The sequence below is a fragment of the Nipponia nippon genome, unplaced genomic scaffold (assembly GCF_047370975.1).
Source record: "Nipponia nippon isolate SJK-2023a ecotype South Korea unplaced genomic scaffold, ASM4737097v1 scaffold_7, whole genome shotgun sequence".
Taxonomy (NCBI): Eukaryota; Metazoa; Chordata; class Aves; order Pelecaniformes; family Threskiornithidae; genus Nipponia; species Nipponia nippon.
Window position 1 is genome coordinate 6,254,673 of NW_028262391.1, and position 144,179 is coordinate 6,398,851.

General features: G+C 40.6%; 2 protein-coding genes and 1 long non-coding RNA gene across 7 annotated transcripts; 2 read left to right on the forward strand and 1 right to left on the reverse strand.

The window, feature by feature from the left end:
• Positions 1-18,817: 18,817 nt before the first annotated feature.
• LOC148050774 (uncharacterized) lies at positions 18,818-72,167 on the reverse strand. Of its 2 annotated transcripts, none has more exons than XM_087740330.1 (5): positions 71,656-72,167; positions 48,083-48,180; positions 38,378-38,545; positions 36,724-36,986; positions 18,818-20,162 (listed from the first exon to the last, which is right to left on the reverse strand). In XM_087740330.1, the coding sequence occupies exons 2-5, from the start codon at positions 48,109-48,111 to the stop codon at positions 20,023-20,025; spliced, it is 600 nt and encodes a 199-aa protein (XP_087596456.1). In that variant the 5' UTR covers positions 48,112-48,180; positions 71,656-72,167; the 3' UTR covers positions 18,818-20,022. The 2 variants fall into 2 exon arrangements, with proteins under 2 accessions (XP_087596456.1, XP_087596457.1); XM_087740331.1 differs by having other exon boundaries at positions 71,652-72,167.
• On the forward strand, positions 70,894-85,711 carry SLITRK3 (SLIT and NTRK like family member 3). 4 transcript variants are annotated; one of them, XR_015700674.1, is made up of 4 exons: positions 70,894-71,153; positions 74,533-77,607; positions 84,948-85,015; positions 85,674-85,711. XR_015700674.1 is itself a non-coding variant. In XM_087740327.1 (2 exons), exons 1-2 carry the CDS (start codon positions 71,016-71,018, stop codon positions 77,398-77,400), a joined length of 3,006 nt encoding a protein of 1,001 aa, XP_087596453.1. In that variant the 5' UTR covers positions 70,894-71,015; the 3' UTR covers positions 77,401-78,553. The 4 variants fall into 4 exon arrangements, 3 of the variants coding, with proteins under 3 accessions (XP_087596453.1, XP_087596454.1, XP_087596455.1); XM_087740327.1 differs by lacking the exons at positions 84,948-85,015; positions 85,674-85,711 and having other exon boundaries at positions 74,533-78,553; XM_087740328.1 differs by lacking the exons at positions 70,894-71,153; positions 84,948-85,015; positions 85,674-85,711 and adding an exon at positions 72,533-72,893 and having other exon boundaries at positions 73,177-78,553.
• A 28,122-nt stretch (positions 85,712-113,833) lies between these two features.
• Positions 113,834-119,687, forward strand: LOC148050775 (uncharacterized). The gene is made up of 3 exons (XR_015700384.1): positions 113,834-113,889; positions 116,743-116,914; positions 119,588-119,687. It is a non-coding gene; the product is annotated as an uncharacterized LOC148050775 (long non-coding RNA).
• The last annotated feature ends 24,492 nt before the right edge of the window (positions 119,688-144,179 follow it).

Consider the following 144,179-nt stretch of genomic DNA (forward strand, 5'->3'; position numbering starts at 1 on the left):
ACTATTCCTAGGTTATTTGAGGACCTTTTTGTTGTTACTCTTATGCTCTCAGTTTCATTCTCCTGTTTTGAGTAGCAGTTAATTATTTTATCAAAAATCGAAACAGACCTTAGCAACATGAAAGTAATAAAGAAATTCAGTGGATTGCATTCACTCGACAGGGTAAAATTTCTGAAGCCTGAAAAGTTCCTGCACTGGAGAGTGAAAGGCCACTAATAACCTATTGTCCTTGAGAGCAACATGGAAAAAAACACTTTCTTTGCTGTGAAGTGGTGTTTCATTTTCTCTTTCCTATATATACTGCAGCAGACACATGCACAAAAAAAAAAACCAAACCAAGTGCTCCTTAACAAGTTAACAAGATCTTCGAAGAAGAAAGCATACGTCTTTCATTATGATTCTGTTGTGATAAACCTTTAGTCCTATTCTTCTTCAAGGGCTTGCAAGTGATACTTGAAGTCCAATAAAAGTGAAGACTTGCTGATGCAGTTGCAGTTTAAAACGAAAAGAAAGAGCTGGTGTCAGTTGTATCACCTCACTGTCAAGGTTTACATACTTTTCTGTAAATATTGTATTATTTAGCTAAAGCCTAATCACATGGGGTTCTTTTTTCCGTAAATCTAGTGTGTAAAGATTACCTTTACTTTGTAAAATTTGTAATTCATTCTTAATGAAGGTAGTGCTGTGCTTGGCACACAGCCTAGGACAAGGACTAGAAGATGACTTTGAATGTGCATAAGTGACATTCCACATTTCGCAAACTTATTACATCCTTCTTGATCTACTGCCTTTTGTCATCTGGGGTCTCATCCTGAAGCCCTTACTAAGGGAAAATTCTCTCAGAGACTTAAAAGCTAAGCAAAGCTTTTATGAGTAAACCGCCTGAGCTTTTGGTGTCATTGATCACTGAACCAAACTTCCCAATCATTGCGGACTTTTTGGTAACAGGAGTGTGGTGGCAAGCTTTGCTGCTTGGCATCGCTACCGCTGCATTTTCCAAGCCCTCCTCCTGTTTGCTGTGTCTTTGCTAATTCACTTTATCATTTCACTGCTTGGCTTTTCCAGATTAAGTAAGCTTACAGCAACCAGTTTAATCTCTGTATTTAAATATTTAAACCATTTGTCCTACCCAGGATTTTCCTCTCATTATAAAAATTACTATCGGAAGGAAAGAATGTTGGAAGCTAAAGAGAAAATAAAATAATTGAAGGGGTATTTTACCTTTATTGAAGCAGCTTAAGCAAAGGCAGCATCTTGCTGCTACTGACATAAATGGTTTATATTGTTTAAAGTAGGAGCGAGATTCTCGTGGGTGTAATTGAGGGACTGTGAGCCCAGGCAGCTTTCCCATTCAAAGCAGCTGAGGAAGTCATCCTCGATTTTTAAGTAATGTGGAATACTATTAGTGTCTGATGGAAATAACAAAGAGGATAATCAGATGTTGGATTGTAGAAATGGGTAGAAAAGTCCAATAAGCTTTTGTGAAAGCTATGCTGAGATTTCTTCAGATGTATTAATAGCAAAAACAAATCATTTCACTATAAGTGTTATTATTGCAGGAACTATCACACATCCTTCTTTAGCTGTTACATTACAATTATTTGAAGGCAAAAGTGAAGAGCTGCAAATTAACAAACTTCAATTATTGTTTTTAAACCTCAAGACTTTTTCCTTTCTTGTCTGAGAAACATAGCAAATTTTAGAAAAGCTGACAGATAATTTTCTCTGCTCTCTAAAATCAAAGCAGATTTTGTATTAAATATTTAAAAAATGCAAGTGATACACAGCATTTTTTGTAATGTTACTCCTATTGACAGTAACTTTCAAATTTACCGTTTAAGAGATTATCCTTTTCTCTCCTTGATTCATTCTAACTTCCCTCAAAAGATTCATTCTTATTTCTCCAAGGATGGATGTGTGTGTACCTGGAGTTGAGATGAAGAGCCCGACATCAAAGTTCAGCACCGGACCATGCCACAGCCTATTTTATATGAACTTGAACAAGTCTTCCTGCACCTCAGCTCTGTGTCTGTGAAAGAGGCTGGTGATAATTTTTCTTCCACATGTTTTATCTCTTTCATTCAGTCCACGAGATCGAGTGTCAGTATATGTCCCATTAAGAAGCTGAGCACCTAACACAGGAGAGCCTAAACTGCTGTTCACTCTTTCAAAAGCAGTAATGCAAAGAGATTCAGCATTAGATTAGTAAATGTAATGTGTCCCAAAATGAGGGAAATATAATTTCCACAGTAAGCATCTTTATTTTTCTTGGGAAACTTTACAGGGACATTCAGAGTCACTGATGAGCAATAGAAGCAATGCTAAAAGACCAATAAAAGACATGAAAGTCAACAGAGACAGATGCCAGCGGGTCACCTTAGATGGTTTTGTTTAAATTAAAAAGAAATATGAAACAATTTAAAGCTGGCCTTTCTCCTAGATAATTCTTTACAAAATTGATTAGTAATCTCACAGGCTAGCCTTTTCTTTGCCTTAGTAATTTACAACTCATATCATCCATCTACCACCAAAACATATAAGATCAGCAGCTACCACAAATCAGTAGCTAGATAAGATCACAGTGTAATCGCTCATTTAAAAAAAAAATGCACAAAAGTTGACTAATTTGAGGTTCTGGGGTAGTGCTGGGTTCGAGGACAGACTGCACAAGGACTGAGATGCTTTTCAAAGGTACAACATCCTTGCACAGTGATGTCCTAGAGGCTGAGAATCTCAATACAGACTACTTATATTTTAAAAATTACCCAGTTCCAGTTCCGAGAAAAAAATAAAATGTAATAGAGGCAATTTCCACTATGAAATGTGAGTGAGCAGGTGTAAACAGTTACAGAAGTGCAGGCTTCAGTTTCTTTGAAATGAGATTCCTGAGAGCTTAATCCTGACCTTTCCTGTTCAAACATATACTATCCTGACCATATTTATAAATATATTTATGGCATATATATATATATACTGTTTATGTATTCAGACAATGATCTTCTAGTCTCAGAGACTGATCACCTGGCAGTGTTATCATTCTTCTTCTTAGCCAAAAAAAAAACAACCGAGCTTGCAGAGTACAGAAGTTAGTAGTTATAAAAGATCAATACCTTTTTTAAAAACTAATTGCTAACAAAAAGTAAGATGTATCCACTGCCTGGCATGTACTTTAAATACTCTTAAGTCTTGAGTATGTGGAGTGATAGACTTCTCAGCTCGTCATCATATTAAGCCCTATTCTGCAGCACTGCCTACTCAGAATTCACACAAGATGGGGCTGAGATGTAGCTGCATGCTGACATGTTCTCAGCTAAGTCCTAATCTTAAGTTTTGCTGAACAACCTCCTGCAGCCTTCAATTACCACTGCAGAACTTTGAAATTGGATTGGTGATGGCTTTTCTGATGAGGAGAACATGATGTGATTTTTATTGTACACAGTCAGCGATAGACTGCCAGGTTATACTGTAACCAGTTTTAATACTTATTTTTAATTATAACTTTGCAGTAAGGAGCAGCGATCAATAAAGTAGTCTCTTTTGTCTGAGTTCCACAAGAGACGATGACCGTCATACCTTCAGGGAGCATTTCGCTAAAAAAAAAGAAAAAAAGAAGAAAAAAAAAAAGTGGAAACCTATGATTCCTCCTTGAAAAGAGGGTGCAATGTATTTTCTCACTGCTCAGCAAATTCACCTAATTTTTTAGGTAACATAAGTCCTATCATCATCTTTTATTTTCTGTCATGAGCAGAATGGTTTAAGCAGTCTCTTCAAACCAGCCCCTTTCTTGTTTGCTCGTGAAGTGTCTGTGGATAGGTCTTGATTTGTATCTGCATGTGCCATTTTTCACACTCATTCAATGAAAACCACTTGGTGCCACAATTCAGGCCATTGCAGCAACTAATCTTCATTACACATACACTCCTCAGAGTTTCCTTTTTTCCTCCGATTGGACATTTTCCACATTATTGTCAGTGTTTCATGAATTCAGCCAGTTATAGACTCTAGAAGAAGGTGGGCAGCAGAGTCACAAAGTAGAGGGGTGGTGGGAGATGCCCCCTCCCCAGCTGTGCACCCTTTCTCAACGGTCTGAAAATGCACTTGCAATTACCCAGTAATTATCCATATCTGCTTCTTTCACAGGGAAGGCAGATGCTGCAACTAATCTGTGAAGAAAAATCTGTTTATTTCTAAGAAAGCTCTTAAATGGTTTGCTGCGTTGCAACCTGTAATGCTAGAGATCTTTGAGGGGGGGCAAGGTAACCCAGACTCACATGGATCACACTTCACTGTAACGACTCTACACCTAAAATAGGAAACACTCTTGGAAAATTAGTAGTGGCTATTATATTTTTTTCTAGTTATTAATCACCTGATTTATATTTTAAGGAACTGGACTGAATTACTGGAATAGAACAAGGGAAAATTCTGCTTTGGATGTGTTGCGCAGGTGAACTTTGTTTAAAAGAAAGAAGAAAGAAATAAAATCCTCTATACTGCATTGCCGTCATACAGTGGTATTTGTCCACTATGTCATTAATCATTAGTAATAAATCTTAACGTGCTACAGAAAGTACTGTAAGCCAAACACTGCATTTTCCCTTAGAGCTCTGCTTAGGCTTGTGAGGTCAGAAGACTTTTATTAGGGGACATTACCCGACAGTCAGCTTTCCCTCACCCTTCTAGCTTAAGCCAAAACTCTGCATGGATTTCAGCTTCCTTTTTGCTTGTCTCCTCTTTGGATGGCCATTGCTGAGCTTTAGGACTTAATGTCGTATTAAGCATGGAGCAGAGTTTACCTGAGAAATATTTAATAAGAAATATGCCTATAGTACGAATTATAAAGCTATCATAATACTATATACAGTTACCAAACTTGGAAAGACCTCTTTCAGAATGAATTGTAAAAGTCTTCATGTATTAATATTGCATATTAATGTTGTAATTTCTATATTAATTCTTTTAAGGATTCTTGGGCATCTTTCTTACTCTTTTCTATATGCATTGTTCTAAATGCATAATATGATTTTCATTAAAAGAGTAGACTTTTCTTTTCCAAACTAAACCCGTCATGTTCAGCTTATCAGGATTTTCACCTGTATTTCTGGAGCAGGTAGATCTATATTCTAAATGCTGTGTGCCTCACAGGGACAACCAAAAGAGCCTAAATAGGCAGTGATTTCTTAACTTATGCCAGCAGCTATGTTTGTTATCATCCCTTGAAGTGACAGTTGTTCATTATGCATTCTTTGTCTCTGTTTCACAGATTTAACTCAAAACTGTCTTTTGCCTCTGTTAAATGGATTGTTAGAAAATCAATGCTATAAAAAATCCATCTCTGATAAGATTATCTCAAGAACATGCCACCCAAACGAGCAAATCTTTTGTCAGTAAACAAGCAGAACTGTAGACAGTGTACACATCTCCAGAAAAACTACTTCAGATTTATATTGCCATCAGTCTTGCACAAAGAGACTAAGGCATAATTATAGTTAAAATAAAAACAAACAAACCACACTTAAACTTTCAAATTAGCGTGCAATTGGAATAAAAATTATGATTAAGATTGCTAAAGAAAGATATATTTTCCAAAGAAAACAACATTACTGTTACAATACCTCAGGTTTGGGGATTTTGATTTTTTTATAGTGAACATCATGCATTGCATTCAAAAGACTTTTTCTTAGGCCAAGGTAATGCTGGAAAATGCAGCTCAACAGCACAAGGATGAAAAAAATATGCTTTTGCTGGGATAAGCAAGGTTTCTTTTTATTTTTTTCTTTTTTCTTTTGCCTTTTTCAGATGAGAGAGACTAGAAAATTGATCCAAATGAAAGTTTCATGTTTCACGTAAGACTACATCAGACATTAGCTTTTCCAAAGGTTAATAAATCAAGGGCTACCTGAAATAAAAGCAGGCAAACAAACAAACAAAAACTCTGTTGGACAAGCTTACTTCACAGAAAACATAATAAACACGTGAAATCTGATATACCACAAGCAAAATAAAGATTCATATTTTATTCATGGATTCATCAATGGTTTCAAAAGACTACCAGTACAGACAGATTTTTTATGCCACATTAATATTTTATTGTTTTTTATGGAAGGGAGAAAAATGAACAGCGAGGATAAAATGGTACAAATAACATTTAAAAGACAAAGGAAGAAGAAGGATTTGGAACTAATAAGACTGAACAGAAATGAGAGGGAAATGGTCAAAATATACTGGGCAGGTCTGGGTGTGACACACACCCAGGGTCTTCATACAGAGCTCACACGACTTCATTCTCCTTCTTCGCATGTGCTAGAAACTCGTCAGACTTGGCTCTGACAGTGGGCAAATTTGTACTCAGAGAACTGGCTTGCTTCTTGCTTGGGAGAAATGAACGATCAGAGAGAAAAAAAAAATAGCGTATCTGAACCTTACTAAACTTTTTTCAAAAGAAATAGCAAGTGAGCACACAGAGCAGCATGCCAAAGCCCAGGAACGTGCCTGCCCTGTTGCTTTCCCTCTCCCTGCATCATTTCAAACTGTATTTTTGCTGCAAAGTGGGACTTTTCCCTCAAAATGCACTCCCATGCATGGAGTTCAAGGACCCCTGTCTTAGCAAGGCCCTGCCTGTCCTGCTGTCACCACCTTGCGGCTTGCTGCAGTTGTAGCTCACCTGTTGAGAGTCATGTGGCCACAGTAGCACAAAATTTTCCAGTCTGCAAGATGTCTTTACTCCTTAAAGGATCACAGCCTCTTCCAGCTTTGAACCAATGTTTTGGCCCGCCCCCCCCCTTTTTTTTTTGGTGGAGGTATTACAGATGAAAAATGGTGGATTATTATTTCTTATTTGTGTTGGAAAGTCTATGCCACAGCCAAAATTCACTGGAGAAATAAGTAGTTTCTTCTAAATGGCAGAAAGTGTATTGTTAGAGTGAAAAGAAAGCAGGGAGACAAAATCAAAGTGCTTTCTCCAAGATCATATAGCTGTACTACAGCTGGCTGGAGAGCTGAGCTGAGCTCTGAGACGCGGTGTGCACTGTGCAGAGGCAGAGGCATCACTGGCTTCACTGCCTATGCATGGACCGCCTGTGAGATGTTCTGCTCCCACCTGGCACTGTCTCTGGGTGGAAACAAGGAAACTCCTGAGAAACGGAGGTTTGACAGACTTAACTTCAGCTTTAGTTCTGATTTCTAGGGGCTGGATTTGCCCCTGATTTATACTGACATAAGGATGGCTGCAGAACAGATTTTTCCAGACCTCAGAGTCCCTGCTCATTACCCCCCAAGTACCAAGCCAAGTAAGATGGTTTGCATACAATATTTGTGTGCAGGGTCCTGCATCCTTCATCCTTTACATCACAAAATGATTAAGAAGGCTACAATGTATTCTTTATATACTCTATCACATTACAGTTTATAAAATATATTATCTCTGACTATATAACCTGTCCTGCATGGAAAGAAAATATATTCCTGAGAGTGCTTGATCTACAAAGCTTCACTGGTGAATAAGCCCCACTTGCAAGATAGAAATGTGCTATACTCTGCCCTTACACCTCAGGTTCTCAGACATATTTTTGCAAAAAGATATTGTACAAGCATGGGCTGCCATTGTGGAGCAGGAACATCACTTGCAGGTATTTATAGACACAGTCCATTTAAAATTATTTCTCTAAATATATAAAGAAAATTGATCCTGGAAGAAATATGAAATACATTAATAACTTGACAAATGATTATATCATAGCACTTGCTTATTTTGTTTCATTAAAAGGGCTCTCCCAAAGCAACTAGACTCTAAACCTACCCAGTGTGAGCAGATATAAGGCATAACCCAGTTTGTGTTTAGATTTGTTTTAAACTGGCAGTCTGTTGATGCAGCTACTCCAGACTTACACTGAGGCAACTGTTGGCACAATTTCTTGCACAGTTAAATCAGTTTAAGCATTTTTCATAAATGATTTAAATGTTTTCATTTCCATAAATATAAATCCATCAGCAACATCTTAAAACTTTTCATATTTTTAATGAAATGTTCAAGACTTCATCTTAATTTGTATTTAAAAATGCAAAACCCCCTAAAAAAAATTGAAACTGCTAGCTGTTTCTCCATAATTTTACGGTAGAATAACAAGATAAACTGAGATCAAGAACAATTAAGTAAGAAAACATTATATTTTAAATAATTTAAGGATCATGCCACACAATGGTAATTTAACTATAAAAGCATGTTGTTAATCTAATAACATAATAACTATACAGTGGTCCATATACAATATCTTTGCAATGAAAAAACATTTGATTCTGAATGCAAAATTAAAAAAAATATATCCACCGTTTATCATCTATTCTTTGGTGCAAATTGTTAGTATTTATTATTTGTGCTATGGCCATAATTACCTCTGGGAATGCAAGTTTAGCATTATAAAAACACATAGGGAGATACAAATCCACCCCTGAGGAGTTTACAACCTACTTTTTTTACCATAAAGTGTTGGAAATGTAGTGTATTTCTCCTCAGAAAAATGTTTTGGGTTTCTTTTGTTTGGGTTTGGTTTTTAGCCCCTAGTAGCCAACTCTAATTTAACAGCAGTGACTTTAGTGAACTTTGCAAGGACGAGCGTGAGCTTGGGTGTCACACGGACAGGAGGGTGTGTCTGTCCTATGTGGACACCAGAAGCCTTGTTCTGTGTTAGGAGACAACCTACGTTTGATGCAGCCATTCTTCCTATGCACATTTTCTTTTAATCCATCCTCACACACTTTGGCCTCTACTGGGAACCAATTCAGTCCCAGGATTTTAGTATCACATGCACTTTACTCGAGCATCCTATATTAGTCATTGAGCGTGGTTCATCCTTGCTTGCAGAAATAGACACATCTGGTATAATTGGCCAAGGAGAAAAGGCGGCCAGTCTGTTTCCAATAATGGATCAAACATGGATTAACTCCTAGACTGGACATGGGGCCCAGATACACCATGCCAAATTTTTCCCTCTCAGCTGAAAGGGAGCGTCTGAGAGAGTCTCTGGGGAGTGGAGAGAGATAAAGGGTGCCTCATCCCATTAAAGATGTGATTTTCCTTCTGAAGACTGTTATTTCTGCTATTTCTATGCCACTCTAAAGTCATGTGGGATTCATCCAGGCTTAGGGAGACGTGGATAACTGCATTAATTTTGAAAAGAGAAGATTTTTTTTTCTATTTTGGGAAATTTAATGTAAGCTGGTTTGGACAGAGGCCATTTTTGTCATGTGTTTGTAAAGCCGTAATTGTGTGCCTCATCCACGACCAGGCACTACAGCAACAAGGTAAGATGGAGAATAATTGGTGTTTGAATTCTCCTTTTCTTCAATCTCCTCTGTCTATGCCCCTGTTGTTTCCTCTGCTACTGTACCCTACTCGAGACAAAGGATTAATGCCAGTAATGTCAGGTCCTCTGACATTATGATACTACCTCAGAGACAGACCTCCAGGTTCTGGAGCAGATGTTGCTCAAGAAATAATATGAATGGTATCAAAAAATGTGGTTGCTGTCTGTGCTGGGTTATAAGGTGCTCAGTATAGTTTAGTATCTAAGTGTAAAGATTCTTGTTCTTTTATATAGTTTTATATAGTCTGCATATACAGTCTGTGTGTATAATTGTATAATCCTAATGTTCAGAATGGAACATGTCATTTGATTTGAAGATCTTGCAATGGATAGTGGTTTTATCAGTGTTGCCTCCTGATGTTTTCAGCTCACTGAACCAGAACTTCTCTCTTCAATGGGTTCACAGATCTTGTCATGGCTCAGACGAGTTTTCTGTCCTACCTAGTCCTGCATAACCTAAGCCAAAATATTTTTTCCTGGTTTCCATCATATTTTCTGACTGCAGTTATTGTTCTTTGATCCTAGCATTTTTTTTGAAAATGAGAACCAAAAATCTGATCTCTTTCAATGTAGAATCCACTTTCACAACAAAATAGTGTTGGTCAATGCCCAAACTTGAAAACTTTAGGATTCAGATCCCACATTTTTTTCTTTTCTTTTTTTTTTTCTTTTTTCCTTTTTTTTTTTTTCCTTTTTTATTCTTTTCACAGAATCATATTGTAGTAGAAGTGTTGACTAGAAAGGACCTCTGGAAGACACCTAACCCAATCTCCTGCCTGGTGCAGGAGAGCCACCAGTGGCTTTCTGGGTGGGTCTTGAAATCCCCCAAGTCTGGAGATGTCACAGTTACTCTGGGTGACCTGATCCAGTGCTGCCTAGTCAGAAGTCTCTGTAATGTCCGGCCACTTCCCAGCTGTCAGCGCCAACAAGAATTTGGCTCCACAGTTTTCTAATTTCCTTTCCAGAGAACCTCTCAGGGAAGTTTGGGCCACTCTAAGGGGCTGATCATCCAACCCAGCCTCCTTGGCTTACAGAGGAGGAGATTGGGGAAGATCTTATCTCACCAGGCAGAGGAGTCAGGTTAGCCAAGCAGGAGTTGCTCTCAGTAAACCCTTGATGGCTGAAGCACTTCTCATCCTGCCCATATTAGGCAAGAAATTCAATGAGGATGTGTTCTAGGACCTTTCTGGGGACTGCAAGTAAGCAGACCAGCCTCCATCAGCTCTGCTACAACTGGATATTGCCATTGAATGCGATACACATCAGCCGATCTACCTCTACAGAAAAGACACCAAGAGAAATGAAGCTCAATTTCTGTGGGTTCTCTGAGATATCATAACCATCTCATATCTTGCTGCACTACTTTACTAATTATAACAGCAGCTATATATCTCTTTCCTCTTTCGGGAGTTTCTAAACAAGTTCTTAGCTTCCTAGCCAAAGCTTTACAGTTCAATTTCTCCTGGAGCACTAGAAAAAAAAAGAGCAGTCATTTGCTGGAATCATGAGCAGCTAGTTTGCTGAGTTTAGTGGCAGGAAGCCTGAAGATAATCAATCCACTTCTCCTCGACATATATGAATGCAATACAGCATGCCGAGTATGGTAAATTATGCGGTTCAAAACAAGATGAAAAATCTTATCAGGTGAAACTGTAGATAAAACTTCACCGGCAGAACATTACGCTTCAGAATATCTCCAGGTTCTTAGAAGACTTTCCCAGTGTCTCACATAGTCAAAATCCAGGCACAGCTGGATAATTACACTGAATTAGGATATGTTTATATTTTTATCTAGAATAGCAGTTATATTTGCGGCACAACCTTCCAGATTGCTGCAGTTTTTCCTTCTCCAAGTTCAAGCAGTAATTTGGACATAACTAAGTTCACATGGAAGTGTTTGACTTTTAAAAAATTCCTCGCTCTTTACTGATTCTTTGTTTTCCTTCGCGTACAATTTCTTTTTTGAGCATTATCTAGTGCTTGCTTACATGAAATATAAAGTAAAGTTCGTCTTCTGTGCAGCTAGCAACCCTCTTTTCTGTTTCATCCAGCCATACCCAAACCAGATTTCTTAGATACATCAGTCAGTAGAGGTACTTCTCTCTATCAAGCACATAGCTTAGCTCATTTCAGGCACTGAGACAGATGATATAAATGTGAGTTGAGCTGGGCAATACAAAACTGCCTAAAATCCTTCTGAGGCTGTATAACTTCATAATTCTCCTGAGGTTCACTGAACAGTCATTTCTCTCTTTCTTTCTGCTTCTTTTAGGTGCGTTTAACTGACATGACCAAAACTCATTGCCTGGAAGTACAAAGGAAAAAACCGTACTGTATATTTTACAGCTAGGTTGTAATTGGGGAACTGCACTTTACTAGACCTGCCGTAAAACCCCTTCATTGACTTCTGAGCAGTGAAATATATACAGACTTCAGATGGAAAAAAAAAACAAATAGAGGAACCATTTCCACACAGTTGACATTTAGGGCTGTACTGAGTCTTTAAAGTGAAATCCTGAGCAGGGAATTGATTCACAATGTCCCTCAAAACATCAAGGAGTTATGACTCCTCAAGGTCTGGAAAAGGAAGATTTGGGGCTGTTTGTACCCTCTCTGGTATTAACAGCTTGCTGCATGATGAGACTTCTTCACGGTTGTCCAGAAACTTTTTGGGAACTCAGAAATGTTCCATATTTTGTTCTCTTCAAGTTCAGGTTTTATACTCTGCTGTAAATAACAATTCTTATGAAAACAAACAGACAAAGCAACAAGCAATATCCGTTCCAAAGTTAAATTCCCTTGGTCAAGTTTTAGGCACCTACAAAGCAATAGCTTCATTCTTCAGTCCCCTGTCATAGTTCCATGTTACCATACAAAGCCAGGTAACCTATTGGAGAGCACAAGAGGGTAAGGTAAATTCCTAAATTCAAGTACTTGAGATTGAACAATTTTGCATACATCGACATTTGTTACTCTTTTCACTTAATGGGTGTGTATACTTTTAGAAATAAAACCTGAAATAATCTTTGATTGCAAAGTTTCAGATAAGCTCTTTTAAACAGAAAAACAGATGAACAGATTGTTCAGCCCCACCATTTCTTTCCAAGTGCATATGTAAGGTCACAGCATTAGAGGAGACTCATGTTAAAATACTGTGGCCCACTGGCTGCTGTACAGAAAAACTGAAAAGGAAAAGGAGTATTACTCAGCCTTATTGCACTAATACACCTTTTCATGGCATCTGTAAAGCCTGTGTGCATCCGAATCAAAGAGCAAAAACTAGCGTAACAATGTTGTGCTCTCTAATTAGAGAATTGTGAATAATGCTGGTAATAAAAATAGTGTCATAAAAGGGCAAGAAAATTGTTTCTCCATAATAAAAAATGTCTCCATTGGGGTCACACTTAGTTTTTATGGACTGACAAGGAAATCAGTCTCAGTAATATATTGTTAACCGACTGTTCCTCTGATCCTGAAATGTCTTCTCCGCTCACATACATATTTCTAGCTTGTTAGGGTGGCAGCATGACAGTACAAAGGACTGGGATGTATGTCTGTGCATTGTAAGCATAACTTCTAGATGCTCTGAGTCAGGATTTTATAATCAGATAGCAGAGCTAAGTAAATGGTTATGTTCCACATCTTCCCAAAAAATAATAAAAGGAAAGTCTGAAGCAGCTCTGGATACCGGGAGACTGCAAAGCTCTTTTGAGTTTTTAAAATGCATGTTTGGAAATATCTGCTGCTTTTTTGTCTCATGTTCCTCAAAATCTGATCAAACGTTAAAGATAATCTGAATTTATATGGAGGAAAAAAGCACATACTTCCGCCATTATCTCCTTTTCTGCTTCCTTATAAATCCAAACTGGATAGCATCCAATTTCTCATCGCAACTGCCTCTGGAAATGAAAGAGAGCCTGAATAGAGGAGGAGATGAGCTGCTTTAAATGCTTTTTCATAGTTCTTCTCACTGCTATGAAAGCTTCATTAAAAGCTGCAGCTTGCTTGTTTTCTAACTCTTCCAAAGTAATAAGCATATAATTGTGCTGAAAACTTGGGCGGAATGTATCACTGCAAGCCATTATGGCACCATTTTATTTCAAGGTCCTTCTGCATTTTCTTGGGAATCAGAGACCTCTGTCATTCACATCTGAAGAAAATTCAGAAGAAATAGTGTCTTTTTAAAGAGGACATTGAAAATTTGCGATGTTGATATGTCTACATAAATTACTTCTTCACGGACTATTGACTGTGAGTACATGTTGTGTAGCATAACAATTATTTTGCCTTTTTTTGTCTTCTTAGCCTACATTCAAAATATGTCAGGTACAGTGCTCACTGCTAACATACTAGGAGCCCTTTTGCATTTATTTTGATTTGTTGAGATGGAGAAACATGAGTAATGATGAAGAAAATTTGTGATGCCAGAATATATTACAGCCTATTCTAAAAAATTCAGCTACAATGCTAAGATCCGCACATGCTATAAAAGATTACATAGGCTTCCTTCTAATATCTGCTGTGGTGCAAAACAATCTTGCCTGCAGATGATAACTGCTCTTTTGAAACAGCTGGAAGGGATCTCAGACAGCACGGCTAGATGCATGCATTTCATAACACTGAGGATGACAACAATATTCAAAGCTCTTAAATCACCCTCCAAAATGACTGTCTTTCAGTACCAAAAATCCACTTCATGGATTCACCAAATTCAATCAAACCTCATATTTACTTATGAAATTCCACTTTTGAAGTCCTGGGACGTATTCTGTATGCATTATGGAAGAAAACAGAGACTTTTGCATTGTTTGAGGCTGAAGCTCTGTGTTATTTCTTTTCTGATTTGAAAAGCCAGCCCCAAATATCACAGTCTGCAACACAGTGCGGAAGGAACATAGTATTTACAATATTTTAGAATGTAAGGGTAATTCTTGGGGTTAACTTATATTAGCTAAATAAGCTTAATGGGAACACTGACAAAAGTATTTAGAAATACTTTAACGCAGATGTGCGTTCTGTTAAAGTGAATGTACATTTCTGTAGAACGTATTTTCTGTGGAATATGTTTCCTGGCTGTGTTTCCTTGTCTTTTTTCAGTCTGCAACACTAAATATCCTATGTAAAGATCACAGCTCCCAAATAGTCATTCTGAATCTCTGTTCCATCTTCTTCTTTCCAGTTTACTTCTGGGATCCCAGTGAAAAATCCCTTCTAGTTTATAATGAAACAGAATGGATTCATATCTCATACAAACTGAAACTGAATTTTAAATGGTTGGTTTTTTCCACAGAATCTTGATAGCATCCGTTTTCAAGCTTTCCCCAAGCTAACTGCACACCAGCATCCAGAAATAAGAAACTATATTTACATTTGTGAATTTTCTTTCACCAGTTGAAAAAAATAAATAGATATTCCAGAACAATAAAAGTAAAATCCATAGTGAGGCCAAACAGAACTCCTGTTCCCACTGAACCAGTGGAAACTTTCTGGCATATTAAATAAAGATGAGCAAAGTGGAAAGTCATTGCTTTACTTTATTCTTGTCTTTTTTTATCAACAAAAATCTTGCCACACAAAAACTGGCCTTAGGATTTTATTCTCTGATTGAGGGGCTTTCCTGGTAGAAAGGAAAGGACATTCACAATAAGTGAAACAATGACTTTTACACCACAGGCTTTACCCTAACTCAGAGAAATTGTCCACAGAAGCCAAATCTCATTGTAGAACTGAGGATGGAGGGTGTTCCTAGAATAAAATATTGAGCTACTTTGTATTTCTTCTGAATTCCTAATTTTCAAGCAAGAAATGCTCCAAGAGGATTAAGCACTTGAGGTTCTGGAAGTAAATCCCAAATTTATGACCCTAGTCAATCAAAAGACTGTCCAGCCATGAAAGCCAACACAGCTGGGTAGGGAGTTTTGAAATGGACTCCTGAACACAGATGTGGCTCTTTTTTTTTTTTTTTTTAATACAGGCTGCATTTTTCTTCCCTTTATTCTTAATTACAAAATCCAGAGGGGAAATGAGTGAAATGTTTGCTTTGCTGTCTGTGTGCCACAATATATGAGTTTTCATCAAAAACCTCAAATAATTTCAGGTAGACTAATCTCTAGACACTCCCGGAAGCAATTAACATTGTCTGGTTTTGTAAATGCATTCTGCCCATGCCTGTTTGTCATGTGAACTGTACAAATATTATTTTCAGGGTTTCTGGTAAAGCTGTGATTGCTTATCCCGGAGTCCTGGAACTGACTAGGCAAGGTGAGCTTATAAAATGGTCTGGCATTGCTGTCTGGAGCCAGGACATTTTGCTAACAAGCATCACTGGGGACTGAGCTGGGTAAGTCCCTCATTTGACACTAAATGGGTGAAGCAGGGAGAAGGATGCTCCAACCCTGAATGGCTGACATGCTTCTTTTCCCCTTCCTAGACAAAATTTCATGAAGAAAAGAGCCTTGAATTGTGGCCCATGGTCATTTTTTTTTCTCCATTCCCTCATGGTTGACCTATAAGTAGAGGGACAGGGTTGGCTATTAGAAATAATAAAAAAAAAAGAAAAACAAAGTTTGTGGAATTTTACTGAGAAACAAAAATCAATTCAAAAATATGACCCATTATCATAAGCTTATCAACACCGTTTTTATATATTTTCCATTATGGATAGCAATTTGCAAGTTGTTTTTTGCCAATTGCAACAGAGAAGGATCTGATGCTGAAGAAGAAGAAGTACTTAGGCTTTATCCTTAAATATTTATTAGTACAAGAAGCAACGTACTGCAATGTTCTGGCTTTGTGTCACATTCGATTCGCTTGTGTAGGTACTGTAGGCAGCTGTTACACCTAAGAAACAAATTAGTCAAAGGACTAATGCAGACCAGCCCTTGCCAATGATATGCACAGCTTTCTAAAGAGTCTGGCACATTTTTGCTTTGTGCTTTGCATTTTTCCTGTGTTTCATAGGCTTAGCAGCTTGCACTGCAGGAATTGAATGTGGCTACATGTCACTTTCGGTGTTTGAGACGCTTATTTGATTTATATGTATTTTTATGTAATGCTGGTGTTTCCAAGGTATGTGAGCAGAAGTTTTTTTGTTCCCTTTATTGCCTTACAAATTTATATGAATTAGGCAATTATATAAGTTAGTATTTCAACGAGAGGGAGAAATAAATCTGATAGAGCAGTACAGAAAACCAGAGCTTATAATTGTCCTCAGGCCCAGCTAAGGTCTTAACTCTTTTAATGTTCTCATAACCCTTCGTGCAATGATGGTGGCGTCCACTGTTTCAATATCAAACACTCTGAAAAAAGAAAAATCAAGTGCTTCAAATCCCTCTGCCTCATATTTGTCAGTTGTGGCCCATTTTCAGGGTTATTGTAAAAAAAAAAGAAATTATTCTGTCCAGTATTTTTTTCTTGTAGAGCTACTGCATTCTGGGAGTTGTAGGAGCCCTTGCTCGACTGTGCAGAAAGCAGCACCAAAATCTGGCATTAAGACTAATAAGATGAAATCATTGTCTGTGAGCAAAGGAAAGCCATGTGATACCTCCATCAGCAAGGCTTTCATATGCAGTGACTTAAAACCCTTAAATAAATGGAGTTGATTAAGGTGAGCCAGAGGCAATTCAGCCACCAGCTGCTCCAGAGCCAAGCAAAGAGAGGATATAGTTCAGCGGAAGGAGGGCAATGCTCCTTCGTTAGCAGTGAACTCCTCCAAGCTCTGGAACAGCTGCCATGGTGGTAATGAGGAGACCCATAACTACAAGGCACTTTCTGAGCAGCTACCTTGTCCACAGGTCCAGCTTCCAGATGGTATGTCTCAGCCTCAGGACCTAAAAGCATACACTGGAGATGAGGGAAAGTCAGGCAGTCCTACGAGCTGTCAAGTAGAGAAAGTGTCCCCAGGAGAAGACTGGCAGTTTAGCAGAGCAGACGAGACAGTATAAACGTAAAAATGGAGACAAACAGAGCAGATGCAGGGAAGCCAGCTCATCATTTTTCTCTTGTGAAGTATCTGTGCTCTAGTTCTAATTAGCTAGGAGACAGGCAAATTGTCATTTCAATTCAGACTTCCAGGTTTGGGGAGAGAGCTGTGCCAAGCATTAAAGAAGATATCTGACAAAGAATATGAAACAGGAAAAGAGCATCTTTATGGCACACCTGCAGGTGATACATATTATCCTCTTAATGCCTACCAATGTTTTCATTCAAAGATAACGAATTACTAGTTTTGTCTGCATAGTCTCCACAGTTACAGATTAGCCTTTAGCATTGCCTCTTGGCCCAGGGCTTCACCTCACTGCAAGCTGCCTGAGCAACAGCATCGGTTGTTTTGGTAGACACACACATGCAGGTCTCTTGCCCAAGTCTGGGGAGGCTTAGCTCTGGTCCTGCTTGCACTTGGCTTGATGGCCAACCTACCCGGCATTGACAATGCCGAAGTATGAGTTTACGTTGAGCATGCAAGCTAACTGAAGCGCTAACTGTCCTCTAATGCCTCTCCAGGATTCCCCTATGAATGCTGAAAGAAAAAAATACCTGCTCATGGGCATGTGGATATATGAAAATGCTTGGTCAGTGATACCATTTTTAGAGGTTACTTCTCTGAGAGAAGGAATGCCACTGGTTACCCTTACACAACACGTGCTGAATACCTGCTAACATGTTCACGGGCTTCAGAACTCCAGCTCTGGGCTCTCAGAAATGTCCAAAGCTGATCTTAACAACTGAGCTCCAAATTACTCCTGCTATTTGCAAACGCACGGTTCTTGGGGAAGGTCTTTGGATGCACGTAAGCAGCAAAGCAGCACTGTCAGACCGCCTCTTCACTAATCCTTCATGTCTCAGTCCAATATAAGCCAATCTAGCAGCTGCTTTGCTGGATACAGGAAGCCCTTTTTATCTGTAGTTAGCTTCACATTACCAGATAATATTAGCTGAACACCTCTTTTCTTCCCATCTTCAGAGGCTAGAGCCTGTGTCCAAGATTTTGTCACTAAATGTAGAGGGTTTGAGTCCAGTGTGTGATTTCCAGTCTCCCTTGTGTACACTGTCTGGGACAATTTCCAAGCTACAGCGATTCCAGGATTTACCATGTGCAACGGCAAAAGAAATCTGCATACAGAAAGCAGGCGCTTCCATGGTCTCTCTGCTGCGGTGGTGACTGCATGTGCTGGAATTTCTGCATGCAGCCACGTGCTCCATCATGGTAAAAGTAACTAAAACAAAGTACAGAGTAAAGCAAGCTGGTATTTAATGATTTTATTATGACTGTTTCGTACCCAGGCAGAGGTCATTGTGCAGAGGCTGGTGACAGTTATAAATGCAGGGAAATGGAAACGTGTGGAAAGCAACAGAAGAAACAGCAGAACAGGGGTTAAAGGAATGACATTTTTAATTGCTACAGAAGATGGAGACCAAATGATATAAAGATAAGGTGATGGGAGGATGAAGAACAGAACTGGAACCGTAAAATAATGAGGCAAAATATCCTGGCCAACATCAATTTCTAAAGCATATAAAAGACACATCCAGAATTAGTTTACTGTTTTCACTCAAGAAGAACCCAGAAGATAAAGTGAGGATGTCAGCAATGTTTCTTGTCCTCTGTCACACACAAGTGATCCTGACCAGACCACTTGGGCGCACACATCTCAGTGCTCAGGAGTACGCAAGGGTAAGACTGAGCAGGTCAAACCAGCCGTTTGAGAGATTTGGCCAAATGTTTCCCCTCTTAAGGTTACACTGATTTCCTACAGCTGTGCTACTTCTATCTGGGTCTTCTTATATCATATTTCAGCTTAGTTAGGAAATATGTTCTGTTTTTTCATTCGTTCATTTGAGAGATTTCCATCAAAACCAATTATTTAGAAGAAAAAATACCTTTGCACGTTTGAACTTCTTCACTGGGCAGAGTGGGAGACGTAAAGCTCAGAGCAGTGCTGGTCACAATCCTCCCCACAGAAAGCAGAATATAAGCAACAGAAATTACTGTAACAGAGACTGCAAAACCAGTTTTAATTTAATAAGGTAGGATATTTTATTATTACAGATATTTGTTATCCTTTGCAACCAATGATTTTTGATTGGATTGACGGGGCCATATTAAATGAATTGTCCATATTTTTATATACTTTTAGAGAATTAGAACAGCAGTCTATGGGTTAGTTTAAAATAAAAAAATTATGCTATATGAGTTCAGATGTTCATTGTCTCCATACATTTGATTATAATGCCCACTGTGACTTCTGCTTTATAATTTCACTAATACATCAGAATTGTTTTATTTCCCTTAGTTTTCAGTGCTAATTTTGAAGCAAAGCTTGAACCTTTACTGAATTATTGCAAAAATCAGAGCACCTAAATCTCACTATATATGAAGTGATTTTATACCTTTGTGAAGACTTTAATGTTGGGTGAGAAGCCTACATTTATTCTTCAGCATTCAATGCTTTTAAAAGAAAGGTCTGATGAAAAAAATGTATCACTGAAGACTGCACTATCCAATGTATATATTTGGTAAAAAAAACCTGTACCTGCTTTTCAACAAGAAGAGGGAAGTTTGGCTTTTCCTTACTTTCTAATTATTGGGTTAAATCTGTACAGGGGATTGAGAGGAGGAGGCTCATGTTACTGGGATTTAGAAGATGTTGTAAATTGGAAATCAGCTTTTCGATGATGAGGCATACAGAATAAAAGGCAGGTTTGTAGGGTGAAAGAAGAAGTCTTTGCAAATTTTTGTGTCAGCTGGGTGGAAATCTTGCTCTGAACTTTTCTCTACTGCTAGATGATCTTTCTGGGGAGCTGAAAAGGAACAGAATAGGAGGTTATTTGCCCCAGCTGAGAATATTTTACAATAGTTGCTAGTATAACAATGGGTAGAAAACTAGACTGATCAGGGAACAAGGGATATATAATTAGCAAAAATTGCTGTATGGCGACCCAGCTGGGGCAACTGATAGCTTTAGGTAACTGGTATTCAAGGCTTTTGGAGTTTTATAGCTATTTGCATATCAAAAGCTGTAATTTTCCTTGAAAATGAATGGAAGTCTCTCTGACTGAGCCCACCTGATTTTTATTTTCTTTAGTAAGATTCTTCAACCATTGGCCTTTTGTATTAACTCTTCTTTGGTGTGGGCTTTTTCCCTGAATTAGAGCTGCTATTTTGAAAAAAAGGTAAACTCTTCCTCCATTTTTCCACCTCAGGTTGAAAGCTTTGGCTGCTTACTATCTTATTCCTCCTTGACTTTTAAAAATTGTTTTGTTTCATGATGACAGTTCAGCAAGGATTTCTGTGCAAGCTCAGGAGAAGGTGACTATGTTAAATAGCTCTTTTACTCACTCTAGAGTAAGAGCTTCAGTAGCAGAGGTCTCCCAAAGAAGAGGCTCTGATAAGCTTGGCTTTTAAGTAGGATTTCTGTTGAACAGCCCTTATTCTTCTTTATCCAGCCCCTTTTAGAACAGAGAACACATCAACGATATGCCTAGCATGAAGATTTCTTGTCTAATTCAAATACAATTTGAATCTTTCTGGATGCAGTAAGGACTAACTAAAGGGACCATGTCCAACTAAGGGCTTCCTTAGTGGGAGCAAGGTGGTGACCAAAGGGTCAAAGCTTGCCCTGGTAAACAGGCAGATGTGATGGTATGATGCAAGACAGGACTTTCATCAGTACTAGAAAGCTGATGTCTTCAGGACATACGAAGTATGCACAGACAAAGGATGCTTAAGATCAGGGAATACCTTGAAACAGTAGGTCTTATTATTCAGTAGCTACAGATTTTAAGGGAGAGAATAAATGCAGAATTATTTTCTTTTACTTTGCTGGCTTCTTGGGTAGAAGTTTAGAGGATGGTTCACTGTTTTAAAAAATGATAATTACATCTAAATTCCATTAGTTGAGTCTGTGAGTATGCTATTTCATGGCTAAATTTGTCTTTCTACCTCTGCAAGATTAATCTCTCTAGAAAATAGAGAAAGAAGCTGTGCAACTTTTCAGATGCTGATGAACTATTTATTTATTTATTACCTTGATGAAGCAACTAGGATACCAGGGCCTCTGATAAATTTCTCTCTCATCTTACAGTGCTTTAATGTTTTTCTTCCCCCCAGCTGCACACATGCTGGTCTTGTGAGGTCATTAAATGATTTTTCAGGAAACTTCAATGTTCTTTACAGTTGTCATGTTCATACATATAGATAAACTGACTAGCTAATCCACTCTGTTCAATTAAACTGAGTGGAAGGCGTGGGGATGGGGAGAGGATCAGCAGTAACCCAAAAAAAGAAATTAAATAAGAGTAGGTCATTTTTGATAGTGCATCCTTTATGGGAGCTTGGCTGCCCAAGAGTTTTCTTACACTGAGCTGCATTTGAAATTAAAGTCTCCTCACTCCGGTTGAACACGAATTACCTACTGAGCAATGGGAGGACTCAGTCCCTTGAGTGCATTTGATGACATAGCTCAGGTGATGTATGCCTGTGCACCAGCAGTTGGTGGTCTTGACCTTATAGAATGTACTAATTAGATATCCCTTTTCCTGTTGTCTTTGGCAAATAAATTGCTATCATCATTTTCACAGATTATGAAAAAAAACCTGCAAATAGAACATCTGCTTTTGATTAAACACATGCAGAGATATTTCAACACATACCCATTAATCAAACTTAAACTTTGCTTGTCGCCTCCTTTAGGTAGTCAAACAATTGTTATAAAGATGTACTTTTTCTTCTATATAGCAGTAGTTAAAAATGTACAGGGTGGGGGGAGAGGTTGGGGGAGGACCTGGAAACATTAAAGATTTTATTCCCTATATATTCCCTTACTTGTACAATTCACTTTGGTCTAATTTTCGAAATGGGTGACCAGCTATATGAGATAACACAGCTAGGGCTGAATGCCTCTAAAACCAACACTTCTAGAGGTTCATCGCTGCGAGCATTATTAAGCTCATCGCTGAGGAAAGGATGATTTGCTGCCTGCAGAGGCAAGTGCAAAGCTGATTCGGGAGCCTTTTTCTGAGTCCTATGAGGGAAGAGCTGAAGGAACATTTTCTGTCTCCAGCTGTTCTGAGTTTTGTTAGAATTAGCTGGAGAGTCAAAGTTGACAATGCCTTAAATATGAAAGTGGTAGAACATCCTAAAATGTAGGATCAAAATGTGTTAATTAGGTAACAATTAATTTTGAGTGACCTCTAGTGGTACTTTCCCACAGTTTACCTTCAAACAAATAACTGGGATCCCTAATAGTAACTGAAGTTCAGGCTCTAAATTTAATAGGGTAAATACTCTGTAGCTAAATGGGGAGGCCACATCATAGGTTTGTTTTGCTAAGAAAAGTTCTGATAACTTGGTAAAGAAAATCAAAGTGTTCTTTATGTATACCTTTCTGCTAAAATCATTTGTTATTACACCAGGTAGAGCAGTACACGATACAAGCTTTCTATTGCATGAATAAGGACAAGTATGCCTGTGCAGCAATAGGAAGATATGATTTTTACCAAATGCAGACACACTGTTACTAGCTTTAACCAAATCTGTATCGGCAGTAACATCTGTGATGATGGTTAAATCCATCTCCCATGGTATTCCTACCTACAGCAGCTACAGCAAAGCCAGAGTGGGAATGCAGTCGGGGCTGTGGGTCACGGCTTGCAGACATGCATAGGATGCAGCCCTGCAGGCTGCGAGATAAAGATCAGAAGAACAGAGTTGTGCATAGCAAAAAGTGAGGTATTTGCCATCTTCAAATAATGCATTACAGCTCTAAGAGCTATTTGGGGTTTCAGGTGATATAAAACTATTTTTTATTACCCTGACATTTGAGAATGCTCTGTCTATCAGTGGGTCAGCTGTAAGTGAGTACTTTGAAGTGATTACATTTACCATATTCCCTATCTGACAGGAAGGCAGGACAGTTATTAGCTAATTGGCCATCGTGTACACAGAGATCTGTACAAATATCAGTGGGTCTTTTTCTTCTCTGAGTCTCTGTCTCAGCACTCCCACACACCTTGGATTCTTCCATTGGCATGTGTGCAATCCAGATATCTCATTCCAAAAACATAGCTGGTACCTAGAGAAGTGCCAAAGGGCACCTGGTGCTGACCTCTTCTGATGAGATATAAGACCAGGTCCCTGCCTACTTATGATTGCAAAAAAGTCCCGTGAGGTGGTTTATAAACATGGCAGAATGAGCCCCGGTGTCCAGATTAAAAGGGTCAAGTCTCACTCTCCAAGTGAGATGCGGATATGCATATTAATAGTTATGCATCTCAAAGTGGTGTTGGGAGAGGCTGCAGACAGACAGACTGCTGCTGTGGCTGCCTCTGGTCTCCCATGGGCTTCCTTAGGATTGCCTTACAGGCCAGCATCTTTCCTGCAGGGACACAAACCCACCCTGCAAAGAAGAGATAAATAGATGTTAATCACAGGAAGGTCAAATTATTTGCTCAAGATAATACTGTGCAACGATGGAGATGATGGGAGCGATGTGACGCTCAGGCTCCGTGCATGGCAGTATCTAATTGCAGAAGGTGAGGCTTTGTGCTAAATGCAAGTTTTGGCTAAATGAGGCAAATCTTGTTTTTTTCAAATGCTCCAGAAAACCAGCCAGGTAGTAAATTAGTCCCCTTAACTTTTCCTAAGATCTTACCTTGGGGTGAATTTTGAAGCACATCCCAAGTAGAAATGCTCAGTGTTTGTTCTGTAAATGTACGGGGCAGTAAAGCATGGCTCATGTGCGCTGAGGACTTCAAAATCAACAAGCAAGTAATCATAGACAGCAAAGATTTCGTGTCTTCACAATTACAATCCCACAACCCCATGAAAAGTCACAGTAAAATATGAGTTAGTTCTGATGTACAGATTTGCAGACTTTAAATTTGCACAGGTACTGATGCTGGCTTCAAAATACATAAATAAATATTCAAATGCCTTCCTCAAAATGCACCAGACGTGTACGACAACATGTGACCTGCCATTTAGATGTTAATTTTTATGAACGGTCTTGAATTATTGTGATACATAGAAAAGTCACTTTTTATTTGCATTCCCTATACGCAGTGGCTTTTGATCACGATGTTCGATGAAATTGTAGCTGACTGACAGTTTCCTTCACTAAAAAGATTTAAGTCCAAAGACACTGTTAGAATATATGACATAATTATTTTGCCTAATGGAAAAACATTCATTTTGATAGCAGTCTTAAATTACTGCTGCCTTAAAGGCAAATGCTTTAGTATATTAAGGATTTGAAAACTGGCTGATTAGTGGTGTAAATCTTGAGCAGGAAGGGTGAGGAAAGCTTGTATTTGGTCCATTATTTAATTCATCATTGAACAACTTGCAAGTATTTAATTTCTCTTTATTTATTGGGGTTTTTTTTCATGCATACATGTCCTGCTTGTCTTATGGGCTGAAATTATTTGTTTCTCACTTAATTAAAAATCTTTTAGCTCTTTTATTTCATGAATAACAGAGATATCCAGTAGTACTCTATGGACGATGCAGTAAGTTTTACTAAATACCTAAAAATTGGTATTTTTAATCTTCCTAAGGTGAAAGTATTTCTATAGTTAAATCTGGCTTTGTAAGGTAAAAGGTGACATTAATTTATTTTAAAAATACATTTATTAATTCTCAACTATTTCCTAATAATAGTCATGTTTGGTTTTAATATTAGTGAGAGATTGCTATTATTAGACTTGGCCCTAGGACAAAGTTGTGATCCTTTCAAAACACACAAAAGAAAAAAAATGTCTCTGTAGCTTTATGGCAATATAAAAGTAAGTAATTTGGTCTCTTCCTCTAGAATCTTACTGCTCTGAAAAGACTTTTAAATCTATTTTACTTACAGTCAATGGTTAACTTTGGTGTGACACGTGAGTTTGCACTTAATCAATTTTGTGGCGATCTGCTCCTTTTTTGCTCTCTATGCCAGAGTAGGAGAAACACAGTTAAACACAGGAGCTGATGGAAACTCTTCAAATGAAATTTCATATTTCAGAGCAAGGCAGAGCAGCTCTGAGCGCCAGATTTACCCATCAAAGGTGACAAAGTTAGGATTCAGTGGTACTGGCTGCAGGCAGAAATAGGCATGAGGAACTTAGGTAATGGTTTAGCTTAAAAAAAAAAAAAGACCACAAATAAGCAAGAAAGAATCATTCAGATTTCCAGTCTGCAGGAACTTCTACAAAACCATGGAAATACAGAAAATTTATTTGTACAGCTCCTGCGGGCTAGCACAGCCTTTGCAGTGTGACAGACCTGCATTTCAGGGAACAAATGAGACCTTCTAGAACAAGATCCTGTCCAAAAGCAAAAATCCCATGGATTTTCCTAACAATTACCTGCCATTATTGACCATAGTCCCCAGTCCACCAAGTACTAGGGTAGGAGCTCTGTGAGCAGGCTGTCAGGCCTCCCCACCTGCAAAATCTGTGCTCAGGGTATAAAGCAAATAAATAGTTATGGTTTTTGTGTGGACAACTAAACCTTCTGCATCCCTTGAAACAAGTCGTCCTTATCAGCTGAAATCAGAAGTGACTGGACAGGAGTCATATTAGAGGTTATATTACAGCACAATGAGAATGTAGGAATTTTTAGTGATTTTACCCTAATCTCCTACTAATTGGGTGTTGTAGAGGTGAAGAAGGAAATCCAGCAATACATGGAGGGGGTGACAAGCTGTTCTCCCTCATAAGTGTGTTTATTTACTGTTTTTAGGGGAAGTACATAATCTGAATCTCTTGTTTCTGCTTTGGTTATGATTTAAGCTTGCAGTGGTGTGGCAGGCTCAGCTGAAGCTGTGGTTTGTTTTAGGATCCAAGATGATAGCTTTCCAGTAAATAAAGTGCAGCTCTGAAGCTGCTTCTTCACAAAGATTGCCGCTGTCTTCTGTATCTGTTTCACGGTTTTGTTTTGTTGGTTTTTTTTTTTTTTAATTCAACAGAAAAATAGCCATGAAAGAAGGATTTTAAAAAAAAAAAGTTCATAGATAAAAAAGCCATATATGACAGACATTCCAGATAAATGAAAAGAGAGACAGATTTCAAAACCTTCTTATTCTTGAACAGTATTTTATGCAAATACTGTCAAAAATACAACTATTTGCATAGGATTCCTTTGCAGGGATTTTTGCTTACCAGTAAACCTACAGTTTAAAGATTTATGCTGCAGTTGCATTGCTCAAAGTCTCAGGATTTCTGCAAGGCAGTGAGATGGATTCTGAAGTCCTTATAAAGCCTCTGCAAAATATCGTGTGTCTACCACAAATTCCTGAATAGAACAATTTAAGTCACATCTCAGAAACCAGCTAGAAACTCTGAATTTTTGGCACACTTTAAATGACTGTGCTTGTTGTTATGGTAATTCTATGAAAAAGACTCTCAGAAATCAATTTGTTGTTTGCATATAATTCCCTGAACTGAGAAAGAAGCTGCTGGATGTTGGGTAGATGAAGGAACTGCCACTAGAGAAGCTGTTGAGCTCAATTTAAGCCTACAAGATGTGCCAGCATTTAAAAATCAATAGGCTTGATTGCACCATGTCCGGAGGGTGGGAGGGAGTGAAGATGCTAATGGCACAGCTCAGATGATCTCAAAGGTTATTTCACAGCATTTCTTTCATAAACTGGGATGCACTAAGCCCAGTAAGGGCAGGACCACTGCCTGCATTTATTGCAGGATGCATACAGATGTGAGCTGTTAAACTCAAACAATAAAAATTAGACAAAACTTCGAGCTAGGTTGGAAAGTAGCATTTTAATGCCAATGGGAAAAGAAAGAGTCAAAGTTGAATTTACCAAGCCAAAAACAGTGCTGAAGGAAAAGTGCTAAGAACATGTAAATTTGTTAAAGGTATAATTGTACTGAACACAGGCAAAGAAACAGTGGAAAAGCAATAGTAGGGGTTGTTGGAAGGGTGGGAATGATTTTACATGTGGAAGTCGGTGCGTGAGCTGCATTCAGTGTGCCCATTAAAAATCCCCAAACCACAGGCTTTACTTATAAAAGTGGCAGAGGGAATAAAGTTTTCCAAACTGCACTTGTCCAAAGCCTGGCAGCAACATAGGAATCAGAATTTAAAAAAAACCACTAATTCTGACTGAACTCACACATACGTGCCTACTGAAGTATGAAAGATTACCCTGGGGGGGAGCCAGTTACCTGCAGGATCTCAAAGAAGAATGGATTGAGTCCTGCAGAGAATAAATAGTATTTTCTGGTTTTTGGATGACATACTAATACCTGGGAGGAATTCAGACGAGTATTTACAAAACCTTGAGGAAATTCCAATGCATTATAAAGCTATGTTTTAGAGCGAACAAAAATAAGATGGTAGGTGTGGGATTTTTTTCGTCTCCCTAAAACCAAGTTCCTTGCCTAAGTTTCAGGAATAAAAGCTTTAAAAAGGAAGATAAAAACTATGGAGTATGCATAAGTACCTTGGTGTTGCACAATTTCTGTTGGTTTTATCCATATTAAATGTTTCTTATGGAAGTTCCAAATTATCTCTGCTAATTAGGTTGATGTCTTTCCTGATATAGGAAACATAAAATAAATGTGGATGGAACATTAAAATAAGATTTTTGGAGGAAGACACCAAGAAGTCCAATAGCTCTAACCTATTGACACCCTTTAATTCGAGGTCATCCAGGACAACCTTAAACTGTAATTTTCTGAAGGAAAAGCGGCTATTGCTTCATAAGACTATGGGAGCAAAAAGTTTCCAGTCATTTGTCTTTTAGACCATTATCAAAATCTGAAAATACATCTAAATTTTTAAGAGACCTGCAGTCTGATTTAGGAATTAAATTCTACGAGCATCTATTTTAAAAAATACTCTTGATGCAGATAGTAAACCATTGATAAAAAAGAGCAGTGACTAATTTACATATTTTTGGAGGCAGGCAGTTTTTGGGGCTCAATCTTTTTATTACGGGCTTACTATTCCTTGTAGACTATCAGAAACATATTAGTCATGTCCCTCCTTCCAGTCACAAACAAATTCAGCTGGAGACAGAAAAGAAAACGTGGTTTTCTGAAAAGAAGTCTGACTTTCTATGTGGTTTTGGAACAGCCACATCACAGGAGCCATTCAAGCTCCAGTGCTTCACAGAGCAGCGTTACCTGGGCAGAAGAGGCTGCTTTCCAGAAGGGACTTTCAGTAGTAGCATCGAGGAGCTTATGAAACTCTTTACTAGCAGAATTGTACAAGTAGCATCGGGAACAAATAAAAAAGGAGAGTAAGAAGTTATTCTTGGTGGCAAGCTTTGACCAAGGCATCTGAGCCCCCTGTAGCCTGCAGGAACAAGGGGAGGAGGTGTTTCTGCCAATGCCTTCCGACTGTACATCTTCTGCGTGGTTGCCTGGACTTGCAGCAGATTCCTCTGCTGGCAGCATTTGTTATAGAGGAGTTTCCTGAAATTCTCTGCAAGGCTCTCCTGGGAAACATGGTGGCCCCAGGGACGCTTGTGTGCACTTCTGCCTTGGCCCCATCCAAGAGCCACTGGAGAGAGGCCCTTCAGTTATGTCCATTTGCTCCCCAGACTCAAGAGAAACGGGGTCCTGCATATTTTAGTACAATCTTGTGGCCTGTGCATTCAGCTTAGTAACAGGGAGGAAAAGAAAACATTATTGTCCTCAGTTAATTGCTTCTTTGTGACAGAATACACTTCAAAGACACTTTAGTCTCAAGTGCATCTTAGCAGAGAAAACCCATATTACTGATTTTAAAACCCCCTATTTCCTGCAACACAGATGAATGAATTCCATATAATGGAATATTCTCCACCGAGCATCTCCACATGCAAAAGTGGAATGCAAAATTAGTTTGGGGTTCGGTTGGAGTTTTTTTTGTTTTGTTTTTTAAAGTACTGTTTTAATGAGTTGTTTAGTTTAGCACATTTGGATCTTCCAAATTACCTCAAGGGGATTCATATGTTAACGAACTACACAGCTGTTGTTTGTGAAACCAGCCTAGCACAAGCAGAGCATGTTGTGCAAAGACTTAAATGCTCTGTTGGAGAGGTCACTGCATTCCTTTGTCTGCTGTCAGTTATTAATAATGAGCCTACTACTTATTTTTAAACACTAAGTTAATTTTTTTTCAGTGTCAAATATGTTCCAGGCTGGTTCGGTTTGGTATTGAATGCCTGGGTCGAGATAGGAAAGCTGCAATCAAAGGATGACCTGATTTTCTGCAATTGATGAAACATTTCAGGGTGGGGAAGACTGGCAGTGAAGTTTCAGGCTTTGGTGGTGGCCTGAAGAGGCTGTATTGAGCAGAGATAACGTTTGCAGTGATAATTGTTTTATAAACATGCCCTGATATGCTTCAAAAGCTTTAATTCTGAATTTCTTAAATTAGGCAGGCTTTGCTCCTGGCAAGCAATAAACTGTTTTCATTTTAGAGATGTCACTTTACATTTAAGGAAATTAATAACTGGGAAAGAGAAAAAAAATCCTGTTTGGTAAATAAGGGCACAGAATCTGTTTCTTTTATTTCAATTCAAGTATCCAATGAAAATCAACAGAAGTCCTCGTTGAACAAAACCTTGATTATTAAGGGCCAGAGAGACAGAATTTATATGCTGAAACAGGAATCCCAGTTCTCCCCATCTCATGGGAAGCAGGACTGGCCAAGTGATGTGCTGGCAATGCTCTGCTGTTCTTGGAGCTTGCCTGACTGCCGTGGCTGCAACACAGCATTGGAAAACCCCATGGGCAGCAGGTTGTCCTGAAGACATTGGCTAGGGACTGCTGCTTCACAAGCCACTCACACATAGCACATTTCATATCATTCTGGCTCGTAGATCATTTAATCATTTAAATATTTGTGTTTGATTTCCTTCATGTGCTTTATTACTGAAAATAAGTTCCATGATTAATCATTAACATCAGAGCAACCTCTGCTGCATGGTGGAGACGGAGCTCTTTTCTTAGTGGCACAGCACGTTACAGAATTTGATTTCAATATATCTGCTGCTCAATTTTGAAATATCTGCTGCTCAATCCAGGCTTTTTTTTCTCCCTCAAAGCCATTAGTATTTAAGTATACGAAATGACATTTTGCCTAGAATTTAGGCAGAATATAAAATAGATGTACAACTGGGGCTTTGCCAATTTTCAGCACTCCATATTGGCACTGTAGTCCTGAGAACAGCGTCTTCTGTCAAGGCAAATGCAAACGTAGAGTGACTTTCTTGAACAGAAAGCAAGAATTTCATCTAGGCCTCCATGATACAGTTCTGAAGACACAATTAAGCTCAAACCAGAGAATAAAGATTTTGCCTTGCTGAGGACAGAGAGGTTACCAACTATTGTCAAGGTTTATTTGTACAAGTTTTCAGAAAGACTTTGTGTTCCTAGAAAAGCCCTTCTAAAAATAAAACAATCCATGTTAGGGGAAAATACAATAATGTTTTACCAATGTCCTTGTATTACTGTTTTACAGATGGGAAACTGAGGCACAGAGTGTCCCAGGTTATTTAGCTTGGAAATAACATTGGGAATCAGTGCAAGCTCACAACCGTTCAGAGCACAGTTAGTTTTTAAGATTGTGGGACACTTTCCATCCTATGCCAATGCAACCACCTGAGAAGGATGGTAGGGAGGACAGTTAATGTCACCTACAGTGTCTGTTCACCAAGTGGTCATCTGTCCCCAAGGAACTGGGCTAAAATCAGTCATTCATTTAACACAGGCTATTGAAAACCATCCATGCACAGGCTTTTTACTTAAGCAGATGAGCTGGATGCAAACCGATAAACTGGATTGCTAAAATTATATTCATCCTTTCCAGTTTGCAAGCCCCTCTTCTGAATGTTCATTGAATGGGGATATATGGAAAGTGGTGGGGGATTTTTGCTTTATTTTTCATTGCTAACTCTGTATAATGGAAGTATACCAAATGCAGCACGCAGGCTGTTATTTGGACATTACGAGTACTTAGTGCAAAGATATTTGTAATATAGTGAATAAGAGGCTGTTCCCTTGCTCAGCATGGAGCTAGAATGACTGCCAATCGGGAATGAAGTCACCTTCCATTTCAGGCTCTTTTGTCTAAAAAGGATGAGGTTTACCTGTGGATCTGGATTTGCGACGTATGTTCCCTAGGAAATGGTTGAGAAACCCAACATTTCTGGAAGGTGGGGAGCTTGGAAGTGCATTTACACCCTCTTGCCCATTATTTGGCCCAGCCACTCATTTTCAGCTGATGAGGAACCCTCTCCTCCAGAGGTCAGCTCTTGTCCCCACGGTGACTTTGCAGCTCCAGTAGTTTTATGGCTATCTCCTAAGATGTGACAGGTCTTTCCACAGGGAGCTAGGGTTGGTAAGGGCTCAGCAGACACGACTAATGATTTCAGGACCTCCAAATACTTCACCTTGTTCATCAGGTGAGGGATGGCCGAGGGGGGGCGGGTGGTATACTGGGGGATCACCAATATTCCTAAAAGTAGAAACCCCTAGCCAAGAGAGAATAATTTCCTATAAATTTTTAAGTAACAACATTAGAGGTATTTATTAAATAAGTCATTACAATTTTCTAGATATTTCTACTGACAAAGCTAGCAAAAAGCTAATGACATCTGGAGGCATAACAAGTCCTGTAGAAAGGAACTTTTACATCAGAAGAGAACGCATCTCGTGATAAAGGTGCAGAGTCATCTCACCTGTGGCCATTTCACATAGCAACTAACATATGCAAGCATTTTCCCATTTATATGAACAAGCACTGACTTTCTGAGATGGTTGTTAGACCCTTGTATTTAAATACTAATAGCTCACTGATCCATCCCCACTGATGCAGAGTGTCATTTCTGATAAGAACCCAACTCTTTTCCTGTATCAAAATGCACTTATTGTGCAGTAATTTAATGACATAGCTTTTCCTTTTTATGAGCTCTGAAAATATCTCATTAAGAGTTTCACAAATTACCACAATAACTTATGCTGACACGCTCATTTGTTCTCATCTCTGAATAAATCTGGTTGACAACTTTAATAGAATAAAGCAGGGATTTCCCAGACAGTGATTCAGCATTGAGCTTCACCCGAACACCTCGATGTTATCTTGAGCTTGAACGTTTGATTAAGCCAAGGTGCGAGATGCCACTTCAGACAAGCTCAGATGAGAGCTGTGCATGCTGTATGGTGCCAGCGTGAGAAGGCTGTTGAAATGTTTTTCCTTCTCTCTCAGATCTACTATTTCAGCACTCTTCACCATCTGGTGAAACACTTCAGAGAAGAAAACAGTCTTGCAATGTCTAATTTTGCCATGTTTTTGGAACATTATTTTAATGATCTTTGTGTCATTTAAGTATGATTACTTGTCCTCCAAGGCTTTTCCTGTTTACACTTAGATAGTGTTGGAGCATAGCCAGATACACTTTAAATGAAATGGTACAAAATACTACATTTTTATCATAAAAGCTTAAAAGCAACATTTACAATTAGGGGACATAGCTGGCACTTTGCATTCTGGTAGGTTTTTTGTTTTGATCTTATTGTAGTAGTAGATAAATAAAATGAATTAAGCAAGCATAATTACCAGTTAAATTTTACAAAATAACAAAGAAATGGAGGGCCTAATTCAAAGGGGTGGTAATGGTGTAAATAATTAAGTCAAATTGTTTTCATTTTCATGCTGCATATTGTTTCCTTCAGCCTGTAATGCTACAAGGCAAAGTATATGCAGTGCTAGAACTAGACAAATAATAGATAAATTTATTCATAAACACTTTGTGGATTGTAATTAGAAGTACACTGCAGCAGCTTTCACTAGTCTTTATTTTTTTCTCTAGTTTCTGTAAATATTTGCCTGAGTACATTTTTGCTTTGAAGAATGTAGACAGAAACAGAATACACCACAAAAGTATTGCGAAACCATCTTTGCTTCTCAGCTCAAATGGCAACCAGGTCCCCAGCAGTGTCCACGCCGAGGTCTGCGTCCTCAGCACGGACCGAGCAAGCAGGGTCCCCTGCCTGCGGTACGCCTAGTGGAGGTTGTGGGTTGGAAGGGTTTTCTGAGTTGGTGTGAGGTGAGTTCCCCTTCTTTCATTGCTTAATGCCCTAAATAGAGCTTTTCCAACCAGGATACAAATTACCTGGCAGATACTGCCAATAAACCCACTGAACCTCAGGGCTCCAACAGTGATTTCTGCTAGAAAATGGAGCCTGGCAAATGAAATGATTGTGCAGGGTAAATACAGCGCTGAATACAAGAGGAGAATATGGTCGCTTTGGTTCAGTGCTGGTGTACCTTTCTTCAATGAACCCATTTTGGTGCAGAGCTGCGATAACACAGGAAGGATGCAAGCTCAGGAGATCCTTTGGGGGCTGGCGCTTACCATGGCAGGGCTTCCAGTGCTGGGTAATGATAGCGAAAGGAGCGTTCAGAGTAAACACCACATCGGCAGCTCCTGGGCTGAAGCCTCTTTGTGTAACTACCTCTCGGCTTATTTTAAGCATAGTACAAATTTATTAAAATTATAGTTTTGAAAATTCAAGGACAAAGAAGCAGGTTAAACCTACTGAATAAATTTGCCATTCAGCAGGCTCTAAATGCATTCACATTTAGTGAAATCAGAGATAACATTAGGATTACCTGTACTTCCTGAGGTTAGGAGGACCTTATTCTGCCCCAGTGTGTCCACCTCGATCCTATTAGTGCTATTAAGTTGTAACGTGAGTGGCAGAAGAGATTGCAGTACCCCTTGCAGATCTTCCCCACAGGTAGCCCGCATGTGTCGACACCTCGATCATTGCATGAGCATGACATGCAGCACCAGGCAATGCAAACCGTTAACTAAAAAGCTCTGGATGGGGTTCAAAACGACAGACTCCTCCTCAGGTCTGCTAATTCATTGCATGTTCTTCCAGCAGCCGGAGGGAGAGCTGCAAAATAACGTGGTGCTTTCGTTCACCTCTCGCTGCAGTGGAGCACAGCTTCTGCATAGCACTACTGGCCTCTGCTGCCAGCAAGGGAGAGGAGGCGAGGAGAGAGACTGTACGGGGACTTACCACATTTCTGCTTCTCCAGAGGGCCTCCTGATCCCTGCTCATGAGCTGGAGGAAAAGCAATCTTTCATCTTTACCTTATTTCCATGCTTACAAATAAAGGTCAAGGCTCCTGTGCTGTAGTCAGTGCTGTACGAGCTTTAAACAACCACCCTGAAATGTGATTGTAATTAGTTTCCTTTCAATCTTGATGTGAACAGTGATCTTAAAATGCCAGGACTGTAGCAGTGCATATGATTAACAAGCGCACAGAAAGGCAGTCTATGGAAAAATATGGATAGAAATGAACAAAATGCAAATGTTGCACTGCTTTAAATTTTATTATCCTCTCAGCTCTTCATAAAATACTGTAGACATCGTTTGATTATATTTTTAGTCTAGGGAATTAATTTTTAACTAGGGAACTCGTTTCTGTCTTATGATTACTCTTCTCCACAATGGCCTGTAGGTCTGAACTAAAAAATCACAGTTTTAATTGAGCTAATGATGCCCAGAACTCAAATTAATCTCACTTATGTGTGTGTCATGCCATGCAATATGTGCTATAGCTGCAGGCAATGCGTGCATCTTTTCATATCAATGATTTCTCCAGGAGACCGAGGGTGTAACTCCTGGCCACGGGTGTCTGTGTCCTGTTATTGTCACCACCTAGGAGTCTCCTTGGAGGTGGCTGATGTCTGTGGAAGCAGTGGAGGGGAAGGAAAAATAACAAAACCAGGGATATTTCGTGATCACTTCTCCGATTTCACCCCTGCTTTTCAAGGGCAGGACTGTAACTCACAGAAGAGCCAAGGAGGTGGTGCAGCGAGTGCTGAGCAGTGTGCTCTGGCCACATCTGCTCACAGCCCCTGGCCCAGCTCCCACCTGCACCCACGGATGGGTGAGAATTGCGCCCGGAGAGACAGCAATTCCCTTACCCAGCTGAGGAAGGACAGCAGGGCTGCTCCTCCACTTGTAGCAGAAGAAACAGGAAGGGGAGAGAAAAAGAAGAAATTGCATGGTGACTATTTTTCTTATGAAACTATCAGGCTGTATCTTCTATCTGGCAAAACAGAGTATTTTTTTTCCAACTGCCAAGAAAATTCACTTTATCAAGATACAGGTCTTTAAAAAAATTTTCGGAGAAAGAATAGAACTAGGAGGCCATGGTAGAGGCACTGAGAGTTTGTTTCTATCCTGACATAAAACAGAGAAGAGTATATGGAGGAGGAACATGGTTTAACACTCTGCAGGTAACTGTTGCTTGCATGCCCTGCAGGCTAGCTTGTCCTACAGCACCCTGACCCAGACATGCACGTGTATCTTAACCCTGACATTATCATCTGAGCCAAAACTGCACACCAATACCTACCCAAACCTTATTTATTCTCTTCTCCAAATAATTTGAACTTAGATACCACTGGTTTAGAATAGCATCATATTTGGATACAGCTGAGACGGTCTCCTTACTCAGAGTAAGTGGTACCCGACATTTAGAGAGCACAGCACTGCTTGTTTATGTAATCCCATACCCATCATCCCGCTACCTTGGGCTTTCACTCTCCACGCTCAAATCCACATTAAACAGAACGGTAAAATTCCAATTGTTTGTTGTCAAAAAGTTTCAGTTTTGTGATGAAAGATGTGACCTTTCTTGCCAGCAAGAGTCTTTTTTGATTGATTAGTAAACATGAGGTAAAATGTGGGAGCACGCCAGTGTTAACTTGATACTGCCACAGGCTCTGTGCATCAAATATTTTTGCTTTATTTTGAACATCCTGTTAATGAGAAAAATATTCTAATCAAAGAAACGTGTTTCCTTCAATTCTCTTCAGAGTGTTATTTGCGGCTTCAGAATAGCATGCTCAATTATGCCTGTTTTATTCCTAAATTTAGAAAAAAAAGCTTCAGAAAATTAAGTAAGCCTCTTAGCAACTGTTAAGCAACATCCAGTATTAATTGTTTAATCACTTTTTTATTATTTTTTGTCAGGTAAGAAGAGAATAGCACACTTGCTCAAAGGATTTCTTTTCACAAAACACCGTCCCACACCAGACCAAGCTCTCAAAGCAAGCACAAGGTACGATGCCTTTGCCTAGGCAGATAGGCAGAAACCTTTTCTTAAAAGCCACTGGTGTGACCGAGAGCAAGAAGCAGCATTTCTTTGTGCATTCTGGCACTTCAGTAAATGGGTGGTAAAGGATCACATCCAGACTGAGCATAAGAGGGATGTGCAAATGCTGCTGAGACTTCAGCAGCAGACGGGGGGTCCTCGGTGCTTAGCAGCTTCTCAGGGTGGGCTCTTTGGGTACTGGAGCTTGGGGCCTTTTTTGGTTTTGTTTTACTGAAAGCAGTTACCTACCCTTTGAAAGAGGATTCATTGATGTCAGCTCTCCTCGGCTGCTGGGAGAAGCCTCCCGCCCTGCTATCACATTGCATTTTGGGAAACCCAACCATGCTGGGGCTTCCCCTCCCGGAGCTCCCCGCTCTGCATCCCTGCGGAGGCACCAGCCCACACTCGGCTTACAGACAAGGTAGCAGAAACTGCTGATCGCTGATGCAAAATCCCAGCCCATCGCCACATCTTCAGGAGACTGCCCGAGGCAAGAAGGCTCCTGAGGTTTCCTGAGAAGAGTGAACAACATCAGCACAAAATACAGTGACACCGGCTGCTCGCAGAGCAAGCGCTGGCAGGGGATTCACCGAGTGTTTTGGGGGCTCATGCAAAACAGTCCTGTTTCCCAAATTTCCCGTGAGCCAGGCTAAATCAGTTCCTCAAATATAATACATCTGAACAATATTGGCTAAGACAGCACACACTAAAGTAAACCTACAGTTAGTGTTGTTATTTTTTTCTTCTTCTTTTGCAATTATACCATTTTTCCTCAGCTCCTTTTGGGCCGTGTGCTGATACCTGCATGAACATGCAGGGAGGTTGTGCGCATTTCAGCCATGAAATGGACACACGTATTTCTTAGGTGCACCTTCCAATCATTAGCATTATTGCTAGCATTTATTGCTGCTTTTATAAAATGCAGCTGGACAAATGTTGCAAACTGCTGATTGAGACTGAACAGCAAATGGCTGAATGAGAAGAGTCTTGAAAATTCCCTCTGCAAGGGGTGGGAAGGCAAAGGACCATGGACCCTACACGTTACTGCCATAATACAAACTTACATTTTGACATCTATAGCTTTCTTTTCAGAATGCTGCGAATGGTTGGGTTTTTTTCTCTAGAGTTTCATCTGTGCACTTACCACTACAGCTCCATATTGGTGGGATAAAGAAAATCACTTAGCAGCTTGGCCTGTCTCTTTGGTTCCATCACCAGAAAAAGCATAGTGTTCAACTCCACAAGCAAATTTTTTCATACTCAACAGCCAGGCCTTATGCCATTGAGCTACCTTCACGAGCATTGCTGAAGCCCTCTTTGATACCTGGAATGAGGTTCTCTCATCCTAATTTCTGCTAGGACAGATTGTACCAAAACATGTTGTGGTTCTGCAGCTGTCCAAGACCTGCTCTGTGGGCTACAAGTTATCACCTAGGTCAGGAATTACGCTTATAAAAATCCTTGTATGGCAAGGTCTGCACCACAGCTGCCTCGCTTATACTTGATTACTTGATTTACTTACTCATCTTCATGAACATGCACTTCTTTCCTAAACTTTTTTTAGAAGTATTACCATGAAATATTTCCTCCAAGAGCAAGAAAGAAGTCTCAATATTTTTAAGTCCAACAAAAAAAATTTGCCACACTATAAAATATAGGTGACTTCAAGGATAAGCTTCTCGTTACCTAAAAAAGTCCCTCTCTATACATAAATACACAGTGCCCGGACACTCTTTTTTGTGTAATTCACAATTTCACTCCTATAAAAACTGTCTACAGCAATTCCATCAACTGTCATTTAACAGCACTTCTGTACCAAGTATATCAAGATGTGATTAGTCCCTCATGGGGAAGTCATGAGTTATGTCAAAATAAATGACAAACAGCTGGTCAAACTACTTACAGTAGGGAAGAAAATGCTGAGAAAGAGAAGCTGAGGACAGTAGTAACCATCAACAGGATGAGTACCAGGTACATGACAAGAAACTTTCGGATTTCCATTGGAGGTTGTTCCGTGGTGAGTTCATGTCCATCTGTCAGCTTCATTTGGGACCACGCTCCCTGATTCAAACTGATAGCAAGTATCTGAGTCAAATAAGTGAATATTTTTGCTAAATGTTGTCTGTCACATCATGTTACTCCACTTTGGTTTCTTCACCATATGTACTAACATGATGTGGTGTAACATAACATGATGTAGCGTAAAGAAATTAATGTGACGTGACAGAAAAACATTGCTGCAGCTTTCAGAATAAACACCTGCTTTTAGCAGTTATTTTATCTGCTGAAAGCAGTTTCTTAAAATATGTAACCTGGGTCCTGCTAAAGTACATTGCACTTTGCTGTTTGCATATCTCTACTTTCCGTAGAATGTACTTTGTTAATTTTCGTGTATTCCAGAGGCCGTGTTCCCTTACAGGGTTGGGTGTTTTGTGTTTTTTTCTTTTCATTAGAAGGAAAAAATTTTCTTACAAAAACTGGGGGGAAAGGAACTAGTCTAAACCATGAATGGAGACACATATGGAAAAAGTTCTTATTATGGAATGAAAACACTGGCTCTATTAACAGCAAAGAATATATTTACCCACAGGTGATAATAATAACACTAACAAAGTTTAGAAGACTTGTTCTTCCTTCAAAAACTTCAGCAGAATGTTATAAGTGAATGGGTAAAGATCACCTTTCCTTAGAGAAATATGGACACAAATAAGGCAAACATTTAACTGTTGATTTTGTATTTGCAAATGTAGGTTTTATGAATGGGAACATTTTCCATAAGAAAAGCCAAGGTTTGGGTGAGCCTTCCTAGAATTTTGGTTCATTATCCTTGACCTGACTGACAGAAATATTAGCAGTGGGAAATAAAACTGCTAGTTTAGTTATTTAAAAAATAAAATTGTTTGTTCATATTGAATATATTCTTTCCTTCCAAAAATCCTTCCATCTGTGTGTGAATGCATGAAAGCTAATTAAATTGGCAGCCATAGCTCTGTACTTCTCATGTGGAGGACCTTCGTCTCAAGCTAGAAGAGCTTCATCCTCCAGGTCCCCATTGCAGAAGTGTTTTTCGCAAGCAGAGGAAAGGGGAATGAAACACCAGTGACCTTCAGCTCATCACATCACAAAGTTCAAAACAGAGCTGGTTTTCAGAAAAAATAAAATAAATAAATTTGGGTAATTTGGAATAAATTCCTTCAGAAGGAATAAAACTGATCCCATGAAGGCAGATATGTGGTTTCTGCAAGCTGGAGCTTGCACAGGCGTTTGACATGTTCTTTGTATACCTGGCACCTTCTGAAGAAAAGCCTACAACTGTCACTGGGTACCTATAAGGTTTCCACCAGCTGTCCTTCTTGCCCCTTGCCCTGAAAAAGATGCCGCCTTGATATATGGAATGCAACCCTAATGTTAAATTTTAAAGAGGTACCACAAATAAGGGGCTGGGGTTGTGGACAGTGAGGAGGAAAGGCCCTTCGGTGCTGCAGGGAGGGGGGAAACAGGCTGATGATTGCACAAAATCTGTCCTTCTATGGGGACTGTGATGTTGTGCCAGCAGCGTGGTGGCCCTGGGGACCCCCGGGTCCTCCGGTGGCCGCAGCCAGCCTTGGCGGTGCAGCAGGACTATGGTGCTCCTCATCAGGAAGGGGAGTTATATGGGGCTATAGGTTTGATAGCACGAAGAGCTAAATCCTGCATTTTTTCCAAATGCAAAGCACCTTTTGACCTTTGGTAAAACTTAAAAACTCAGAGGGATTGGGCAAAGCAGATTTTAATTTATAATAAAAATGAGGACACCGTTGCTTGTATTTTTACAAAGGCCCTGAAGAGCTCCCTTGCTATGTGAGCCCAGCAAGTTGGCAATGTATTTTAATGTATTTATTTGATTATGCATTCATTCTTTCATTCATTCATCTATTCAGTCATTCATTCAGACACTTGTTCATTCATCCCTGTCCTTTTGCAGGAAGAGAACATAAGCCAGCAGTGGCATACTTCTTCACTGTCCTGATTTACAGCGACGTCTCTGAGTTTGTATCAATAAATCTCTTTGGCCCTCTTCAATCCAGCATTATCCCTCATTAGTGACTGGGATTTAAAAAAAGGATTAAAAACAATATCAGATTATAGATAGATAGATATGTGTATTGGTTGCGGTGCTTTGATTAAAATGCTGGGTTGTTGGGTATTTTTTTTTTTCTATTTAAGACATCTTATATTCACAATTCTCTAGATCTTGCAATTATTTTCACAGACGATCTTGACTTTTTATTACCTGGCCCAATAATTTCACTACCAGGACTGAATGATAAGGCCCTCCCGGTACCTGCCCAGTGGCTGCTGATGCAGAGCGGAGCTCCGGTGAGCCTGGCTCTCACCTCTACCTTCATTGCCTCTGCAAGACCTTTTGGTGTTTTCTGACCCAGGGAAATATTCATTTAAAAATAACCTTTCTGGAGGGGCTACCCCTGCTCTGGTTGCTAGCAGGTAGCAACTGTATGGGTTGTGTCCAGAACTGGCTGGCCATCACTCTGCGTCTCAGCCCAAACATGTACATTTTATGTGCTTCTGAGTATGTCTTAACATGGGAATATTTCCTCTGAAGAGGACTGAAATGAAGGGGAACTACTCTTTGAGTTGGGATTACTCACATTCTAATAGCTGCTGGAACTCTTTTTCTCCTGTATCTCTGAAATACCCTTAATTAATCTTGCAGACAACTTGCAACATAATTGTGTCCCTAAACTGTTAACCTTGAAAAATATTTGACAGTGTACTAGCATCTCAGAAACCTGTTATCACAGGGAATATAATAAATCCATAAATATCCTAGTTTCTCTCAAAAGTTCCAGAATAATTCTTCATTGTCAGTCTTTTTTTTTTTCTCTTAGTTTTCTTCTTGACCTGGTGGCAGGAGATGCAGGAGATCAAGAGGGCATGTTAAAAAAAAGGCAGTTTGGAAGAAAAGGTAGTTATATATCCTATATAACTTCATATTTTTTATAAAAAAGGCTTGCATTTCTCACTCATTTGCATGTCTTCAGGGCACCAGAGGACAGAGACACAACCTGCCATCTGCAATTGGGTCAGAACTAGTCCTCGGTAAACAAAAAAGACAACATTGTAATTCACGTAGTGCAGAGCCATAGTTGGCCTATAGTTGCAACTGCTTCTTCTTAAATAAATACCTCCTATTTAAAAAGAATTATGATGCCATATAGGTTGACAGTGTGCTTAAATGTCATGCTCACTTTGGCTGAGAAAATTAAAAATTTAAAATACTTACATTCCTCTGACATCAGTGACCTCATTAAAGTCATGGAAATCCTGAATAACTGAATAACTTTAATTAAAGTTATTAAAATTTCTTCTATTGGTTAGTCCTTACAAGCTCAGAAGCTTTGTTATATTTAACAGTCTGGCATTGACTGCTGTTGGTAACGGAGACGATCCTCTTCTAGGCCTGTCTGCTGTTCTTACTATGCTGCCATTTGAAATCATCAGGAGAAAATAATCATAAGCTTAAAAAAGCTAAAGCAGACAGGCTGTTTCAGATTATTTCAGTATGTGTGTTTGCTGCAACAACCGAATGTTCCTGTTAAAATCATAGTCTGGTTTTCCTCCTGAAAATCAGGTTATAAACAAAAGGATTAGACAAAGACAAACCCAGGGAGAGAATTAACATCTGGGTTCAAATGTGCATTGGAAATTGTGGAAAAACTTTGGGTTTAGGTCTTTTCTATTTTAATAATAATTGTTTTCCTAAATTTATGTATTCTTTATGTATTTCTGTATCAGGGATTAACTATATAGCTTAGTAGAAAACAGAAGAGGAGATCATTATTTTACAATTTAATTTAGAGAAATTTGAAGGCTAGGGATCAGTAGGGAAGGCAAGCACAGCTGCTTTTCTTATAATTTTCCCATTAGAATATACTAATTTCCACACTGCTGCTCCCTTATTTTCGGTGTGTTTGTAGGTATTGTTCTCATATTTGGACCCAGCAGCCCAGAAAGCTTGAAAAGCCTGAGTCTGTTTTTCGCTAAAGGAACACTTTCTCACTTAGTTCAGACATGCCTTCAGCTTTTGTTTGCTAATCTTCATATAAAATTGTAAAACCGTGCTGCTAAAATGACATTATTACACGTTTGTGAACTTGTAATGTGTATTCCAAAAAAGAAACTCAATATACCGTGTACTTGTAAAACCTGGCCATCCTAGAGGTGCTTCACAGTGAGGACCATGTTTTGCCTTATAACAAATCTTCAGGATAGGGAACTTCCATCTCCACTGGACAAAGAGCTGGAGCTCAGAGGGGGTGACTATGCTCAAGGTAGCTCAGGAAACGTGTGACCCTGCAGGGAGATGAACCTGCATCTTCAGCCAAAACTTTTAAATGGCTTACAGTTTTAAACTATCCAAAATTTTAAAACATTTGCCAGGAAAATATCAGGGCTGTTGTGTATACTCTAAGCATTTCCTCACCCATGGGGTTACATTTTGAAATGCTGAATTTCCTCTTCAAGGGAAAGATTATTCAACTCGCTCCTTTTCACATACTAGAACTCTTAAAAGGAGCGTTTTTACTTCTCACTAAACATAGTTACTAAACATAGTAGATGACTGAAAAATTTAAAAAAACGTGTTTTTCAAATATTTGAATTAACATTGACAGAACACATTAATCTGGACACACTTCTGAGGTCAGGATATGAACTGTCACCAAATATCTGAACGCTCGCAAAAGGGGTGTTTATGAAATCTTTGTAGAAAGTCAGATATTTCTATAATAAGTGCAATTATCATTTAGTACCCTATTGTTCAATATTATCACTTGGCCAGTGATAACTATGGCATCCAGTTGTGATATCCGGTGATATCTTTTCTGGATATTGTCGCTTTGACCAAAAATAAAATCAGGTGACCTGAACGCATCTATTCCCCGCTTGACTGCCAGTTATCTCATATAAGCTCAGAGGTCACTAGCTGTTCATTCAGGCTTTTCCTAGATAATTTAAAATACATTTTTAAAGCATGAGATTTGTTTCCAAAGATTAGCACCCCCCCTACAACCTGTTATTTGCTTTTTTAACTTACTTAAATCAGCTAGCTCTAACGACAGCAATTTCATCATCAGCACAATACCAATCATATCGATGTATTTACACTAGGAATACCTTTAGCCCGGTGATACGTTAGTCTGCATTACCAGCCCCTTTGTTAGAGATTTATTTTTTTTGCATGGCGTTCTGTTTGTCCTACGTATGCCACAGCTGCCTATTGAAGCAGCACAGCAAAGGCTTTGGGGATTTCCCAACAATACAGTTGAAATCTCTTTCCTGGTTAGTATTCAGCAAGGCTATAACATTTAGCAGACATTTTCCCTTCTCCCAGCTTTCAATAGGCTACATTTATCAGCATGGAGTAGCAATCAACATGTATTTGCTCATGTATTTATATAAGTCAGCTGTATGCTTCCTCATTACTTGCAATTCTTCCTTTAAAAACTTTGCTTTCTGTGTCTTCAGCAAGGAAATTCTGGGTATATATTATGCATATATGGTTTTGTGTGGAAAGTACTTTTTGGTGTACAATAAATATATCAGAATTATCACAGGTATTTCATTAGTAGCTAAGTGAATTATTTATGTAACCTCTTATTTCATCCCCCGGTGTATTTGATGTTGGCATTATAGTATTAAATAAGTTATCTTTTAAAGAAAAGGACTGTTATTTGTATCTTTGCACTTTAAAAGCTTCCTACTGGAAGCTAAATTCTTATACTACTGGATTCTTGAGAAAGATAAAATAATATATTCTGCAAATCTCTGAATATGATCTAAGATAGCTGTCCTACATATAATTAAGCCCTGACTGGGCAGCATGGCCTTTCTGAGAAGTGTAAGGAATGACTGTTCTTATTCACTGAAGAGAAGAACAACCATGGGCTACTTTGAGTGGCCAAAACCTTCAATACAATAATAATCAGTAACTTCAGAGCCAACAGAGTTTCTATATTTTGCCAGAACTATTTCCCATCCTGTGAAAGAGGCACTTAAAGCAGTTGGGTGAAAATGAAGGAACGCTTTTTTTCTGGACTGGTTGTTTCAAAAGAAAGAATGGTCCTTGAAAATTGCTTAAGGGTTTGGAAGAAGAGAAGTCATTCCAGTGGAAAGACACTGGTGGGTAGAGTGCTGATGAATATTCAATGTTTTATCATACCTGAAAGACACAGGTACTGTTGCAGGTACTCTCACAAGGCCAGTGCACACATGGGGACAGGAGGACACAGCAAGACCTGAATGGTGCTGGTACAACAAGGTGCTCCTTGCTGCAGTGCACCCGCAGTTGCTCCCTACTTGCTCAGCTCTAGCTGGATTCATTGCACATGGTTTTACTGTCACAACTGAGGTGCTGAAAAAGCAGCCAAAAAACCAGGGGGGATGATGAGGAGTGGGCGTGAAGGCTGCTTACAAAAGGACAGTGACCCCAACTACCTATTTCAAAGGGGCAAGATTTCACTTCCATCACTGATGCATGTACTGTTTTGCTCCTCCAGCAATGTTTCTCCGAGGCAAAAGATGCAAAAAAATGTACTATCATTGAGAAAAGCCTTGAGAATCTAACTTTCATAAGTCACAATTTGATTTATTTAGTGCAGCTTTTCTCAACCCGTTGGTTGCAACTCCAAAGGGTCGTGAAAGGCAATTAGAAGACACAAGGCACTTAAAATCTTATTACTGCCTAAAATAAAATAAAAAGTCTAAATCCTACTCCCTCATTCCACTTATACCATAATCCCCCAAGGTCACAGCCACAACCTTCTGAAACACACACAATTACACTACAGAATTTAGAATTATGGTCACAGATTGGAGGGGCTTTAATTTCACCATAAAGGGAACGGGGTCTTAAATATGTTATACATGAAATAAAGGCCCATCTGACTAGAAAGAGTGAAAAATATTGAACTAGTCACTCAATAAATGTGCAAATTATGCATTAATTTATCTTCCCTCCTTATCTTATTGACTTGTCTCACAAAAGAGGTAAAAACAATGCTTCCATAAGTTTATATCAAACCACAAAATTATTTTTTAAATAATATCCAATTCAGAAAAGCATTTTGGCACCTGTCTAGCCCCCACTGTCTCCAACTTAATGGGCACTAACTGTCCTAACTGATTTTCTGGAATAAAATCCATTGATCTGTGTCAGTCAGGATCTTGAAAACTGAAGATCTGAGGTTTAAGAACCCAATCTGCTAATATGCATTAAGATGAGCTAGGAGCCTTCACTGAACTTTGGTTCAGGCTCTGACAACCCCAACTCCAGCTAAATTCATCCAAGTAAACCTCAATATAAAACTAGATTATTTGCCTGGGCAAGATTAAAAAAAAAAAAATCATCATGATCATCATCATCATCATCATCATTAGTATTAGTACTAGTACTAGTACTAGTACTAGTATTATTAAATCTGCAGGAATAATCCCTTCCCTCTATTCAGTGGGATATCCCTCCTGGGGCTGCAGTTTGGGATTTCTGTTTTACCGACCAAATACACCAAATGCAGTGAAATAGACATGAGCTGGTGAAAACTTGGTAAAATGACTCTGAGTTGAATGGATTCATTTGCAATGTTTTCCTTGTTTGCTCGCACATATAGAATACGTGTAGCTCAGCTGAGCTATAATTACAAGATGACATCAAGAGTGGTCTAAATGTACCTGAGGCAAACACCTTGAGGAGGGGAAGGATCCTTTGGGGTGGTACGTGGGGCTACAAGTAGGATGTATGGGATTAGTAGGGAAATAGAGTTGAATATTAAGAAGAAATTATTCCCAGTAGCAAGATCAGTTAACTAAAATAGTCTCCCAAGGGAAGTAATAGCAACAGTGCCATTTGACATCTCTAATGCTAGATTTGGCAAACTGTTAGAAACACAGTCTGGAGAACAATCCTACATCTGCAGAGAGGTGGCGAGGACAACCTAAAACAACCTCACTGAATCCCTGACCTTCCTAACTGCATGTGCTTATTTGCAAGTATTATGGTTAAGGTCCCCACAATACAACGCTGCATTAGCTACATATGCACACAGTAGATCACAGTGGGTATGCAGATTTAATGAAACACTATAACTAAATTTAAATTATATTTTTTTTCAGATGTGGAAAATTCCCACACACCAAAGCAGGGTTAAAAAAAAAAAGAGTGTATTTGATTAACGTTTCTCAAGAAATGCTTTTCCATAGAGGCCAGCATTATAATTAAAACTACTTAATCCGATCCCTTGAGATTTTTCCATACATATTTCCCATCCCAAGGCAATCTGAAATATAAATTCATTCAAAGTAAATCTGGCAGGAGGAAAACTGGAATGGTTTTCCCGATCAGATCCCAGTGGGACCGGCTGAGTCTGACTCCAACTGTGTCAGCTCTGTGGCATTCCTGAAAACAGGGCTGCGAAAGAGGAGGTTTGGCATTGCAGGGGTTAGCAGCAGCCAGACAATCTGTAGGAAGCATCTCACGCTCTGGTGAGATGTCCAGAGCCTAAGGAATAGGAGAATTAAGTCTGGCCTTTATTAAATCCCCAGTACTGGCCTTTTAATATGATCAGCCTTTTCCTCAATTATCTAAATCTTAGTTAGCCTCGTCACATTGTGTTTCCGTGCTAAACAAAAATCTTAAGACACAACTGAAGCTCTGCAGTCTTATTTCTCCTGCCATTGCTGACAACTTAGATAATATTTCTTAGTGGTTCTAACAGTGAAATACTTTTTCTGGTTCACTTGTTTTAGACTGGCTTCATTAGTGACTTCCCACCGCAGCATTTTTCTTATTGAAGTCAATAATTACATTTCCATTGTAATAGCAAGCTTACAAGTCTTGAAACTGGGCTGTGGCAAGACAAGGCTTCAAAAGCCTCAGGACATGGCGGGTGACAGTCTCAGCACCCCAACCTGTGTGTCCAGAAGGCAGAAACAAAATGCCTGCAACTCCTCTTCATGAACCATGCACCAGCATCTGGAAAAGCCTGGCTGGCTCAGCAGCATCTGGTGCCCCAGGAGGATGAAAATTTAACTTGGTCATCTTCCAGAAGAGATGCCTTTCTAACTCTCCAGATAGACCAACTACAAAGGATCCCCAATGACAGGAACAACACAGAGCTGCAGGGAAGACGGGGTATGATTTGGCATACAGCCAGACTCGTCATGAGGCAGAGGTTAATGGGAGCAGTCTAAAACTCAGATAAGATTAAGGAAAACCAAAGGCAGCAGAGAAGTGCACAAAAAACTATGGAGTGACAATATGAATCTTGGAAAGGACGTGCCCTCACCAGCAGGCACAGCCAACGGAAGCCTTGAAGCTTTTCTTGCTCAAATCAAAACTCCCACGGTCTTCAAGTGAGACCAGGGGCAATACTTCAGTCCCAGTAAATTACATTACTTTTATTCATATTAATTGTTATGAAGTTTGGAATGTCTGAAGATCAAATCCACATAGGTGTTTGTTTATATGTATGAATAATAAATGTTAGATAATGTAAATTATGTATATAACATCAGTCCTTTCCAGGGAAAATGAATTACTGAGATTTGGTACCAGCTTGCTGATGTCAACGTCGGCAACATCTTGTCCTTGCACTGGAGGATGTTCCACGAGAATGGCGCTCCTCAGCTGGTCCAAAAGGATTAGGAGAACTGATGGAGTAAAAAGAAATTTCAAAAAAACTTGAAAGTGGCCAGAGATTTACTGCAGCGCTGTATACAAAGGAAAGTAAACAAACATGGCTTCATTACGTTGCTCACTACACTCAGCAACTGATATGCATTCCCTGTTCCCTGGCCAAATACAGTATCTCATCAGCGATTTCTGTCCAGGAAAGCCAATAAAATAAGAGTGTATGTTGCCAAGGTGAAGTTTTAAAAGTTACAATTTTAAATTTCCTATTAGGGATAAGGTAAGATTTATGGATGATATACTGATTTATAAACATGTTTAGACAGTAAGTATTTTTGGCTTCAGGCTGGAATCAGAAAGCTTGGTGTAAAGAAAGATTTTTAAAGGTTTTGTGGTACATAAAATAAATCCAACTTATACTTTCAAAGAGCCCTCTAGCTGTATAAAAGATGATGACAGTGACAGTGAAAAAAAAATTTGCTTATATCTACAATGCTCCATTATTTTCTCATTAACTTAAGTTTTAAAGGGAATCATATTAGTGCCTCCAGAGGATAAGCTATATAAACAAGAGCTAGAAATTTATCTGTGCATTAAAATGAATGCTATGGTAACAAGTTTGATTGCTTTGGCTGCAATTTAAAAACGTAAAGGGTGTGTTATCCTGAGATAATCTCACCCTTGGGTCCTTTTATATATTATATCTCATACCTCTAATCCTGTGAGACAGTGCCTAGCTAATAATATCCCCTCTGCCTTTGTCTGGTTTGTCATACTGCAACTGAAACGTGCCTCTTCCAACTTCAGATAACACATCAGTTAAGTAATTTTATTTTGATCACTGAATCATTAGTTTATGTCTGGAGAATATGTAAAGATTTATTTCCTTGGACAGTAGGAAAAATTTTCTTAGCAAAAGCATAGTGCAGCATGCAGCACTCAGTGGAGCAGTGAAATTGCCATCCTTCGAGGTGTCCAGGACTTGGCGAGGCAGAGCCACAGTGGAGCCATCTGCTGCAAAGCTGTGCGGCCTTGGAGGCCAGTTTTGTACCCAGTGATGGATCAAGTCAGTGCCTTGGGTATCAGTACCTCACAGGCTGGATTCACTGGTCTTCACAAGGGAGACCTCAACAGTTGCAAACCACCCTGACACCATTTCTGCTTTGGCCACATCTTGGTGTACAGTGTCTTGCTCAGGTCCCTCCAAACCCACCAGGGCATGGGCTCAGCTTAGGGCTGCTCAAGTCTACACTGTCTTTCATCTGTGTGAAAGACATTCATTTCATCCAGTCTTTCATCTGGGAGGAACTGAAGTGGCGATGGTCTTCCATCAGGCTGTGGAGTTGTTTTTTTAACCCTTCTTTTGAAGTCCTGTGGATGTAGATTTACCAGAAAGATTAGGATGACTTTAGCCTACATCAATAATTTTCAGGTCCTCACAGCAATCTCTTTGAAATCTGACCTGCATGTGATGAGGGCTCCTCTGTGCACTGACTGGCAGGTGACTATGGTGGACCAGTGTTTGGACATGGCCACTGCACGCTGGAACAGCACACAGATGAGGAGACAGGACCCAGTTCTTTGCACTGAAGCAGTGCCTGAAAGGCTCACATCCCATTATCCATAAAACAACAACCTTGGAAGATGAAGGTGTTTTCCATTCTCCAGGACTGAGCCTTTCAGTAGCCAAACCCCTCTTAGAAGAATCTCAAATCTTACAAAAGTTGAAGGAAATCAGCACCTCTGTACCTTCACTTCATGCCTTGAATTAGTCAAGAAAGTGGCAACAGCCAGTTTTCCTGTTTTTTTCACTCAATCACAGCTCTCCTCATACTGTTTATTGCAACCCTATTATTCCCTATTAGTCATTTTCCTATAAAAACTGCAACATACTGACACTGAAGTGTGATTTACAGATGGAGACAGTGATACCTTATTAAAATCAAATTACCTTGCTTTTAGATGTCTAAGTTAAACCCTAAGGGTTAGCAAAGACTCCTCAAGGTCCCAGTCAGCTGTTGCATGGCTTTTATATACTGTTCCTGATATAAATTGCTTCTGAACATGCCTTCACCTGTCAGTTCTGTTGAGATGTTTTTGAGTGTCATAAACTCCTACATCTTAAAGCCAGGTGTTGAAAGAAACCCTATTATTATCACTACATTGTCAGCGACAATAACAACAGTTAATATGTGATGATAGGGATATAAATGTCTGGTTCCTGTGTACAGCTTGTCATTTGCAGTCAAATCTAACACTGCTAGAGGAGTCTTTGGGAGCGAATGCTGAAAAAATGGATGTCTTCTGGGACCTGGCTCCGTAAAAAAGGCATCCATGTTTAATTCCACTTAATCTTTTCTAACTTAAATGTGGTCTGCTCGTAAAAAAGTAAGTGCGAGCTAGTGAACACATACATGTGTATTAAGGACTTTTTAATTTAAAAGGCCTATCCCAGCCTTCAGTGGAGTGAGAACAGGGGCTTGGCTTGGGCAGTGTTAGCAAAGCCTTGTTTAGGGAGGGAGTCGGTAGCTTTGACTCACAATCCAGAGGCAAATTTTAAAAATTTTAAAAAAGGAGGTAGCTAGTATGCATGTTGCCAGTTCTCTGGACACAATATCACATTATTCCAGTGCCATGTTGCCTGGTGTTTTATTTGTTCTCTATTTTGTATAGATTAAAATCAGGGACTTACTGATATTTGTCTCAGAAAGTTGTTTATAGCAATCATTTTTGCACCTCTCATGCAAAAAAATTAAAAATGGGCATGAAGGAGAACTGCCTATCACACCTCAGTGAGACATGTCCTTGTGCTTTGCCTTATCCGTGTTCCTAGGTTTTACAGGTCGGTTATGTATCTTTTGCAGGAAATCTCTTTCCCTTATACATACTGTGTATATTTTGCCTCTTACAACATATTAAATAGCCCATGCAAGAAGAGTACATGAATTATTGATATTGTACCAGGAGAGAAAATGTAGAGGAAACAGAGAGAATATTACATGATGTGGTAAAGCAACCACATGTTTCAGTTAGATGCCTGGGGATGGAGCTCTGTAAGAAACTCTGTGGTTTGTTGCTCGGTGCATATACGGTTGATCTCAGGTGCTTTTTGCTCGCTGTGGTTATCTCTTCCAGTTTTCAGTTTTTGAGCATAAGCTGATACAAAAGCTTCTACAAATTATTTAAGTGAGAAGTTCAGCTCTGTCTTTAAATGGGAAATGTAATTCCTTGCCTGTTGTAAATCCAAGGGACAGGGAGGTCCAGGCTTCCCTGCTTCATTTTGATCTCTTTGCAGGATTCATTGGCTGAGTTTTCAGCACTTTTTTTTTTCCAATGAATTATTCCTTTTGGCTGGGAGGGGAATCCTTTGTTTGCCACATAATTCTGAATTTCCCACCTCCACCAATTTCATTAGCTTGCATAAACATGAACTCATTCCTGTATGACCTGAGGGCTTTGTAACTCAATATTGCTTCCAACTGACCACAGGTAGATTACCAAGCAGGGCACAAAGTCGAGGAAAGCAATAATTCTGCCCACTATGGAAAAATGGCAACTGAAAGATACGGATCTCCCGCTTCCAAAATATATCTTTTTCTGCCTTTTTTGTGTTTCTTTTTTTTCTTTGTGGATGAGGGTCAGAGTCCATTTTGTCCTACAGCGCAGGCTTTGTCCTTTGTTTTGTGTCAACTTCATGTTATCAGTTCTTTTCCTTTGACTGAAGTCAAACATCAAACTGAAAATCACTCCTTCATCTATTACACTGTGAGTCAGGGAAAAAACCTTTACACTTTTTAGGAAATAATTGGGTAATGCTATAACAGGACCTCCTAAGAAAATCACGGTAACAGGCTGTCACAGGCTTTCAAAGCAGAAAGAGGAAAATTGTTTCATGAGAGCCTTTAAACAGTTGTATCTGCAGACTTCAGGTGAACAAATTGCACGTGGGCAGCAAGGAATAAATCAAGTACTTACATAAATTTTTTAGTCTGTATTGTTCCTGTCCCAAGCTCTACAATTTTGCGTATCACTTTGAGCATTTCAAAATCCGAAGTTATTTTTATCCTCTGAGAAGTAGCTTCTACATAAAGAGTGGTTGCCAGTGTATTATAAACTAGGATTAGCTTAATTAGGGACTTCACAAGAAAGTAATGACTATTTAAGCCCTGAAAACAAGCTAATTATTTTGTATCACATTGTTGCTAACGCTGTCCTCCCTTCTCTTAAGGTGAATGTTCAAAAAGATGTATGGCAGACATGCTAATTAACAGATTTCTTGCAACCACATTACCAATTTTTTTGTAATATATTAGAATTCCTCTTTTATGCAACACTTCATATTTCTACTCAGGTTAACTGACAGCATGATTCAGTGCTTTTTGTAACATTACATCACCATTAAAGTTGCTGCTAGAGTTGCAGAAGATACAACAGTGATTTTTCCCTAGTGCTCTGCTGAAAAATGCCAGTAGTTTCATTATTTGTGCCAGACATTTTCATAATTTCCTTCTATTTTATATTACTTTACCACAATTCATTTGAAACAGTTAAATAAATCCAGATTAATAAGTAGACTCTGAGGATCTGAACTTCCAAGAGGCAGGGCCTCTTGAACAACATCTGAAACCCCTCTGAAGCATCTCTTCCCAACAGCCCTTATCCTGCCATTCCACCACTGCACACTGTAGTTGGAGCTTGTGTTACATACCCGGAGTTAGGAGTGGGAAGCCCGTAAAATCCATACATTTCATAAAATGCAATGGAATGTAAACTTGTAGCAGTTTTCTGTAGCGAATGACTTTGACAGCATATGGAATATCTAGCATTTAATTCTTATCTATGCTTTCCCCTTTTCTGTATATAATAGTTGCCTTTTGTTTGAAATCACCTTTTACTTTTAAATTCCTCTGTTCTTACTTTTCATACTCAGTATTTCCTCATTGTCGCAGTATCTCACATTATTTGTATTTCCCATTCCTTCAACATTTTTTGCATGCATACATATACATCATATACATATTCCAAGTTCTCACTGGTGTATTTGCAATTAATGACTCAATTTATCCTGACACACAAAATCTTACAAAGTGACGATAAATGATTCCTGATTAGATAGCTGATTTCCATAAAAGAGCACTGGAACTGAAGCAGATGAATTCTCAGCTCTACTTTTAACTGGCACATTGACTCTGGTTCATCCTAAATTTCCCATGGTGTTAGTCAATCTAAATCCTGGCAACCCTGCCTTAAAAAAAATAAAATTGATAAATGGAGAGATACATAATATAAAAGTATATAATTTCAATAAATATAAATATCTCTATCTTAAATGGAATAATGCAAGCATATGTATTCTGCTGCAAACCAAACGGCTGACAGAAAATGATTACACTATTATTAAGCATCTATACAGTTTCTGCTGCTAGGTAATGTCAAATCAAAATTATTAAGCTTCATTAGAGAGCTGGTGCCTTTAAAAGAATTCCTCTGAATGTCCTAGATGAAGGCCCCTTCAATAAGGACTGATAGCGTTTCAGCTCTGCAGCATACCCGTTCTGGCTTTTTTTCCATCTTGAATTTCCCATGGTGTCATCTTATCTAATCATTGCTTGGTAATGCTGGCTCCATAAGAAACCTTCCATAGAAAATGAGAGTTCATACATCTGTCTCCTGCTGAAAATGCTCATGAATAATGGCATGCTGCAGCACCAGTCAGTAAGAAAGCAAAGAGCGGTTCCAACTCTGTGTGAAAGGCAGAAGGCTCTGAAGGAAGAGAAATTCGATTCTTATTTTAATTTTGTACCAGGGGTTTCCTCAGGTCTAGATTGTCCCAAGCCCTTGAAGGAATATTAAGGGGGACGTCACAAAGAAATCATTTTTTCTTCTCAGAGCAACAGCCAGACAACAGTTATACCTTCTGTGGCTGGTTAAGTGCAGTGACAGCCCTTTTTTTACGCCCCTAAAGTAAAGCTCCAAAAGTGAGACCCGCTGAGAACTCCTTGGTGAAATTCGCACCAGCCTGCAAGCAATCAGTGGTGGCAAGGAAGCCAGTGTGCATCTGTCAGTGTGTGCACACACACCTGTGTGTGCAAGCAGGCAACTCCATGCTTATGCATTACATTCGTATTTTCTTCTGACATTCCGATCAACTGAATGTCATTGCCATTTATTACTGTCATAACTGGATGCTTATTAATTTTATGTTCAATATTTTGATCATAAAACCGATCCCAGCCTTCATTTATTACAGGTATAATCATCACCTTCCTCATAAACCCAGCTCTGTGCCCTGGGGATCGTTGGCAGACCACCTTGGCTATGGACCCTCCTCCGATGCTTCTGGCTGATGAAACAATTAATTTTTTTAGGTCTCTTATTGACATTGTGATCCCAAGAGCATAGTATGAGTTAAATATTTGGTTATTATAATTGCACATTTCACATGCTAGAAGCAATTTCTGTATTATATTACTGGTACAATATTCTGCACTGTGGAACTCTATCTAATAAGGAATCAAATTCAATCAGACTTGAGAACTATTCATGTGAATGACTACTATTACTTGATACCATCTGTAATGCAATAAACTGAGTGTTTGATATAATGCTGTTATATTAGGGATATGCATAACCTATTTGTTATCTATCATTTGAATCGCAGAAATGGTGTGATCAAAATTAATTACATTTTAGGGTATGTCTGAATTACAGCTAATGAAAAAAATTCAGTTTAAATGTGTTTTTCAGAGAAAAAATAGATGTGATGCTGTGATGTCATTGGCAAAATAATAGCTTTTCTTAAGAAGCTATGCATGTGACCAAGTAAGTTTGTTCTCTGCCTAAATGTCTTGCATTGCAAGCTGCAGTGATGCTGGCTACAGAACGTGACCTTAGAAAGAAATATGACATGATATGAAAAATATTACATCAGCTTTCAAAACAGAAAACTGAAGAGAACTTATAAAAATAAAAGCATTTCCAAGTCAAATATTTTATATGAAGTGCTACCCATGGGAGCTTTTTTCATAAATACATAAATGCAGCTTTTGGGGAATGCTCATAATTGCTGTGTTACATATTCTTACATTTGGCAAACTGATTCCTGAATTTGAAAATAAATCAATTTGGGCTTTTTCAAGTGATAGGGATAGGGATAGGCAGAAAATATGTTTGCATTTGATTACAGTAATTACTTATGTACATAAGTAACTTCTAGGTCTTTAATAAGTTCACTGAGAATGATTTTTGTCTTAAAGCACAACTGCACCCCAGCTAATGGGACAAATGTAAGACACAAAGGAGGCAATCCCACAGCATGAGGATCTGATACTGAGCTACATCTTTATCAGATATATATAGAGAGATATATAAGGGATGCAGTCTGAGGTATGACAAGGTGAGTCAGGGAGGGGAAGCAGAGTTGATGCTCGGCCTTGAAGGGAACACGTAGTGAGCACACTGCAGTCTTACGGGAGGGGAAGAAAAAGAAAACAAAGGAGAAAGCAGAAATAGAGGTCAAGTCCTCTGGCCCCAAAGGAGGAGCAGGTATAGCCTGGGCAGTATTGAAAGAGCACCTGAATAAAGGATGGGGAACACATCACACACAGAACAGGAGTTACTTTAAAGGAAATCCTTTCTTCTCATCGTTAAAAAAAGGTTTCATGTGTGCAGCTATACCAGACCTCCAAAGAGAAGCTGTGTGAGCTGATGGATGGGGCCTGGGGTCCTGGTCAGGAGGTCACTTCCAGCAGCAGCTTCTGGCTCCTGCCTGACCTGCCCACCACACTTCACCGCTCCGTCCTTTCCACGTCTGTCCTGCTCCCCATCCACACTGCAAATGCTTGGCGAGTGCTTGGAGTCTGCACCTCACAAAGCTCACTTGGGATGCTCTAATTCAACATAAGAAATATTTAGCTAATACGTAATAAGTAATAATTTAGTAATAACAAGTGTTATGGTTGTACCAACCCTGACACTACATCGCTCCAGAAGCTACGAATAATATTAGTCATATATGGGAAGTATTTGGGGGTTTGTGAGCTAATCCTTGTATCTTTGAAATATCCATAGGATTTACCAAATTGTTTCTGACCTGTCTTGTGAAAGGTTCTTTGAGTAGTTAGCATTTTCTCCTGTTATTCCCGCACGTCTAAGACACGTGGCTCCTTTTAAACTCATTTTCAGACAAAATTTATTGATCTTGCTTCTGTTTCTTTATTGAGTTAACTTAGGCAAATTCAAAACAGAAAAAATAGCAGTTTCCTGTTTTTATTGACATCTTATAGGAGTTTAAAATCCAGTTGAATAATTTTGTGGAATTATGTCTTGCTAGACTTTGTAATAGTTCTGCCCTCCTTCTTTTAAATCTTCACAGTTTTGCTATTTACCTTCCAGGCTGGTGTGGGTAATCCTAGTGCAGATGCCAGGATTCTCTGATCATATGAAATGTTAAGTTTTCCTCTTAAAGCTTCAAAAATTATACGCAGTGTCATGCATTAGTGAGAATATTGGGAATGTTAAGAAGAAATTTTAAAAGCTGCTGAAAAAATAACTATTGACAACCAGCACAATTCGTTCTATATTTGCTTATAGTTCTGTTTTATACATATATATATATGAACTTTCAGACTCATTTATTCGCTTTACTGACATGAATAACCAAGGGCATGATTTATAATAATTTGTCATCCAGTACTAGATTTAAAAAAGTTTAATTAATTTTTCATTAGCCATAGTTAATGATGGGCTTGTTAACCATCTTGAGGTGAAGCCAAGAGCTATTAGCTATATTAAGGACCAGTTTCAAGAAAATTACTCCTTTTATAATCCCCAAAATGAGTTATAATTTTTTTTCCTTTTTCAGAAAACAGTATTAAAGTATATAGATATATTAAAATCTATACAGAAGACAGGCTTTGAGAAAAACTGATCATGTAATAAAAATTATTGACCAATTTTTGTACCAATTAAAATGAGATCAAACTTCTTGATGATTATTCTAAAGAAATAGCCTTGTGAAATTAGTTACTAGTTCTTGTACTTAAAAATCAACATATCACTTTATCATATAGCAAAGAACTGAACTCGAGTGGGTGACTATTTGGAGGAACTTCTTTGCTGCCACTAGACTTCCGCCAGTTGTCTCAACTGTCTATCTTACTAAAACAGAAATTAGGATTTGAACTGAAAATTTAATTTAATTAAAAATTAGTTTGTCCTGCTCTGTGGCCCCTGCTGGGTGGGAAGGCTGACCATGACAGTGGTCGTTGTGCCATGATCTATGACTCAGAGAACTTGCAAAAGAATAAGAAATATGTGTGAGTAATTAACATATTAAAAGGGAGGGGGGGGGAGAAATTGAAATTATTTTTCTAGCAAACCTCCTTCTGATTTTTAGAAAGAGGGATTACATTAAAAATAAAATCAAAATCTTAAAAATAAGTGTCTAAACATAGAGTGCTGCAAGATGAGTAGTCTTAAAGCTTTTTGAATGGGTGGGAGGAACAGGCCTATTGAAATCACCGAGAAACGTGACTGCTCAGTAACTTTAAACCCTGTGGGTTTAAACAGGAATTTAGAAACCTAAATTTTAGCCTCAATTTTAGCAAATCTTGACCAGAATCTACATTCAATAAGAACGCACTTATGTAAACAGCTATATGAGAGAGAAAATACTGTTTCATAAAAGATTTTAAATTCAGTTCCATTCCAAACTGCAACAGATTTTCAACATTTCTCCACAGCAAATATAGGAAAAGGTGGGAAAGCCATTTTCCATGGCTTCAAATGTTTTCATTAGGTTTTCTTCCATTTTTAATGTCACCATAACATATATAATACAACCCCAAAATGCTGGAAACTCAAACTGAAAGTTGTTTCAAAATTTAAATATTAAAAAAATAAAATAATTATTATTATCTTACAAGACCCTTTTACCCCTTTTTTCCTAAATGAAATTTCAGTGCACTTGGCATGAACTTGACCCGGCACCAAGAGCTTCCATATGAATTTCAGTAGAAATTCAGAGCAAAGCGAGCCCCAACGCAATGACCAATCTGAGAAGGGAAGAGAGAAGAGAGCAGCAGCAGCCCCCAAGGACGGACCGCCTTGCTGCCTCTAGAAGGCTGCCTGTGAGGACACGCTGTTCACCCATTTGGGGAAAGCTGCTCAACCAAATTTGTATATTCTAAAACAGAATGCTAAAATCAAGCCATATACAAGGAACAAGAAGGACTTATATAAGTAAGCACAAAAAATGTATTTATTTTCTTAATATAAATCCATTTAAGCCAACTTCACTTAACTGATGCTTAGATTTGCTACCGAAATACCCTGCTAGGCACCTTTGAATTCTACTGAAATTATTAAATGTATTTCTCCATTTTCAATTTGGTTTTTTTGACCTAATAAAATCAATATATGTATGTTTGGTCAATACAAATATTTAGTCAATCTAAATAATAAGGCACAAAGCATATGAGTAGAAAATATATTGTTTGCTCCCCATAGCTCTTCAGTGAACTTAGTTTTACATACATGTGACTGTGCAGATGAAGACGATGCATGGAAGGAGAAGTAAAGGTGCAGCAGTTACCACAACCCTGGCCTGTCTCACCATCTCTGTGCTTGACGTTACAGCCTTAATAATGCTCCTTTAACTCAGGACTTTGGCAGGAGTAGAGGTATTGATAAAACTGTCCAATATTAGACCAAAGCCTTGGTGGTCTGTCTCATTAAAATTATGGGCTTTTATTCCTCCCATTAGCAATAGTAGGTGTCTGTCTATCATTTGTTAATCAGTCTTTACTTTATGCTGTAGTGGAAAGAAAGAAATCGCAGATTTCACAGCTAAGCAGAAATAGAGGAAAAAAGTGTAGATGGAGCCTCCTGGGACTACACTGTGCTCTCACGGACCTGGGAAGGGGAATGCAGGGCACATCATCTGCAAGAACAACAGATCTTCGCCCTCTGCGTATCCTTTCAGGTCACTTTCTCCAAATTTCCCCTTATCCCCGCAACCCACAGCTTACACGGTCCAGCAGGAGGTTTTTCTGGTGCAGACAAGTAAATTCCAACAGCTCTGAAAAATCAGGAATCTGGCTTCTTAAAACAGAAATTGCTAAAGTTCTGGTGAAAATAAACTCCAGCTGGATCTACTGAAGTGATGTTTGTCCAAAAATGGCTGGGCAGAAGCCGTGCCTATATGCTCATTCAGGGAACATAAGGATACTACACTAAGGCTTAGGACTTACTAGATTGTACAGGTGTCGGACACAAACTAGTACAATATCCTCGGGGTGTGGGGGGAAATCGTTCTATGACCTATAAACCACATAAAGAGCAAAATCAGAGACAATTTTAGATGAAGATGGAGGAGAAAATGTGCACTGCTAAACTCTCAGTTTAATGTGCTGTATGTATATTCTGAACTAGAGGACTAAATTTAGCATCCCTGCCAAAATTACAGCAAAGAGATTGGAAACATGTCCCCCCGTGTTGGTACCGCTGTGTTTGGCACCGTCCCTCTCACACGACCCATTAGCTATTCTGCCCAGGGCTTGTGCTGAGGACAGGGCCGTGGTGTACCACATCCAGCACCTCCCAGAACATGTCAGGCAGTGAAGGATGGGAGGAAAAACCCTAGCAGCAACACTAACACTGATGTGGGAATTTGTCATGGTGACACTGATGGTACTGAGAGTCCTACATTGTAATGATTGGTTTACAATAAAAATTACTCCAAATGCTGGATCAGAAAAAGGATGGTTCAGTCCATCAAATCACTGTCAGCTGCAAATTAGGTTGCCCATCCCTAGGCAATGGGGAATATAATTGGCTTTGTCCATCGCTGGTTTTATTTTTATCTGTTCTGTTAAAGTCAGGTTCTTTCCTCGCTCGCGCTGCTACAAAGAGAGAAAAAAGGGCTTGGTGCAGAAAGGCTCTTTCACTCCTTACACTTGCAATAAATGGGGCAAGTTAGCCCTGAATTTCTAAAATTAGCCAAAGACTCTCTGAGGGACTGCTTTCTGTCAGAGTGAGGTTGCCTTCATGGAAGAAAGTCAGAACAAATGTGTATTTTGGACTTCCAGGAGCCTTAGACTGAAACAACCCTTAAGCTACGAGTGACCAGTGCTCTAGTTTGGTCCCCAGGATTACACAAGAGGGCCTGGGGTGGGGGGCTGGAAACCTTCTCTTCTCTTTTTTAATCCTGTAAGTATTGCAGTAACTTTAAAACCTGCTATAATTTGCTGAAGACAGGATGGAAATACACACATCTAACGCCTCCTTTCCTAGGGACTGATCATTTTGACACCGTCGGTTGCAAGGCAAAGTTGTTGCAATGTGATGTCTTGGCATTTCTACAAAATGTGATAATGTAAGACGAGGTTATGAAGTTGTGTTGGACTGAAATAACCACCAATAGACTTCCCTGGGAGCATATGAGCAACTCAAAACCATTACTACCCCCAAAGTGTCAGGATGTGTTGCTTTTGTTGCCGGGAACACCTGTGCTACAAACTTGAAGTGGAAGTAGTCTCCATCTCCAGCACGACATACAACTGTCAGACAGTCGAGAGTCTCTCTCCAGCTCTCCTTCAAATTCATATACGTTAGTATTCAGCTGTCTATAAGCTCCGAATATTCCTGTTTTCCTCCCTGTGCACAAGTTTTAAGACTGTGCCCTTCCCTGGGTAGCAGAGCTTTCTTAACACAGTTCCCTGACATTGCAGGGTACAGTGAGACTCAGAAAAGGAGAAAATCCACTGAAAACATAAATATAGCTGACTAAGTAGGAGGGGGAACAATGTCTGTCATCTTAACCTGTCCGTCATCTTAACCTGGAGAATTCACTGCTCTACTTACTTGGCCCTCCCTATCTCACTCTAACTTTAGGGCAATTTAGCAGTCACCTGTGTACCTGGGAAATCCGCTACCGTGCTAAAGGCTTGTCTAAGCCCTGGCTCTGCGTGGAGAAATAAGGGCATGTACCAAGCCAAGGGAGAGGGAAGCTTTAACTAACCTTCATGTTGCACCCAGTACGAAAGAACTATGTCTATGAATAGCTACTCATAGGATTATGCTCATCAGCAAAGGCCAATAATTCAGAGTGAGGACAAATTGGAGGCCTCCATGAGGTACAAGTGGCTATAAAGAAGTAACAATTATTTACCGTCCACCTACTCCTGTAGGTTTGTGTCCCATTTGTATCACCCTTGCCTTGCTGCATATGTGCGTGGATGGCAGAAATTATGCTGCGGCACTGCCTCAGCATTGCACAACCGGCAGCGGCTGCGACCTGAAGTGCGAAGCAACAGATAAAAAAAAAGTTTGGAAAGATGCGTATAATAATGATCGAGACTTATGAAGAGCTAGTGAAAGGTTGTTATTGTTGTTATTATTATTGTTACTGTTGATGGTTTTGTTGTTGTTGCTATGATTATGATTATGATTATGATTACAATTTGTATTAGTATTATTATGCTATGGTAGGTGAAAATCACAGAGAGAAGGAGGTTTGCTTTGAAGATACCTACTTGCCCCCTGTCTCACCCTGGGCCGGGAGGCAGCTCTGCCACTAACCTGGTGCCCCAATTTCTTCTTCTGGAAATATATAGAAATAATAGAAATAATTCTGGCATACCAAAAACCTCACATCTAACCTCAATAAATAAAGCATCCTGCACTGGGGTATCACACGTTTGAGAGCTTTGCGGCTCAGGACCGCGCTGCTGTTGCAGAGGGGCTTCGGGTGGGTTTGCTGTGATAAGGCTTTCACGTGATGTGTTTAGGTTGTCAGTGAAAGTCCTGCGGATTAATGTCCCCTGAAATTTCGCTAAGCAGCTTGCCCTAAAATGTGCTTTATGTGGATCATTCGGAAAACTGCACGAGACAAAACATTAATTATTACTATAAAAATGGATTTTTTTTAATAATTCTGTTCAACATGCACTTCTACGCTTGGGCTGTGTTGTTGAGAACTTTACTCATTTTTAAAAAGTCTGTAAAGAAATTTAAAATGGGACCCTGCTCTAAATTGTAAAATGAAAATCAGAAGCAAAAGCCTTTTACCTTTCTCTTTAATTGAATCCAGCTGGCCTCCTTCTACCCTGCCTCGCAGTCATTTACAGATATGCAAATCGCTTGAAAAAAATGTTGCCGTTTTCATCTGCATTGCACACCAGAAAGTCAGGCAATGCATGTGTTTCCATAGGTTTTTCGGCAGTTTTGCCATTCTGCTGCTGTCATGTTTTAATCCAGTTTAACAGTACAATATGTTTCTGTCATATAGTTTTAAAAAAATAAATAAATCCATCTCTACTTGGACAATATTGATGATGTCCCTTTGACAACCTGAAAACTTTAACATCTACAGGGTAATTTTTAGCAATACCTGTCAACACAAGGAGCAAAAGTGAGAGGCCCGTGATTGCGGGGAGAAGTTGTGGACAGGGATAGGAGGTCTGGAGGCCAAAAGGAGACGTGCGGCTCTGCTGCTGGCGGTGGCTCCCGCTGCTGTGGGCGGACGGGGCACACCCACGGCATCTCTCCCCTGTCCCTGTGCTCTCTGCTTGCTTAGCTATCTTACATCAGCAGGAAAAATCAGATTTTAAGATGCCACAGAGCAAGGAGAGCCGGGAATGGAGCCGTTTTGCTACCGATGTGCATTGGGCAATTGCCTGCTTCCCCGTGTCCAGTGTTGGCACTGGTAGAACCCGTGTGCACTACAGGTCAGGCGTAACACGACTGTGGCAGTGATGGGAGTTCGGCAGTAAAACTGCTCTGGCAGGCAGTTACAAAGGGCCTTGTCTAGCTTGTGTATTTAAGTCGGAAAATCATTAAAGTTTGCGGGACTCTTTAATAGCATTTATGTAAGGCTGGCCCCAAATGGCCTCAGTAGGAATGGATTCTCACCAAATGACACCTACTTAAGTGACAAAATATAAGATTACATTTTAAATAGTGCAATTTAACAACTTAATAATACTATCCTTAAAAATTAAACAAGCAAGAAAACAAACAAAAAGATTTTGCACTAAAAAGCACATGAAGTCCCTAAGCCTGTGGGCTCCCCTAAGCAGGTGCTGAAAGAAGTGCCTAGTGTAGCAGGACAGGATACACCCTTGAAACCAGTTAGGTGATTATCTGGGACCTTTTGTAGAGAGACATCAGATGCTGGATCTTCCTTTATGGCTTATATGGAAAAATAATGAAAATCGCCTGTTAACTATACTAAGAATTTAGCTGAATTTATTATGCACTGAGACGGAGTTGTGAGTATGAAGAGGGATAATCACAAGTAGATTCGCACACATTGGTCACTGGTTGGAAGCTTTTCTGTGTATAGCTTTTTGTTCATACAATACCTTGCATGGAGGGAATCTTTGGCACTCCCACGGTGTAAATTATTATTATTATTAATCCTTATGTTAGACTATTTCCACATTCACAGTAACCTCTGTGGGAAAGTGCAGAAGCTTGCTGCGTGGTGAAAACAGTTGCTGTAAACTTACTTTCATTGGGTTTTGTTTTTCTAAAAGGGTTAACACAGTAAAACATAATTAGCCTCAAATTTTCACGGGTCCGTGTATATTTAGCTTGATATATTAACGTCACCTTGGCTGCAGCCTTTGCAATGGCACCGTATCACTTAGGTCTTTTACTTTATTCCTTGATATCGCTCAGCAAGGAAGGAAGGACAAATCAGACAGCATCAGCTTGAAAATACGTTCAGAATATAATAGCTTGATTGCTGCTGACCACCCAGAGGACAGGTGTGACATGTATTTATGGGCATGATTTTAAACCAATATCCCTTCATTTCACTTATGAGTCCATTACATGTTTTATTTTGACAGTTCCACAGTAGTGTTCCTGCAGTCTTTTGGCCATAAAACGTTCACAGTGGGATGTGTAGCTTATTACTTGGTGTGTAGGCACTGTGCACCCCACAAGCTGATGAACTATGTACAATTTATTCATTGGATTTTAAGCCTAGTTAAATTGACAGCTAAAAGGAAGCCTTCCTTGCATGCTTTGAACCGCTAACGTTTAATACTATAAAAGTGGTTAGGAGATGCTGAGTATTGTTACGGATTTTACATTACAACATTGTACTGTCCTTCTTACACTAATACTTAAGACTTTTACCTATATTCAGGAATCCCAATTCTCAGAGCTTTTTGTAAATCTTCTTATATTGCGATTTTTCCTAAAATTCCAGTTTCTGGAAGGTGACTACCGGAGAAGTTGATATTTCTAGCTAGCTAGCCAACTGGAGATAGATGGATGGTACAGAAAGATAGAAAATTAATAAAAAAATAAAAACCCTAAACACAAGAACCTTGAAAAATTAAAGATGCATAAAATCATCCAAGGATGTAGGCATGCATGCATGTGTGTGTTTGTGTTTACATATATACGTACATATACTTTCAAGATTAAGATTTTATCCAATTGCATGAGCTCAGAGCTTGGATATACAATGCTTAGCATATGACTTAGCCATGCATATACTGTTGACCTAGAAACCTTCAGTTCTTTCATGTTCATTTTTTAATGTCATTGTTTCTATTGGAATCTGGTTCCAAATCTGGTTTTTATTAAATTTTCCTACTGTATTTAATGGGTATATGTATATTTTAAGGGGTATAGTATAAAATCACAAACAATTTGACCTTCAACATGAACAACCGCAGAAATGTAGTGTTTGGAGGATGCTCAGGGGATCACCTAATCCATCTCTGGGCCACAGGAATTGCCTTCTGACATTCCCACAGGAATTGCCCTCTGTCAGGACACTGACACAGAACCTCACCTGCATTTTTACAGGCCTCTTATGTCAGAGGCTCTGCAAACTCCTTAGCCAATCTTTGCCATCCTTACGATCAGAAACATCTTCCTAATATTTGATATAAATCTTTCTAGCTACAAATTAAGACCAATTTCTTGTTCTCTCTCTGATGCTATTCGCAGAGAACAAAGTATTCCCTTTATTTTTCAGCATATTTTTGAATAATTCAAAAGTATTATGCCATTCCTCCTACTCTTCCATTTTGAACAGTCCTAATTTACTCTTTCCTCAGAGGTCTTACTTTTTAGACCTCTGATCCTTCTCATACATCTACATGTAATGACTATCAGGATGTAGTGATCAAAAATGGTGATTCCCACTGTTCCTTGTAAAAGAAATTCAGTATATTTTATATAATAAAATGGCAAGACGACTCAACAAAGACCTATCTGGGTATCTGAAAAATGAAAAGCAGCTATTTTCCTCAGCTTTTTCCTCTTCTGCAAAATCATGCTAGACAAGGAAATGGGGAACGACTGCATGTATGGCACAGCCACACTACCGAATTTTGGATGCCAATTTCCATGGCCTAAGGCAGAAGGACAGCCGCCCCGGCTGGTGGGAAGATGGAGAGCAACACTCTTGTAGAGGTCAGTTTGGAGATGAAGGTGGATGAAGATACACTCGGGTACTTTAGCTGATTCTGCCTCTTGCCATTTAATAATTTTAGCATAATAAAAATAATATCTTAAGTGCATGCTAATGTGTTAATGCATCATGCACTAGAAACCCGAGTATTGCAGTATTACATATTAGATAAGATCCAAGAGTTTAAGACCTAATTCTCTTTCTCCATTTTTACAGACTTACATTAGTCCACAACGTCCATTACAGGTAACTGAAATCAGTGAGTCAGCTCATCTGGAACTTCATAGCTGAGCCCATTTAGGATGAAAGATCACCTCTTCTTCATAACTAGGGGCTACTATAAGACTTGTGCCATCAGGAACAAAAAGAAAGGAGGGCAAGACTTGCAAGAGCAGAGAAGACATCATTCTCACCATCTCTTCCATGACTGTTGAACTACTTTTTCTAAGAGATTAAAATGCCTATCCATCTTCCTGCCTCTGAGCTGAACAGTAAGGTCTCTCCCTGTGTCCTAACTGTCCTCAAAGAGGAGCTGCAAGGAGCGGTGCTGACAGGGAGCTTAGGAAAGGGAGGAGAGGGGGAAGAGGAGAAGTGGTTAACAGTGAAAGGAAAATTTTGGCACCACTGGACTGAACGGAAGTGTCACCATTGACATCACTAAAAGTAGGATCAAGACTGATCTAAAAAGCAATTTAGAATATGAGCTTTTCTTTCCAAATGAGCAGTAAGTGCCTTCTTTCACACAGAATTCAGCGCAGTAATAGTGCCTTCTATAACATTTTAAATTGATTGGCTTTATGGCCCAGTACTGGGGAATTGCCCTAGCATGATCTCGTTGGGCTCATGTTTCTAATTCTGGCAACTCTAAATCCAGATGCCCTGAAAATCCATGCTGTTGCTTACAACACGTGCTGTAGGGTAATCTCCATTTTCATGTGCCCAGACAAAATAAAGGAACTGGGATGTACAGTGAAAAGGTGAAAAGAAAACCAAACAAAGCAAACTGGCAATTGCAAAAGAAAATGTTTACATGCAGAGCGCATACGTGTAAAAATAAACCACAAAGGTTATTCTGCAACAAGTGTTTCAGCTAAGAAAATTCAAACACTATTTGTGCGTTATCTATGATTTTTCTTATGGGAGCAACAATGCAGTTATCGTCTGAAGGTCTGTGTCTTGCCTGAGGTCTTCGGGCAATGGATGGAGAGATTTAGAAAACACGGTTCCAAGTCCATGTTCTTCCTTTGCATGGTCAATGTTCAGCCTCATTTAGGACATCAGAACCTGTGCTCGTGCTAGCAGGGAAAAATAACCCTGTCCACTGAAAAAAAAATCTTAAAAAAGATGCAGTATGTTGGCATGAAGGAGGATGTGGCTGTATGTCCGCAAAATTGCGGATGTGAAGTATGGGAAGAGCTGAAAAGCCCCTCTCTGCACTGGAGCAGAACTCATAACTCCATAGTTCGGATGGGAAGAGATCACCCTAAGGGAATTATTCTACCTTTGATCCACGCATGAAATTCTGGCTGCTGTCAAAGGAAGTTGTGCATGCCTAACCATGGCCGTATATCATTCTAATAAAAGCCAAAGAGAAGCTCATATATAAATGGAGTGCAAAGTTTTGTGACACTGGCTATAATAAATATCAGCACATTTAGAAAAAAATGTGGGCTTACATGCCTGAGGTAGGAAAAAAGCTATAGCTGTGCCCAATTTATTAGAAGGAAATATTTAAGGCCATTGAATCACTAGATAAAAAACTGATCTTGAAATGTCAGGAATCAGGGAAGATAACAGAACTGTCAATTTTGTCCATTAAAAACTCCCTTTTATTTTGCCTACTTTTGTCTTTTATTTTTAGTAACAAGCCATTAAAAATACCGTACTTATGATTTGCTGGTATTTGCTGTTCTATTTTAATACTATCCATTAGTTCTTTCCTCCTTTCTTTTTAATATTTACACATATCATCAAATACTGGGCAAAATTTCTCTGCTGAAAAAAATCCCATGAGTAAAAACCAATTACATACAGCTTGTTACTGAAGGCATGGCTGGGGTTTCTGTATAGCTTCAGTGTCCTATTGAGTTTAAAGTAGCTGAGGACTTTTACATTAGAAATAGTCCATGATAATATAATTTGGTGCATTGTTATTTCTTAACTTCATCTAAAAATAATGCATCAGTTATAGTGGATATAACTGCCTTGGGAAAAATCAACAGCTATTCCATAGGATAATATATAACTGATAATGAGGTGACTAACAGTAAAAATTGTGGCCAGGAGCATCAGTTTGACGTAAGAAGCTTTCCAGCTGGAACAGCCCAGTTTAAAATTCGTACTTTTCCTCCATTTCATGTGTATTCACTAATGCTTATGCAGTTCAAATAATCTGTGCCTGTACTTGTACATGGCATGTCAAATACCAGGACTGTATGGAGAAAAGGATACCAGCCTTCAGCTGAGCAACCAGTAACGGGCTGAAGGGACCTTAGGGCCTCCCACAGCTCCTGCTGAAGTTGTCGGAAGGACTGAGCCTTGCCCTGAGTTCTCACAGTCCAAATGTCATCCTCCAGCAGTCAATGAAACCTCTGCATTGACTTGAGGGGGACAGGACAGCCCTCTGCATCAAACTCGGATCCCCTTGAAATGGCTCTGAACTGTTGATACAATAGCGAGAGAGGTCGTGGTCCCTAAAACAGTGTCGGAACAACACGACACAGATTTTAACAGAAATATTCTCTTCCAAAGAAGGATTGTAGGTAAATTCCGCCTGATAATCTTGTTTCTCTGTCTGTCTGTTTGACAAGTGAACTAAGTAACAGAGAGGGGAAAAGTTAAGCCTCATAAACTGCTTCACTAACTGCTATGCAGAGAAGATGCTCTCTTCTGATTTTCCTCTATCAACATTTTCAAAGACACTAAAATTTCCCAGTTTGAACAATTTATAATATACAAAACTAAGAATATTCGAAAGGTTCTTAAAAAAAAAAAAAGGGGGAGGGGGGGGAATCTCAATTTTAAATATATTTATCTGAACACACCAGACAAATGGAAATCTCATGGGGACACAAGAGGAGTCACTAGACCAGCGAAGGAATTTTAAGCCCTTGCTCTGCAAGGCTCAGCTTTGAACCCAGCCCAGGCAGACTAATGGCATTATCAGGTGTCTGCCTCTTACAGCCTTTGCAGCTATGAATGTTTCTGCCCAGGACCACTCTCTGCCTGCTGGAGAATTACAGCACGGTATTTTCCACAGCCCAGCGCTCTGGCCTTTCCTCCTGATTCAAGGATTTCCACGTTACGTCGACGAGGCCCCCAAAGGCAGGGTGCCCCGCGGGAAGCCCTCTCGGAGCCATGGGCCTGCTCTGCACCCCGGCAGGGGCACGCGAGCATCTCTCCCCGGAGCACCCAGCTGGCAGCGCTCCCAAGCAAGCGCATGTGGGTTTTGCGTCACGGATTAATCAGCATCGCAGTCCGCTCGTGCCTCTCTGCTCCCCCTCCCGCACTTGGGTTCCCACACGTTCACCTGCCCTGATAAATGGCAGCTCAAGGCGATCCCCCCTCCTTGCCGTTGGCGTGCGGTGAGCTGGGTGCGAGCGCAGGGCAGGAGCAGGCTTGGCCGGGGCTTTTAGGCAAAAACGCAGCTGGAGCCCAGGCACTGTCTTGTATCTAAAACCTTTCAACACTCGGATCCAGAACCTCTAAGCTACTCCTTAGCTTTAACAAAATATAGAGCACCAGGAAGCAGCTCACATCTATAATAATTACAAGAGAGTTTCCCTTGCCCTTGCACTATTTATTGCTTTTGCCCTTACCATAGATTGCTCAAGACAGAAGAGACTATTAAAGACCAGAATATTTCTTTCTGGACAGGCAGGGCGAGCTTTGGGAGAAAACTCCCTCTTTCTGTCAACCATTGCCACTTCTATTAGCAAGGGAAGGGGCTGGTTCACGCTGCAGACTGAATGAAGCACTAAATGACGGCGTTGCAATGACTGCAGTGGGGGGAATGGTCGCCTCCAGTGGAAATGTAATGCTGTAATGATACTTTCGGAAAGGTACACTAATTGTTCAAGTATCCTTTTCTAATTTGTCGCAGAAGTTATCCGTGGCTTCTCTCTCCCTTATTTTCACAAGGCTGTCCGGGGGGAAAAGGTGCATTTTGGTAATTACAACTGAGGCTGGAAAGAGGCAGCCAGGAGGGCACCTGCCAGCCTCCCACCCCGGTGACATGCATCTTCAGTGACTCCACAGCTCCAGGACAGGGCTTTGCAAGGAAATAGCTCACTTGCCAATAATAATAGTTATTATTAATAACCAAGTGACGTCCCAATCTTGGTTACATCAGTCCGCCCTACCCTTAGCCAGAGCTCCTGCCAATCACACGCACACTGATCCCGTTCTCAGCAGGTTGTGCCGACAAAACGAGCAGTGATAGAAAGGCCGTGAGCTGCTTTGGCTGGAGAGAGATGTGGGGGAATGGCCCGCAGTGATTTCTGTCTCCTGGCTGGGGGGACAAGGGGACACAGGTCTTTCAGCCCGGCCAAACGCAGGGAGAGCCGCCTCTCCAGCGAGCTAAGGTCTCCTCCTCATCTCGCTGCAAGACTGTAGGACGCATGAAGGATGCCAGCGGGAGATGAGGGGAGACAGCCTTCCTCCAGCCCGAGGGCACCCCGCGGGGGCTGCCCTGTGCCACAGCCGAGCAGGAGGCGAGGGCGGGGGCGGGCGGCCCAGCCTCCCCGGCGGGCCGGCAGCCGGCGAGGTGGCCTGGGGACCTGCAGCCGGCCCTGCCTGCGAGCGGGGGATCCGGCGGGGACGCTGCCATCCCCGAGGAGCCCTGCAGCGCTCGATTATTTGCATTCAAGGGCCATCCCCTCCCAGCCCGCCCTCCCTCCTTCTTTTCCCCAACCCATCTGCAAAACTTGAAGGCAGAAGCCCTGGAAAGGATGACGAGCGTTATTCGGTGGCATTTCGGAAAGTTGCCGGCCGGGGGAAGCGGCGGTGCAAGGTCAGGGCAGGATGGCTGCAGCCCCCCGCCACAGCGGCCCTGCCCGCACGGAGCGCAGCGCCGGCCGCTGCCGGCTCGCCCAGCGTCGGGGGGGCAGCTCCCCCCCCCCCCCCAACACAGCGGGGTGCAAAGGGGGGGACTGTGCATAGGTCGTTTCCCTGAGTTGCTGCTAAAGCCGCTGTGCGAGCTTGTTAAAAGAACAAACTGTTGTGATTTCCCGTTTCGCCCTTTTTCTCCGCCCCCCCCTCTTTTTTAAAGGGGGGGTGCCAGGTGCATGTTGCCTGCTGGTACCCCATGTTGCTCCCGCGTCAGAAAATGAATGATGCAGCAATTTAATTAAGAGGGAGCGGTGCATCCATATTGCACCGATGAAGGAGAGCTTCGGAGGCTAGGAAAGATGGTGCATGTCCGCGGGCGCGGAGGCAGCGCCCCTGCCCCCGGAGAGCCCCGTCGGGGCGGCAGGAGGCCGCGGGCCCCCCGGGCTCTCCCTCCGGTACCTGCAGCTTTGCCCGTCAACTTTTTGCTACCGAGCCGCGGTTCCAGTTAAGTCTCCTCCCGGCCGAGTTCCCCCGGGCAGGTGGGAAGGGGAGTTCGGGTCCCAGGCGAGGGCCGGGCGCGGGGCGCGGGGGCGGGCGGTGGGTGCTGCCGGCTGCCCCGGGGGGTGCCCCGGCTCCCGCGGGGCGCGCAGCCTCCTGGCCCAGCTGGGCGTGGAGGTACGTGTGTGCCCGGGGGGGTGTGCACGGGTGTGCGTGGCCGGGGATGTGCGTGTGTGTGCGCGGGTGTGGGCGGGTGTGCGCGGACGTGCGCGGACGGCGCGGGTGCAAGAGACATCGCGGGGGCCACCTCCCGCCCTGCCCGCAGCCCTTCCCTCCCAGCGGGGGTGCGACCTGGGGGAGGCAGAGCCCGCAGCCCCCCCCACACCCCCACGCACCCGGCGCATCTCGCCCGCCAACTTTCAGCCACGGGCGAACCCGCGCAAGCCTCCCCCTGCGCCCCGCTCCGCGGATCCGCCGCGCCCCCTCCCCGCGCAGCCCCGTTACCTGCCTGCGGCTCCCGGGGCGGGCAGATGCCGGCCGGCGGCGCTGCCATTCGCGGGCGCGGCCCTCCGCCACCGCGTACACTCCGCGGTGACGGCCGCGCCGGGCGGAAGGATGCGAAAGGTGGCGGGTCTCTCCCACGAGGTGTTTTGGCTGTGCCTCCTTGGCGGGCGGGAGGCTGCTGGATCTGGGAGAGGCTGCGAGGCTGGAGGCGCGGCACGGCACCGGGACGGGAGGGAAGAAGGAGAGGCAGAGGGAGAGGAGGACGGAGAGGAGGAGGCGCTGGCGGCGCAGGGGTGCGCGGCGGGGGGAGCCGGGGCGGCCGGGGCGGGACACCGCTGCCCCTCTCCGGGCCCCGCCGGGCTGCTCTCCGCCGCAGCCCCGGCAGCTCGGCTGGCGCTTGCAGTCAGAGCATCTTTGATTTCCTTCAGAGTTGGGCTTTTTTTTTTCTTTTTTTCTTTTTTTTTCTTTTTTTTTTTTTTTTTTTTTAGAAAGGGGGTGTGTGCAAATTGTGACCCATCCCGGCGGCTTTTTCCTCTCTGATTCTTCTTGGTTTTTTTCCTCCCCCATCTGCTCGTTTCCCACTTCCCTTCCTCTCCGCCAACCAGCCCCCTCCTTCCCTCTTAAAAAAAAAAAAAATTAAAAAAGGCAGGGGAAAAAAAAATGTATAGTCAGGGCTTCCCAAATGCGCGCCCCCGACCTGGTGCCAAGCGCGCCCCCTTCATTTGTTCCCCTTCTTGAAGCTCATTTTCATGACGTGGAAAAGCCTGATCCAGGGCAACAACACCACCACACACAGACACACACACGCACACGCACACACACGCACACACACACGCACGGAGAAGGAGAGAAGCCCGAGATCCTCCGCCGTGCCCCAGCCCTCCCGCTCCGCGCTGCCGGGGCCCGGCGAAGGCGGCGGCGGCGGCGGCGCTGGAGCCTGCAGCAGCCCCTCTCCTCCCTCCTCCATTGAGTGTGCCAAACAGCAGCTCTGCATCCTAAAGAAGATCATTGAGGGGCTCATTGCATTCCCAGCACGTCTCAGGCTTGCTTCTTTTTTTTTTTTTCCCTTTTTTTTTTTTTCCTTTTGCCTCAGCTTCAGCAGGAGTAGAGAGAGAGGGAGAGAGAGAGACACAGAGAGGGAGAGACAGAGAGAAACCAGCAATCTTTAAACTCGAGCTTTTTTTCCCCCTTCCCCTCTTTTTTTCTTTTGTAACGATGTGCTAAAATCTCTCCTGCAAACCGGTAAGTACAACCTTTCTGGATCCTTTTGTTTCCGCCTAGGGTCAAAGACACCCCCTCTTCCAAAAAGAAGATATAATAATCCTCTTTATTTATTTTTTTATTTTTTATTACAGCCCTTGCAGAAGAGAAAGAACTTAAGTGGCTAATATTTTGCAAAGGAGACAGAGAGACTGATACTGCAATATAGCTCTCATCTCTCTCCCTTCTCCCCAATTAGACGCTGATTTTAATTGCAGAGGGTATTTCTCCTTTCATGCTTTCAACCATCTCCTCTTTCCCACAGGGAAGGGTTTCATTTGCAAGTTGATCCTAAGGATTTCTGTTCCTCTGGCATTTCTCTCCCCTAAATGCATCTTTCTGCTCTTAAGTTTGTGGATGGGGGGCAAAATTTTCTAGTTCTTACACGAGGAAGGCGAAAAGGACCTTTTCTTTTGAAAGATTAAGACTAAAAGCAACGATCGCTCCGAATAATTCTAATGGGCGTTTCAGTGATTCAAGGAAGGCTGCATCACCGCCGTTATTATTACCATCCTTAGCATTTCTCTGTGCCCATACATTTAAAATATCTGGTGAAAGGAAGGGTGAAACCATATGTTGAAGGAGCTGCATCTCATTAGTACAGTATTATTTTCATCTGATTGGAGAAGAATGGTGTCTTCATTCGGAAACGTATATAGTAGGATAGATAATTTATCGGCTGGTAAGTGTCAAGGTATTTTTTTCTTCCACTTTCAGCTTTTTAACCGGGTCTCCTGCTTGGTCCTGGGGGCGCAAAACACCCTAATCCAAGGCAGGCTGAGCGTTTCAATCCGAGGTGCCTCTTTAGCTGTCACTTCCCTTTAGATCTGCTGATCGCATGGGCATGTGCTTTAGAAAGATTAATCATCTCTAAATGCTTTAATCAGCTAAAATGACTAATATGTGGTATGTATTTATCTGATAATATACCAGTTGCATTAATTCACCGGCGCGTTTGAAAGGGGAAGATTTTTCTTTTAAATCAGAGGTGTTAACCATCTACTATTTTAAAGATATTGTGGGGATTTCTGAAGGGAACCGTTTTGCCAGGGACATCAGCAAACCTTGCACATTCCTTTGAACTTACGTATGGAATATGTTGAGCCAGGAGGGAGAGAGATTCAAGGACCGAGATTCAATAACTTTGAGAGTTTGCATGTACGAAGGATATAGTGCGACACCGGCGAAATCTACCCACTGGTATTTCCCCCCGTAGTCAATGTGGGCTATGATGGCTACAAAGCTAAAATTGCAAACAAGTATGAAATACGTGTGGTTCTAAACGCTGGTCCTACGGGGGAAAACATGTAAAGATGCAACACATTCAGCTTGTGTGCTCGTGTTGCTGTCTGGTCTGCATGTGCTGTCCTCTTTATAGGTGGCATTTACCAAATGGGGGGACAAGGGAGGCTGATATCGCGTGACTAAACCTTCTAACGTCTCTTAAGTATAAATCAGGGCAAGGCTCGCCCATCTGACACCCCTAGAGTTGGTTGTGAACGTCTGCCCAACAACTGCTGAACTTTCCAGGAGCCTAACACAAGTCTAGCAGGTAGGGGCTTAGTAAAAGGAGTGGGGCAGGACAGAAATACTGAAATCTGCATTTTTCTTCCCCTTGCAGTTTTGTAAACATCAACAAATGATGAAACCTTCCACGGCAGAGACGCTTCATAAAGGAAGGATGTTGTGGATAATTCTTCTAAGCACAATTGCTCTAGCATGGACTACACCAATTCCCTTGATAGAGGACTCGGAGGAACTCGATGAGCCCTGCTTTGATCCATGTTACTGTGAAGTGAAGGAGAGCCTTTTCCATATACATTGCGACAACAAAGGATTTATAAATATTAGTCAGATAACAGAGTCGTGGTCGAGACCTTTTAAACTTTATCTGCAGAGGAATTCCATGAGGAAATTGTACACCAACAGTTTTCTTCACTTGAACAATGCTGTGTCTATTAACCTTGGGAACAATGCACTGCAGGACATCCAGACGGGGGCTTTTAACGGGCTCCGAGTTCTGAAGAGGTTGTATTTGCACGAAAACAAATTGGACATTTTCCGAAATGACACTTTCCTGGGTTTGGAAAGTCTGGAATATCTGCAGGCAGATTACAATGTCATTAAACGGATTGAAAGCGGGGCATTTCGAAACCTAAGTAAATTGAGGGTCCTTATCCTAAATGACAATCTTATCCCCATGCTTCCCACCAACTTATTTAAGTCCGTGTCCTTAACCCACTTGGACTTGCGCGGGAACCGGCTAAAAGTCCTTTCGTACCGCGGGATGTTGGACCATATTGGAAGGAGCCTGATGGAGATCCAGCTGGAGGAGAACCCGTGGAACTGTACGTGTGAGATCGTGCAGCTGAAGAGCTGGCTGGAGCGCATCCCCTACACCGCCCTCGTCGGGGACATCACCTGTGAGACCCCCTTCCACTTCCACGGGAAGGACCTGCGGGAAATCAAAAGAAGTAAGCTCTGCCCCATGCTGTCCGACTCCGAGGTGGAAGCCAGCCTGGGCATCCCTCAGTTGTCGTCCAGCAAGGAGAACGCATGGCCTACGAAGCCTTCCTCCATGCTGTCCTCCTTCCATTTCACCGCTTCCTCTGTTGAGTACAAAACATCCAATAAGCAGCCCAAACCCACCAAGCAGCCCAGGGCGCCCCGGCCTCCCCCGACATCCCGCGGCCTGTACCCTGGGCCCAACCAGCCGCCTGTGGCTGCCTACCAGACCCGGCCCCCCATCCCCATCATCTGCCCTACCGGGTGCTCTTGCAGTTTGCACATCAACGACCTGGGCCTGACGGTCAACTGCAAGGAGCGAGGGTTTCACAACATCTCTGAGCTCCTGCCTAGGCCCTTGAACGCCAAGAAGCTGTACCTGAGCGGGAATTTGATCCAGAAAATCTACCGCTCCGACTTCTGGAATTTTTCCTCCTTGGATCTCTTACACCTGGGGAACAACCGGATCTCCTATGTGCAGGACGGGGCTTTTATCAACCTGCCGAATCTCAAGAGCCTGTACCTGAACGGCAACGACATCGAGCGGCTCACCCCGGGCATGTTCCGGGGCCTGCAGAGTTTGCATTACCTGTACTTCGAGTACAACCTGATCAGGGAAATCCAGCCGGCGGCCTTCAGCCTCATGCCCAACCTGAAGCTCCTCTTCCTCAACGACAACTTGCTCCGCACCCTGCCCACCGACGCCTTCGCCGGCACCTCCCTGGCCCGCCTCAACCTGCGCAACAACCACTTCTTGGCCCTGCCGGTGGCCGGGGTGCTGGAGCACCTCCACGCCATCGTCCAGATCGACCTGAAGCTCAACCCTTGGGACTGCACCTGCGAGCTGGTGCCGCTGAAGCAGTGGCTGGAGGCGCTCAGCTCCGTCAGCGTGGTGGGCGAGGTGCTGTGCGCCAGCCCCGAGCGCCTGGCCCGCCGCGACCTGCGCTCCCTGGAGCTGGCGGCCCTCTGCCCCGCCGCCCTGCGCCCCGCCGCCGCCGCCGCCGCCGCCGCCTCGCCCCCCGCCGCCCCTCCGCCGCCCTCCGCCACCGGCCCCGCCGCCTACGAGCTGCCCCCGGCCGCCGCCGCCGTGCCGCTCTCCGTCCTCATCCTCAGCCTCCTCGTCCTCTTCTTCTCCGCCGTCCTGGTCGCCGCCGGGCTTTTCGCCTTCGTGCTGCGCCGCCGCCGGCGGAAGCTGCCCTTCCGCGGCCCGCGGGCGGAGACGGCCGACCTGGGCGGCGTGCCGCTGCGCTGCCCGCGGCTCTTCGAGGAGGGCGGCGGCGGCGGCGGCGGCGGCGGCGGCGGCGGCGGCGGCGGCGGGGGGGAGCGGTCCCCGGAGAAGGCGCCCCCGGCGGGCCACGTCTACGACTACATCCCGCACCCGGTGACCCAGATGTGCAACAACCCCATCTACAAGCCGCGGGAGGAGGAGGAGGCGGCGGGCGGCGGCGGCGGCGGCGGGGAGGCGGCGGAGCTGCTGCGGGGCGGCGGCGAGCGCTTCGCCCACGCCGCCGCCGCCGCCGCCGCCGCCGCGCAGGAGCCGGGCACCAACTACCGCACCTTGCTGGAGAAGGAGCAGGAGTGGAGCCTGGCCGTGTCCAGCTCGCAGCTCAACACCATCGTCGCCGTCCACCCCCAGCACCCCGCGGGCGGCGGGCTGGCGGCGGGCGGCGGCGGGCTCGGGGTGGCGGCGGCGGCGGGAGGCGCCCCGCGGGACCGCGAGCGCCCGCCGCCCTGCGCCGTGGGCTTCGTGGACTGCCTGTACGGCACCGTGCCCAAGCTGAAGGAACTGCACGTCCACCCCCCTGGCATGCAATACCCGGACCTCCAGCAGGACGCCAGGCTCAAAGAAACCCTTCTCTTCGCGGCCGGCAAGGGCTTCTCAGACCACCAAACCCCCACAAGCGAATACCTCGAGTTAAGGGCCAAACTCCAAACCAAGCCGGATTACCTCGAAGTCCTGGAGAAGACCACGTACCGGTTCTGACCGCCGCCCCGCCGCCCGCCCCGGCACCGCCGCATGCGAGTAGAGGATACAGCTGTGTGCTCTCCCCCGCCAGATGTGCGCGCTGCGGGGAAGGGCCGTTCTCAGATCATTAATCGATGAAGTGCCTTCGCAGACTTTTGCCAGCAGATGTTAATCAATCATTATTTTTTATACTGAAACTGAGACTTTGACTGTGCCATGTCTAAGGTATATTATTATTATTATTATTATCGGGGATCTTTGTATTGATCCTGATTAAGTAAATTCTATGTGTGTCTCTCTCTCTTTTTTTTCTTTTTTTCCTTTTTCTTTTATTTTCTTTATTGTTTTTTTTTTCTTTTTTCCGTTGCAGTAAACTTCCTTTATATTTTCCCTTGGAGGGGAGGGAAGATGGCATTTTGTGGCTTGCTTTCTTCTTGCCCATCATGGCACAGATTCTGTACATTTATTTAAAAAAAAAAATGCAAAGAAGCAAACGAGCGCAGTTTGCTGCATGCCTGGAAACTGCAAGAGGGAAGGGAGGGGAGGGTCTTGCTCGAATGTCTCACTCTTGTCTCTCTCCCTCCCTCGCACGCACACTCACCCCCACCGCCACCCCCGCCACCAGCCCGGCCCCTCCGCGCAGCTCCCGCCGCCGCGCAGCGCGGGAGCGGGGTCCCGCTGGCGGCGGAGGGGAGTCCCAGTCCCGGGGGCTGGGGGAAGCCACCCGGCGCCGAGCAGCCCGAAGGATGTAACAACGTGGCGCACACACCTAGGGGATGCTCAGTGACACTTCATCATGACGCCATGGTTTTTTGGAGGACATCCGCACTTTCCTAATAAAAGCAACATGCAAATATACAGAAAAAGGAAAAAAAAAAAAAAAAGCGAGCTACTGGGCACCTATCACTAACAGCTTTGTAGGAAGCACTTTTAATGTTTTCTCTCATACACACATACACGCACACACACACACACACAAAGGTACAACAATGTGCATATATTTATTCTGTAATTTCAAGTGAATATAAATTGTAAAGGTAATGTTTAATCATTGTACAGTGATGCGTCTGGTATAGCTTTCCTAATAAAACGTTTTGAAAAAAATGCATATATATATATATATATATACACCCATATATATATATATAGGAATACAAAGCTTGAACCTGAAACTTCAGCTTCCCCCTACTGAGATTTCCTTCCCCCACCTTAACCTCGAAAGCTATTTTATTAATAACGGTTCAATGCACTGTGATGTTAACAGAGAAAAACCCTGTACAGCTTCTCTTGCCAAGATACCACCCGAGACTTTTAAAAATCCGATTTACAATCTGTATTCCCACGTTGCACTGTACTTATGGCGGTTCCCGTGTATTTAAAAATAGGCAGCAAAATTAAGACCGCGTCCTCGAGTGGCGTTGCTTGCAGGAGCGCTGGTTCTTCTGCCTGCTGGTAGCAGAGGGAGGCTTTGCTGTGGATGTTTCTCGTGTTCGCAGTCGCAGTAAATGCGAAGTGAGCAGTCAGAGGCGGGTGGGAGGGGGAAATTAAAGAGCAGTTCAATTTTGGAAAAGGGTGAAGCGATCTGGAAAAGGATCCCAACGGCTTCAATCACCCGGCCCTCCTCCCCGCAGCCGGGGCGGCGCCGCTCCTGCTGCCCCGGCGCGGCCGTTTGCTCCCCGCTGAAACCGGAGCGAGACCAAAGACGATCGGATTTCCCTTCCCGGGGAGGTCCCGGTTGGTATCTTGTCCCCGTTGGTGTCTTGGCCCCGGCGGCCCCGGGCCGGGCCGGCGGCGGCGGCGGCGAGCGGCTCCGCGCGGCCGCCAGGTGGCGCCGCAGCTCCAGCGCTGGCGGCCGCGGCGCGGCGGGAGCTCGGGGAAGCCCGGGCGCCCCCAGCCCCGCTCCCGGCCCCGCTCCCGGCCCCGCTCCCGGCCCCGCTCCCGGCCCGGCCCCGCTCCCGGCCCCCGCCCGCCCCGCTGAATGTACCCCCCGGGCGCCTTATACCGGGGCGGGCGGGGCCGCGAAGCGGAGAGCCTGTAGCCGGGCGCCTGTGTCTCCGAGGCACTTACCCTAAAGACCTTCAAATACAGAATTTTATACAGAAATATCAAATATATCTATAAATATCATTTGTCTTAACAAGCGGTAAAGGTAATTTATCCAGGTGAATTGCGAGTATTTTTTTTCCCCACTGCGTTAAAAAGGTATTCCCCCGGGACATTTCTTCTGGTTGTTGTTAGGGGACTAAGGATCTCTACTCCCTTTCTGGAGCGGGGCAGAGGCTGTTGTAGCACACAGCGCGGTGTCACCTCAGACCCAGCTTTCCTTCCTTCCTCTTGGGGAGCAACTGGATTTCACCCAGCACAATGCAATTTAATGGAGATAAAACCATGAATACTTGTTTTCACCCCAAGTGTCGCTATTTATAGCTTCAGCGAGTATGCTTATTGCAGGCTTTTTTTGTCAATCTGTCTTGGAGAGGCATCTGGGTGCAACAGAAGTAATTTCTTGAGCCTTGGTAGTAGCTGTATGTGTTTTGAGATGGAGGGACAGCTCCAAATGTCTGTAAATCTAGCATCAGCTCCATAATATTAGTAAAAATATTATGCATTTGAATTTCCCAGATCCCTCTGTTGAGTTGATAGTGTTTTATTACCACTGGCTTCAGCTCTAATCCGTTGGGGTTTGTTCATTTGTTTTTTCTAATGGATAGTAGCAGAGCATGCACGTGTTAAAAGTAATAAACATCAAAGTGCAAAGGCCAGATCCTTCTTATGATGATCATAATAATTACATTGATAAGACTACATGCAAGTAATGCGTGGAGCTATAGAAATCAGGTTAAAGTACAACCCCTAGTGAGAGTGGTGCTGTATACATTTGGCAATGTCATCAAACCCCCAAGTGTCCATACTTGTATCCAAATATAGTAAAAACAGTTGCAAATAATGTTTATATTTTAACTAACCCACAGAAAGGCAAGATTTCAACATACCTATAGCTAGTAATCTCACCTGTGAGTGGTGAGGAAATCTATTTATTCAGTGAAAAAAAAAAATGTTCTATGAGAATGGAATTTTGTATTAAAAGAGATAATTTTTGGCTTACGTTGAGTTATTTTTCTTTCCTTGCGTAGGAAACTTCCTTTTCTTTGTGTACTGGAATCATTTGGGGATGATTCGCTCTGGAAGTGTTGACAATATTTAACTGTGATATCTAATGTGTGTTATGATGACTTCTATTTTGCTATTTCATTGTGTTGAGCTGAGGCTGAGTGGGTGGGAGCATTACTTTCCACTGCAGGAAACAAAAGTGGATCCATCATCTCTGATCTGTGATGGGTGACTCTTTACATGCTTCAACCCGCGTTACTCCTAATTAATAGGGAGCATTAATGATAATTATATCATTATCAGCACTCTTGGTAGCATTAATAATATTGGGAAGGAATCAAAGTCAGATGATCTGCATTTACATTGGAGCTGTTTGATGGGATACTATTTTAAATAAAAAAATATTTTTTTAGCTTATTTCTTTATTGTCTAACAAGTAGCTGGTATTGGCTTCAGCAGTCCAGCTTGTGGCGGCGCTCAGAACCTGGCAGGAAACTTTTCATCATGTGTTTGTTTTATTCACTCATTGACTATGTTGAAATTCTTCCTACAGGTGGAAAAGAAAAAAAAGCCAGGTAAGTCCCAGTCATAGCTGATAATGAAAATAGAAAAATAGAAAGGATAATAACAGTGCTTAATTATCGATGTTCTTTCATATTTCCTGGATGTTGTCATTGATGTCACCATAATATTCTACCTGGGTTAAAAGATTTGTTTGAGACTTAGAAATTGCTTCATGGATCTCTTGACTGTATCAATAGTGAGAGAAAGATAGTAATTTTTGTGGTATTAATAATAATCTGACTTCTGGAAAGCGATCCATCTCAATGTCTGTCGCAGCAAGCCAGGACCCGTACTGCTCTAGTTTGGCAAATATTACAGACAGGTCATTTATGACGCGATTCAGTGGCCTTGAGTTAAGCTGTGGTAGCTCACGGTTTTGTCAGAGACCTTTCCAGACAAAACCACTTTTCAGCATGTCATCACAGCTGATCTGGTTTTAAGCTAAAAATGTGCAGTTATGGTCAATTTGTGTTCTCTGCTGTAAACATTTACAGCAACAGGACAGAAAGACCTCTACAAAATGTCAATATGCAATGCTCTACATTTCTGAAATACTAATCTGTGCAAGCAGTAACTCATGAGCGCTATGCTACTTCTACTTTGTTCAAGTATCTCCTTCACATGAACTGTTCACACAAGTAAGACGTGATGAATTGGCTTGAAGTATAACAGAAATATTCACGTGAAACAAGTGTGCAGAATTTGGGCGTAAGTTTGGAAGTTCATTGCTTATCTATGTTACTCAACCAAAGAGTACGACTTCTGGCAATGCTCCAGCCACTTGGGTGTGAACTCGTTCCAGAATTGCACTTCTTCCAAAGGCATTTGCTTTTACAGTGTGGATTTATGGACACCTGGAAATCAGGCTGCTGTGCATTGCATATTCCTATTTTCTGAGTTTTCCAAGACTTGGTTCTAAATCTGAGTTCCTCGTAACTGAGTTTCTCGTAACTGAGTTTCACAGTGAATTTATGTATGGATTATACAGTACAACTCAGTTGTTTCCATGGGAGAAATGTAGAGTAAATTCACCCAATATGTAGTTTCACAACTTCTTCATACTAACAGCAGCTCTTTGTACAAAAATATGCTATTTTTAATACTTTTTAATGCTGATGTGTATGGAAAGACATCTTTTTTCCCACTTCCTGAAAAATTTCTGGCTTATTCTGGTAAATGTAGCTATGCCCCACTTCGAAGTCTGTTCGAGCTAGTGGAAGAAGTGGAATGTGCTTGGAACAAACCCTTGTGTGGGTACGGACTGGAGGCCTAATTCCGTTCCTTTGAAGCCAGTGATGAAATACCACATTACTGCTCAGTTTCAGTCAACAAACTCGAATGAAGAGCAAAGTCTGATCTCAGAAAATTCCAACATATATTAAGTGGATTCACGTATTTCGAGACAAGTACTCCACGTGAATATTTCAGAATAAAATGAGTAACAGTATAGAGAAAATGGCTTTGCTATCAATTTAGTAATTTTTCTGATTGACTTCATTCACAAATTAACCAAGCAATCTTTAGTGCTTTTTTATTTTAAAATAAGAACAGTTGCATGAAGATAAATATGAGTGTGTCTCAGCAGATTCAAGAAATGTGGAAATTGGTACCAGAGTTTGGACCTAATGTCATAGGTAGCCAAGTAGCCAACAAGATTATTAATGTAGCAATTGCAAATTATTTGGAAATACGTTATTAGTATTATCTTTTTCTTTAAAAGCAAGAATATTAACAGGCACTGACAGCTGTGTTTCATATCATTTTTTAAATGTCTTTTACTTGATTCTTATAGTTTCCCACTTTTAAAATTAGGTACCTCTATTTTCATTTTTGTTCAGGTTGTTGGAGGTGTTAGGGGAGTTACTGACGAAAGCATTAGCTTTGCTACACATGGTGTTCCCCAGAAGGCTACTGGGGTGAAGCGTTGTGGGTTACCTTTGATCGCTGTGACAGTATTTGGAAACACTCCCTCGTGGTGGCATTTTCTCTGTTAAATTGGTCAATATGGTGGTGGTTTTCAGAACAGTGTCAGATGGCTCATTTTTGTGGAAAAATGACGGGAGGAGGCCCGAAGGAACGGAGCCGCTGAGATTGCTATGGGAATTCCCGGTCCCACAGTCGTACTGGGTAGTCTCTGTATAGTGAATGTTGATCAGTCTATATATTTTTGAATGTTAAGGATGTTAATCTTAAATGTAGGGTTATTTTTAGACATTAAGAAGATGTATGTATATGCAATACTAAGATGTTGGGTGCCTTAAAAATACTAGATAATAATAGAGGGCATAGCACAATATAAAATATTAATAACTCAGTCATATGTCATGTACTGAATCTTTAATGTCCATTTACTTTTTCTGACATCTTTATTTTTCTACTAGAATTTTCTAAACCTCTCAAGAATATTCTGTATATTCTATGAATTCTGAAGAGATGTTTTAGGTTAGCCAAGGGTCGAATCTCTCCATATGTGGGAATTCAAACACATGCCACTATGTGTGGAGGAATATTCCTGTCCATGGCATGTGGCATGGCAATTTGGCATGTTGTCGTAGCACCGTGCCAGTAAGGGAGGTTCTCTGTAGTGATGAGATTTTGCAGTAGGGCTTGAATAATTTCAAGCAGGAGTTCCTGAATTGTGATAAATCACTATTGGACTGGCACAGATCTAAGACATGCTGCTGCTTGTGATGGCACCACCATCCCTTCTGCTGGTGGGACCTGACACCATTGCTGGTGGGGGCTCCTGTAACGGTAATTCTGAAAAACCAAACAAACTAAAAAGAAGCCAGAAGATTTAGGAGTCTTTGTCTTACAGGGACCACTTCATCTGAAGTTAATGACTTTCCCCAAATGTTAAAGTGGTGTTAGTATACAGGTTATGGGAAAATATTTTTTTTCTTGCTTTCCTCAGCTTTACTTTGCTTTTCTGGAGACAATAGCTGGTTTACATGTTGAAGGACTGTAGGAATGTATTTGTTAATATTTTTGTTGTTTAAAATGAAGTCAGTCTATCACAACAGTAACTGTCCTAAAATGAGATGGGTTTTCCAGAAAGCTACGTAAACCTTTGGTTTTGTACTTGGTCTCTAAGTTATTGTATGTGTCTATATATGTAATGTCCATTATCTGAATAATCCTTGAACTGAAGTCTGTCATTGAAATTTGGAGGCTTTGGCTTTGGAAATCAAGGCTAATTAATGGGATTTTTTTTTTGTTCTGTGATTGTTTGGTTTGATTTTATTCAGAGTATGACTGGAGAGAGGAAAACATTGCAGTGTGAAAATTCTCATCAAAGAATACTTTTCAATAGGACTTTCAAATTTAATTCCTTCTTTTCTTTTCTTTGGAGAATGAAGCAGCTACGCTCAAAAAAGCATAGGAATTGCCACTCAGGCTTAGAGTTGAAATGTGTTCACTCTGCTGTGTCCTCTCCTTCCTGCGAGTGCCCAAGACTCACAGGAAGATGTAAGAAATTCCCATTAGTGAGATTACGGGGTCAGATGTGGCCAGCTAATCTGCTCCACCATTAGCTCTCACCCTGAGCAATCGGGTACCTGGGGTACTGCACCACTGGAGGTACCGGTCCTGTGTCCACAGGGAGCAAGGGAGTGCTGAGCACTTAGAAATACCATGTCGTGGTGTTTCTGTGAAAGATGAACTTTAAAAACCCTGGACATCAGTAATGGATGCTGGCTATTTAAAAGTTTGTCTCTGTGTTCTTTAGAAAACTCATGCAGTGTTTCTCTGGTGCTGTTAAACTGCCATGCAAGGGCACATCTGCTCAGTCTTCATAAAAGCACTGCTGAAAAAGATCTATAGCTAATGCATTCTTCTTAATTAGAGAGCATCATTTCTTGTGGCATCACTTCTGTTATGTTTTCTTGCAGTGACCCAAAAACCTGGCTGCTTTGGAAAGTGGATAGTATTGGCAAGCAAAGAAATATGGCAAGTAAAGGTATTTTTTAGATCCAGTTTATGTTAGTGTTTTCTTCAAAGAAAGGGCAAGTCATAGCTATTGGCTCCTTGTTCTGCAGCCCTCACTGAGAATAACTAAAGGCACCGATTAAGGCAAAGAGTCAGTCATCGTTCAATCTGTGTTTAGTTCTCCCTTTCAGTTTTAAACCAATAAAGTAAGAAATGTGGATGTATCTAATTTACATATATAAATATATATGTTCCTCCTGTGAGCAATGAAGGGCCCTGATACTACAGCCAGCGATGCTGATGGAAGGAATGGCATTGGCATCGCTGGGAGATGGGTTAAGTTGTGACAAGCGGGAACTGTGCCAAGGCTAACAATGCAAATGGCACCTGAAAGTCAAGCATCTCGCTGGGTTAGAGACAGTCTATAACAACATGCAATTCTTGTTGAAACCTCTCTTTTTAGAGCAGGTAAACAGCTATCTCACAGAATCCCATTTTTCCTGCATTTGGCCCAAGTTCTCAACCAGCCTCCAGATTGCTGGCATTCTCAACATTGCTTGTACCTATCTGCATGCACAGATATTCATTTGGCTGACAATAAGTTTTAACACCTCGGTTTGCACATTGAACATGTGCATGAAATGGAGACCAATTGAAAATATGGTTATCTTTGTTGGGTTTTTCTATAGAGTGATGTTTTGCACCTCAAGACTTCATTCTGTAAGATGTATCGACTGGATTGCCTACCTGTAACTCAGCTGTGTAAGCAGCCTCCTGAGGTTAGTCGTGGTGGTATTACATGCCTTGTGCTTTGCCAACCCCTACAAGCCAGCCAAAGTCTGTTAAAGCCTCCAGAGCACAAAACACTGATAAGATGGATCTCTTAACAGGTATGCATCAGGGATAAAGCAGAGATGTTCCATCTGCAACAACCTAAAATTAGTTGCTGTTAGCTCAAAGCAGTAATAACTGCCCCCTGTGTCATTACTTCTACTGGAACAGGGCGGCTAATGTATGTAATGGAAATGCTGATGCTAAGTATGTACGGTATATACATATATACTGTGTGTATATATTTGTGTGTATACATGTATATGCTAGCATGTTGAAGTGTAGAAGTCGATTTTTGGAAAGTTCTTGGAGATTCAGGTATATGGCTTGCTTTGGACTGTTATTAAAAATATGGGCATTTTGGTTATGAAGCTAAAAATAGATACATTAAGACCTACATTCTCAATGTAGGTCAGTGGAGGCACTTCTCAGACATATTAGCATTTTGGACACTTAATCTTAGCAGCATATTGCATCTCCTAGAATAGGTTAGTACAGGCAATGCAGAAGAAATTGCTGCATCTGAAGTCATTCAGAGAGGTTGCCAAGTTTCTCGGGAACCCGAATGGCAAAATAATGAGTATTATATTTAATTTGGGATGGAAAGGCAACAGTGGGGAGTTCAGCAGAGGCAACTCAGATCATCTTGGCCCTGTGGGGGAGGGAGAATTTGTAACTCTAGCTAGCTAAAAAGAAGCAAGCTGTGTGTGCATTTGTGTGTATATATATATTTATATATATGTATATACAAATCTGTGTATGTGTACATAACACCGCCTGTATATATGTATGTATGTATATGCCTATAATGTATAATATGTGTATCTATAGATATGTATACATTTATATAAATTTATATTTCTCTATATAAATAGTCATGCAACTATGGGAAGTAACATTTCAACAGAGTGTCCTTTTCTTTAAGACCCAACAAAAAGCTGCTTCCATTAATATCATATTGGCACAAATGTCTTAAGTTATCTTTTCTACATAGAAAGGAGTGTTGCTTAGTGGTCAAGCACAAGCCTGGAAGGTTTTTACTATTCCAGAGGACTCCAAGTAAGTCATTAGCTGCTCCACAGCTGTTCTACATTTGTGAAATAAAGTGGTGGCCAAAATGACTCAGGGCTGGTTTTAAAGGCAAAGGAGGGTGGTTGTTGACTGTTTGTGCTTTGGAAATCTCTGTTATGCTCACCGGGTTCTGATGGTGAAATAGCGGCACTAGGAATTATTCTGGTTGCTGTTAATGTCCCAGCTAATGCTAACGTCTTCTGAACAGAGGAAAAAACAGATGAATTTCCTGCTCCAGCGTAAGTTATCTGAAGTCTGATTATTTTGACTCAGTGATGTATGGATTTCCATTTAGGGTTAGGATGTTAGGCTGTAAATCAAGAATCTTAGCTCAATGAACGTCTAGTTCAGGATGTGTCTTCTATGTTATAATTGATTTTAAATAATTTTGCTTCATCATCAGAACAACCTGTACCTTAATTCATGATAAGCTCAAAGAATTTCTCAGCTGGAAACCCACTCATATCAGGGTGAATTTTGCACTTGACTTCAGTGGGGTTGAATCAGATTGGAGTGTTTCATTAAGCGCTGACATTAAAACAATCTTGTAGTTGTGCAGCTATTAACTGAAATTGTAATTTTGTAATAAAAGTGAGCCTAAAAATGATTTGCTAGTTATGTATTCTATGATTATAGCATCTTCCTATTGATAAGACCTTCATGCAGTTGCTGGGTATTGGCAAGGGTTTTGATTTTGTGTTGCTGATTGCTACTCTGAGTTTTGCCCCTGATTTGAGCTGGAACCGGCTCAGCCCCTGGAATAACGCACTGTAATACGCTGCAGTTCAAAGGAAAAGCTGCAAAGTAATGATCTCCGTGAGCATCCCCTAAGCCGCCTGCCCTGAATGATTGCTGATCACTGAATTGCCCGTGTTGTGCTGGAATAAATGCAGGTCATGGTAACATAGATTTGTCACAATGATTTTGGCTCCTGTGCGGCAGAGCCCCTGTCCCACTCTGACCACGTGTGGGGACAGGCACAACACGCTCGGGGCTGGTGCCGCTGCAGGGAAATGTCTTTCTGCCTCCAACACCGAACAGGCCTACGCTTCCATGGTTATTAGAGCAGTGTGGATCTGTCATGCTGCCAATTTGCCATCGTTTGCAAACTGTAGTGTGATCAGAAAAGAAAAGGGGGAGAATGGATTATTTCTTTTGAAGTCCTTTGCTTCCTTTAAGGCAGAAGACAAACAAACATGAAATAATCACGGAAATCAAAACAAATACACAGGGGCTTAAAGCATATGATATTGAGTGAAATATTTCTTTTAAGCTTCTTGATTATTCTTTGCCTTATTATTTCATCTGGAGGAAATAAGCACCTTATGGGAAAGTGCTTCCCAATCTCTTTTGCATAAATGTTACAGTGAAACTTTGTGTGATATATAGCTGTCTGTTCAAGAAAATAGGTCATTTCCATACACGTTATATTTTTATAGAGAAAATATGCTGAATTCATATGCTATCTTCTGGTTAAAAAAATCCTTTTGCTGGTTTTGTGATTTCAGCATATTTGCCTGAATGAAGACAATCAGAAGGGGAGCAGAAAAAAAATGATTATTTTTTAATTAACTCATGCAGGCCTAATGTCAGGCTAACCACTTGAATACAGTGTCTCTGGGGCACACACAGGAACATCATCTTCAAATGGCTAATTTTTTTCAGCAAGATGCACTGGAATTTGAGCACAGTGTATCACAAAGCTCAGAGGGCCGCTGCTTTGCTGAGCATCTGGAGACTTTGGGAAATAAGTTTTTCTGATGTCACTTGTTAAAGAAGATGCCTAGACGTCCATATCCTCGGGGAAGCAGCCATTCATACAAGAAGCCCACAAAATGAAGCCAGTAAAGGAATGATGAAGTTTGTAAATCTCCTCGTACTCTGTAGCAATCTTTCTTGCAGGATGAATTTAGTCTATAATGAACCGGGCTACTTGCACCATTGTTCTAAAGAAACAATAAACCAACCCTGCCTTCTATATAGTTGAATTTTGCCATGCCTCATCATATTTAGGAAAGGAACAATGTGTTTTGAGGATCAGACACACAAAATCATATTGTTGCTATAGACAGACATCTGAATAAATTACATGACCTAAAGCACGTAGGTGCCTAAGGCACCACTGGCATAAATCATTGCAGCTCCGCTGCTCTCAGCACAGCAGCGCTCATATCCCTGCACTGGGGAGATGATTCAAAGATGTTTGGTACCTGCTGGTGTAGCAGTTTCTCTGGAGGGCTTTCCATGCAGCCATTAGTATGCTGTTAAATAAGTTTAAAAATGAAGATGAATAAGCCCAGCTTCTCAGCTAGTGTGAGCTGGCATCAGCCCAGCAAAGTGCTTGGGCTGCTCAGAGCTGGTGGGGAGCTTGACCCTGTATGTGGCAATCATCTTCTCCCTCTTCACCCAGCTGGTGATTTTCTTCCCCTGGGAATGCAGAGAGCTGAAGCCATTGCTATGTGATGATCTCTGGGGGTGCTTGTATTGCCTGGCCCATGGATGGGCTGTTAACTCACAAGGACAAGGGCTCCCTCGGCTCCTATTCAACTTCTGCCTGAGCTTCTACACAGACCTAAAATCTGCTTCTGTCCTTGTGTGTTGAAAAAAAACCCAAACCAGGCAAACACAAATTCCCTAAGAAAAGTTCCCTTCACCAAATCCTGCTTAAACCAATCCTTAATGTAATTGTTAAGTAAAAGGACAGTGGCAGCCTATTAGAATACACTATGAATTTACAGGAATTAGGCTCCTACAATTCATGTGAAAACAAGATGTCTCAAAGGCCGGTTCCAAAGAACAATTATCTGTTGTAAAGCACTTAATGACTGAGCAGCTTTGGAGCCGAGTACTGATGTTAACAAAAAAGAACAAAAAAAAAAAAAAAAAAAAGAAAAAGACAGTATAATGTTAGATGTGGCTCTTTGGATGCAGTGGCTGAGCTCACAAAGCTGCAGTTGTGATGGTTATAAAGGAAGGCAATGAGCAGAGACAGCAGCCATCAGGGAAGCCGTGGCAGTTTTATGGCCAGGACAGAGCACAAAGATATTCTCGTTATGACTATTGCTGGCATTTAGATGGGAATGTCTGCTTATTCTTTCATGGTGTCTCTCCTGAGCCATAAGGCGCTTCAATGCTGTTCAGCCTCTCCCCAAAATTTGCATTCCCTGTCCATGGAGGTCATGTTTATGGAAGGTGTGTAATCCTGGAGAGATGCAGCCTTTCATTCAAAACACCATCCTGAATCAGCAAAGCTCACCTCAAAGACAGCAGCGACTTATAGCTTATGGGTAAGCAGGTGATAAGTGCTTTCCTGAGTGGGGACCTGAAATCTCACTGCTTTATTGCTAAAGATGTGATAAACTCTTATAAAAGAATATTGTGTAAAAATAAACAAAATAAAATAGAGATATTTTCACAATAATAATAATGATAAAACTCTATATAATACATTTTATTAACAAATAAGCAAGTACTGACCACCAAGGTCATATCTGGAATATAAGAGACGCCTACCAATTTTTCCTCTGACAAAGTCTTCATTTTTCCTCCTCTTCCCTCTGTAAATCATTTTGGTACGGTCTCATCCTACTTTAATGAGATGCCATTTGTTCCCCAAGTAGCATATGGGAAAGGAAAGTGATCTTAAGAGGTTCCTGTCTTAAACAGAGCAAAACATTCCCCGGGAGAGGTCTATCCCACCCATTAATCTTACCTGGAGCTTTGGGTGATTGTGCTGTATCTAAACATTTAGATATTTAAAATTAATTAGAATTTAACTGGAACTAAGCTTCTGTTCCCAATTTCCTGTCTCCATCGGGAAGACAGCGAAAATTTCCTATTGTATAAAAATATTATGAGTAAAATGTGTGTTTTTAGATGTGCAGATACTCTATTTAATGGACCATTGCATATATATAAAACATGGAAAAAGTATGTTACTAGTATTTCTTCTTTCTGTAGCGAAGGGATTTTAAGAATTATGTAAAAGTTAAACAAACAAGAACTTAAATTATTAGTATCAAAATAATTATTAGCTTACCAAAATGCTGACCTATGGTAATAAATCATTGACAGGTCTGGATATTTGGTATTCAGATGACAGTGTTAGGCCCTGCTGGAAAAGGATTAAGTTCTGAACGGTTAAGATAGTGATTTATTGGCTGAAGATTTTTCATCTTCAAAAATTTTCCACTAAAAAATGTCTGCTTTTAATTGGAATACAAAATCCTTAACCTGATTTTTTTTTTTTTATGATTATTTGGTAGCTGAAAAAAATGTGACTCGTTGAATGTTGCTGCAAACCAAAAATCTTTTCAACTGTTTTCATCTTAAGAAAACATATATTTCAGCTTAAGAAAACTCCTTTTTGAAGCATAGAGAAGCTTTCTGAAAATAATACTGATTTAGAAGAAAACATTTTTTTGACAAGGCTTTCTACTAATAAATCAGAGCAATTTTTTTCCTCTTTCATTACAAAAAATGTGCTAACTTTTATGTGCTTTGGTTCGTGTAAATTTTGTTTGTAGGGAAAAAATAGTATCTTTAATATTGCTGGTATTATGGAGGAAAAAACACTCAGGCGCATGAAGGTTTTATTATCTGTGCTCAAAAATTTTGTCTATCTGTATCATTTTTTCTAATAAAAGATATTACGTGTTCTATCACTTCGGTAATTGACTACATTAAGGAAGAAATAAAGGATGGATAATATGTAAAGGAATGAAGTACTGAAAGAAAGAATAACAGAAGTATTGCTGGTAAAGGGCTTAAAGTTCCAAAACTGGGCTTCCATTGCCAAGAAGTGTGGGTGTAATCAACAGGGGCTTGTGAATGCATAATCCTTTTGAATGAATATCAGACAATTTACTCCTGTTATTACATTATTCCAAACGCAAACTATGACTGAATTCATAATCTTTGTTGCTGTCTACTTTGTCATTACTAAAAGTAATAGTTCTGGGAAAATGAAAGAGTGGGAATAGTAGAACCTTGAGAAAATTGCAGTTACTTTGCTTTTTCAGTGACATGCAACACTGAAACCAAAAGTAATACTATGTGTAGCCAAATTGATGAAGTGACAGTAAAATTGAATAACCAATCATGGAGAGAAGAAGGGGAAAAAAGTCCAAACATGCTGCTTTAGTTGGCATGCTAGCATTCATCTGCGTACGGGCAGGTCCTTGGCTGCTGGGCCTGGTTAACACCAGAAAGAAGGTGATTTTTCTGAAGTTTGACTCTTTTACAGATCCTTTTTTTTTTTCCACAGGAAGAATGTCACTGCAGTGTCAGGAGAATGGTCTCAATGACCTGATTTTTTTTTTTTTTTTAGGTTTTGTGCAGCATCTGTAGTCTTGAATAATATAACGGTCCTTGAAGGAGTGCATACAAACAGGTTTTCATCTGTTTATTTGTGCATGAAACATAAAATGTGCATACAGGCTGAAAAGCTGTATGTGCATAGGACAGGTATGGCAGCATAATATACATATATAAATGAACGCTTGCTGGCAGAGTCATGGTGTTAGTATGCTCAACTTAGCCACTGTGAAGACAAAGCACGTGCTGTACACACCTGCAGGTGTGGGTAAACGTTAAAAGGATGAACATTGTTAAGCTGTTAATGCATTCAATTTCTTTCTTACCTTCATTATTGGCTGATTTTTAGTACCTATAATTAATGTGCTTGGAGTGGGTGGATGTCTTTAAATTTGCCTGTTTCTTTTCACAGCTAAATCAGGGAACAAGAAAAACTTAAAATTATGATTCTCTGCAAAATGTTTTCCAGGTTTCCTGGTGCCAAGGTGGGCTGGGCGGAGAGACCCCAAACAGGGGAATGCACTACTGGAGATAAATAGATGTTTGGAAAAAAGCTGCAACGCTGAAACCTTCCAGATGACAAGTTGCTTGCATTCTGGCCTAGTTTCCAATTCTTAATTTTGCAACTCCTTGTAATATGTAAAGAAAACTCAAATGTTCAGGAAGTCCCAAACTCTAGAGCTATGCAGCTGATACCCAGTAAGTTTGGTACCCCTCAAACTGGTTATAACCTTCTAGCTCTGTAACGGTTAGGAGAACTAACATTTAAATCAGATATTGTGTCAGCATGATAACATTTAAAGGTTTAAAGTGTATTGTGTTTCCGTGATGATCCACACATTAGCGTTAGCATTATTTGCAGGTGGTAAGGAGTCAGTGCTCAAGCGTGAATCGGCTGTATGTGTTCATTTACAGGTAAGTACTAGTGAAGTCAATCTTAACTTCAAATATATCCTTCTTCAAAGCAATGCCCATTACCATATCTGATAGAATAACTCCCCATTATCCCTCATGCAAATTAGCAGTATTCATTTTTACAATGACTGTCTTAAATAACAGTACGCTTTTTAGTAGCCTAAGCTCAAAAAGCTTAGAAAGCCAATTCACAGGCCCATGGATTCATAGCAGACATCCATGTCCAGTGTCTGAATAAATGCATGTCACATTCACCATGAAATTAATCCCTTGGCATCATATTTCTCATGTAGAAAATATTCTCAGCGTTTGAAATTGTTGGCTTTTGTGATTGCGCTTGAAGAATATTGCTTCTGATGGAGCATAGATTTTTTGTTTAAGTTTGTCTGAATATTGTGACATTGTTCATTTAAACAAGATCCCAGACCTCCCATAGCTGGTTACTGTTCGTTGTGGTGGACTTGTGATTCAGGCACTTACTGACTGATATGTCACTCCTGGGCACAGAATGCATTTGATAGAGGTGTAAATTCACCGGTTACCTTGGAATGAAACTTCTGAGTTTAAGATGCAAACTACATTTGTAAAGTGAAATTTTCATCAGATAAGGAGGGGGAAAAAAATGCATCCATGCCTGTGATCTGACATATGAGGAAGTCACTGGAAATTTTCCCACATTCTTAATGACTTCAGAGGACCAGGCCCCTGCTAAATCATCCGCAACATTAATTTAGAAATTTATATCTTTGTAGCCTTAGTTTATTACAATGAAAACATCACAAAAATCCTTATGTCTAGTGAATGGAAGTGCCCAAAGCATAAATCAATAGAGAAGAGTCTGACGCTGGGAACATAAAGCTGGACAGAGGATGACAGTCACTGATTAAACAATATACTGCAGAGTCTGAGCAGGCAGGCATAAGGTGAGTAGTGAAGACACAGCCCTGTTTGTATCAGATGATTTGTTGAATTCTGGAAGAGGGAGATACTGGCAAAATGTAGATTCATTGCAGACAGTAGCTGGAGCTGGTCCAAAGAACAGAAGAGCTCTCTGGGTTGGGCAGGGTCGCCTAAATGAGCACAGTGACTTGATGACAAAAAATTTAAACACTAATTCAGATTTTGAGAATAAACAAATAAGTGTTGTATATTTGTCAGGAGGCAGCATCTAGCTTCTTCAAGGAGAAGTTAGTAATATTTTAAGGCTTTTAAGTTCTCTTCTGGTTGAGTGACTGGTGAGTATCTGAAAGCTGAAAGCCAAGTGGTGCCCCATGCGATGCTGGTGGCTAGTTTCATTACTTCCTAGCTCATGAAAAAATCTATCTCTGAAATCACTAGATGTCGTCTTCACTTCTTAAGCTGAGTTGCCCGAATCAGATATTTTTGAAAAATATGAACTAAAGTTTCTATTTCTTTTTTTGAGAGAACACCCTAGAAAACATTTTTTTAAATGGAACTGAAAAGAACAAGTACTTCTACAACACTTCTTGAGTAGAAAAGTGGGAGCCAAGTGCAGGCTCTTAAAGACTATTCCCTCTAGCATATAATTAAAAAAAAGCAAAAAAAGCAAAAAAAAGCAGTGTTTACTATCTGCTTCAGTAGCCTGGATATGCACATAGCAGAGCAATAAGAGGAGATTGCAGTTTATTGTGTTTGGGAGAGAGGGTACATCCCAAATCCTCAAGCAAGCTTTTCAGAGGAGGCTCTCAATTACTTTTTTGCATCAATAACAAGTTGTTTTTGAAGAAAAAAAGTTTAATTTGAGAAAAGTCCTAAAGTGGATTAAATACAGGCTCAGGAAGGGCAGGAAAAGAGAAACTGCTACTAGACAGAGAAGTTCTGAAAATATGCATGAATCCATTTCTATTAATTTTGTGGATTTTTTTAAACTCAGAAGAGATGTATTATATCTGCAGTAATGAACCTGGCTGATGGCCTCATTTTGGAGGATGGCAGAGAAAATAAAAAATGCGTTCGAAGTGATGTGCATAGATTGGATTTGATGCCTCTAGGTGATTCCCACATGCTTTGCAAAGAAGGCTAAAGTAATAGGCTGACAATATAAAACTAAGATCAGAAGCCAAGATTTTTAAGTATAACTATTTTGGGAGATGACTAGGTTTTTTGATGGTTAATTTGGTACACATTTCTGATTATTCACCTTCTAAAGATCTTGTGAAATGTGACATATTATTATATCACAAGTTATTAAAGTCAGTTTTGAAAACCGTGATCAGAGGTTATATCTAATTTGGTCATGTATTATGGCTGAAATATGGATGACTGGGGCTGGGTGTATTAAGGAGAGATGTTCCTTGTGGAAGATCATATTCCTTTCCTGGTGGATATTGTTACCAGAATAGCAAGTGTAGATGACATCAAAAACTGCTGCAATGGTTTTTCCATAATTACATAAAAAAGGATAGATGAGTGCTTGCTATTGAGCTGGTCAAGCAAGCGAGGAGCTGGCACCTGGGACCTCCTGCCTTCCTCCTAGCCCTTGATACTGATTTGCTGTGTGGATTTAGATAAATCCTTTAATATTGCGTTTGTAGTTTACCTCTCTGTAGAATGCTTATTTCTGTACCATGGAGGCATGGTGGAAATATACAGTGCTGCTGTCTGTGTTGAGAAATATTTATAATATATTATAGACTGAGCTAAATGTTTGCAATGAAATCCCAAAATACACAAACTCTAGACTTGTTGTGCACTTGCTGAAAGGTTAGCACCGGGGAAGATCTGGGCAATACCTTTATCAAGTACCGATAAATATTGTAAGCAGCACTGGAGAAGTCACATACAGGTATTTTCACTTTCAGCTGACCTTTTAAACACATCTTGTGTGGCATGGGAAATAAACAGTACCTTTGCTGGGCACTGGCACGGCTCTATAAAGAGGAGGTTCCCAATGGACCTCAGGAAAGACCAGAAACTGCAGGATCAGCCCTTGAGTTTCTATAGATTCATGTGAGTGTAATTTAAAGCAGAATTGACTTACAGTGTTTTTCAGAAATTAAAAAGTAGCATTTTAGTTCTGGTTTAAGAGTGAAAATTGATTCCTGTGGTTTCTACAGTTCAGAAACCTGGTGAGGCTCCTTGCTATGCTAGACGCCTTATGGAGAGAGAGTATTTCATCCTGCAGTGGTTGGTACCCCACATACCTCGATACACAAGTGCACCCTAAAAGAAAAGTTCAGGCTCTTAGTGCTCCTGTGTGGGTTTAAGGAGGCAGTTAGAGAGAATGCTGAGACCAGTCTCTGAATCTGGTGAAAAATTGCCCTGGTTGGAGGCATTGTGTTCATATTTACCAGTGTATGAGACATGTCCACATTTTCATTGGATTAATTGGCTTGCATTACATGGAGCTGCTTCTCAGTAGCTTTAATGGAGTGCAGACCAGATATTATTTTATCTAGACAGAGCTCTTAAAATTTATTGTAACAGAAGTATCAAAATAATTTTACTGTAGTGTTTTACCTTAAGTGTGTTTTGTTTTAGCAATAGCAAGAGGTTGGGAGTCTGCAAAGAACCCGTGAACCCTGGTCCCCAGTGCCTGATGTAGCTCCTTATCAGTGCACCTCATTGCCAGTAGTCTCGGCATCCTCAGTATAAGTAACCTTAGCTCACCATCGTGTTTATTATGACACTACATATTTCACATCAATTGTTATTTACTGTAACTCTGCACATAAATGACTAACAACATTATTGGGAACTGTCCTTTGAATGCCTTATGTCACATACAGATGCAGATCACATTTATGACTCAAAACACATGGAATGTAGATTCATAAATTATATAAGAAACAACACAAAGTAATGAGAGACGTGTCATCTTTAGTTTCTCATTTCAGAGGCAGCAGTATGGCATGGAAGATTTATTACTATCCCAGCCACTGGCTTTGTTGCAGTCAATAGCTCATCACTTTGTTTTAAGTCTGCGAATAGGAATAAAGATGTTTTGCAAGAAGGAAAACAGTAAGACAGCAGCTTGGTCCAAGCTGGGTTGGGGTACTTGAATTTTGGAGATCTACATCTCTGTTTATATCAGACACTTGGAAAAATCCTTTAGCTTTTGAATGTTTCCCTCTCCTCATCTATTGAACGCTGTTAATGCCTTTTTTAAAGCACAAATCAGTGTATGGAAAGCATAACATAAAAGCTAGGAATTAGTCACATCTGCTGTAAAGGGGACACACTTGTCCCCAACAGCCAGATACAGAAGTACTGTGGGCCTGAGTACCACCAAAGAGCAGAGGTACAGAACTGGGGAGTGGGGAGGGAGAAGCTCAAGTGGGGACCGGTGGCACTGTGGCCACAGAGCTCTGCAGAAATGTGGGAAATGTCCACCAGCAAAGGCAGTAAGAAAGAGGTTGGGGGTTTCTACTGAAAGCAGCATGCTGCCAGCTGGAGGAGAAATTAAAAAGGGAAGAATGTTTTGGATCTGACTAATAACTTAGCCTGTCTTTAGGGGTTTGAAATAATGTCTGCATTGTGTCCAAGTGCAATAGAAGGAGATGAAAAATCACTTTTCTTTAGCCTAAAATTAAATCAATGTGAAAACGATTCCCTTCCACCTTGGGCGAAATTAATATTTGGACCAACGTTTCTGCATTAGCTTTCCCACCTGTGAGATACCCTATGGGATATATCGGTGAAGCAACAGCATGTTCTCTCGGTGCCAAAGGAAGGGCTAGGGCTAGCACAGGCACCTGCAGTGCCAGGGGCTGGAGGAGCATGGCTGGCGGGCAGCAGCAGCACTGCACACATAGATCTGCACCGTAGCCTGGAGGTGCTGCCACAGATCATCTTCTGTTCCAGTATCGTAGAAACTGCATGTACATCTTAGCCAGACTGAACAGATTACATCCCTCTAAGTCAAGGCAAATACATGTCTGCAGGAAATACTGCAAAAACTGCATGCAACATGCATGTTTAGAGGCTAAACTTAGTCCTCAGTTACTGTGGATGTCAGCTTGCATCATCAGTAAACACTGAATGAAATTAGGCTAGAAGGTATGATGGATAATCATGTTTTATTTTAAATATTTTGTACAAGCACATTTGATCTGAAGATTGCAGAATAGTCCTTAAAAAGAGCAAGAAAGATGGGATGCATTTCCTCTTTTTGTGTTTATTTGAGAAACAATAACCACTTAACGGTAGGGTTACAAGCAGAAAGACATTCTTCGGATTATTGCTTTTCTAGGGCATGGTACCTCGCGTGATTCTGTGTGGGCACATCCCTGTGGACACACAAAGCTCCAGCAAAGTGAAGCCTGCCTGCCACATAGCAATTCATAGAAACAGGATGTAAGAAAATCCTTTCAATGAAATAAGTTTCCTTACAGCCAGTAAAGCAGTTTGCAACATTCAGAAAAATCACTGAAATGATTTCCTGGTGGACTTGCTTACCATTTTATCGTATTGTGCCAGATTGTGCATGTTACTGATGAAAAAGTAAAAATTCACAAAAGTTATGTAGGCAAAAAATGCTCAAAATTACTAGCTGTGTTTTAAAGGCTTGCAATTCTAAAGGTTAGGTTTCAGTTGGTTTTGTCTCTTTTGTAATAGTATTTAGTATTATTCAATAGAATTTTCCATCTGCAGGGTTGGAAAACCTCAGTAGATGATGTGGATTAGTGTGTGCTCAGAATTGCCAATGAGGGTAACTAAGCAGTCAAAGCGACTAAAAGACTGATGCTGTATTGATCATGAAGGTTATATTTCAGTGACTAGAATAAAGAATATACTGTAATGCAAAGCATGTATTTGACAGAAAAATGCATAGACATATACAAAATAGAGGAAAAAAAAACTTTAGTTCATGCAAAGTTTACACATTTGTTATTTTTTTATCTGAGTGTATAGTAATAGTTTGAGAGAACTTGATTGGCTGAAAATCCACAATATTAAAGCTTTCAAGAAAATAATATTCATGTAAAACCTATAGAGTGCTTTTGGACTTTTTGATGCTCTAAGTAACTGTGTACAAGTTGTTGGATGTCACAATTTCTTGCATTATTAATAAAAGTAGTAGCTTTGCATCTTCCTAGTTCTAATTATTTCTCTAAATATCTCCAGGAAATAGAAGCATAAAATAGCAAGCATTTAAAAATACTGGGTAAGCATCTTTTGGAGAATATGACTATAAAATGAGTCATGCTTATGTTTACAGTTTTATTTGATCTTCCAATCATAAAATAAGTACAAGATTACAAAATAGCAAACCGAGGCTGTTACTGGGAGGTCACGATTATGAGTCAGTAGTATCTTGCTACACGAGAATCTCCACTAGTATCAATGGGTAACTCTTGTACTTGTGTATTGACGGACTTTTGAAACTAAACTGAAAAAATATGTAAAGATCACATTATATTTCAGGAAAAAAAACCCAAAACACACAAACCCCAGAGCATTTCAGCAGCACTGAAGCAGTTTTCAATCAAATAAAAAGCTAGTCACCTCTCAAAATTCACTCATTTTTATATGTGAACTATGTATAAAAAAAGCTAACAATTTTATTTGTATATACATAACTATAAGTATATATAAAACATACATATTGCAATCATTTTGCAGATGTCCTCAGGACCTCAAAACATCCACGGGTCTTGAAGTCTTCTCCAGAAAGATCAAAATTTGTTAAAAATATAATCTGGCTTATAGTACCCACAGAGAGCCAAAGTCTGCTTATTGTCATCTTATAAGATTTGTTACTGTTTCATGAAGTCCTTGACTGGGCATTTTGTCTAACTAAAGAAAATGCTATATAGGACTGATTAAGTCCTTCATTGTTTTCAGGACCGTGCTGTGGACTCTCTACTTTCCTTAAAGTGCTGTACTTATGGTAGTTTCATTATTTGTTAAATATCATAACAGGAAAGTAAAACTAACTTCTTGTCTTTTTAAGACAGACATCTTTTGCATCTGCTTAAACATTTCTCTACATTGCATCACACAGTTTACAATATAATTGTAATATAGTCAATATAAAATTGATAACAGTTATTCCATTTTAATTTACAGAGACGTAGCAGACTCTCTTCACTGAAACACCACCATAATGAGCTGAATTACTTTGATGTTAATTTTCAGAAGATGTGACTTTGATGCAAAGCACTGAACTGTCAGGAGAAAATTCCCAATGTACAGTCTTGGTTTATAAACAAGCATTTGTTACATCGAATGCTCACCACATTTACAACCTTGTATTGTTGTTTAACATTTTTCCTTGGAAATAAACTTATGTTCAACTGTGTTTAGCCATAAATAGATATGAGTTAGAAGGAAATCTAATCCCCCACCTTAAAATTATACTGAGGAAACTGTATGCTTAATCTTCTACTAGTGATGTCTCTCTTAAGATAGTATTAGTATACAGAAAAACCTGAGCCTTTTCTACACTGTGTGTTTTACCAGTTTTATCACTGGTGGAACTAATTGCAGATCTCAGGTTTTCAGTGGAGCTCACCTCCATGTCTCCTGAGCATTCCTTTTTTTTTTGATGAAGACTTCATATATTTTCCAGAGTCTGTGAAGTAGAGGCTCACTTTATTATGAACCAAAGGTCAGGAACACGTGAAATTTTCCAACTATGTTTTTCCCAAAGGACATGAATGAATTGTTCGTTGTAGCCGGTGAATCAAAAGTGCACAGCAGTTACAATACCAGAGGCTCTTTTTCTTCACTCTTCAGATTGGAATTATTTGGGTATTATTTATTCTCAAATTATTTTTTTCCCTTGCCAGTCTTAAGCAAATGACACCCCTAAAACTCCAGTTTTCATGTAAGATAAACATGCATAGAGCATAATAGAAAACAGACTTTTAAATTAAAAAGTGGTTTTAACACAAACCTGAAATGTGACAGGGATCTAGCCTGGAGTTTGGGCACATGGATTTCAATGCACTTGCGGGAAATATCTTGGTTTTAATTATACGTTTGAAAAAGCATATTCTGTATTTAAGTACAAACAGTCATTTTCCTAAGAACTCTTTGAATTTTGTGTAAGTACCACACAAGCACAAAACTGAATGGCAATGAGATTCTACAGCACAAACATAAAACATTTCATTCAGTAAAACACTCCAGTTGTGGAGAATTTGTGCAAGTACAGATGGATTGAGACTGGGGTCTGTAGGGGGCTTTTTCAGTTGCAGTGATAACTTTTTGGGTACCCCAAAAATGCACAAAGAAGCACTGAGCCTGAAAGATTTATATAGTTTCCAGGCCACAACTTCAAACTGAAAATCTGAGTCTGGACGGGGAACTGTAAAACATCAAGACAGGCAGTGAAGTTCTCCAAAAATTGAATCTCCAGGGTCTCAGTCAGGGTTGCTGCCGTCTGAAGGGCTTCCTGGCTTTATATAGCTTTTATTGAAAGCGGGCCTGCTGTGTAGGAAGGACACACAGTAGAGGTCCTTCTGACTTCGGACAATAGCTGACTGATGCTTCCAAGACTCATGTTGAAAATATTTCAGTACATTTCTTCTTTTTCCTTTTTAATCAGAAGATGTGATATATGTTTGTTTGAAGAGGAAGCAAGAATCTAATCCTTTTTGAATTGACAATATTTTTTTACTAATACTGGATCCAACTGTATGCATTTTGTATCAATTAATTTATTCTTTCTGGCAGGGGAAAACAGCCCTAATAGATATTGAAGAGTTATGGTAATTAACAAAATGGATCTCCAGCAATATTGTCAACTAAACTGCGTATTCTTTTCTGAACAGTAAAAGTATGTACCTGAAAGATGGAACTAGCTCATCAGTTATAGCAACAGCTGACCAAGCAGCAATTTATTAAATCAACTGAAATAATTCTAAAACCTTAGGCAATAGAGCGTGCTTATCTGTTTGCATCTGCTGTTTTTCCTTATTTTCAAATGCTTAAGATGCTAACTGAGAAGCAGTCTTCATGTTCCTCTAAGTCTCTAAGCAAAGCTTAGTTACTCGTCTTGCTACCAACAGCAAATCCTTCAAGGGAAGAAACAGGAACATGTTGCAAACCACAGGCACAAGCAGTCAGAGTGAGGAAACTCTTCCTTCTCCAGCAATTGCTGCAATGCCATGAGACCTTCTGGTAGAGCCAGAAGATGTAGCTCCTGCACATTGTGACAACAACCATCCTTGAAGAGGTTCTGCCAGCTCTCAGATAGAACAAACAATATTCCTCATCAACCATTCCTCATCAAGGAGCGGAGACCCAATTTAAAGCCATTAGATTTAGAGCAGAAAGGCATGTACGGACCTCAAGGATAACAGTCCCATCCCACCCTACATGGATGACCATGACTGCTTAGGTCAGACTACAACAACTTTAAGAGCAAGGTGAAAGAAAAATTTCAAATATCTGCAGGACTTATTTGCAGTATTATTTGTCCTTTAAACAAGTCTGAGCTTTTGTGCTGCTGCATGTCTTTCAGATCAACTAGCAACAAAGCTTTGGGCCTGTAAACTCCAAGTTGTCCCCTTGCTGCTGCCAGGGAAGAATGACTGGAAGAAACACATGAAGTTCATTTCTCCAGAGGTTGAACTCGTTGACAAAAACAACCTAAACAAAGCATCTGTAGCCACACAGTCCTGGATTAAGTGTGTATAAAAGACCAAACCCCACCAAGAGATTACCACTGTACAAGCTGAAACTGTGAGCTGGGCCAAGGGGAACACCCATGTATAAGAAAAGCAACTAAGATAGGAGTTGCTGAGGAAAAGGTTTGTTACTGTCTCCTGGATGTCATTTCACATGAGAAAAGACAAGAGGTAGTTTTGTCCCATGACCCCAATGATTCTCCACCTCAGCTGTTGATACATGAAAGGTAAATTCAAGAAACATATATGGATCAGGCATGCTCTCTCCCCTCTCTGACAGTGTATTTAATCAGATTTTACTTTCACTCTTGAGGTAGGATTTATTTTAGAAAATTAGAAAAAAGTGTATGTGCTAGTCTTCAGATAGGAAAAATTACATGTTAAGAACCAAGCGTTCATTGTCTAAAAATAATTTGCAATTACGTAATGCTTTCCACTTTCAGTGCAATATTCAAGTTAATTAGGCCTTTTAACACCTTTTTGGAGTATAAGTTTAGTTTAGGATTGGTCAAAAAGTTGTTCTGGTCCTATCTCTATGTGACTAGAGTAGTTGTCCTTGGTCAAATTCCTTCTGTCCAAGTACTACAATGTTATCGTCATTTGGTGCTAACATGCCTTTTGGCAATGATTGGACAGGCTGAAGGTGGAAACAGCACCTGAACTGTCCCTGCATTTTCAAACCATCCTTCCCAAGGCAGGGTTCAGGCAGCTGGTCCCTCTGCTACGCTTTCTGTCATGTACAGATGCCAAATCTCAGCCTGCTGGGCTACTGCAAAATAGCAATAATGAATTTGTTTTTTCATTGTTTGTTTCATTAAAGTAGTTTCAAGAAAAACAACTGAGTATTCAAATGTTTTAAAATGTTATCATTTCCCTTTGAATTGAGTTGGTTGTGCAGTTCCCCCCAACAGCCACAGCATTTTGGGAGGGGTTCCAGCAGGACAGGCTAAAAGCACTTTTTCTCCAAGCGCCATGCACATTGTGGGGTTGCAGCTGAGCAAGCCACCAGTAAATTCAATGTGGTTTCACCTCAGCCTGAGGAAGCCAATTTTTCACTTGTTCCTTTTACTGTGGAAGGAAGAAAGGGATGAGAAAGCAGCAACTAAAGAAAAAGAAAAGATCCATCAATGTCACCAGTTCAGGGCCAGGTCACTCAACTCCAGAGCAAGAGCCATGCTGGCAGGTGTGATACTACAAAGTGTGGCTGCTCCCTGGGTGTGTGAAAAGCAGCTTTCTGAAAGCTGTTAGACACCTGAAAGCTCCAATCTGAACAGTGAGAGCTGAAGGTATGAGAAATGTCTGAATCCTTACCTGGAGCAAATAGCAAATCTGAAGACAAGGCTAAGCCCTCTTTGTGCAAGGGGTAGGGACGATGACAGGCAGGAGGTTACTGACATGTCTCATTTAGTCTAGCATCACACCAAAACGTTTCTGACACTAGGTTATTTCTGTAGAGACTAAGCTGCAGCAGTAAGCACTTGGCCGCAGAAAGGAGTGACAGCAGCTCTGAAAATCAAGAAACCTCGTGCAGTATCAGGAGCACCATACATGAGCAAGGGCATCATGGACTAGCGGCAGCACAGGTGACAGGAACCACTTACCTTATTGTCTTTCCGGGAAGAGGGGATATATAAGCACAGGTCACCAGAGTGCCTAAGAAATAATCTCATTTGTGATTATATTGCCGGCTGTTGGGGGCTGCAGGTTCTGGTTCCTGACTTTCAATCCTGGGTGAAACAAGTGACAAAACAAGTCAGGAATTACAAGTGAATGGAATAATTTTTCCTCCCAATAGTCTTTTCAAACATCAACTCGGTAAATAACTAGGTCAGATGAAATATTAAAGATTTCCTTGTCTTTTCTCCTGTTTCTTGTTTAAGCAATACACTTTAGAGGTGAAAGATACCTAGCATAATTGACTTTATATTTTTTTTCTTTTTCTAAGCTTTCTTTCACAATCTGTATAACACAAGTCTTATTTTACCTTCATTGCTTTCTTCACCTTATTTCATGGCTACCCATATCCCTTAGGGGTTTGGAAAGCGTCTGTAAATCTTTCTCCCCATGGCCTCTGATAACAAAACACGTGGATGAGCTTAAGCCTCTGTAGGTGCTGGATATGTATCTGCCTCTTCTTGGGTGAGCAAAGCTGGTGTACCTGGCTATATGATTCCCTAAAACCGCAAGCTTAGCTCAATAACAACCAAATTCCCCAGACCTTGTGTCTAGGCTTCTGCTCTGTAGAAGGTGCAGGTCACCAGCAAATTGAAACACACCTGGTTCCCAGCCAATCAGATTGCACAGTTTGCCTGGCCAGCCAATCAACATGCACATAAACACCCACCAACAGGGCATGCTCCACATTGTCTCTTGACCAACAGGTGACCAGGCATGAGGTCCTTGAGCTCCAGCTTTCTTACTGAAATAAGAAGGTGCTAAAGGGGAAGGTGCTCAGCAGGCTCACATGGGCCCTTCAACCCAACAGGTTTCTTGCTGCTACCTAGATGTTGATATACAGCTTTGTGTTCTCTACCTGTGGCACACTGTAGCTTTTCAAGGTCTTAAATTAGAAGACTTTTGTGGATGTTTAGAATATAGCTGTGTGGATGTTTTTGAGTTGTTACTCATGTGCTGAAGTTTTGGGGAATGACATTCAATGGGCTATGTTGTTCCTTCCAGTGACCTGTTTCTACTACGGGGTGATGGAAATGTGTGATCAGGTCCTCCCTGTGGTGACCCTCACTGAGTCAGCTAGCAATGCCCACCCTTCAACACGGAGGCAGCTGCAGCAACTGAAGATTGTTGTGGCAGCCATGGAGTTATGAGCTGTTGCAGCATGACCTTCACTGTGATGTGGAGGGTACTAACAGTGCTGGTGATTTCCCTGCTGTCCCCTAGGTAATACATGAAGACTGCTGTTGCATGGGAAAGAATTCTGGCGTTCTAGGAACTTATTTTAACAAAAGAAAACAAACATTCCCAAAAGCCAGGAAAGTACAGAGATGGGGCTTGTTTGGTATAAACAATAAAACTGTCTTCAAACTCTTTTTAAATCACAGTCCACACCTGTGACAATCACATCTGGTTGAGTAACTCACTCTGGGTCTTTGCTATCAATGAAAATATTCTCCTACTCCAGTATTTTAATTGACTGAAATATTAAAGGAGATGTGGGTTAACTTAATAACTTTTTTTATATATTTGTGATCCAAAGCAGAATTTGAATTCTCATTAGAGAATGGGAAGGTTGTACAGTAATTCATTCCTATTTGATTATGCTATGGATTTTTCTCATCTAAAGCTATCCTGTACAAAATTCTACCATATATAGCAAGCCGTTTTTTAGAATGATGGTATACCTTGTCCTCTGTTTTTTCTCTGTGTAATTAGGATTTCCCTTCAATCCTATTTGTTTCATTATAACATTTCCTTGTATTTTCTTCATGCAATGTGCCTTTTGTATGTACCTGAATTTGACAATTTGGGTCTGGGGATTTTAAGTTTACAGCACAGGAATTAACAGATTACAATCTTTGTCTGACCCACACTAATCACCAGTTATGTTTTCCTCAAGATGCTGTCTGGAGTGCAGAAAGACAGGAAGCTTTGAAGGCTTTTGAGTTTAGCTTCCTGGGGCGCTGCTGATAGGTAAAGACATAAAATTGTTGGCGTATTTCTGTGTTACTAACATATATAGGCAGAAGCAGTGGCTGTAGTTTCTAAACCAAGCGATATCTTAAAAATCGCAAGAATTGAATAAAGCAGCCTATGGTTTCCTGTCACAGAAGTTTCATTTTAAAATATTGCACCTTTTTTCTTCTGTCTCTCCATGGACTTGAAAGTATGACTTGAAGAGGAGAATGTGTTGTGTTTGGCTTTTCTTTTTCACCGAAAAAACTTGCAATTGTTATCTTATTCTGAATAACACATAAAACCCAGTGAAAGAAATTTTCTTTAAAGTGAGGACTGGAATATGTTTGTACTGAACCAAGATAGGATCTCATTTTTTCATCACTGTTTCCACTGAGGTCCAAAGAAGGACATGGCCTCCACAGACAAGATCATGTAGCTAGAAGTGTCGGCATGCCCTTCAACCTTCTTTTAGTAATAATGAAGAGACAAAGTAACTGATATTATGGATCCAATCCATGAAAATAAAATTAGCAGATCAGAAAGTACAGAAACAGACAAATGTATTGGGCAAATATACTGATGATATCTTTTCTTTCAAAAGTCAGTTGATTTTACACCGTTTGTGCAAAGCCTGCAGCTTAATCAAAGGGTCAAACAATACAGAGGAGTCTCTTTTCCCACCCCCCCCCGCCCCCCCCGGAAACCATCCGTTTGGAGCAAGTACAGTGCTGTTGCTATGTAAGAGTCTTCATTCCCATAAATGCACTCTTTAAATCTCCTTTTTGTTTTTTGTATTAAAGTTGGGAAGAGGGATATCTGATGATTTCTGTTCCAGACTTGGTACAAGGGTTAGGTCTCACTGGCTTAATATCAGTTTCAATGTGACTTGAATGAATGAAAATTTGGTCAATGTTTGGTTTTTGATAAAGATATAAATAAGCTAATTTAAATGGTGATATACTCATTTTTGTTTATTTAAGATTTTTTTTTTTAAATCATTGTAACCTGAAGGGCTTCTAGGATATTTTGAACGTTCTGCTGAAAACAGGTAGAAGTTCAAAGGGAAAAAATGAATGTGTAGTCATACATTTCCTGAAATATAGCCCTTAAGGAATTTAGACAACTTTCTAGGACCATTTTACAGAAATATCTCTTCAGATATTAACATAATATTTCATTGGGAGCAGTGTGGTATCTAGCATAAACCCAAGCTTTTTCAGTAATGCCACAGTTGAAACAAAGTATACTGTAATATTCTCCACTTTCTCAAGAGATCTTGGTTCATATGTTCAAGAGTAATTTATCTGATGGTAGCAAGAGTGTCTCCACAACATGGTTACACCAGTAGTCAAGCTACTCCTTCCTTGGAGCAAAGTTTTCTGTGAATGTGAGTCATGCATTGTTAAATCTGTAGAGTTCATAAAAGATTGAACCACATTTTTAAGGAAGTATTGGTAAAGAAGCAGTATTATCTGTAAGGATAACTAAGTTTCCACAGAGCTGCTGCTGTTGTTTTGGTAATTTAAGGGGTATTTTTTTAGGATGCTGCTTCTATGCTGGTCATCATGAAAGTAACTGCCAACTCATCCTGGCTCTAGCATGACCCATAGCTTTCCTGTTCACCCAAGGATGTTGCAGACACTCCTTTCTTCTGCTGGCAGAGTAGCAACCTTATGGGAGATCCTTATGGGAGTCGCCCAAGCACCTATCAGAAAAGTTATCCTGCTCTCAGGAAAAAACGTTACCAGTATGCTCCATGGCCACTTTTGCATCCTGCAGAGACGCTGATTTTAGACTACAAAAATGACGTGATCGAGTTTTTTCCCTCGGTTTGGCTAGTTCCCCGCGCCTGTCTTTCCATTCTTTCCCCGTGTCTCCCCTGCCTTTTTCTCTTTCAAGAGCCATTGTCTACTGCTGATCTTGTGGGACACGTAGGTGTCCGATTCTCTGCAGATCATGACTCTGTTCAGACCCTCCTGTGCACCATGGGGTCACTCAAGTTGCCAAATTATTTAGCTGCAGGCCATACTGGGAGCTTTGCTCCCCAGCAGCCACCAAAGAGGAGAGGGTTGCCTGGTCCTAGTAGCTTGCTACCCCCGACTGAGTCACTAAGGTGTTTTCCTCCCTATTTGATTATATTAAGCCATGGCAAGAGCTTGAGTCAAGGAATTCAGTGTTAAGACAATTTGCTGTGCAAATAATGTAGTTTGGACTCATGATTTTGCAGTGGTGTTTAGAGGAGAGGAGAGTGTATGAGAGAGCATCTTTAGAATGGAAATAAAGTGGCCACAAGGTAATATACTTGTGCTGGGAGATTTGTCATGTGGAGAGTGTAAACAAACCTTAATGACAAGGTAAAAAAAAAAAAAAAACAACCCAATGTATATTAATGGGATAGAGCAATGCAAAAATTTATGGTGCTGAGCCTTGCAGTGACAATGATATTAAAGAACCTCAAATGAGCTGCAAGATACATGAGTCTTCTGGTTAATGACTGATGGTGTTAATACCTCAAGGTGTAGAGGGAAGGGGGGTTTGTGTCTTCCTTGAACAAGTGAAAACTACCTGCTGATTTCTCCCTGTCCCTCCTCTCCGCCTCCCCCCCCCCCCCCCCCCCCTAATTTTCAGCTACTGTACCTTGACTGGGTTTTTGGGGCGTTTGCTGTACCCATGATGTGACCAGAGTGTCAAGAAATAAACATTATGGGCAGAGAACGGCAGCCCAGCCAATGCTCCATGCCGTGTACCTTTGTATTGTTTGCTGCTTCTGTCCCTGAACTCGCTTAGGACTCAAGGAAGGATAAGCGTACCTCTGGAGCTTGCAGAGGAAGATCAATGGAATTGGAAGAAAAGGATCACGTTTTCTAACCCGGACATCTGGAAGAGGGAAAACGAGTTGTAACCTTCTACTGAACGCAGCAGATTTTCAGTGAGTAGAAAGGAATTCAGTTAAGCAAAGTCAGTGAGTGCATACAGATTTGCACAAAAGGAAGGCAGAGGTTTCTCTGCAGTGGGTGTAAATACAACTCCCCCTATAAGTGATGGTAAAAATATCAGTTTGTTTGTTTGTTTGTTTGTTTTTTAAAAGAAAGATTCCACCTGTTGTGTTTAGAGAGAAAACCTTGAAACCAGTATGATCTGTGTGTGTAAAACAGAAGCATCTAAGGGGATTATTTAACATTTTAGGATTTCAATCCTTCATAATAGCAACACAAACATTACCACTAGGTGCAAGGCTACAGTTTCGAGGTCACTGTTTAGGTTAAATGACATGGAGGGGATTATGCTCATGGAGATGGCATAGGTAGTTATTCCATACCTATGCTTTGGAAAATAAATATTTAATTTGAAGGTTAGAACTGTTATGAGGAAAAGACAAAACCCAGTTACATATTAAGATTTTATATTTCAGTTATTACTGAAACTTCTTTCCTGTAAACTCTTTTCCACTGTAATTTTTCCTCTTATGCTTTTGACATTTATTTTTAGAATACCATTAAATTTGTTTATATAAATATTAACATTAATAAGTTATCTTTCATTCCTTTGTCATAAATTTGATTGTCTTACAACTATTTTAATAGGCCTTTTCCTCATTTGGGAACGTTTAGCGACTTCTTGCAGCTGCCCCCCGATGAGGGAGGGTCAGGCAGCCTTCAGCCGGGGCCTGGGAGAGGCCTGCACAGGAGCCATCCCTGAGCACAGCGGTTTGTGTGGAAAGGGGCCTCAGCTGGATTCGTACCACCATTAACTGTCTCAGGTTTGGTGGTGATGTGCCACAGAGCAGATTGCCAAGGGGACAGCTTTAAACTAAGAGTGATGGGGAGGGAGGGAGTAGCCAGCAGCCCTGTGAGGGGTGACAGACAGGGTGGGTCCACAGGCCACGGTCTGGGGTGATGTGATAGGAAGGGATCACAAAATCAACAAAATGGGCTCTCGCTTTGGAGACGTGCCCGAAAACCGGAGAAGAGCAAATGTCACTCCTGCCTTCAGAAAGGGCAAGAAGGAAGAAGGAGGGAACTACAAGCCAGTCAGCCTCACCTCCATCTCTGGGAAGGCAACTGGCCTGTAATCATGTATGTGCCTGCCATTGGTAATCGGTTAGCAAACATTACAATGAACTGATAACAGCAAGGCATACAGCATCAGTTTTAATGTTGAGCTTTACAATCAAGAGCAGCAGATGAAGGAAGCGGAGGGGCTTTAAGGTGTGTCATTCCTTCTATTGCATCCAAGTTACATTTTAAGGCTCCTAGCCGATGTATTCAGGCAATGTTAAAGGAAACTCAGGGGAGGAAGTGCTGGAGTAGAATTTCCTCATGGTAAAGAACAGGCCTTAAGTTGCATGCTTTTTCGATACACAATGTAGTTGTAGACTTTAAATGCAATATTCCCTGGGGGAGTAAGAATAAAAATAATATTAAAAATGGCTACAAATTTTTATATTAATGGAGAAAATATGGATAGCACTATGTTATTTATAAAAGCTTCTTTATTAATCACCGTACTGAAAAGCACTTTCATCTAAGTACTAGCTTGACTCTTCTGGGGTCTGTTGATGAGCCAGTATTGCTTTTACTCTTTGTTCATTCCTGTTGCTGTCAGATTTCCATGAGTAGCGGTGGAGGTGGGATGATAGGCTATAGTTCACTGACCTTGGTGTCTGCAGGGTTGTTTTTCCCACATTTTTTCCTCACACCTCTCTCTCACAGCTGCTGTGCAGCATTTTTTTTTCCTTCCTTCAGAGACTCCACCATCATCGCTGGTGGCTCATCTTTGGCCTGACATGGGGCAACCCCTGATCTAATCTCAGTGAAGATGGCCCTGCAGCGTCCCGCTGCAAACATCTTGCTATGTAAGCCCAATACAAACATGTGAATGTGTTTTGATATGCCAGTACAACGCACATGTATTGCCACACTTTCTTGCTTTGACTAAAAAGAACCAATTCATCTGTATTTAAGGCTGTTTCATAAGGTTAACTGTTCCTAACCACATGTAAAATGCAGTAGCTGCTGCCAATGTATATTGATCTGGATGCTGGAGATTAGTTTTAATTAGTTTTATTGCTGGTGCGCAGTTCGATGTTAATGGTACGGTGGTGTTCTCCGCACAGGGCTGAGCAGGTGGCTCTGCAGCCAGCACAGCCCCCTCGGCGCAGCGCGCCTAGCTCCGCTGTGCCTCACAAAAAAGCAATATGGGGCAACCCCCAAGTTTTAGACAGCCTTTTAAGGCACTGACTCCATCTACGTCCCCTCCCTCCTTTCACTTGTGATTTCAGCAGTAACCGGTGTACCTCTCATGGCAGTTTCTTCTGCTTCCACTGAACTGCACCCCCTGTGAAATGCCATGGGATTGCACGCATGACATATTGGTCCACTTTACAAATAAGTAACTTGCCCTGTTACCTATGTCTTGCCTTTCCCATGTGTCACGAGCATGCACTCAGAGCTCATTAGAGGTTTGGTCAAGTACGTTTTTAACAAATCAACACCCTGCTTTCTAAAACAGGATACAGTTTGTGTTTGTCCTAAAGAAGGAAAGAAAATTTGCCAAAAAAAAGGGGGATTTTGTTTGTCTTCCATTTCAGGAATTGCAGTAACATGTAAGAAACTCCATAGTTAATCTCAGGAGAAAATTGTTCTTTGCGTGTAAAGTGGTTTACAGGGAACAAATACATTTCTCAGTGATTGCCCACTAGTGTAATTCACACAGCACAGATCACTGCTTTATTATCCTGAATAGGAGATTTATTGCACGTAGTCCTTAAGGAGTGTGTTATTTAAACCCTGGGATTAGGGGACATGGTTTAAAACCTGAATCGTTTCTAGATTTTGCTAATTTATTAAATTAGTAATGTAATGTACAGAGTTTTCAAAGCTGTTACTTCTGTTTTACCAATGGTGTTTCTGTGGGTCTAGATGGGCAAGAGGAAGCTCAGTGGGCTGGAACTCACCCTGGTCATGCTCTTCTTCCTGGTGCTGATCGTAACCTGTGTCCTCATTGGGCTTTTAGCATCAGGACAACCCGGAGTTAAAACTACAGGTGAGTACTTCCCATTGCTGCTGTAGGACCAGAGCAAAAACCCTGAGTGGGAACTGCTCATCTCTGCTTGCTGAGACTAATGTAAATAGCATAGAGCTTCAGGAACTAACTGTAGGCATCATTTCTGTCACTGTTTGATTCAGACTTTTCAAAAACGTGGACATTCAAGTGACGAAAGAGGAAAAAGAAAATGTTAAAAACACAAACATTTCTCTGCTATCTTTTGCAAAATCAATGTTTTTACTGTGAGCTTTCAGTGTTACTGTTATATTTTTCTTATAAACTAAAGGTGAACCATGGTCATTCCTTCCTACAGATAATATGAATGATGTTATCTGTTATGAATGTAAGAGATAAACAGAATGTCTAGGAATTTATCACCTTAAAAAAACTTTTATCCCTTCCTCTAAAGGCTGATTTTTAGTCTGTTTATTTTATATGATTTCAATACTTTTTAGATAAAAAAACACTGGAAAAAAAGAAAGGGAAAATCAGGGAGACTATGTGGGAGCAGACATACTGGGTGGAAAAAAAGCCTCTAACCATAAAAACCTGTATTAGTACATTAGAAACTGCTTGTCTTACTGGGGTGTGATATAGAGCACCCTGCTTTACATACAGTTCCATTTTGTGTGAATAATCCCATTTACACATGATGATTGAAGCAAAAAGCTTTGAGTTGAAAATGGCAGTAAAATAAAAATAATTGCTAATACACAACAAACGTCTTAGTGTTTTAGTATAGGTGCCCATACAGACTATTAGCTGCATATTTTCTGCCTCTTTCAGTCTCAAGATGAGTACACGTCTGCCTAAGCAGAGTGGAAGTGCAGATAATGCAAACAGGCGTGTCCATGTATTTGTGTGCATCTCAGCCTGAGACAAGATTTCTATGCTTTGTAGTTCTCATTCCAAACATATACAGTGTTGCAAAATATATGTAAAGTAACTTCCAGTGTTGAGAGAAACTGAAAATAACCATTGGGTATCCTTTTGTCAGCTAAAGTTTCCAAGAGGTCACCTTAAATTTGGTCTGACAAACCTGAAATCTAATGGAGCATCTTAATGGAGCTTTAAGGTGCCTGATGCTCTAATTCAAGCTGCTGTGGAAGAATAGTATTTCAGGGGAAGGAGCATCCAAGAGAGCAGCAGCACAGTACCATTTAAGAAAAAGAAAAGTCCTTCCAATTTTAGTTTCTTGTGTATTTTCTCATCAAGGAATGCATATTGAGCTACAGGGCTGGGAAAATCCTAGGTCAGAACTATATGTTAATGCTGGAAAATGTTTGAATTAGGCATTAGTTTTAAAAAGTACAACATTTCTGGTGTTTAAATACATGCAGAACACTGATCCTAAACTACACAGATGTGAAGTCCCCCATGAACACGTGTGATCTTTCACTGGATCCGCAGCCTCCAATTTAAACTACAATGTGGATGTGAAGCAGAACCCCTTTGGCATCGTGGTGACCAGAGTGAGCAACGGTAGAGTGCTGTAAGTAATGTTGGTACTTTTGCTGAATAACATGGGTGTCATTGGTTTCCTCTGAAAGCGCAAGTTACCACACAAGCAATGTATGTCCAGGATGCCACGTGTGAGGTGCCCTCTTGGACATGTAATCTACTTCTTTTCTGTTGACTGATGTGTGTTCTCCAAGGACTTTTGTGAGGCTTTGGAAATAAATTCTGTGATATAGAGAGCTCTGTCTAAAAGGTGTTTGGTGTGGCTCTCTGTTCACTTTCCCCTGATACTAGGGAATAATCCCAGCCAGCAACTAAGCACCACACAGCTGCTTGCTCACTCCCCCTCGGTCAGCTGTCCCAGCTGTGTCCCCTCCCAGCTTCTTCTGCCCCCCGCCCCCAGCCTGCTCATGGGTGGGGTGAGGAGCAGAAAAGACCTTGACTCTGTGTAAGCACTGCTCAGCAGTAACGAAAACATCCCTGTGTTATCAACACTGTTTCCAGCACAAAGCCAAAACATAGCCCCATACTGGCTACTGTGAAGAAAATTACCCCTACCCCAGCCAAAACCAGCACATGCTGTAAGTAAAATATTTGATGGACTTGTATATTGCGTGCTTTCATCCCATTTATGTTCTAAAAGTAAATAAGTAAAACCTACAAACCGAATGGCATGGCTTTCAGACCCATTAGAAGGGGGAAGTGTCAGGATGAACATGCTTATTAAATCAGTCCAAGAATGATTACCTGCCAGAGTGCTAGGCCAGTTGGATTATCAGTGCTTCAAGTTTAATTAATTAGCAATTACTTCTGTGCTCTTATTAGTATTGTTTTCTTGCTTAGAATCCTCCATAATGATTGATTTGCAATTATAGAGAGCACAAAAGATGGACTTGGTATTCAGTAGTGCATGACTGATTAAACAGGTATATGGAGGGGGAATAAGAAATCTAGTCCAACAGAAACACGTTGAAACAGTGCTCTGGAAGATTGTTTGTATTTTCCTTAGGCTGCTGTTTAATTTGATAAAAGTGGTTGCGTTTTCTGTCTCTAAACAAACAAATGACAATGCTTGACTCTGAGGATCTCAAAGAAAGCAGTTGTTAGCATGGGATAAGGGCAGCCCCTCAGAGATAAATCCTTGATAAATTTGTTTACAGAAGATGAGTGCTTTCCCCCAACTCTTGAACAACCAAACTTAAGGGAAGCCTCTTTGGAAAAGGAAGAGTAGGGATCAATGTTTTATTGCAGTTCATCACAAAAGTCCTAATTATCCAGACAGTTATGAAGCCTATGACCTTCCATCATCGTTTGTTATGCTTGAGGCCCCCAAAAGAGTTAGAGTTCTGATTGACCTATTCTCATCATCATTTGTGAGACAACCTGAAAGATTACCATAGCTCTATTGGAAAGACAAACTTTCCCCTCCAAAAAAAGCTACTTTCAGTACAGTTTGTGAGCAGATATGCAAGACATTAAATCTTGGAACGGAATCATTAAAACTGGACAGGAATACATCAGATGAGGATTTGACTTAGGAAGCCTCTGTCAAGTGTTAGTACTTTTAACTTTAAAAAAAAAAGAAAAGGTGATATGAGCAGATTAAAATTGTAGCAAGCACCTGGTTTTCTCTCTTGTTTGTGCAGTGTTTGCACTTAGTGTTTGCTAATGCACTGTGTATTTATTCAATAGTTTAAGGACCTCTTTATGCATAAAAGAATTCACTGATAATGACATACTCATAATGATAAATGCAGTTATAGTGTACTAATACATCTGAAGTGATAAAGTCCCTTAAGATTAATGTGACTGTTTGTGTAAAGTCAAGAGAAAGTTGTGTTACTCTCCTCTATATGAGTGTCCTGACTGTTAAATGTCACAAATATCACAGGAAAATACAATTGTAAAAAGTTTCTAATTAAAACTACATCAAGTGAGTAGATAAAAACATATTCCTTTGAACCGGTGTATGATATTAATACACATCAAGGTAGTGTGCCATCTTAAAGTAAGTCATTTTCTCTGCTTTTGGGGAAAGACTGCGTTTCTGCAGACCCCTGTAAGCTCTTGGTTTAATGAAGCTGAAGATAACCTTCAAATCTGAGGATCAGCTTCATTCCAGTTGCTCTCTGCTTTGAATCTGGTTTAACTCACAGTTACATTCTATTTATGACTGTTTCATTTAAAAAGTGATGACTGATGGAAACTGAAGCTACTTCCAGGTAGGGGTCAATTTTGATATGTTTTCCAATTCAAAATGTTCAAAATCTTAGAAGAATGAAAGAGGAAAATGAACATGCCACAGGAGATGTGATCGCCATCAACTGGGGTTTGAACTATGCAAAGGATCACGTTATGCCTTTAATCTGTGCTCATCTATGCTTGGTTTATTTGAGAGCTAGCACGTAGCCATAGTCTGCCTTTCCTTATAGTCACTGGCCTAGCAGGACTCAAGAACTCTTGTTCATTTTGGCTGGGAAGCAAAAGCTGCAATTGATTTGCAGAATCTGATGGAGTGGATTATTTTTGTGTTTCTGTCCACCCACGGAAATGTTCCATCTGCCCCGCTGCTGTGAGTGGCCACAGAGAGTGGATTCAGGATTCAGCGCAACAGATGCAGGGTGGGAAACTTTGGTGGAAGAGGGGAGTGCAAATGTACCCCTGAAAATGAGTATGGCCACTCGTGTGAGAGGTTTCTATAGGATCAATAGGCACCGCTCATCTCCTCTTCTGTGCAAGGGTCACTCTGTTCCAGCCTCGCACCATCCTGCCTCCCTCTGCTTCAGCTCCCTGATGGACACCTGAACCTGCTATCCTGCTCTAACTTAAAGGAGTTGATTACGGCAACAATTCTTGTAAAATATTTTTTTTTAACTTGTTTCATCAGGTTTGATACTACCATAGGACCACTGCAGTATGCTGACCAGTTTTTACAGCTATCAATCAAACTACCTAGCAGCAACATTTATGGTGTGGGAGAGCATGTGCATAAGCAGTACCGGCATGATGTTAACTGGAAAACCTGGCCTATGTTCAGCAGGGATATCGGCCCCTCTGGAGTAAGGACTGGTTTTATTACGCTTTGTTACTTGCAGATGACATCTGGAATCCAAGCCTATTATACAGTGGACACATTAATAATATCCACTGAGTTTTTCCCCAAAGACTTTTCAGGCATTGCATGTTATTACTAAAAGCTAGATGCTACTGATGGAAGTTTCCTGATTTCTGATTCTTGTGTTGAGATGTGGTTGAAAACCAGTGGATAAACATTAATATATGAGACTCTTCAGTTTCTACTGATAAACAAAATAAATAACAATATGTGCTAATGCACTGCTGTGTGCAGCATTCAGTACAGATGACACATGCTTCTTCAGTTAACATCCTTGTAACTCAGCAAATGATGGAAAAGTTCTCCTTAACAGCTGTCTCTTTACAAGATAAAATATGTCTGTCAGCAGTTATTTGTTTCTATAGTCTTTATGGCTGTCTCTTTCCAAAACGATTTCTGGGGCACCCATTTGTCGATAATTATGAGAGAAGACTCTTACATCTGCACGGAGACTTCCTTAGACTTGGATCCAAGTTTTCTTAACAGTTGCACGCTCAGGTATACGGTGTTGCTTTGCCAGTTCCTCGCTGCAGTGATTTGCTAACAGAGATACACTGAGTATATGTGGGTTAAAATCAAGTGAGGTGCATTTTCTGCGTGTTGCTTTTTCCGACTTTTTACTCCCAGAGACAGTCTTTTCTGTCGTTTGGGGATGTAAACAATCAAATCTTATTGCTATGTTCATGAATATCTTTTGCTCTCACTAGGGAAATATTTGCTAAATCTTGTAAGCACTTACTTGAGCTAATGCTGTGAAACAAAACATTGAAAACCCTACATGTCTAGTACATAATCAACACATTATGGACCTTTTTGAGAAAGAAATCAATGTAGAGCATGAATGAAGGAATATTTGTTAACATTAATATTTTTGGTTTGTTTTTTTTGTTGGAGTTCCTAAAGTAATTTATTTTTAACTAGCTAATGAGCCTTGAATAAATACCATTTGTCACTATTATCTCAGCTTCATAAAGCAACAATCCATTTGCTTTACTTTGAGAGAGCACTTCAGTGTTTTGCTGAAATAGGAGCTATAATAATAAAAAAAAGGGGGAGAGACCACTGTATGTAATTAATTAATAATTTGGAATTCGTACCCCTTACCTTGAGACACCTTCTCCAAGTTTTTTCTGAGAAGGGATTGCAACGTTGGGTTGATGTGTGGCAAGGTCAGCACTGTCTGAATGAGCTCACTGGGGACAACAATGTTAGTGTTGGACATCGTTATGAGCTAAGCTGTTAAAATTAATTAGGTGTCTAAAGATGCAGGTAGATAGTTCTGCAAGCGAGCCATGGAGATTTGTATCTCTTTTGCTGTTCCTCCTGTATTTGCGCTATCTGTCTGTCTGCCCCCGTTAGCTAGCAAGGAGGGGTCACAGAGAGGAAAGTAAAAAATTGCTGCGCCTCAACCTCCTCCTCTGGCAGCAAGGCTGTTCCCAGCTCTGCTGGTGGGACACTCAGGGGGTCAAGAGGACCTGAGCCTCCTGCTTCTTGTCTAGATCCAGCTGGAGTTATGACAACTGTAATTGTGTATTAGCAGCCCACTGCTAATACAAGCATACAATAAATACAAGCATCCCCCGCCCCCTGCTTCCTATTTCTTATGTCTTCTGAGTCTTCTACCTTTTCCATGTTTTGAGTAAATTTCTTACTTTCTTTGCAAATTTGATAGCTGTGGGGGAATTTGACAGGAGAAAAATAATTATGCACTGTCAAGATAAAATTACTAGAGAAGGTAACACAGAGTATGATTTGGACCAGTGAAATGTCATGAAGCTTGTTTTTGTTTTCAGGACCAAGATCTGAATTAGCTTGCATTTGTCTCACTATAAACAAGCTCTATTATATAAATAATCCCATTTATTTTCTATCTATCTTTACTAAATATTCATTTTATAAACTGCCTCTTCTTAATAATTAGTATGTTGAAGTTTGAAGATAGTTCTTACCTGAATAGCTCTATTGAGTGTTGACTCATTAAGTTAAACTAACGATGAACAGAATCAAGGTAGGCTAATTTCAAATTGCTCAAGTCCTGTTTCTCATTAATTTGTTCTGAGTTTTCATTTGCAGGGGAAGAAGCACAGCTATGAAAACAACTGTTATCATTTCTAGGTTTTTGGTGCTAATAATAACGGAAAAAAAAATTAGAAAGGAAATAAAAAAGAAGCAAGGCACTCTCTTATTTCCACAGATTAGACGTAAAAATGATTGCCTTGCAGGATTAAGAGAAACATAGATTAGATATAAAATCTAATCTCTGTTGAAAGGTGATGAAAACACACTTCATGTTCTATTGTTCGCTTGGTGTGCATATATTTTACCCAGAAATAGTACTGCAATATATACAGACTTGCCTGAAGATCCATCATATCTGCTTGCTTATGTTATCTATATGTTTGGGGAAACTTTTGTTTTAATGGAAAGTGTTCTCGTAAAGGAGAAGAATGCCAGGAAAGAGAAAACAGAACTGTAGGAAGGTGTCAGGATTTTTATTTTTGTTGTTTGCTCTATTTTGAGAAGTTTCAAGTGCTTCCTGGGATGTATTTTGAAATATCCCAGAACCGATACTGCTATTAGATTTTAATCAGCTTACTTTTCCTTTTTGTCCTTTAAGGCAATGCATAACTTATATGGAGTTCAAACGTTCTTCCTGTGTTTGGAAGACAGCACTGGAGCCTCCTTTGGTGTTTTTCTAATGAATAGCAATGCCATGGGTAAGAAAGCTTTCTCTGTAGCTCTGAGCATTGCAGTTAAATATCTTTTTAAATGATCTGTGGGACTGGAATCAAAACTGAGTTGATATGGATGTCCTTTTTTTAAAAAATACTGTACTATGTAACATTTTAAAGTTGTCTCCGGATATCTGATGGTAGTCATTACTGTAAGCATTTAGTAGTATTTCACGTACACAATATAAGCAGTGAGTAGCTCACAGTTAACTCGAAGATTGCAATGGAAACCTGAGGGTCAGAAAGCTATATGGAGCCTCTGCAGTAGCCTGAGTTAATCAGTGAGTTAATCATTTTATGCACTGAACAAATTGAATACATCATCCATTGGTGTACTCAATTCCACTCCCTTAGCAAAGTTGCGTTTATAGCTGTGTTAGCAGTAATGGATGAATTCTTTTGCTATTTGAGTGTTGTCATGAAGTATACAAAGCTCAAGAGCAAAAAACATCACAGAGCACAGATCAAACTGTCAGCCAAGAGTAGCATTTTGGTTTTGTATAGTAATACTGGCCTTAGTGCAAATATTAAAGAGAAAAAAGGGCTTGAATGCCATGAATGTGCATTAAAGAGAAGACAGGAAGTATTCAGATCAAAATGTGCTTTAGAAGTGATATTTGTATTGAAGACATTGAAGGTAATCTTTATATGCTCATGTTTTCCAAGACACTTTGTATGGATGCAGAGCAGAAGTGGAGGAAACACTTCTCTCTTTTCCTTATCATTTCAAATTAGAGACATCCATTTATAAGGGAAATAGCCAAATTCCTTTCCATGATTTAAATTTGTGTGACTTTTGAGCTTTTTTCCTAATGTATGCATATTAGCACCAAACAGGAAAGTAAAGGTTTGGAAGAAATAAAACAATGGGCGGTGTTAGCTCGTAGCCAGTTTAATGCATAGTTGAATTTGAAAGAAGAAAGGTACAAATGTATTGAATGGCTCAGTCATTGAATGTGGGCAAGGAGAGATGTGCAGTGCAAAGCACAGGGAGCCTGGAGGAGCAGAACCTCAGGTCACACCACCCAGAAGGCAAACACCGTGCAGATGTGCAGAAATAAGCAGCCACTTTTCATGTGTTTGGCAGAGTGTTTTCTGCATGATGAAAATAATCATCATCTGATATTTGTTTTCAGCCTCAGGATCCAGCTGTCTTTGGACCTGATTCACTTTTGGTGAACACCTCCAAGTATTACTTGAACATTCGCTACACTTTGCTGCCCTACCTGTATACGCTCTTTTATAAAGCTCATACTCAAGGAGACACAGTTGTACGGCCAGTTTTGCATGAGTAAGTTTACTCCTCAGCCCTTGTGATAATTTTATGAGGAATAAAAAAATGGGACACATCAAGTGTGGTTAGGGACTATCTAAACACTGATGTAGTCTGTGAGAAGGCACATTGGACTATATATAGACAGCTTCTCAGTTCATGAAATACCTTTTTGGAGTAATCAGAAGAGTAATCAAAAAACCGTCTGTAATTTCTGCGTATACGCATACATTATTGTCAGTCACTCTTACGAGTTGCTATGAGATGTTATTGCCAGCTCATCAAATTATTCTCCACCATCATATACATGTATTAGAATATATGTTTCCTTGCCTGGAAACTCTTGAATAAGCTGTGTCAAGAACACACGCACGCCTACACTTTCACACATGGGTAGAGAATACTAAGTAAACTAGTACGACCTTACCTTCTCACCTTCAGATTGCCTCGGATTAAAAAAACAAGCAAACAAACAAACAAACAAAAAAGGCCATTTTGGTCGGATGCTCTTTAGTCATGATTCTAGACAATGGGCACCCTGAAATATTGGGATTGCTGGTGATGGTATAGTTCATGAAAAAACGGTTACTGCTATATCCTTCCCCCTTGCCCAGGTTCTACTCGGATGAAGTGACGTGGAGTGTGGACAGGCAGTTCCTGTGGGGTCCTGGGCTGCTTATTTCCCCTGTCCTTGACCCGGTAGGTTTGGCTGTTTTGGTAGCTCTCTCAAACCCTGTCCTGGGGCACAGGGACACATTGAGTCACCAGTTCCGGCTCTTTTCTCTGGCAGGGGGACAGCAGCATAAAATCCCCAAGTTACACTGTTCCTGTCACTCCTTTATTGCTCTGATTAGAAGCCACCTTCCAGCCTTGTGACCATTCTGTTATTCAGCTTCTGTTATCCTAGCTCCTCTACTGTATCTGTATTTCCTGCTGAAATCACACTCTGCCTCCTTGTTTATGCTGAACAAGCTGAACTGCAAAAATAGGCTCTGCCGTTTCCCTGAGGATCCCAGGAAACTTGCTCTGGTCCTATGTGAGTCTGAACTCTTCTGTCTTGACCAGACCTGTAAACTCTATTGGCAAAGAGATTGCAGAGGGCCTTGTTTGTTAGCATTAACACAGCTCTATCTCCAGTGCAAACAAGGTTTTTGTTAGATCCTTAGACTATATTTGTTTTTTCCTGGGTACATCACATTACTTGTTGACGGATTCCTATCAAGCCTAGGTTTTGCTTCCTTTTTCTCCCCCCGCCCCCCTCCACTTATTGCTCCCAGTGAGAGAGCCCACAGCATATTTTGATCACTGCCGAAATGGAAAATCTTGTGCTTTGTGCTGTTAAATCCCATTCCTATTTTCCAGTCCTCTAGGGAGTCAAAGTCATCCGGTCTGATACTCTGATTCACCTCAACTTTGTCTCATCTCTGAATTTCCTTCGGAATCAGCTTCTCTTGCTGCATTTCAGCTTGTCTGTGGTGCGACAAGAAAACAGATTGTGGCTTATTGTGGCAGAATCTTGTAAATAATGATTGTTAATGCCAGTAACACACATGCCATGGAGAAACACAAAACATTTGTTAAATACATAAAATGAAAGCAAGAATCTGAAAGATGCCAGGCCAGAAAAAAGTGGGGGAAAAAAGATGATCTAGAGATACTTGTGGATGTGATCTGAGCAACTGGATTTGAAGGACTGTGACTTTGGGTTGCCTGAAGTGAGCTGCTGCGTTGTAGAGCTGACAGTCTTGTCTTTGTTCGCGTTTCAGGGTGTGGATACAATTCAAGCGTACATTCCTGATGCAGCCTGGTATGAGTATGATACAGTAGGTAAATGCAGAGGATACTCTGGGGAGATTTTCTAAATGGTTATGTGACAAAATAAGATTGTCAGTCCTGTTTTGGTGTCAGAGACCTAAAGTAAAGCCCACAGAAAGGAAAATGGTGAGACAAGGGGTGAAGGGTGGTGGGTTAAGCGCATGAATCACCGCCTCAAGAAAAGGACACAGAGGCGTGGAATATAGCGCAGGAGATGGGAAGCGAGATTGAGTGGAAACTTTAGCAAAGACCATGTTTGAAATAAAATAGAATAATTCTAAATATAATACAGGAGAGTTTGCAATTATTGTTAACTGATCTCGTTTCTGCAAATAAGTTTCCCGCTGCTGTGACGATCCTTTGGATGGGTGAAAAAGGACATTGTTCACGTCCGATTCCCATATTCACGTCAGAGTCCCCCCAGGACTTGCTCTCTCCACCGCCTGAGCCAAAACCAAATAGCGAGAGGTGTTGATTTATGACGTTAGATCATATGGACACGCAGTTGTTTTACGCTGTGTGCCCACTGGCACATAGATATTTATGCGACTTAAGGTTTTTCTGAGAGGAAGCACTTAGGTGAAACCCAGGACTTAAGAAAACCTTCACGGCTGCGCGTAATGCAACATACCTGTTCTCTTTTACATCCCTGTCAACAAGGGGGCAAAAATCCCAGTGAGGAAACAATGGACCAGTATGAACCTGCCGGCAGACAAACTGGGACTTCATCTGAGAGGAGGCTATATTTACCCTACTCAACAACCAGCTAACACAACAGTTGCAAGGTACCCTTCAAAACTAGACGCTTTTATGTTTGTGGGGTGTTGTGTTGTTTTGTTTTTTCCAAGGCTGGGCTGAGGACCTTCAAATCAGAAGCAGCCCTTTGTATTTAGCACTTGCACCTTGAAATATGGGAATAACTGTGAGCCACACATGACTTCCACAACTGTTTATATTACAAGTTCAGTGATTAATTACAGGTTTATTTGCACAGCGTTTTGCAAAGTTGCCGTGTATTTTAATCCATTTCCGTGAAAATGAAAGACAGCCAAGGAGTAATATCTAAGGCAATTCTCAAAGTGTCGCAACCCTGTTGAGTGCCACGTTCTTAACAGGAACGTGAAGGATGTATTAAGGCTGTTTAGGTGTTTATTATACGTGTAAGACAGAGAGTCTCTCTTTCCACAGCCGCAAGAATCCAATGGGACTTATAATTGCCCTGGACGACAGCAATGCAGCTTCTGGGGACTTGTTCTGGGATGATGGAGAATCTACAGGTGAGCAGTTATCAAGAGTGAAATAAGTATGCTTAACAAGGCATTAACCCTTAAAAGTTTCAATCTTCCCGCTCATTTCATGGAGCAAGAATACGACATTGTTTTAACACGCTGTTAATACTTGCTCCTATGCCAAGAGTTTTTCACCACTTTTAAGTGGAAAACTGTAACTATTCTTAATTTTTTTTCTTGTTCAGGTTTCACTATAGCCTTAAATATGTAAAGGTTTGGTACATTGGCATGCTGACTGTTAAACCACACTGTCAAGATTGATATCTATTCTGGTGTATATCCAAATTAGTTTCAACGGGTGCAAGAACGCACGTAATTAGTGTTCGACACTGAGAATGAGTAGAAAATGAGAAACTAGCACTGTTGCTAACTCTGTGGAATTATTGAAATTGCTTGTGAAAACAGTAGAAATTTTGTTAACTCAGAAGTATGGTATTGGAGCCAGCGGTTTTCGTGCCATCTGGTTTCCACAGCATAGTGGCGCATAAGCACGCGAGTAAGCGTGTACGGGCTGTATTTGTCATGTTGCCAACCTCGCCTTCAGTAAAGCTGCCGGAGAACTTGTTTCGCCCTGGGGTAGTCACTGTGATTATGCCAAGGCCTGTCAACCTCATCTCTTGTGACGCACTGGCAGCGATACTACTCTACCTCACCAGTTTTTTTTTCTGTCAAACAATTTACAACACACACACCTTTTTTGCTTAGGGTAAGATTAAGGTTGCAACTTAACTGAACTGACGTTAAAATTCAAAAACAAACAGACACAACACACACCTTTAATATAAGGTTAAATTTTTTTTGGCTTTCAGTAAAGTTGACTTTGGAATACATGCGTGTCTAAGGAAAGCAGAGTTCATTCTAGAGCAATGGACAGAACCTCTCCATTATATATCCATAGATACATTATTCATTTTAGTCTTGAGATGAAGGAAAATTTGAAAACTGAAGCATCTTGAATGGTGGGATTTTCTGTGGGATTTCTGATGATTTAGGCATCCTGTTTCCATCAAACTAAAAGGATTTCGGGTACTTAAGTCCTTTAGGATGCTTTTGCAGCCTTTCTCCTTTATTACATACTTTTAAGAAAAGTCAGCAAGCAGTTCAAAGGGTTATCCTGAAATGATTTTTTTGAAGAAGCTTTACAAAATACTCAAGGCTTCTATTAAAATGATTTAAGGACTTGTATTTGACAGATTTTATTGTTTTATTTGCAACGAACCATAACATTCAGAGCTACGGGCTTTGGTTCATGGTGTATGCCAGTTAATACTGTTGCATTTGAAGTAGACGTGATCTTCTCTAATTCATGTCCTACTGTATCCATAGGCTGCTGTCAATGGCAAAAGCGTCGGAGCTTTCTTTAGCTACACTGGAATAAAATGTAGGTTAGAAAATAGGAAAATCTGCAACAGTAAGAATGTACAGATAAGAATGAAGTTGGGGTAATATTAGCCTTGAGGTAAAAATAAATAATGCTACAATATTATGTGCATGTTTAATTTATAATCCTGAAAATTAGGTCTGCATCCCACAGATCGTGATTCATGGAGGTATTTTGTCTAACCATGCAAGTCCACATGTAGTGTCCAAATTAGTGCATTCTTACCTCTGTCTTCTGATACACTTAACAATCTTCTAGGTACTTAAGCGTTCCAATTTCTCCACCTTATCCTCCCGTTGCTAAAAGCTACCTTTATGCTTAGTCACAATCTATTTTTTTCAGTTGTGCAGGGTCCAGGGCTCTGAGTAAACTTCCATGACAGCCAGCAACACTTGGGGTTCAAAACTACATCCCCTCTTTCCTAATTGCATAGCTACCTTGGCCTCTACTGGAGGTCACTGTCCTTCTAACAAAAGGAGCAGAAAAGAAAATGTAATTATGTTTCACTTCCAATGCCTCAGCTGTCACTGTGAGATTTCATCCTGGGAGAAGTTTGGGACAGGCAGCTGGAGGGGCAAGGCTAGGAAACATTTGGCTCCATTCACCGGAGCACCTCTGTCAAAGCCTTCAGCCTCACTCACTGGTCTCCTTGAAGTACCAAACTCCCCATCAGGTATTTCCTAGTAGGACATATACATCAGAAATCTCATCTCAGAAGTCCTTAGTCTGAAGGATTTCTGCACCCTGCAGAAGATGCTGGTGGAAGTCTTTGTGCAGTCTGTTAGTAGGACAACTACAGAAAATGCCAAAGAGTAAGATATTTGTTCTCCAAATGTAAGGTGGTGGCAATATTAGAAAATTAATTAGAAAGAAAAAAAAAAAAAAAACAACTTAGAAAACTTTATGCATTTGCCCTGTATAACTCCCTTTTGTTATTTTAAGTATACCAAAGCTCTCTCTCAGAAGAACTTTCAAGCCTCTACTTTTTTTTTTAAATTTTGTGGAAGTTTGGGATGCATTTAAGAAATAGAGCTGTGATTTGGCTGATTATTGCTGCCATAAATATTGAAGGCCTTGGGTGGTTGCTATATGTACGGGTGACAGCTATATGTACTCCTTTGTCAAGGCCTAAAATAACGAAGCTATTATTGTACTCACTTCTGTTGAGAAGCAAAACAATAAAACATCTCATGATTTTATTTCCTGCCCAAAACTTACAGGTTGAAGTCTTTTCAGGGAAACGGTTTACAATTTGCTTCCAATGACAGTATTTTTCTTTTCGTACATGGAAAAAAAATGCCAGATTTCTTGACTCAGCTTTTGTATTTCATTTTCACAGTGTTGTGTTATTTCCTCTCTTATGGTTCCATAGCATAGATTATTAATATTATTGTTATTTTTGCATGAAAAGTGCTTATTTATGGTATTTTACAGGATTAACTTTGAGCCATACATCTACATTTAAGAGAAGATAAAAAATAACAGTAAAATAAAAGATAGGTATATTTTAGAAAAGCTTGTATCAGTACATTTTTGGAAAACTTTGGAAAATTTGAATCTGCTGGGAGACTGGCCTAAGGAAAAAAGAAGCGTAAGAGAACTGTCAGTTCCTCAAAGAAACAATGGTAAGAGCAAAACTGAAAACTTTCAGATGGAAATTTTAGTGAATGCTTAACGTGGCTAAATCATGAGCTTGTATTTGGCCTGAAGAAGAAAATGTACAGAGAAGACAAACCAAGTCAAGTTACTATGACATATACTTAGCCTTAATATACATAAATTTATGTGTAATTTGCATTCCTTCATTCCTGTGGAAAGTGCATTTCTGGCCAGAAAAATCTGTTCTTAAGGTTATAGGGGAAAAAATATGACGTTCCTCTTAACTTTGGTGGGCCTTAGCTAGAGAGATCAATCTGCTTACAAATTTCACTCCTCTGCACAGATTTAGGTAAATAGGAGACCAAAAGAGAGCAGCAAGAACAGTTACAGATCTAGAAAACATGCCTCATAGGAAAAAGTTGTGTTATCTAAACTGCAATAGAAAAGAGAAAATTCTAAAGAGATTTTGAAAATGTGAAAGGCTGTTACAATGGCAAAAAACCTCCCACATTCCCAATGAACAGGCAAAAAGAAAAGGCTTTAATTCCTTTCTGTTAGAAATGGGAAATCCTCTACCACAGGGGTTAAGATAATGAATCTTAAATTCTGAGCTTTAAAAGAATACAAAATACAAATCAAGACTTGAGAACAGGTGAAACCACCAGTAGAACTGGACAAAATAAAATAAATATTTGAGTATAGCAGCATGTTAAATGTAAAAACTAACTTTTTCCCTCATTGAAAAAATATAATTTTATATTGTTTTGGAGTTCATACAGAATCTGCTCAGTGCAGCCTCTGAACACAGTAATGATAATAATTAGCAATTTATTGGTCTCTAGCAGTGGCACAGACTTGGTTTTAATGCCGTTCCTTTCTGCACGGCAAGTGTAACTACTTTCTTTACCTTTTAGGTACAGTTGAAAATAAAGCCTACACTTACTATGAGTTTACAGTTTCCAACGTAAGTATTTTATTTTAAATGATTGTATTTGCATTTTCAGTGTTTGTCAATAGTATCTTCAAAGGGCATTCTTTTCTCCCTCCTTACTCTCCTGTAATATTTACCGAGAAGCAAAATATTTGACAAAGTCAAAGAGGAGTCATGTTCAAATTACTGTAATTTAACTGGGATGAAAACTTGCTATTTGCCTTTTCTTATTCCAGTTAATATAAGTATCTAAAGAACACCTGTTTCCTTTCACATAACAAACTGAGCAGCAATATTTCTTGAGCAAGAGAACTGTAAAGCATCAGTGGCAGTTAAAACAGAGTCAAAACGGAGGTGAATGTAGTGTTTGGGATTCTTGAAACACTGGAAATTTGAAAAAAGCCTCTATACAACTGTAAAAATAGAGCTGAATGTTTCCAAAGAGTGAGAGGAAGACCCAGGCCTTGTCTGAACCCACAGAATCTACTTCATGACTAAGTTCTAGTTTTAAAATTTTTTTAAACTGAAACTGGCTTGGCAGGGCTGATTTATGGCAGAGTGAAGTCCAGAGAGTGTTTCTATTTTATATTGATTGGAGCTATCATATAACAAGGATTCCAAATGATATGATAACATATTTTTTTGTATAAATATGAATGAAAGATCTAATTGTTATCCCAGTCCAGAGCCAAAAAAAGAAAAATGTGAACAACTTGGCTGTGTCTGGAATGATTTCTCTACACTAATGAGACAGAAAGGTTTCCAGAATCATAGCTTTCTCTTTATAGTTGTTACAGTGGAAAAAGTAGTCTGGCAGGTTTGTCAGATTTCAATAAAATGGGGGCACAGACATCAGCTGGCCTGTACTAGCGGATTTTATTTACCTCACTAAAACTAAGGTACCTGGCAACCGTGTAAGCTCCTCCAAAGTATATCAGAAGTTCAGGAAAAACATGGTATTTTTTGAAAGATGGAAAGAAATAATATTAGAGTTATGAAAAAATAGAACAGACTGGAGATCAGCATCTTCCGCTGCTGCCTTCTGCTTCACTGGCACCGTGGCCTGCAAGGCTTATCCCCTTTGTCTCACCTTCATAGTCACTGAAGCACATTTGAAGTCAAACCGATTCCTCTGGATCTCAGTTTGAGAAGAAATCCTTGAATGCCCTGGAAGTTTTGATTCATATGTGAACTTAATTGTTTATATCCATGTCAAGGAGGTATTTCCAAATCATAATCCCTGACATGCAGTTCTTTACCTCATAGTTTTATTTATTAATATGGCTATAAACAAACGGGAGCAGCGTGCCCTGGCAGGGTTGAACTTTAGAGGATCCCTCCAACTAAATTTTACAGCTTGGACACATCTCCTAGGCATGAAGGCCAAAATTCTCTGTTAGCTGCTCTTGAACCAGCAACAGCCGAAGTGTCTGAACTGTCCTGATTTTGTTGCCCTATTAGGAATTTTTTTTTTGTAATTTTGGACATTTGGAAACGGCTTTTCATGTGAAATCGAACTCTGGTCCTCTGCTTTGGACCAGGTGTGTTTTGAACTCTTGGTCAAGTTGAAAGGTGCTTTGAATTGGGTGGCGACAGATGAATAAATATTCATTAGCAATTAAGACATGCGGAGCCGGCATAGTTTCAGTTGAACAGCTAGGCAGGATTGATGGTAAGTATCCAGAGGTGGAAGGCTAATGCATTAACCTACATCAGCTCGTCTAACCTCAGAATACCTAGCTTGAGTGTTTATGTTCAACTGTAACAGGAAACTGAAAGTAATTTTGATCTTGCTGTCAGGAGATCTTAGATAAATAGGATGTAATTCTCAGTGGATAATTTAAGGATAATTCTCGTGAATAAAGCCAACCCAAAGGTCTTATCTGATGTTGCCTGAATATTGAATGAGTTTTGGGTACATCCTTTTATTATCCCCTCATTAGCATTTATTTATGTAGTAAATGCTTGAAATACTTAGATGTCTTAGCTTGGTGCTATTTAAGACTGGTGTAAAGTAGTGCTAATTAGCAATTATTTAGTAATGGTTTATTAAAGCACTCTTGTTGCTTACTGTTGTATTCAGTTATAATGAATAGTTTCTCAGGAATTGTCAGGAGGTTAATATTCAGACATGGACCTTCCCCCTGCCCCACCCAGGTTTTTTTTATATGGATGATGTGGCAGCGTTTACCAAGGTTTGCAGTATCTTCTAAATTAGCATATACTCTGTTTATAAATGAATATTCTGTGTCCACATTCTTATGGCCAAAACTTTCATCAGTTTATTTAAAATTCCTGAGGTATCTTTCTTTTCATCCTAATAGCTTCCATTCTTCAATTCAGCTAGAAGTGAAGCTCTGGTGGTCAGAAGTTTGAGCAGCGGTGCTGTAGCTCTTGCAGTTGGTCTTATTTCAGCCACGTTCTGCTCAGCACAGTGATCTCGCCCGTGGTGCAAGCAGGGTGGTATGAGCCTGAGCTGCTGGAAAGGATGCGCCAGAGAAGGTGAGGTGGGTCTGTGCAGGTCGGAGCTGAAGCTGTGCTTCCATGGTGTCACTGCAATAAACACCTTCTACAACTGGGGCTAGCTAGGAAAAAACCAAAAGAGCTCAAGCATGTCTACACCTGCAGCGGCACCACGGACTGTCTCAGGACAAGCAGGCAAAGGCTTCCTTTTGAGTTTAGCAGCTCTAAAATCACTGACCCTGAGCAGACACCATTTTCAAGGTACATTTTAAAGACAGTTTACCCAAGTCTGATCCTAAAGAAACTTATTGCTCACCTAGCTGGGGAGCAATTCTTGGTATACCAGTTCTGAGGACTTCATCCATATAAATGTTAGGTTGTGCAAGCTTAATTGCTGAGCTGTGTTATTGAATAAGATGGCCACGGTGCTATTTCTCCTATAGTTTAATTTGGATGTAATTACTCGCCATTGAGCGTTTCTCTGTCCCAACACATTCAAACACAACACGTTGCCTTTTCAGCAGAGACTTCTATTATGAGACAGCCACCAAGGCCGTCCCGGGGCGATGCTCCGCATTGTAAGCGAGAGCAGTCAATCCAAAGGCACCGCTCGGGTAGTCATTCACAAGGCAGAATGGAGAACAGGTCTCAACATTTTGATCAGCTGTTGGGAACAGTAATTACTCAATGATAGCCTCAGCAATTACAGTAATTAAAATATAAAATACTTTTTGTTTCTAGGTTTTGCTGGGATAGCCTGGCTTACTCCTAAAGCTGCTGTTGGTTTTGCCTTACGCTGTACGTCTAGGGAGGGAAAATGAACACAGCTTTTTAATACTGTTAATAGAAGAAGGGCTCGATTATGTCCTCTATTTAAAACAAGTTCAGTGGTAGTGAAAAGGGGAAACAGTGACTTTTAAAATGCAAGCTGTGTGCATTTACGTTTAAGAATTTATTTCTCGGCTCCCAGGGAAACGTCGCTATCTGTTCCTTACTGAAGAGTACCCCAGCCTGTTTTAGATAACGTCTGATCTAATGATAATACATCTGTGTTGTTTCATTTCCAATTCAAGGAGTGAGCAAGGAAGCAGTGTTTCTTTATAGGTCTTAATGACCTTAAAGCCCTTGGTAACTTTGCTATTAGCATAAAGAAAGAAAATATCAAGGCTGCTTGAGTTTTTGACTGAGTGGATGTTCTATTTGGCAGCGTGCCATTGCAGTGCTGCCAGTCAAGGCAGGAGCGAAATTGCTGACAGGACAGGAAGGAATGTCTGATACCTCTGCTGTCAGCCAAATCACACGCGATTTGGGCCTTGTAAGTAGACAATAATTTAATACTGAAAGAGGAATATTACCATCGTTTCTGTGTATTAAGTATGAACTGAAATGTAGTGAAATATTTTCTTCTCTTTTGAGAGGTACCGTAACAGAAATGACTGTGACAAATTACACAGCTTATACAGGTATTCTCGCACTTGAAATTTGTAGGAAAATGTGAGTTTAAAAAATATATTTATACACGTATATGTCAGCTCCTAATTTATTCTTCGGTACTAAGTGAAGGAGTAATTATGCAGCTGAAGACATGTTGTAATAATAATTTATTCTAATACTAAACCATCCAAACAGGAAGACCGTTCGCACACAAAACTCACGAAAGCCTAGAACTTAAAAGTGCGCAGCAATTTTTCACGTAACAATGGAATTTTGGTTCTCCATCCATTAGAGAGAGGGAGCTTCTGGATATTGGCTTAATGCTGCTCTTTCAAGATAAGACTTTTGCATCGACTTGAAAGCCAGAACCCTTCCTAGGGAATCCAGTGACCATTTGGAGGTAAATTCCAGCTTTGTGACATGAGTGATTGCATTTCATGGGCACAGCTGTGACTCAGTCCTGGAGCAGAGAGCTGGCACCTTAGTCAGCAAAACACTCGGGCCGTGCTCATCCTTGAGCAGTTCTGCACACGCCCTAGACTTTCTTTCCATTTGAAATTTTAGCTGCAATTTCCCAAGCGTTGTTGAAGGAGGGTGAACCAAGCAGAGGCTGAAAATGTTTGATAGTGTGTTAGCAAGAAAGAAAAGATACTAGAAAACTTACTGTTTGTCTTGGAAGAAATAATTACAGCACATTAGTCTGGTTTAATTACTACGGTAATTTAAGTGACTTGTGTATTTCTGCTGTAATTATAGTGTCACTAAAGCTGCAAATCCTGTAGAAAAATAAATAAATAGTGCCTTATTGAAGCAGCTGTTTAGGCAATTATTGTGGAGCTAGCATTGGAAAGCAGTGCAATTCAATCAGTGTAGCTTTCTAACTAGTATTGTGGCTTAGTATTTTGCTGTAATGATTCACAGTGCATGTGCATGGCTGCAAAGGAATTGTTCTAAGAAAGCGGAGCAGTAATGCATCGATGCGAGTCACAGAGCATAGAGCAACAACACATGCTGCAGAGAAAGGTGCTCATATCCTTGGTGGAGCAGCTAGAAAGCATCAATTCCTCTCAACTCAGCTCATTTTATTTTTTTTCTTCCCTAAAGCTTACTTGGTTACCTTTGCAGGCACTTTTGGCAATGGCCAAGGCTTGATTTAAGAAAATTTCTATTTTTTTCTTTTTAATTTTCTGAGGTCATGGGATTAATTGGTGAATCGATTCTCCATCCATCTCATTCACACCCACACCTCCAGGGTCTCAGGAGCTCTTCTCCCGAGTCATCGGCAAGCCGCAGTCTCCCCTCCCAATGGCACTGATCCTGAGCAAGGCCATAGGGTTGTCGTGCCAGAGCACCTTGAAAAGTCCACGACAGTCCTTGCCCGGTGCTCGCTGTTTCCTTCTATCCCCCAAACCCAAGCACCTGTATGTTTCCTGCCCTGTAGGTTTTTGCCTCTCATCTGGGAAAGAGAAATAAGTCCCACCATCCTCAAAAGGTTACCAGCCTCTGGTCGAAATCTCTCCTGCTTATGGGGAAGGCAAATGTGATCAGACCAAGAGGCCAGCTAATGCCAAGGTAGTCACACACCTTGGTAGTCACTCCTTAGCTCTAAGGCCTGTTACCTGCCCCAAGCAGAAAACAGCTGGTTTCCTATGTTTGCTTCTAGACAAGTCCCTGTTGGTCATTTCAGATTGATATCTTGTCATCTTGGTGTTTCTGAAGGGACTACAGACCCATGACTTATGTTGTTGTTCCAATACCTTTCTGGCAGCTAGAGTTATACTGACAGGTCCAGTATTCCTGGCACCTCTCTTTTCCCCGTTATGATCTTTTTGGTAGGAGTTTTGTTACATTATTTTCAAGTGTTGCTGCAAGTTTTCAGGTACTTTAAGGAAGGAGCGGTGTGCCCTGGAACACATCGTGGAGCCCTTAGAAAACGTGCAAGTTGGACTACATTCCTGTTTCCCCAGACAGTAATTATCCTGAGCTGGCAATCTGTATTTCAGCACCTCCTTCTTTTGCCAGCTCTCTTTCCAGCTGCAGGTTGGCTGACACTGCTGAGTTTCTGCGTATGTGTGAATCGTAGTGAGTTGCTGTAAAAAGCACCTCTGGATTGGATGTGTGCATATTGATGCCTACAACAATGCTGCCTTTTGCTATGGAAGTAGAAGCCCTTCTGTTTATTTTCAACCAGGACCTTATCTAATAAATTCTCATGTAATATTTCTCATGTAACTAGATTTTTTTTTTGTCTATTTTCAGTGTCAGCGTTTTGCAGAGTGCCACCAAGGAGCGTGGGATTGTTACCACCCATTCCACATATCCCAGTAGCAGAAGATGGGCAGGACACTGGCTGGGTGATAACACTGCAGCTTGGGATCAGCTGGCTAAATCTGTTATTGGTAGGTAGAAGGAAAAGCACCTGTATTCAATTTACTGTGTGCAGTTATTTCTTTTCCTTCATCTACTTGCTTTTAGTTTCATGCGGTTTTAGCTGAAATAAGCCCTTTAGTTCAGCAATCAGAATTCGTGGTCAATTCCTTTTTTACTTCTTCTTTGCTTCTGCACCGGGTGCTGGGAGCTCTTTCATTCCCTTGGCACCGGCCACCTTCGCGCCCTGTGTCCTGCCGCTCATTTCTTTGTTTGCTCCTGACCAACCAGCTCCCATCCCTTTCTGTGGCAGAAAACCATGACCCATTGGAGAAATTGTGGGGTTTGTGTTTTGTTTTGTTTTCTTTCTTCTCATTCAGCGTTACAGTCTGTGTTATCTAGGTAGCCAACAGCATACCAAAGAGGGGGGAAAAAAAGCCCAGCTAGTAATGTTGACTTATTTTTCCTTTCAGGTGTGATGGAGTTCAGTCTCTTTGGAATAGCTTATGTAAGCTAATGAGTTATTACCTTACATTAAATTATCTTCATGCTGTACATGAATTTATAGTATTGGTTATTTTTAAACTTTCAGAGAGGAGCTGATATGTGTGGCTTCTTCAAAGACTCGGAGTATGAGCTGTGTCTTCGCTGGATGCAGCTGGGCGCGTTTTACCCATACTCAAGGAATCACAGTGAGAAAGGAGCAAGGGTGGGTCGCAATTCTTTAGCGGTTCTTAACAGCTGGCCCTTTGCAATGCATGTTCAGAGACCAGCCGGAACATCGCACAAGCTGGCCTGCCTCAAAAAAAGTACATTGCAGGCAAAATGGACAAGAAAAGAAGACTTTTGGCTCTTTATCAGAGAAATAATTGTCTTTATTTATATGCTGGCTGTGCCGTACGCCTCCCCCTCACCTGGGAGGTTTTATGCCCGCAGAGGGGCTGCTCTGGGATTTGGACCACTTGAAGGAAGCATTTTCTAAGTTTGCTTTGACTGAGTCAAACTCCTACATATTATTTTCCCTGTATGCCGTTTTTATTTCGACGCACTACACTGGCAAGACCGAAATAGAGCGCCTTTATGGCAAACGCACTGAAAGGAGCAAAACGGGCCTTGGTGCTCTCAGCCCTAATTATCCGTAATTATACAACAAATGAGAAAACGGAACTGTGTAATAAGATTCTGGAGCAAGACCTGGCAATTTCTGTACTTTGCACGTTTGCCACCATCAGATATTGTATTTCTTTTAAGAGTAAAGGAAAATAATTGCCTAAATGTAGGTCTGTGCTGGCTAAGGACTATATTGTAGAAAGCTGTAAAACAAGATAACTGGAAAAATAAAAAAAAAAAATGGAAACAGCACTTCTCTTCCAGTTAAAGCTTCAGGTCTAGCCGAGGAGAGCTATTTATATGGCATATATCTAATGGATTAAAGTCTCCTTTTCAAAACCTGCGTGCTTTATCTTGCAGCGGCACACCTTTCGATAGCACTTTTAAAGCCTTTAAAAATGCAGATTCAGGGTTATTGTGTTGCTTCCAGTCTTACCCAATTTGCCAAGGTATTGTTCAGTCCATTTAATAAAGATGGGGAGTGCTCCTTGACATCAGCCATTAGTGCTGCGGTCTCTTCTTGCAAGTCCTGAGTGCTGCCCTGCAGAGAAGAGGGATAATAAATGATGTACGCTGGGATGTGTCATGCCTTCGGGACACTTTGCATTCAACATTTTTTACACTACTCCCCCCAGGTTTTTCTCACCTTCCCTCTTTCTACTTCCCCTCTGAGGGCTGACAGTGATACCTCCTGGTTTTACTGTCACTTACTCCTTAAGCGAAGAACAAATAAATGAAGGTGCTCTATATTGGAGGGGAAATTTCCTTGGCTTTGTCTTGCTATGTTGATTTTTTTTTTTCTTTTTTCTGAATGAAACACTCCAGCTTGAATAACAATGATTTCTTCTCTTTCAGAGGCAAGATGCTGTTTCCTGGAACTGAACACTTGAGGAGATCTCCAGGAATGTGCTGAATATAAGTTACACCCTGTTACCCTATTTCTACATGTTACTGTATGATGCCCATGGCAGCACTGGGATCCACCCCGTACTCCATGCGTAAGTGCAACTCCTTTGCTGTCCTTATCAGGAATTTCCACTCAAGCTTCTGTAGTTACAACCCTCCTAACAATTTTTCTCTCATGTACAGTTTTTTTCTCTCATGTACAGTTTTTCTCTCATGTACAGCAATTTTCCTTTCAACAAAAAAGCACGAGATTAAGAGTATGAGCTTTCAAAATCAAGTCTCACTTGAACAGCACTCTTGAAAACATTAGGTAGTTACTCCTGCAGTAACAAGAGGATTTGCAGTAACAACTCCTCCTAATTAATCTGTCTAGCAAAAAATAATCATTTCATTCTAAAAAAAAAATATGTAAAGTATGAGCAATTCAGTAGAAGACTTTTTTATTTTTTCGTAAATAGGATGAAGATATTGGCTTTAGGGGACAATTCGAACTTTTATCAGCTCCTTTGGAACATATCAACCTGCATAGCCAAGGCGGATACATCCTTGCTTGGCAAAGACCTGCTAATACAACTTTGTACAGGCAAGATTAACTGAAAATTTAAAATTTAGTTTTACGCAATGACATATAAATGCTACCAGTCCTCAGAGAAGCTGCATGTATGATAGCACTGGAACTTTATGGCTGGTTTTTCTTTTTGGTTTCCTCCCAATGGTCTCCTGTAATTTAATGGTATGGGCTTAGAAAGATGACTATGGGAGATCAATTGAGTGGTATACAATATTTCTAAAACAACTTCACGCATTTGATAAACATGAAATGTGGTTAGCTGAGGGAATTCAGGAAACATTTTGTTTTCCATAGCTGAAAAAACACAATGGGACTCACTGTCGCTTTGAAGGATGCTCTGTTTGCAGAGGGACAGCCTGATTGGGATGATTGGGATGTATGATGCTTCTTGCCCTCGTAAAATCGTTTTTTGCTGTGAGGATGGTCGAACGCTGCAACAGGCTGTGCAGAGAGACTGTGGAGCCTCCACCCTTGGATATATTCAAAGCTCAAATGAAAAGAGACAAAGCAAACCCCAAGGATATGAACTGGGGAGAGATGAAACAAACTACAGCACTCCTTGAAAACCAAGTACTGCTCCGTAGCTGACTTATGAGCTTTTCTGTCTGCAGTTTTTAACGATAACACAGTTGTCAAAGTGGAACCTCCAAGCCGTAAGAAACTGCGTCGCTTAGCCGTGGCTTTGGAAAAGAAGTGCTGGTGGTTGCTTCTGCCTTAGAAGTCCTCAGTGCAGCGTGGGGCACTCGAGGAGGAGCAGTAGGAGCAGATGGAAAGGATGGACCCTGGCCAAAGCAATCACATTGCTGCAGGACATATCTGAACATGCCTTCAGAGACAAAACGGAAACGAAACCTCCAGATTAGCATTATAGTAAAATGATTTTTCCTGATTGAAACCGCATAATGTTATGATTCATAGAATTAATATGTTGTATAAACAAAATTGGGCCCTGGACCTAAGGCAACACAGCTAACAAGGATTTGTGTTCAAACCTATGGGAACCATAACCGTAGATTATGTGGGAAGCTTTAACGAGTTTCCTCACCATTAATACATTTAAATCATCATCAGATAAGAGATACTTAAATGTCATTTATCCTTTCCATCCAGAGTGTATTACCCTTGTAATAACAATAAGCTGTCACCCAAGATTACTGCAAGTAATGCAGAAAATGGTGTTATTTTGCATAACGCTGTGTAGGGAAGTTTGCAGGATGGTGTTAGTGGATTTTGAGGTGCTTCACATACACCACAGCCTGTTAGCACTGGAATTCAGAAATGATGGCCATGTTTATGGGCGTCTGATGCTAAAGGAAATTAGCATAGGTTACAAGGTGCAGCTCAGTAGGATGCCTGTGATCTGGTTTTGTTAGTGCGGAAAGGCAAGAACCTACAATGCCCATGGTTATGGGCACTACTTTGAGTGCATTTAGCGCTGAATAATAGGATCGATAAAATCACAACAGTGATTTCAAAGAAGCATCAGCGTCTCTCATGGTCATGTGTAATTGGACAGTGAAGAGAGGTGGATGTGGGAAACGTCTCCCATGCCTTCTTCAGTGAGAAACATTTTTCTCCTCCTGGTCTTAACACCTTTGATCTTCCTAATGCTGTTTGTTTGCCGCCTTCCGTATCTTACCTCTAAAATGTTCTTATTTTTTGTCCTCATTTAAATTGCATGCAGTCCTATAAGAAAGTATTTTATGTCTGAAAGCATACGTCTTCTGGAAATAAAGAACTTTCTTTATGTACAGATAGACATACCAGATATTTGTGTATAGTATATGGACACAATTCTTGAACTGAATTTTTGGTAATCCCACTGCTTCTAAAGTTATCGACATGGTTTTCCACCTACATGGGTTGTGGCAGTGCAGGGCATTTCCCCTCTCCCACCTCCCCAGACAATAAAGCCAAGCACTCCTAAAGGCAGCTGAAATAAATGTGTGGAACTGTGTTGCCTTTCGAGACGCACTCCTCTGGAGCACCTTTCAAATATGAACAGAGCTGCTGAGGCGTTCAGTCTTGCCTGTTTTCTGGTAGAGACTGCCTAACCTCTTCCGTTACTGGGATCTTGCTACCCTTCCACTGTATTCTCTACTGAACACAGGCAAAGCAGTGGATCGTCAGGGCAGAGTTACTAAATGTTCATTTGGTTTACGTTTTGTCACAGCTCCTGACAATCTCCAAGCTTCATCTTGAATGAGGCAAAGACTACACTGTGCAATGGAGCCTGCAAAATACCATTGGCCATTCCGCTGAATTTTCTCATTATTTTAAAACAATTTTTCAATTTTTCAAAGTGCCTCTTTGTCATCTTAGAGTACGTTTTACTATAAAAACATAGGAGTACAGTCAGTTCATATTAAGGTGTTAGGTGTATAAAGCAGTCACGCTTCAGTATTGTTGAAGGTTTCAAGGTCTCTATGTGGTGCAAAATCTCTATTTTAAGCAGTATGGCACTTCAGTGTAACTGTCTTTCAGACTGACAGCTGAATGTAAAACTCTGTGTTTTCTCAGAGTGGAATTTCTGGCTGACTTCACGGGTGCCAAATTTTGTAAAAAGGTATGGTTGGTGTTACCTGCATGGATTTGGGGGCCATAATTCTGCCCATAATTTCTTTGTTTCAGGGCTAGTCTCACATTGGTTACCATCGGGCATGGATGATCAACTTGGATGATCCTAAGTGGTTTGCTTCTAAGTTAGAAGGTAATTCTTGCTTTGGTATGTTTTTCTTAAATAACAACACCCAAACATTTTGTCTTCTTTTTGTGTGCTAAACCACAGAAATGTCATATTATGTAGTCAAACCTCCGAAGACACATAAAAGTTTGCTGTTAAAAACACGTGAATTGAATGAATATAAATCTTGGAAATATTTGGTTTTGATAAAGCTATAAATAGGCTAATTTACATAGCAACATACTCATGTTTAACCTTGATGATAATTTTTTTTTTTAATCAGTGTAACCTGATGGGCTGCCAGTATATTTTGGAAGTTCTGCTGAAAACAGATAGCAGTCCAAAGAAAAAAATGAGTATAGATTCATATGTTTCCTGAAATATAGCCCTCAAGAAATAGGCAACATTCTAGGACCATTTTGCAGGAATACGTCTCTTCAGATATTAGCATAATATTTCATCAGGAGCAGTTTGATATTTGGCATGAAAACAGGCTTTTTGAGTAATGCCACCATTCAAAGAAAGGATACTGTATTATCCTCCACTTTCTAAAGAGAACTTTGTTCAGATGTTCAAGAGTAATTCAACTTATGGTAACAAAAGTGTTTCCACAAACCTACATGTTATTCCTGAGCTAGTTTTACCCTTTTCTGATTTGTTGTGCAATTTTTTAGACTTTTGGTTTTGAGAATTTACCCCATTCTAATTGCAATTATCACCTAGGTAGTAATATTTCTTTGACAATACCTCTAATTTTTGACTTAGACAGTAAAACTTAAGTTATGCAATATTTTTTTTTTAAAGTGGCTAATGCTGTATTGCTTCAGCCTGGTACAAATATATATACCAGACAACCATTATATTTTAAATTAGATGCTCTAAATAAAATAGATCTTTTCTAGCAAAAGGGGACCGAAAATTCCTTATATCATCATTATCTAACAGTATCCGATTGCCCTTTACTTTATTATTTTTCCACTTTTAATGGCATTACATAACCATCTTCACCAAATCTTTGACGTTTACGTCTATATAAGACATTTTTTTGCCACAATACTATTTTCCTGTCTTTCTCTCTAATATTAATCACCTCTGTGTCTCCACCTGAACACTTGTGGCCACAAATGCTCAGCTCATTTTCAACAATCCTGAGATGTTTTCCTGTGGGTGAATAATAATTTTTCTGTCAATAGTATTACACGACTTTTGGCATTTTACTTACTATTTTTCCATTGAGATTGCCTTCCGTTCCCTTTGGACATGTGTCACCAACTGTGCTTCTTCGAATTCACACAGAAAAATCTTTCATTTAACAAGGTCCTTACTTACTACTAATTTAGATCTAACAGCCTGTAAAGCATATTCCTCCATCGCTACTGGACATGCTTTCCTGTTATAACTACACTGTGATCCCGTTGTGGTTCTGTAGTTAAGAGGAGTCTTTGTCCACCTACAACCTCAGCTGTATATATCCTTTCCAGATGAGATATCAATAAGGCTACAGAGAGGATGCATTCCTGACCTTCTAGTGTTTTCTAATTGAAAGAGCCTAGATATGAGCTGGTGTTTACCACAATGAGACTGTAAGGATTTTGGTAGTGATCATTGGACTACAATAAAAGGGGAAAGAGGCAGAGGTGGAGGAGCACCCTGGTAGGAAATCTGGGGAAAAAGAAAGTCAGTGTGATGTGCAGCACTGTCTGCAGGTCCTGGTAGCGTGGTTCCTGGGGAAAGTCAGTCAGTGAGCAAAGGAGACTATTATTCTTTTCTAATAAATAAAGTGGAAGATTTCCTTAGATCCCTCTGGAGGATACAGTGATCCTTACAACCACAACTCTGAAATTAGTACCTTTGGAAAGATTTTGAGAAATTTCTGGGTTTCATGTATTTAAAGAAATAAGAAATTTACAGAATATATTTGGAGACCTTGTATTTTTTTTCTACCATTATTTGTTATTAAACTGTTGTTAATAAACTAGGTACACTTTTATATGCCCTTGTGCAAACTGATTTTAATTTAAGTTTAGTTATGTAGACTTTTAACAGTCTACAAATTATTTAACAGATAGAAGCATTTTCAATGGATATGATCTATCTTTGAAAAGCATTATCTTACAGAATTTAGAATTAACACAATTACTCCAAGTAGTACTTTTCTTTGGGAGTAGTCTTTCCTTTCTTAAAATAGTTCAATTCAGAGATCCCTGTTCTCCTTTGGCTTGTGTCTGACGATGTCATGTAAGACAATGGCAAAGCTGTTATAGTGCAATGAAGTGTCCTTTGTTACAGTCAGGTATTTGATTTGAAATAAATATTACTGGAATACAGCCTTGGGTAATAGTGCTGTACAGAACTTGAACCAGAAGAAGTACAAAAAATTGTATGGAAAGTGACCCCATATATTCTGAAGCTTACATTTTTTTTCCTTCATACATAAAAAAGATGTTGAAAAAAAAATTTACAGACTTGATTCATCCTATACTACACATATGTATGACCCCATATCTATTTTAAGACTTTACCTATTTTTAAAGACTACCTTACCTTTTGTTTCATCCTTCTTATGACAATGTGATGCCCTGAAGCTACTATATATGACAAAATATAAACACATTAGCATTGGGAAATCTTCTTGGTGATGCTTGAGAGAAAAAAAATGTCATATTGCATTTCTAATTTTGAAAATGTCTCTGGCAACATTTCTGAGCTGTGGGGCCCTTCGTTACAGGAAATAGGATTTCAATAAGAGTTACAAAAAAGCCTTCTCAGTCTAAAATTAGGTAAAGTTACTCGTTTGTGAAAAGATGTCATGTACTGAATTCATTAGCTTTCATATTTCCTTCATGATAAATTAGGACTGTTATGTGAAGTTTCATATTACTATAGTAACGACTTCATTTGCTTTAATTTCCCAATTTCTTTATTCATTTTAAAATTAATTTGGGTTAATTATATATGTTCATAAAAGCATATTATCAACTGAAATGAAGTTATTTATTCAACTCTAGTAAACTTTATAGACAGTACAAGGTCATGCTGGTAGTCAAGCTACTCCTTCCTTGGAGCAAAGTTTTCTGTGAATGTGAGTCATGCATTGTTAAATCTGTAGAGTTAATAATAAAAGGTTGCTTCTTTATCAATGCTTCCTTAACATCTCAGTTCAATATTAACTGTAATGATAACTATTTACCAAGGCCCTGCAGAGCTGCTGCTCATGTTTTGGTAATTTAAGGGTATCTCTTAGGATGCTGCTTCTATGCTGGTCATCATGAAAGTAACTGCCAACTCATCCTGGCTCTAGCATGACCCATAGCTTTCCTGTTCACCCAAGGATGTTGCAGACACTCCTTTCTTCTGCTGGCAGAGTAGCAACCTTATGGGAGATCCTTATGGGAGTCGCCCAAGCACCTATCAGAAAAGTTATCCTGCTCTCAGGAAAAAACGTTACCAGTATGCTCCATGGCCACTTTTGCATCCTGTAGAGACGCTGATTTTAGACTACAAAAATGACGTGATCGAGTTTTTTCCCTCGGTTTGGCTAGTTCCCTGCGCCTGTCTTTCCATTCTTTCCCCGTGTCTCCCCTGCCTTTTTCTCTTTCAAGAGCCATTGTCTACTGCTGATCTTGTGGGACACGTAGGTGTCCGATTCTCTGCAGATCATGACTCTGTTCAGACCCTCCTGTGCACCATGGGGTCACTCAAGTTGCCAAATTATTTAGCTGCAGGCCATACTGGGAGCTTTGCTCCCCAGCAGCCACCAAAGAGGAGAGGGTTGCCTGGTCCTAGTAGCTTGCTACCCCCGACTGAGTCACTAAGGTGTTTTCCTCCCTATTTGATTATATTAAGCCATGGCAAGAGCTTGAGTCAAGGAATTCAGTGTTAAGACAATTTGCTGTGCAAATAATGTAGTTTGGACTCATGATTTTGCAGTGGTGTTTAGAGGAGAGGAGAGTGTATGAGAGAGCATCTTTAGAATGGAAATAAAGTGGCCACAAGGTAATATACTTGTGCTGGGAGATTTGTCATGTGGAGAGTGTAAACAAACCTTAATGACAAGGTAAAGAAAAAAAAAACAACCCAATGTATATTAATGGGATAGAGCAATGCAAAAATTTATGGTGCTGAGCCTTGCAGTGACAATGATATTAAAGAACCTCAAATGAGCTGCAAGATACATGAGTCTTCTGGTTAATGACTGATGGTGTTAATACCTCAAGGTGTAGAGGGAAGGGGGGTTTGTGTCTTCCTTGAACAAGTGAAAACTACCTGCTGATTTCTCCCCGCCCCCCCCCCCCCCTAATTTTCAGCTACTGTACCTTGACTGGGTTTTTGGGGTGTTTGCTGTACCCATGATGTGACCAGAGTGTCAAGAAATAAACATTATGGGCAGAGAACGGCAGCCCAGCCAATGCTCCATGCCGTGTACCTTTGTATTGTTTGCTGCTTCTGTCCCTGAACTCGCTTAGGACTCAAGGAAGGATAAGCGTACCTCTGGAGCTTGCAGAGGAAGATCAATGGAATTGGAAGAAAAGGATCACGTTTTCTAACCCGGACATCTGGAAGAGGGAAAACGAGTTGTAACCTTCTACCGAACGCAGCAGATTTTCAGTGAGTAGAAAGGAATTCAGTTAAGCAAAGTCAGTGAGTGCATACAG

Coding starts and splice junctions, on each gene's coding strand:
- LOC148050774 (XM_087740330.1), bottom strand. CDS start 48,111: ATGTTGCCGACGTTGACATCAGCAAGCTG. Junction 38,546..48,082: donor ACGTTGACATCAGCAAGCTG/GTACCAAATCTC, acceptor ACTTGCTATCAG/TTTGAATCAGGGAGCGTGGT. Junction 20,163..36,723: donor AATGAATCCTCTTTCAAAGG/GTAGGTAACTGC, acceptor GTTCCTTTTCAG/CTCCCCAGAAAGATCATCTA.
- SLITRK3 (XM_087740327.1), top strand. CDS start 71,016: ATGTCCGCGGGCGCGGAGGCAGCGCCCCTGCCCCCGGAGAGCCCCGTC. Junction 71,154..74,532: donor GCTACCGAGCCGCGGTTCCA/GTTAAGTCTCCT, acceptor TTCCCCTTGCAG/TTTTGTAAACATCAACAAAT.